The following is a 121,896-nucleotide window of genomic DNA, read 5'->3' as shown; positions in this document are numbered from 1 at the left end:
CCAACACTCCCCCAAACGCTAACTCACACCCTAACCAAAATATTGTCCATTGATTTAATAATTGTGGTAGGATTCTAGACCAGCGCCCGACCTTTTGTCATGACTCATGATCTATGATTTATCTTGTCCAAAAAATAAGTGTTCTGCATTAAACTTTGTGTGTCTGACCCAGTCTGGGTAGTATTTAAAAAATATGTGCATTTCAAAAAGATTTAGGATATTATATTTTCTGAATAATACTACCAACCATTGAAGTTTGACATTAAACTGTTGAAAGTTGTGTTTTAAAGCACATTTTGAAAAATGGCAGAATCTGAAACTGCAGCAGACAGAAATGTTGAAATTTGGAAAATAAAAAAACTCATCAAAAGTTTGGAAGCCGCCAGAGGGTAATATTATTTTTTAATTATTGAAATTACTACATACAATGGAAATACTAAGAACATTAACTGTTAAAATACTGCAACATTATTAAACAAGTGTGCATAACTGCCATCTCCAGTCAGAAGTCATACTAAGCATTAATAATGCTGCACATCTTATATTCTACCGGAAGCCTTTAAAAGGCTAACCAAAATCAGCAGTCACAGCAATTTGCTTGTAAAACCATTGTACTAAAATATATACAGGTGTACGGAATCTACACTTTCCTGTAGCTCAATTGAAAGAGTAACTGTCCTAGTATGGCAGAGAATGAGTTTAAACATAACAACATGCTAATTTTCCGGCCATGTCTGCACGATAGTTCTTGATTGTTTAACTGATTCGGTTGCCCCTCTATAGCCTTCCGAGGTATAATAAAACAGTGCCTCTTATGTATTATGGCTTGTGTAGGCTGATCGTGGGTTAAAATAACTGCCAAAAGCATTACTTAATATATGTTTCGTTTTTAAAAATTATTTTTACTTTATCTACTTCATTTACATTGCATAGCTTTCAAAATAATTCCGGACTCAGTCCCTTAACATAATAACTAAAGCACAAACCAAAAAGTATGTTTTTGTCAATCATCCCTTTGAATGCATTAGTGTTATATATCAGTGATCCACAGCCAATGTGCCACCACATTCTCAGAGGTGTTTTACTTGCATTTATTAAGGGTACCCTTCGTATTCAGTAGAACTAAAACTTTCCTTAGTATAAAACTCAACTACCTGGAGTATAAATATAAAGCAATTGTTTTAAACTTTATATCAAAGTAAAGGAATATATCCATACGCTCAAAACCATAAAATATCAATGTAAATGTATTATTGGCATTTTGTAATTGTTTAAATTAATCTTGGCTGCTGTTTCGGAAAATAAATTAGGCAAAAAACCTACAAAGCACAATTGTAGGCTGGCAGAATCTTGCCAGCCTTTTATGATACCTACTTCTGTATGGGCTTTGATATTCTTATTACGTCATACTTTAAATTACTTAAGGCATTACATAGAGAAGCATAGCCTGGTACGTCCTCAATATGCTGATGCGAATGTTATACCTTTACATTTACCAGGAATGTGGAATTCAACTCAATATAGGAGTAGTTTCCAAATCAAAGTAAAACTGCAAACACATAACAATTCTATGATTAAAATTGTGTACTTATTAAAATAATAAACAATCTATATATGCCTAACACTGACTTTTTCTCACACTAACGTAACTTTTTTCAAAATGGCACAAAAAAGTAATTTCTGCCAATTGTAATGTGTAATGTTATCAGTTTATCACATATTTCCGCATTTAAAAAATAGATGTTATTAAATATGTGTGGAAATAACCACAAGATAATTTGTAAAATGGATCTTTGAAAAAAAAAACTTTTCAAAAACCAAATTTTTTTTCCACCTAAATTTTTTTTAACAATTTATTCGATATTCTGGCTGTTTCTTCGATCGACATAGTCGCCAGCATTCTGCCAGACTGCCATTGTCAGGTTTCATTTTTCGAATATGCTGTTAAAATCCCTGGACGTTCCCTGGTTCCTCATTGCAAAAGAGTGCAGTTTAAAGGATTTTGGCAGACTTAAGAGGTTTAAGGTAGACCGTAAAACCAGAAATTCAGAAGATAAAAGAATATAATATGTCATATTTTGGCGTGTTTGTTCATAATTATTCGCTCCTTTATCTCTGGACTGCCTATGATGATATTTGCTTTTGTTGTCTATGATAGTGGCCTTGTTTAACATTAAATCTATTTAGGAAAGTTTTTTGGGAAATATCTACACATGCAGGGGCGTATCCAGAAATTCAAAAAGGGGGGGGTTACGAATTTTCAACTTAGGGAATTCCCCGTTGTTTTTTCGTCTCACGTTAATGACGTCATAAAATAGTGACGGATAGGACGTCATAAAATAGCGATGGTAATGACGTCATAAACAAGAAAAAAAATCATCCGAAACAGCCAATTAACGCCCAGCAAAAGCGAACATTTAGACGGAAAGCGAACACGTGCGTTATCGACAATCCTACCAGGCTCCAGCTGCCAAACCGCTTAGTATGCAATCGATAACTTCAGGCGAAAAACTAAACCAAGACCGTGAAATATGTGTGATTGATTTTTTTTTCGCCATCTGCAATACTAAACGGAGATCTTTTTTCCCGGGTGTTTTTTTGATTAGCGCGAAATATAAAACTATTTCGAATAAAACGGTCTAACTTTAATAGTTAGTTAATTTAGTTCAGCGTTTGATAACCGTTTTAAGTTTGGGGGAAACTGGCGAGCGAAGCGAGCGCGATTTTTTTTTTGAACGGCGTTTCTTTTAAATTTCTTTCAAATATTTTTGAATACGTTTCCGGTTTGTCCGCGACGCAAATGGCAGCTTTCCACGGCGCAACGGTAAAGAAGCGCTGATCTAGTTCAAAATACAGCATCAAAACGTTAACAAATGGGACGTAGGAAGATCATTCGTTTTTTAAAATTTTCGCACTTGCGTAGAAAAAATAGTCAAAAAGTATTAGAAATGAACTCGTGTATAGTTTGTCAAAGAGGCGACGGGCCCGATACAGTAGGTTGCCGACCCCAGTCTTACACCAACATCTGATATTAACGCAGACAACAAACAGCGAGAAACATCAGCACAGTCTAACTTTATATTATTAATTGTCGAACACACACTTGCTGATCAGCCAACCCGAACGAATAACGAAAGAAGAGAAAAAACTATCTAGCGTTTACGGTCGACCAAACAAAAGACGAAAAACGGCGTTTTGCTTTTGATTTTGGTTTCGCATTAGCTCAAGACGCGTGACCCAATTACATTTAAAAACACGCAGCTTCGGACGGTGAGTTTAAACGCTGACAAAAACGAACAAAATACGATATTGTCACTTACGAAAAGGGGGGGGTCCGAACCCCCCCCCCCCCCCCCTGGATACGCCACTGTACACATGTATATAACTGTATGAAATTTACAGTTAAAAATCAACAATTAAGTGAATGAAAAAACCAATAGACACAATTTTTAAATTGACTATAAACAACTATTCAATAATATCTTAAAACTTTTCAGGAATGGAACCAGTATGATTTCCCTTATTATTCCCCCAAGAGATCAGATCTCAAGAGTATCTAAAATGTTGGCAGATGAATATGGAACAGCCTCAAACATTAAAAGCAGAGTAAATAGACTTTCTGTACTCGGTGCAATTACCTCAGTACAACAGCGACTAAAGTTGTACAACAAAGGTAGGAATTTCTGCAGTTGATAGAGACAAACATTTAGAGAATATTAGTTTTCACGACAGTAATGTTGGCTCAAGTAGAACATAAAACAGTATTGGTAATAAATTCTGTAAAAAGAGTCTTGACGTTTTATGGGTCTGGATTTCTTTTTGAAACAGGTTACATAATTACTTAAAGTAACAGATATATGCACTGTAATATATGCTTTTTACAAACTTTGGAACAAACAGTGTTGAATGTCATGCTTGCAACAAAAAGTTTGTTTAAACAAATTCTACTTATGAGATGAATCTATAAATAGGTAACCTTTGTTGTGTGTATAATTGTGTCTATTAGTTACATATTTGGTGAGAAAGAAAATGTTTACAATACTAGGTATTAGGAATGTCTAATACTTAACATTTTATTTTTTTTAAACAATTTCACATGATGACATTACTAAGCCCGAACAAGCAAATTAAATGAAATAAAACATTTGAAGGTATTTTATACCTGTCTCATTTGGTCAAAATTTGCTTAGCAATAAAGAGTTTGCTGACCTTCCAAAATCAATTTTTTATCGGAGAAGCACTGATACCAACTCAAGATCGGAAGAGTACCTAACCAACATTTGGCATTGGGTATCTGCTCCGATCTGATATTTTTTATCCACAATAACTCTTTGTTTTATAAAATTTCAGTTCCAGTCAATGGTCTTGTTGTGTATTGTGGGACCATTGTTACAGACGAAGGAAAGGAAAAGAAAGTAAACATAGATTTTGAGCCTTTTAAACCCATCAACACATCACTTTATCTTTGTGATAACAAATTTCATACAGAGGTATAAAAACATCCACCATAGAAGTTCATTTATTTTTCTAGGTTAAATATAAACAAACACTAAATGTTTTGTATTTTATTTAGGCTCTGACAGCCCTGCTTTCCGATGACAATAAATTCGGTTTTATTGTTATGGATGGAAACGGTGCCTTGTTTGGAACTTTACAGGGAAATACCCGAGAAGTGTTACATAAATTTACAGTAGATCTTCCAAAAAAGCATGGTATGTTGTATCTCTGTTCATTTATAACGTTATTGAGTTGTGATCAAAACTTATGACATAATATAAATATATTTAATTGTCTTGATTATCAATATATATCTTTATTGTAAAGGAAGGGGTGGGCAATCTGCATTGCGTTTCGCACGTCTCCGAATGGAAAAGCGTCACAACTATGTCAGAAAAGTTGCTGAAACTGCTGTGACACTATTTATTTCAAATGATCGACCAAATGTAACTGGGCTGATCCTGGCTGGGTCAGCTGATTTCAAATCAGAATTAAGTCAATCAGACATGTTTGACCAGGTATTTAAAAAAATAATCAATTTACTAAGTTAAAAAATTAATTATCAACTCTTGTAATCTTTTTGAATAGCGCTTGGTGGCCAAAATTATTAAGCTTGTTGATGTGTCCTATGGCGGCGAAAATGGTTTTAATCAAGCAATTGAACTTTCAGCAGAAGTGCTTTCAAATGTTAAATTTATTCAAGAAAAGAAGTTGATTGGTGAGAATATGAACCAACTATAACTTTCTACTTAAAAATTATACCACCAGTGGTATAAACCTTTTAATACATTTACTCAGGTCGTTACTTTGATGAAATTTCACAAGATACCGGAAAGTTTTGTTTCGGTGTTGATGACACTTTAAAGGCATTAGAGATGGGAGCTGTAGAAACACTGATTGTGTGGGAAAATATGGACACAATGAGATATGTCTTGAAAAATCACAGTACAGATGGTAATAAGATCTGGAAAACCGATTTTCTTTATTTTAGTTTAATACATTACCAATTTATAAATAAATATTGCTTTTTTTAACTATGGCAGAGGAGAAGATATTGTTCCTCAAATCAGACCAGGAAAAAGACAAGACTCATTTCACAGATAAAGATGTGAGCTTTATTTTGTTGTAGCATAACCACAATTTAAGTGCTTCTGTTATTTAATAAAAAAAGTTGTGTTCCAACAGACTCAAGTTGAAATGGAAATGACAGAAAGCTGTGCGTTGCTTGAATGGTTTGCCAACAACTACAAAAGGTTTGGTGCTACCCTTGAGATTGTGACCGATCGTTCGCAAGAAGGTTCCCAATTTGTCAAGGGCTTTGGTGGAATAGGAGGTAAATGCGTGGTAGAAAGTAATTAGAAGTACATTTAAAACAGGGGTGTCCAACACGCGGCATGCATGGAAATGTGGCATGTGGCCTAATAAAAAATGGCATGCAAGCCATCAATAAACAAATTTGGAGTTTGGCCAATTGTCAAAAAGTACGAAATTTGTTATACAGCCAATCTTTAGAGCAGTGTTTCTCAACCTTTTTTTACCACCAAGAGCTAGCCAACCTACAAAATCTCGCCCTATCTCATCCTACAATTTCAAAGGCAAAATAAACATATTTATTCAACACCTAGAAAAAAAATATTTTACAACCACACTAATACAGGTCTATATTTTAGGAATATCAAAAAAAAAATTTAAAATTTAAAAAAATATTAATATTGAATATTAATATTCGCTGAATATTAAAATATAAAAACATTTGCCAACCGTTTAACCAACAAATTGGGGTAGACCTTTAACACACCTTTCCAACGATACTACACATGATGCCACTGATATGGGGGATAAGGGTTTAAATCGACGATAACCGATATTTATATTCATAAATAACCATGCGATATAATCGCCATTTTTGCTCCCAGTAGCATCCCCTCAAAATGAAGAGAAATTTTCACTTGCCAACCGTTAAACCAACAAATTGGGGTAGACCTTGATCATACCTTTCCAACGATGCTACACATGATGCCACTGATATGGGGGATAAGGATTTGAATCGACGATAACCGATATTCGTATTCATAACCGATCGCAATAATCGTTAAAATCCTGTAATTCGCACAGTTCTAAATGACTTCTCACATATAGTATCAAAGAAAAAATGGCTTTGTTCTAACCACGTTCTCACGTCGTTGGAAAGGTGTGATCAAGGTCTACTCCAATTTGTTGGTTAAACGGTTGGCAAGTGAAAATTTCACTTCATTTTAAGGGGATGCTACTGGGAGCAAAAATGGCGATTATATCGCATGGTTAATTATGAATATAAATATCGGTTATCGTCGATTTAAACCCTTATCCCCCATATCAGTGGCATCATGTGTAGTATCGTTGGAAAGGTGTGTTAAAGGTCTACCCCAATTTGTTGGTTAAACGGTTGGCAAATGTTTTTATATTTTAATATTCGGCGAATATTAATATTCAATATTAATATTTTTTTAAATTTTAAATTTTTTTTTTGATATTCCTAAAATATAGACCTGTATTAGTGTGGTTGTAAAATATTTTTTTTCTAGGTGCTGAATAAATATGTTTATTTTGCCTTTGAAATTTGTAGGATGAGATAGGGCGAGATTTTGTAGGTTGGCTAGCTCTTGGTTTTTTTACCCCAGGGCGCACCAGACGAGCGAGTCGACTGCTAACTTTGTTTGGATACTTTGGTTTTTAGTGGCAGATTTTATTACATCAGGCTCCTAATTTTATTATCTATAAAGCAGCTAGCGGAAAAAATAACCCGACTCTAACTCCCGAGTCCGGCTGACACCCTACAGCATTTATTTTACCCATTTACGTAACTAAATTAAGGTGTATTTTCAACAATCCCCTCATAGGGGTGTCATATATATCATCCAACCACAATACATTGCTGAAAAATATCCACCATATGCTATTTCGCCTTTTCAATTTACATTTGGCGGCACTATTAGTTTTAAAATTGGTACTGCGCCCGTCGGATTCGGGACTCAGGCAGTCCGACTTCAGCAAAACAAATCGACTCGACTATGGTACGTAGAGTCCCAAATCTGACTCCTACTCCACAGCCCTGCTATAAAATACCATGTGCTCAATAAGACAAGCCTAAAGAGAAATAAAAAAAATAAAATAGGCCTTTCATGTTGTAAATTATTAAAACACACGGTATGTTAGTTAGAGTTTGATGGAAACACAGAATAAGCCCCAAAAGCAACAACATCTAACTCGGAATAAATCCAAAATTTAACGGAATAAGACCTAAATGGACAAAATAGCGCCCAAAACTGTAAAACACAGGGTATGGGACGGTTAAAGGACATCTTCTTGGTATCGGCTGTTTTGGTGTCGACGTTTGGCTGCCTTAGTTTTAAAAGCGCCGTGAGGGCGCCGCTGTTTTGGCGCAGGATTGTTTGCCTCTGTTTGGGGTTAGGCGCGAGAAATGGGTAGAATTAGAATTTGAGGTATGGTTAAAATTATTAGGGGAGTTAGTGTTGAAGTTATGGTTAAGGTTTGGTGTTAAGTAAAAGATTGCAAAGGTCTTTTTCTTGCCATTTAGGCCGTGCCTTAGTTTAAAAGGCGCCGCGAGGGCGCCGCTGATTCGGCGCAGGATTGTTTGCCTCTGTTTGGGGTTCGAAATGCACAGTACGGTTCCTAGGTTAGGGGTGCCCAGCTTATGTTTACCTGCAATTAGGCCTACCATATGTCCTCTTTTAGTTGGATTTGTCCTCTTTTTTCGCATTTCGAGTTAGTTGATTATGATTTTAGGCGAGACGTTGAATCTATTTCCAAAAAATTACAGTAGCCATGAAACATGCTGAATTGCTGGTTTAGAAAAGGATTTCCAAAAAATTGCCCAACCAGCCCTACCTTCTTGATCAGACCTGGGCCAAGCATTTTAATCCGGCCCGTGGCTTTTTTTCTTGAACCTACAAAGGCTAAGCGAAAACAAAGAGTTTTCTACACGTTGGTTGTATCGTAATTTGTAAACACTTTTTCCAGGAACAAATTTAGACCCCGCCAATCTCAATTTTAAGCCTGTTTTAAAACTAAAACAGAAACTGTTTTCGCGATTTGCGCGAATCTCTTCTGTCTTTCACGTGTGTTTCTCGCGATTTTTCACAGACAAATAGCGTCCTATGCACTGTGGCACTATCTCCAACGAAAGTTTAACAAACTTAGTCTAATATTTATATATATTTTGCGCTTTTGTCGAATGTATTCCGTCTTTAAAATATGAACGAAATACCGACCGTTTTCTAACTCTGAAACATTATACCGATTCACACTTTTTTCGACCTAATTTAGTTAATGCCATTTTGTGTGTTTCTCCCCATTTATATCGTCTTTGCAATATGGCCGTTGTACCTCAAGTAACACATCGGTAACTTAAAGTCTTAAAAAGCAAATTTTGGTTCAACGCGCCCCACATCTTGTTTTAAACTTTACATTTTAAAACCAATATAGTCGCAATTGTTTCGCGCGACTCCTCGTGGCTTTCTTTAATTTTGACTTATATTGCACATTTTCGCGCAACTCCAAACGTAATAACAAGTTCGTTAGCTTATTTGTTTTATAGCGTCAGAGTATGACGTTATATTGCGTATATTTGAGATAGATCCTGCGGCTCGCGGTTAAAATAATTGTCCACCCCTGTTCTTGATTGTTATTGCAAACATTGCGCCAGAAAAATTGCAACCGAACCTCACATGTAAAAAGTCTTATCATTTCAGCAAAGGTGTGTGATTATGTACTTTAAAACGTAGGATTTTAAATCGTCACTTAAAGCTCTCTCTTAGTAGCTGCCAACAGCAAAATTCGCAACAAATAGAACAATATTTGCGCTCGAGTCGGCCAGTAACACCAAATATCCTATCGAAAATTAACCCGAGAATCCCAAAACAACCAAATATCCCGAAAATCAGCATAAAAAATCATTAAACTCAAAAGTAACAGTTCTACTTTCGATTTACTTGCCGTCAAAAAAGTGTCCTCTTTTTGGGTGCTGAAAATATGGTAGCCTTACCTGCAATCGACTGAAATACTTTAAGACTTACAATCGACCAGTTCGGTATAGAGTCAAGGTAACAAACATTACAATGTACCTTTTTCCGTCTCTTGTACTGAAAATAAATTGGTATTTTCGACTTATTAAAGCGGTAAGTTGAAGTAGAGTTTATTTCGCATTAAAAAACACGTAAGTTAACTTATTCCGTAAACCAACAAACAACCATTATCTAACATTCCAAACAAGCGATAAAGTTATTTGTTTTCTTTGTTACGTCATAATATGCTTTATGTCAAGACACAAATTGGTTGTTTCAATGTTCCGCCTGTGCGCGACAGTTACCGTAATGACGTGCCTAGTATTTTTTTAAACGAACCAACGAGGATACTAGCATGATAAAGGATATTGATAACAGCTATAACTTATCCAAGTATGGACTGTTTTTCGTTTTCATAATGCTTTTTTAAGAATATGACCCGATTGATGTGTTTACCCCTGCCTTTGGTGATTTTTTGCCTTCTCTTTTAATTTCTTTTTAACCTAATTTTTAGGTATGCTACGGTACCGAATCGACTTCCAGAGTTTAGAGTTTAACGAAGATGATGATGAATTTTTCAACGATTACTAAGGTGGACTGGTGTTTAAACCATGTGTGAAGATGCACAACATGCCACTTGTGTAAAGTCGCTATTGTGGGTGTGTGTTCTATGCCTTTGGGGCACTTTGATGCAGTTCTGTGTATGCCATTTTCTGGCAAGGACCATTGTTTCTATTTATATTTTAATTACTTAGTTAATGTGCTTGATTTTAAATTTGGTTCTAACTGCAACATCTCATTTAAATGCGTGAAAACCACAGATATAACTTAAAAGATGGAATACAGAAAAGTAGGCCATAAAACCTCCAATTTCATTGTATGTGAGAGCGCTAGAAGTTCCTGTACGCTTTAATATACCACAAAAACAAAAGTACATATAAGAGAAAATTTTTAGAGTGTTAAAGAATGTTGTGGGAGTATTGGCCAGGTTTTCTGTGTAAAGATAAAGCATACTAGAAAATTAAAAATACTTTTTTAAACATCACCAATGATAACAGGATTATGTATCTGAGGTTTAGTTATTTGAATAGTTTTAATGTTTTAAAATATTGTTGAATCTGTTCTTTTGGATATGGTTTGGCTACAAGACAGGTAGGGATATTCTCTGGATGTTCAATCCACAATGTACAGTCAATATTGTTCTGTTTTAAAACTTCCGTCAAACTCTTCAACTGCTCTTCATCTTTTGCCTGGGAATATAGTTGTGGTTAAGGCAGTTCTATAAAATTAAAAAAAAGTCCTACCTCCAGCACCACTTTTCTCATGTTATCAAGGTCCTTGGTATACTCAATTACATTCGCATCGTCTTTAAACTTCCAGAAAACAGCAGTGCATGCATGACATGCTTGTGCCACCAGAGCCCCAACTGGCCAATTTAAGACTTTTAACAAATCGCCTCTCAAAACCACATACTGTACAAGAACACTACCCATAGTACAAAACTGAAATGAACAAAACTTTATTTATAATTGCACGTAAACTACTATACACAAAGGAGTGTTAAGGTAAACAATGGCAACAAAGTTAAATACACATATATTTATATATGTATAATAACATGCGGAAGTATGCTTTTATCTCTTTGAACTCGTTTAAAAAAATTCTTCAAATAAAGACAGTAGAAGTAAAAACAACTACTAGTAGAATATTCAGTGAAACAAATAATATACTGCACCCAAAATTAAACCAACTGGTTATACACTAAAAAACAGTTGCAGAAAAGAAATCACGCTTGTTGAATTAATGATATGTCAAGCATACAGAAATGTGCTCTACACATAGGACATGTAGCATAGCTTCCAAGCCATGACGAAGGATTGGATTGATCTTGGCGACTAGCATACCATCGTCCCATGCATTCTAAACACCAAAGAGGATTACAGTTGCAATCTGAACATTCACCCTCATTGGCATTGGCACATTGTTTCATTAACTTTACACCAGCTGGCTTTTGATCACAGCCAATGCAGTTGGCCAACTCTTGTGTTCCATCCACTATGTATAAAGGATTTTTTAACACTTGATCACGAAAAGCTTCCAGAAAAAGTTCGCTTGACGTGCGGTGTATGGTAAGACTTGGGTCTGCACGTACTTCCACCTTGAGCTTGGCTTTAAACTCAGTGTAATCAGTTGACATTATCCGAATGCCAAAAGGTTGCTGGTTTTTCATGGGCTGCACAACGATTCTCACATACTGAACTGTTGTCATGGAATTCGGTGACACATGATATTCCTCAGTCTGGCCAACAGCAAGTTGCACATGATCTTGATGAACAAGTGTAACTTTGTATGGTCCAGATTTAATTATCCAATTGTCTGTAACTATCAGTGATGTGTTGCTACTTGGACCGCTAGTATATTTGTCTATACTTCGAAATTCTGCATTTACTTCCAAGGCAAGGCGTTTCCAGTTATCAGAATACAGGTAGAGATTCCTAACTATAGGATGATTGGACCATTCTACCATGTGCCAATAAATAACCAAAGTTAAAGACCCCAGAAACATTGCAACTGCCACATAGAAGTAAACCTGCCATCCTGTATGAATTGCCCATTCGGAAATGCCAAACACATCCAAACCGGAATCTCCAACAAATGTCATACCAATGAAATATCCTGAAAACAATGTTTGTCTATTTAAAAATTCTGAAAACTGTTTACTGGATTAAAAAACATGCCTATAATTCATAAATAAATTTGGTTTTAGCTGTACTCTGATATTATCTAACATCCTTAATCGCATGTTATTTTTTAAATTTACCTAATGGAAGACTTGCATGAAACAGCACAGTTGCTGTAGTCCGTCGGATGTGATACTGCACAAAGTTCATCACCTCACTGCCCAGCCAACTTGAGAACAAGCTTTGTATCGTAAAACCAGCTGACTGAAACTCTGTTGGCGATGCCACAAAACAGAAGGCAACAAGCCAATAAAAGAAGGAGAACGCGACTGCTGGACTGATGCTCCATGCCATTTTTAGGTAGTTTCAGTCAGAGAAATATTAGCACAAAATCAGAAAAACTATCCGAAAGGACCCATTAGAGTGAAAATCTACAATATAATATTTACAGATTTTCTGTTTTGATGAAATTTAAATTCTATAAGTTACAATAGATATTTTTTTGTTAAAATCATCAAAAGTAATACGATACAATATACACCAAGTTGGGAAGAGGGGTTAATTATGAAAGTATGTAGTACTAGTAACTAAATTTAATGCTACTTTTTTATGTCACATTTGACAAATGAAAACTGAAAATGGTATGAAATCTTGTTGTCTTTGATTCTAACATTTTCTGTTATAAAAAACATTGGCGCTCTTTCACTATCGTATGAAAAAATTAATAAAAAAAAATTTTCTTTAAATGCCGCATACCACAACACATATTGTTTGGGTTAGGGTGCGGGTTAGCGTTTGGTTGAGGGTGGGTCAAGTTATTATTAATAATAAACATAATATTACTTGACTTACCCTAACCCAAACAATATGCGTTGTGGTAAGCGGTATTATTATTTTTTTTTTGCATAACTTTTCACGTACAATAGTGAAAGAGCGCCAAAACATTTTACTAAACATGACCAGATGCTGAAAATTTGATTTTATACCTCATCAATTAATTTTCATTTAGCGCAAATTAAAACTTGAAATTGATAAAATATTTGTCTTTGACATTGAATCTGTCACCAATTTAGATTATATAGTAATTGGGCGCTGGTTAGAATCCTACCAACATTTATTTCAATACTACAACGCCGCAACTATCACCAAAACGAAATATTGTTAGCAATATAAACCTATCTAGGCCAGCGCCTTGTTGTAGAATAATCTAAAAAAAATGTAGACTCTATAATACTACATTTAGAAGCAAACATCTAGAATCAAGATTTAAATTAAAATAATCTTAAATGGCAACTATTTGCTAGTAAACTGCGCAACGTCGCGAGGGCAGAGTGTCAATCAGCCAAGCGTAAAATGTTGCTCGCATGGGAAATTGTATTGCTGGATAATATAGTACCATAGAATACTAATTACATAAAAGGCTCACTCGGTCTCGTCACGCATGAGTAACACTGACACGATTTGTTAAAAACACGGGTTTCGGCGGCAATTATAGGTAGTATTCTATGATAGTACCGTATTTTAAAAGGCTAACAAAAAAAAATTGCATCTTATTTTTTGCGAAAATTGATGTTTTGGAGCCCAAATAGCTCACCGGTTGCTGATATTTTTCACCTAAATTCAAGTCAATGACTTTTCGTCTTTTGCACAAAATACTTGGGTAATAAAGTATTTTCAAAAAGTAATTTTTCAATAAAATGTGTTAGCTACTTATCTCAATTTTCGCACTTAAAGCAATTTTCTTGCTTTAGGTAGCGTTTTTATTGGTTTTAAGCTAAGTTATTGCTCATAATCGAACGAGTTATCCAATTTTAATAGTTTAACGGTTAAGTTTTATGACAAGGACTTCACTTGGAATTGACTTTCTCTAATAATGACCTGACTGGGACTTCACTTGTACTTAAGTTATTTTACGAATGACATGACTTGGCATTAATAACTGATTTCAAAATGGCTCGTTTACATCACTGCTAAATTATATTTTCCCAATAAGAAATGCGCTGGTTAAACCAGTAGATCAGGTAGGCGATTCCCCAAAGTATTCGTTTAAAAAATGCAATAATAGTCGCTTTCAGTGGTCCAAACACTAATATGCTACTTGTTTGGCATAGAAATAAGTTTCGTCATGTTTAGCATAACGCCGTATCTAACTTTTTATTGTGTTTCAAGGTCTGCTCAATAATTTGTTTCAAAGTACCGTATATCAAGGTTAGTATTTGCGCATTTTGGAATGCGCGAAAGATTTTTGAGATAGTTTTTAAAATCTCTATATTCCAATAATAACGCCAATTGGTCATTTTTGCCTGTGTTAATAAACAAGTCATTTTTCAAGGTAACGGGTCTCATCAGTCATTTCATTTTTGAATACTATAGATCCAAGTCATTGTCATATTAGGCCTAATCAATTCCAATGGCACGTCATTGTTATCAAAAATCAATCCTAAACTGTTAAAATTAAAAATCATTCCAAGTCATTTGCCTAAAAGGCCCTAAATGATTTAAGACAGGTTAAGGGTTAAGTCACTTGAAAACACAATAGGCATATAGCACGGATATAAAATTCCAGCCATTTTTATAATAAGTAAATGTTCAATAACGGAAATAGGTAACAAGTTCGTTGCATAAAACATAAGCATGAGTTCTGTTTGTGTTACTGGTCTATTTTTCGAAACCCAACTTTGCGTGATAAAGGAGCTATAAAACTTGCGCTCATGAAGCGCCCAGCAATGCAATATTAATGAATGCACCCGCCTTTCCGCAACCGCCGTCATGCCAAACGAAGAAAAATCAATAATTTCGAGCTGATATGTAGGCTTCGCGTTTAGAGGAAACCCTGTCGAGTTCATGTTATGGTGACGAGTTAAATGCAGGTCTTACAAATTAGTTGACTTGAGGCTGTCCTTTGGTAAACTGGAATGGCATCCTGCCGTTGTTAAACTTGTTTATATATATTTGAGGTATGCGTAGTTGTATTGACACTTTGTAAAGTGGGCACATATTTTAGGGTAGTGTTAAATGACGTGCTTAAAGTAGTAGTCTATTTTTTCAGTTATTTGCAGATAAGTTATTTCAAGAGAAAAATTGAAAAAGAGAAACCGTTAGGGTACAAAATATAATTCCATATAAATAAATACGAACTGTTAAAAAAAAACTTTTAGTACTGTCGGCCTAGGCTGCGGAGTCGTTTAAACATAACCCGATCCGACTTCGTCCACATATGTAGGCTAATTTCGAGTCCCTTATCCATCTCTAATTCTACAAAGTGTTTAAACCCGTTTACGTAAGAAAACAAGGTATATATTCGGCAAACCACTCGTCTTGGTGACATATAAATTCATTCGCCCACAATATAGTGTTGAAAATAGTCCACCATATGCTATTCCACCTTTGCAATTAACAGTTTGCGTCTTTCTCAGTTTCGAAACTTGGTAATGCTCACGTCGGACGGGTATAGTCTTATTCGAGTCCCGACTCCGACTTCGACTCCGCAGCCCTGGTGTAGGCACCACATAAAGAATCTATCTTAACCTATGTTTTGGGGATAACAATCGGAACACGTTGCTTTTGTTTATAGGACATTCTATAATGTACTCGTGTGATGATGAAAAGTTTTATGAAGGCTACGGTTATGACAGCGAGCACAATGACTGGATACAATTTCTAAATTCTATCAAAGCTGGATCGTTACTAAAGCGGTAGGAATTACTTCCAGCTATATTTAGCTGTTATATCCTTCGGACAATAGACACACCTACAGCAACTCAGAACGCGCTTTACAACAAACAAAACTTATTTTAAATTATTCATGCTACTTGGCTGATTTCGTACTTGATCGAAAACGTAAAGATTATCGTATACAGTCTAAAAGTCTTCTAAGGTTTCTTAGCTGGAAAAGGGTAGCATCGATGGAAATAATAATTATTTACCGTGGCACGTGTCGTGCAAAACCATCAATGCTACCCTTTTCGAGCTTAGAAACATTATCGTATACCTTTCTAAAAGCTTCTGCTGCTCACCAAACTTTAATCAGCCCAAATGAGTATGAGAAGCCTAACAAACATGGAGTTGCCCGCTGATTGTCGAAATAGATACGCCGATTTTGACGAAATTTTTACCACTCAGACACGACAACCTGCAAGAACTTTGGATTCACTTGCGAAGTGAAGAGCCGGAACTGCTTGATACCTTTGAAATATTTCTTGGTAACGCCGTCGGGGAGATCGATAGAATACAAGGCGACAAGAACATCGCCCTAAAGAGGTTCAGAAATTCACCCATACTTACTCCACCAACCATAAGAACAGCAACTGAAAATACTCTATTCTGTCAATTTTTTATTTCTTTTCATATTTCTTTGTTTAATTTTTTTAAATTTATAAACTGCATTTCTAAATGTTAAAATTTTAAGTATTTCTGTCAAGAATCTTGTATATTTTTGCGTAGCGCGTACAGATTTAAGTTTTGTTTTATCTAACAGCAAAGAACAAAGTGAGCGGGAAGTTCAACAGATATTTATCGATGTCGAAGAAATTCTTGAAGAGGAGCGTCATCGGATGAAAGAAGAGGTGTTGTTTTTGATGATTTGTTTTAAACCAGGGGTGGATCAAGGAATTTTGTTTGGGAAATTTTTTTAGGGACTGCTTCACAAAGTTACGTCATTTCATGGCGTCGTGAAACAAATAATCTTAAAAACATTTGTTGTTTTCAGGCAAACTAGTGCATAAATTCCAGTTGAATACGGTCTAATCACGCCGAAGCGAAAAAAAAAATAATTTATTTGGTTAATTTGACAAAAAAATTAAGTTGAAAAGGTACGTGACACATTGGTACAGAAAAGTTCGTTTAACAAAAAATGGCACTGTATAAGGTTTATGAATCCACATGTCGTGCTTGAGACGACATAGTATGCTTGGCGGCTTTGGGCTTAATAGATTTCCTTAATTGGACAAAAACGTGGTAAACGTTAATGAGGCGCGTTAAGACATAGTTTGGTCTACTTTTTGTTGGCAACATATATAAGGTACTGTATAAACGATGCTTTACAAAACAATGTTGTTCTACGATATAATGGTCAAATTTAATTATGCAACACCTTTCGCTCATTACCAGACCCATTTGCTTATAAAATTAGTTCCTATCGATTGGGCCCACGAGAAGTGTCTCATATTTTCTTCGGTGATACAGTGGCGGTAATCGATCTTAGTTCGAGAGTTGCAATTTTAACTCCCATCGATTTCAGTCTTTCTATGTACTACAGTACGAGGAGAAATATCGCTACGAGCTTCGTCGCCACATCGAAGCGAAACAGCGCGAGCTCGATGACGTGGCAGACCGGAAACGCGGCTTAGAGCGACAGCTAGCGGACGTTAATTTGCACGAGAGAAGGAGCAGCGAGAGCATTCGGAATCTAAATAGGGTCGTGGAGGAGCTCAGTTGCAGGGAAGCTGTTTTGGAGACGGAAAATAGCAAGTTGCAGCAGGTGAGCTGATTCCCATAAAAGAAGAGGGCCAGAGGCGGGATTCCGTTATTTACTGTCACCTAAGATTACTTTATTTTCTAAAGTTTCGTTAAACAACCTGCAAAGTGTATCGCCAAGTTATTCATACATATACATCCCCAGCTTCTGTTTAATGTCCCTTTGTTTTTCATTTTTTTCAATTCGGTGAAACGCTTGCTTCGGGAACTATATTAACTCTTTAAGTATACGGATCGGTAATTCGGAACGGTTTAAAAAAAGATCGGAACGGTTTCTGGGTTTTAGGAGAACAAGCGGCTTCACATCCAGCTCTCTGTGTCGCTGGACAACCTCCAGCGTTCACAGGAACTCTGTATGAGACTCCACGAACAGAGCGAGAACGAATTCCTCCAACGAGAAGGCGACACATTCCAAGCTTCCACCGAGCATGAGGAACAGGCGACGCTCGAAATCGATCCGCTTGACACGCTTCGAGAGGCTCACAGGTGTGCGATATACAGTAGGTTGCGCTTCGAAGTGGAACAAATTTTACATTTGTGGTTGTAAGTGAGCGATTACGCACTGTGTCCATATCAAGTGTTGAAGGTCGTATAGGCAATAAACCTGTCTCGCCAGGACTAATACTTTCTACCCTTTTTGTCCCATATACCTATACGCACGCATTCTATAATGAATTTCATTTTAAAACAAAGGAAGGTATGCCTTATGCCCACGGTTGGAGTAATATCGTAAAGATACCGAATACCATTAACACTATGCTGCGTTTAACGTCGTTAAGTTTCGTTTGGTAAGTTTACTTGATGTATTTGTTACAGTGAAACAAAACAAAAGAAACTTATTCCTCAAACAAAATGCGGCCCATAAGGACTGGCGTGAACATTTGATTTTTCTTGGAATTAATAAAACATCTATAATAACTTCATCACGTTTCACTTAACTTGATGGAGCAACAACAAAGAAACTGTACTGACAATTTCTGTAAACTTTCGATATTAATATTCAAAAGGAGCGGAAATACTCTTGTAGTAGCCTATTCATTAATTAATTTATGTATAGAAACGTTCTTAACACAAAAAATTATTGTTTTCGATGTTTTGTCAGCTTAGTTTTTTTCCCACGTTTCAACGATAAAATAATCTTTTTCTTTTGGACCAGTGAAACTTGTTATAAGATTCCAATATGTGTTTTGTTGTGCTTTCTATCCGCCAACTTTACTGTTTTGCAATGTAGGGCCAGCCTTTTGGAGAACAAGAAAGGAAACGTCACTCCGCCCCTTGTAAGTCAGCTTTTTTAACATGTGATGCTTACAACATGACACCAACTGTCGGTTTACCAATCCGAAGAGATCTAATCTATTAATGCTATTTTGCGTCACAGACCTAAACACCCAAAGCATACAAAACTATATATGCATTTGAAAACGAACTTTTATTTAGGCTTAGGTTTTATGTATAATATTTATAGGGACACTTTATATTTAATGTGTTGCCAATAGCCCCATATATTAGTACCGTAGTCTATTGAAATGCGTAAATTCCAGAAAAATCTCCAAACGAATAGCCCTCTTTTGAACAAGCCCAAAGGCGTAAATAATTTTTGAAACATAAAACTGTTTTATTAATAGCCTAATAGTTTAGAACGCTTGCAACATGTCTTAACATTATCTTAATGTTACCTTATAATGTGAAGGTTTTCGGGTATGTAGAAACGATATATTATTTAAGCTGCCTGAGTAAATATAACGCGCTGGGCCACGCACTCGTGAATGACCAAAGTATGGGACAGTAATACCAACTTAACTGGTATTTGTTTAACTCTATATAGCAAGACTACTCAACTAATTTTAGCAAAGGTCCAGTTACAAAAGTTTAAATTTTGCTTAGGTTCGTTATAACTTTCATGAAATAAACAGTCATACAAAATGTAATACTGTATAATTTACACATGTCTTTAGCTTTAAACGAGAATTCTGTAATGGACCTACAAGAAAGGGGTTTTAAATAAACAGCAGCAGCAATTATTCGCCAAAAAAAAAATTCATCAAATCGCATTGCTAAGTAAATACTTAGACCAGTGGTTCCCAAACTTTTTTGGCTCGCGGCATACTAAAATATCTTAAATATTTCGCGGCACACTTTTAACAGAACAACAATAGAGTCATTTTACAATCGCCCACAGACAAACTAAATGTTAATGACTCAAAATGATTAATTTGTAATGGGTAGTGCGTATTTAAGTCTAACATACCGTACTTGCGTGTATGCCTATTGGTAATACAAATAATCTATTTTCCGAAATTACAAAAAAATTCGCGGCACACTTAACAATCTCTCGAGGCACACAGTTTGTGAATCACTGAGATCCAGATTCAACAATGAAAAGGTCCGCTTTCGAACCACGGTCCGCCAGTTGAGTAGCCCTGATATATATATATAGTATTCGCTGCCAGATACTCTGCATATAAATATAAAAATACTGGAGTATTATTTAATTGCGAGGGTCAGATGGCCGTTGGTTGCTTTTTTCTACGTATTGAAAGGATAACATTTAGTTGCTCAGCGCTATTATGCGTTTTAATGAGGTTGAATTCGCAGGCACGACTGAGCACAATCAACTCAGAGTACGAATGTGACGTCACTCCGGATCCGAACACACCTTCGCGCGTCTTTAAAGTGATCATGACCGGCGACTCGAACGTCGGCAAAACAAGCCTAATTCAACGCTATTGCCAGGACAACTTTAGCGACGAAAGAACACCAACAATAGGCAAGGGTGTAATTTTTAAACCGCCCCAAACACCGGGAAATTACCCAATAGGAAAGCAACAATATCTAAAGCAGAAAAATCTATAATACCATAGTTATAAGACCAACAACATGATAAAGCCAAATACCCACGACAGAATAATACAAGAAAATCGTCTGAATATAGCACCTAAACCTGCCGGGAATAAGTCCTAAATTTATCGGAAAAAGTCATAAATGGACAAAATAACGCTACGAAACCGTTGGGTCGCCACATTTGGCACCGGGGATTATTTTCTCCGGTTGGAATTTGTGGGCGGGTAACGGGTGGAGTAAAAAAATGGGTTAAGCTTTAAATTATTATAGGAGTATTTGGGGTTAAGACATAAGTTGGCCTTATCCTGGTCATTTAGGTCATATTTCGACGGGTTTAGGTCTGATTCAGATTTAAGCGTTGTTTACAAGGTAAGGTTTTATCCTATTTTGGTCTTATCACAACTTTGCTTTATTCCGACGCACATTGATGTTATTCTAATTTCGGTTATTTCGGCTGAAGTCCCAATTTATCATTGTTGTAAACCAGTCATTCTAAAATTGGTCAAAGTTCGGTTCCAGTTCTAGTCCCATTCCCAGCCATTGCCATTGCAAATTTTGTGTCGAGTCATTTGCACTCAAATCATTTTTAAAACGGCAAAATTACTAAAAACTATATATCTAGCAGAATATTTTTTCAAGTTAACGAAATGAGAATTCCTCTTAAAATAAAAATATCTAATAAAAATAGTGATCATTTGCTTAAATGGCATAGTCAAGTTAAGTATTTTTTCGAAAGAATTCAGTCATTTAGAGCAGGGGCGTGCAACCTGCGGCCCGCGGGCCAAATGCGACCCGCGGAACCAAAATATGTGGCCCGCGGTGTGCTTTGGTTTTTGGCCCGCACCACTAAATATTCAGGTAACTGTTAAGATATTTAAACTTCCTGACTGTTCCTTAGATTAGGTCGCCTTATATAGCATGTAAATTTTTAGTTGGAAATTAGAATAGAATGTGACCTGCTAACAAATAAAACTACAAAATGTGTTTTGGATGCTGTTGCTGAAAGTGTACAACTTTGTGTGAAAGTGAATTGCACTGAGCGCTACAATTTTTTTGTTCTTGAAATGCTTTCGAATAGCTACCATGTAAAGAAACCTATTAAAAATGTCCGTTTGATCGTTTTCGCTCATTTGAAATGTAATTGTTTTATATTTAATTTCAATGTTCATGTGAGAACATCTCGATCTAAATAAGTTTCCACAGCTGAGAAAATTAGTCGCTTTTAGGGTGGCATTGTTCGGTTCAACGTACGTGTGTGAGCAATTTTTTTTTGTGGTAGTCACTCACACAGTGGTAGGCCAACTGTGGACGGCGAGTTATTTTTGAATAGCTTGGTGTTATCATGTACCGTAGTTGTTGGCCGCATGATAGCCGTACATTCATTGCACTTTATTTTAACAATTGGTGTGGCATATAATGTTTTAAATTGGCTCAGCTTGGAAAGACCCACGTGCCAAATGTGGTCTTGTGTTTGTGCCAAACTTTAACTCTATGTAAACGCAATTTTTTCGCGCTTCGCGCGTAGATTCTCTTTTTTATATAATGTTTTATATTATAGCATGGCAGTGTTTTTCCCATTAAGCGCCGTAGAATATTTAACCTTAAAACCAAAGATACCCCTGAATCCGCCACTGTTTTCCTAGTGGTTTTACGTAGTGGGCCTTTAAGTAGCTCTGAAAAGACTACTTTGGGCCGCAACAAAAAGTTTGCCGACCACTGCACTACCAGGTAGACGACGAGATATGCAAGTGGCCCGTGGTCTAATCCGAATACACATATTTGGCCCGGCAGTATGAAAGGTTGCACGCCACTGATTTAGAGTTTAGACACAGCAAGAGTGTATTTAAGTCAGTCAATACAATATTGCTATTTGAGATAAGTATACGATTGAACCCTTCCTTGCAGACATCACTTATCAACTGAAGAATATCACTACTCCGGATGGCGTCGCCGCGCTCCAAATATGGGACACAGCGGGCCAAGAGAGGTTTCGCAGCATCCCCAAGTCCTTCTTTCGCAACGCCGATGGTATAATGCTGGTATATGACGTCACAAACGAGAAAAGCATGAAGAATGTTCGCCATTGGATTCAGAGCTCAACGGTAGGTTCTCTGTTTTGTTAGTTTGACACGCGTTCTTAAAACTGAATATTTTTAATTAGTCAGATACGTGGGCTGTGGTTCAAACCGAACTTGTTAGGCGATGTTTTAAGCTTTGTCAGAACGTCACAAATTAAGTTTCTTTCACCGCAGAAAATTCCCGTGAAATCAAAGTATAATTTCAATTTACAGCACTTAAGTTACCGTGCCTTCACAATTAACTGATACTCCGTATTAGTAAATTTACAACACATTAAATATTAAAGCTCATTTAAGTTACAGGTTTTCTACGCCACATTTCGTTGTATTGACAGCTGCATTGTAGACAACAATTAAACCACTGTCAGCGATGCATCTTTAATATTAATAAAATTGACTTATTCTATGTACTTGTCTTAAGTTTAACATAAAAATAATTCATTCAAGTGCGACTTGCGAAACTTTTTATCAACGACATACAGGAAGTTAAATCTTACAAAAATGGAAACTCGAGAGACAGCAGCACGTACAGTTGTTCCATTGATCTATCATACTTTTGTTTAACTTTTGTGCACTGCTAATAGCGGACCAAAGTTAACGAAGAAATTTTTAGGAGCCTGCGTGGAATAATACCAAGATTATGTTGCTTGGTAACAAAATGGATTGTAAGGCAGAAGTCACCTACAACGACGGCTGCTTGATGGCGGAAGAGTGCGGCGCAGCCTTTACGTTAGTCAGCGCGAAAACGGGCGAAAACGTTGCCGAAGCCTTCGAGTGTTTATGCAGGTATAAGTAAATTTCCCTGGATCCGCTTAGCATTGGACTGCAGTTTGCCTAAACGTAAAATTACTTGCAACGTCGAAAGAGCTTAGTAGAATAAGTTGATCGGAGTACCCTTACGAATAATGCAGTTATTTGTGTTAGTGAGAATGAGCAACCCTGGTAACTCCGCCTGGATTAGTATATCTTTAACTAGATGCCCCCTTTAAATGATATGTTGTTTGTCTGAGCCATACCAAATGCCCAAATACGAAAAACGTAGTGATATTTGTGAACACTAAATTTGTGTTTTAGTCAATATTGTGTATGTTCATCAACATATTTTTCACGAATTTACATTTTAATATTCGACATGCAATTTCGAAAAGTTAGATTCAACGAACCTGTTAGCATAGCGGTTTGCAAATTAAAAAATCTACATCATTTTTTATTATTTAAGGATGCTTCAGGTGAATGCAAAAGTTGAAGGTACAAACAGTCCGGCGGATATAGTCGGCGAATCAATAGAACTTGAACTGAATGCTGCTAAGAGAAAGAAGAAGTGCTGCTGGTGATTCGCAAACCATAATCTTATAAATAAAATAAATTTGTGTTTCACAAAAATGATTTTTTAATTTATGAACCAAAAGTCCCGAATGCCTATATTAGGCCTATAAGCAATAGTTCTCAACATCATATGAGTGGTGGCCTCCTTACATAACCTCTCAACGCCCAACGCTTAGATTTATGCGACACTTATGAGTTACAAGATATACCCAGCGTTGTCCTGGTTATTTAGTCCAATATTAACCAGTTTTAATACATCACGCCTTAAACTCACTGGTATGTACAACTACGAATTTTTTTCCCAAGAGAAACGCGCCAGACGAAATGGCGTTAATTGCTCTCTGTGCAAGAGGGAATGATAACGGTTTTTAAAATAGAAAATCCTGATCGATTTTTTCGTTTGTGTGTCCCCTTCCTCTGTGTGTCTGGCTACAAGTAATTCCTTTTTTTGCTCACTTGAGCTTCATCCGTTTTTCCTTTTGCAACATGCAGAAGACTGACTGACTACAGAAGAACCAACCGGCAGACAAGTAGGCACATTATATTCGCAGCACCAGTCTGTTTAAACATTGCAAATTTTGAATAGGCCTATAGCCTGTGACAGCCTGGTTAAAAATATTTATTTAGGAATGGCTGGGTTCTATATAAAATACTTTTAAACTAGATGTTAGCAGTCCACGGCGAATTAAATTATCGCCGTCCTATACGTGTTATATAAACTGAAAACCGAACCACAGGAGTTTTATTACCACTTTAACATCTTAAAATTGTCGCGTTTAAGCCATCAAACCGAACATGTCTGGTTGTAGCGTAATCAGCACTAACCCCTTTATTTGTTTTTTCTTAAATGCGTATGACTTTGATGATCCTGTTGCAATAATTAAAGCGAGAACCTAAACGTGTTGTCAACCAGGGCTGCGGAGCCAGAGTCGGTTTATTTTGCTGGAGTTGAACTCGGGAATTGATTAAGTCCACGTAACACTACCGGAGTCCGACGTGAGCAGGTCGAAACTGAGTGTAAACTATAAACGCATTCTGTATACTCTATTTAAGTTGCATAACACGAGTTAACTCGCGAACAGCAGGTATGGATTACTTGTTTATGGCGCTATTTCTGAAATTTTATACCCTCCAAAGAAAACTGCTGGATCCGCTCCTGCCCTCGAAACAATTTAGCTGAATGGATTTAAACTCATTTTTTAGTTACATACTCTGTCACAAGGCTGGGTAGAGCAGATTTCTGTTTGTTGCTTGTTTTAGGTATTTTTTTACAGTCGTGTCTTAAACTTGTTATGCTACAAATCAGGAATTCCAGAGCAGCCCCTCTTAGAGCTATTTAAAAAAATAGCTAAAAATATTTATTTAAATTAGATGTTTGTATATTTAATGTGCTTAGTTAGTCATGAACGATTACACAGCGGGCTAAAGATTGTGCATGCAACATTGGCCAGCTATGCAAAAGAAATCGCGTTTTAAAGCCCTCGACATATATAGTTGGGCACAGATGAACAAAACAATGTAACTCCCAATAATTTTCAATTCATTTTTTTTAACACACATATAGATTGAATTAAAAAGCTTTTCGAAAAGCATTTATCCATCATCAAGGCATTAGTAGAAATCCGGCAAAATGGGAGTGAAAAAAAAGGTTTATAGAATAACGTAATAATAATTGATACTGGAAATACAGAAAAAAGCATGTTTATAGATATAGTTCAGACATAGCATGATTACCAATACGAAAATACAACAGTCACAAAAGTAATAAAACGTAGAAATTGCATTTAAAAAAGAGCAGTGCCAAGATGCTTTACAAGTCATCTCAATATGAACAACATACGTGGAAATTTATGCATCTGTCTTACAAACATGAAATCAAATATAAGATGCTATCTTTGATCACTCAAGAAAACGAAGGTTTAGTCCAATGTCAAATATAAGGTCATTGTAAAGCTGTTTTGATAGCGCGAAGCGCGACATATATTTACAACTGAAAAAATAGTTTTTTGAAGTTCATTACACAAAAGTTTAAGAACCACAGATTAAGATTACATCATCTAAAATTTTGCACCAGTAACTTACATGGTGAAGGCAAAATACGTCACAGAAAAATAAAACTTAGCATTTACACACATTTAATTCATCAAGGAATATCTATTGAAGTTCTTAGGCCGAGAGCACAATAAAAATATAAAAAAGCCTAGACTTTAATAGAACGCACAACTGTTCCATATAGTAAATCTACAAGTTGATTTCACCAATTCCAACTCTGATGTTGTCATCACTTGGCGGTTGTTGATGCAGGGAACGTTGGTTGACAACCATTGTAACTTCTTTCAAAATGGCCACAAGGTTAAACGTTTTCCTGATTTCGCTGAAGTGATTTTCAACTGTTGGAGATGTATTATATAAGTTTATTAAACAATCAAAAGCTGTGTTAGTTAGCCGTAACTGCAAAAAAAATAAAAAAACAAGCTTCGTTTTGTGATATAATATAATTTATAGTAGCAAGGAAAAGGATGCATACTCGGCAGTTACAAATAAACTATAGTTTTGATACATATCATGATAAAAGTTGTCTGAGTATTCAGTCGTTAAAGTTACTTTACATTAACTTCTTAATCCATTGTTTGCTAGAGTATTTGTAAAATAAGTGCAAAACTTAACAATGCCAACACTTGGAAGTAAATTTATGTGCTGAAAAACATTCTTACTATATTCAATCTTTGGTCTTTCGCTGGGTGTTGCGCTCCAGCATCTTATGATGAGAGGAATGGTTGAGACGAGATGGCGAAGACACACATCACTTGTTCTTAATGCCTCTTCCCGTACAGCATCTAGATTAGCAGGGTCGGGTCGCTGTCCATTGCCGATTGCATCTGTGAGGGCACGAGCTCGCTCGGATTGAGAAGGAGCATCCCTCATTATTTCGCAAAATGGCATAAGCCGTGTGACGATCTCATACAACACCATTCCAAGGCTGTGGATAAAAGGCACAGTTTTTTTCATTTGCGACTTGCCCTTGACTTGGATAGTGTGACTGAAGTTAGCTTCATGTGATGGTCACCTTTAACAAACATATCAGAGGCCACCTTTCACCTAAATAAATCATGGAAGGCTATATAGAAATAGCACAAGAAAATCGAAAAGATTATTTTGAAATAATAATTAATGTTTTCACATAGATGATGAGTACCAATAATTGGGTACACAATGCACAAATCTGTAATGTAAAATGTTCTTGGCGATCCTTGATTGCAAAGTACCAATAATGTTCAATAATAACATACATCTAGGGATGTTCCATGTAGAATATTAAATCCTTAATTTAAACTTGAATTGGATTCATATTCAATTCTGTTGTTTACAGCGGGTAGTTCTGAGTTGAATTTATGTAATTTTTTTCAATAAAAAATAGTTTTAGTATTTTGGTTTTGCTGATTAGGTTGCGGCTAATTGTACATATGAGAGTGGTAAGTTAGGGTAAAGGCCTGCTGCTGTGGCGACACATTTCTAGCTGGCCAAACAATTCGCCTAGTCATTAAGTGTCTTTTAAGTATTACTGGATGAGCAGCTAAACATGTGATACCAGGTGCGGAGTTTGCAATGACTCTAAATGCGTAAGGGTACAAAAGTGACGTAAAATGCTTACGCTTGACCAAAATATATTAAAAAAACATTGCTGCCTGGGACAGTGAGTGTAACAGAGCGAACAAAAAATAATATTAGCACTTACAAAAAGGAGGTACATGTGGTATATTATCACTGAAATTAACTAATGAGCTTTTTGTAGCTTACTCATAACAAATTGTTCTTTGCTAAAGTGACTGGCTGATTGTGTGCTCTGTCCATGACCCTCCTAACACAATGATAAAAATAACATATTGAAAAACTAAACTAAAAAAACCTGTAAATATCCATAGAAGTTGTCCTCAGTCCATAGATGGCAGTCAGAAACTCTGGGGCAGCATATACGATGGTGTATGCAGAACTTGTTGCCCGTGGTGCTTGGCTGCTGCGATCAGAAGTCTTGGTGGCCAGCGATGCAGCTCCAAAGTCACCGACTCTGATATGAAGGTCAGAGGTGACAAAGATGTTGCTGGACTTCAGATCGCTATGCACCACTCGTTCGTCGTTTCCAGAGTTGTGCAGATAACGCATCGCATCGCTCAACTCGTGCATCATCCTGAATCTCAATGCCAAGGGAAAGCGTACAACTGATTGATCATGCAGCAAGTCATGAAGTGTTCCACCGTTGATGTAGTCCATGATTATAGCAAAATAGTTGGACCACTGAACGACTCCATGGCATCTCACCACATATTCATGGTTGATGTACACCAGTATGTCAGCCTCTTTTTTTGCCCTGTTTGAATGTGTTGGAAAAATAAGGAGATTACATAAATCAAACACAACTATAATTAGGCTGAAAACCAAAAAAATACATATATAAATGTATATATTTTGAGGCAATAGTATGATTATTTGTGCCTGCTTAAAAAAGTTTAAACATTATAATTATGTGGTTTAAAACAGTGGATATATAATTTGTTTGTTTATTGCGCACTTGTTCTATTTGACGTACATGCCTTTCCCTGAAGGTATTAAATAAATTTCATACCACAAGCAGAAGCAATTCTGTTACAGTGAGAAAATGGAGACTAATTTTTAATCAGCCAATTTTAAAACAAGGTTTAGTTCCTTTGAGTTGATCAAAACTAAAAAAATCTAAGATTTTTGTTTCGTTTTTAAGAGATGACATTACATAAACAATATTTGCAGTTTGCTTTATGCAATACCATATTACGCAACACTTGAAGAATAATTTGTTCAGAATTCCTACCAAAAATGACTTATCCCCAGTTAGAAGACTGATTTGGAGGTTTACAGCCTTTTTACGCAGCACTGACAAATGTAAAGCACTAAAAACATTCCATGCAACTAAACTTACGTTCGAATGATGTTTTGTTGTCGATCCAAGGTTCCAGTGATGCGAAAGATCTTTACCGCTGCTTCTCCTAGTTTTTTGTGATAAACATGACGAACTTCACCAAAGGTTCCCTTTCCAATGCAGTCGGTATCATCTCTACTTGTACGAATTGTTGATGGAGGGAAAATGAAAATCCCATCCATGCTTTTACACACATGCAATCAAACAATTGGCAAGAAATCGCTTTGAAACAAAAGTTAGACCTTAAGCCTAGAAAGTGCATTAGAGTTTACATATGCTTTGTAAACTAAACAAAAGTATTTATTTGTCGGAGTTGCTTTTGAAAGATATTTTTTTTTAAACAAATTAAAACATGCAATTGACTTATATGCGATAAAACTATATTAAAAAGACACAAGGAAATAAATTTAAAGGAGATAACACTTAAAAAATATAAGCTTCATATGGTTTTATATGACCAACTAACATAAATTTCAAAGCCAAAAAGGTCGAGTAGATCGACAGCATCTTGATTAAGACGTTTCGATACGAACTTGTATCATCTACTCGACCTTTTTGGCTTTGAAATTTATTATTAAGCTACATTACAGATCCGTGCATAGTGTAACCAACTAAGATGTTATCAAAAAATTGTTATGTTGTAAGTATGACGAAAAGGATGCCATCTAAGATTTAACAGAATGAACACTAGGCTTGAAAGATCTTTTAGCTATATCTATGGTCGTCCCTCTGGGTCTAATTTAGTAAACTGGGTTGACTATACTTAGTTTGTATTAGTAAACTATACTTAGTTTGTATTGGTGGTTTACAGTGCAATGTATGCCATACAGAGTGCATCGGAAAATCATAAAATGCAGGCCGTTTGCCAACAAGATCTTGTCAAAATCTGCCATACTTTCCAGACTGGCCTAGCAGCCCTTGTAAATGATCCTTGTGGGGCTACAGGCCAATTATAAAAAGGTTTATGGAAGATTTTAGTTTCATTTGTATCACTATACTGAATTTTACAGGAATAGGGGTAACACTAATTTACAGAATGATGAATGGTCGGAACGCTCACTAATTTACGGAATGGTCGGAATTGTCGGAATGGAATAAACGAAGCTGTAGGAATATGATGAACTGTAGGAATGAAATGAACGAAGCTGTAGGAACAGAATGAACTGTCGGAACGGAATGAACTGTCGGAATGAAATGAACGAAGCTGTAGGAACAGAATGAACTGTCGGAATGAAATGAACGAAGCTGTAGGAACAGAATGAACTGTCGGAATGAAATGAACGAAGCTGTAGGAACAGAATGAACAGTCTGAATGAAATAAACGAAGCTGTAGGAACAGAATGAACTGTCGGAATGAAATAAACGAAGCTGTAAGAACAGAATGAACTGTTGGAATGAGATGAACGAAGCTGTTAGGGTTAGGGTTAGGAATGAACTGTCGGAATGAAATGAACGAAGCTTTTAGGGTGAGGGTTAGGAATGAACTGTAACCCTAACCCTAACAGCTGCGTTTTATATTCGGACAGTTCATTCTGTTCCTACAGCTTCGTTCATTTCATTCCGACAGGTTATTCTGCTCCTACAGCGTCCTTCATTCCATTCCAACAGTTCGTTCTATTCGGACAGTTCATTCTGTTCCTACAGCTTCGTTCATTTCATTCTGCTCCTTCAGCATCATTCATTCCATTCCGATAGTTCCGACAGTTCATTCCGTTCCGACCATTCATCAAATTAGTTTCAGCCCTATTCATTCCATTCCGACCATTCCGTAAATTAGTGAGCGTTCCGACCATTCATCATTCCGTAAATTAGTATTACCCCAGGAATAGTGGCTCCAAAATTAATGTATTGGTCAATAATGTTTAAAAATTCCATGAAAAGGCATAAATATGATAGAATTATATAATAATCATATTACTTGACCTACCCAACCCAAATGTTGTAGCAACATAAACCCCAGGACGAAAATGGGCGCTCTTTTATTATATATGTGAAAATTGATAAAAAAAACTTTCTTTAAATGTCGCATACCACAACGCATATTGTTTGGGTTAGGGTGCGGGTTAGCGTTTGGTTGACGAAATAACAAAAGTAGAAAAACTTATATGATTATTAGATGTGCATCCTGTTTTTGTTTGGCTACGCTTGGCTTGTCCACTAAATATTTTTAGTTATTTTTAAGTCAGTTTGCTGTCACTGCATGTACTAAAGCTATTTTACGTACAATCAACATTACTACACAACAACATAGTGATGTGACTTATAATAAATCACCATTTTAAAGTTGTTTTGCAAAAATTCTAAGGTTCGATTCATTTGTTTAATTCAGTTCCTGTCAGAAGCATTAATGCGTGATCGGCGAATGCCTGAAAAATTTATTTTTTGAAAAGGGTCTGTAGCGTAGTCTTGGATCGTAAATTATGGATAAAATTCACATAATAAATTGGTATCGGATTGGCACCGACACCACTGAACTATACCACAGGAGTATCGATACTACCAATACCACTTGGCATCCGGTATCGCCTCCGATATGATATTATCAGACATTCCTTTTTAGTGACCCATCATGGCTTTATCAAAAGTTTAAAAAAATACCCAAATCACATTTATTCGAGCAAAGTAAGCCAAATAAGTGACAAAAATCACTTTATAATTTTGTGTAAGTTTTTGAGTCTTTTGATGTTTTTTTTAGCCCAACTGGCATGTTTTCGCCCTAATAAAGCGTATTAAATAATACTAGACGATATACCCGACGTTGCACAGAGTGAATAGAATATTTACCAGTTATTCTAACTGGTTAAAAGTTAATTATACCTGCTACAATAACCACCATATTGTAAAAAGCTATTAAACATAAAAGTATAAACTTTGCCACATGAAATTTCATTTTTACCCAGGCAATGTAGCCTACCGTACTTCACGCAGGTTATTGCCTTATAAATGTTTGAAACAGTTTGAACCTTTTCGTCAAGAGGTTTTACAGGTAATCCCGGTACCATATTGCGTCCAAAAATTAAGTACGTAAAATTAAAATTGGTTACTATTAAAACCGCCGCATTAAACGGAAAAGTTTTGCGAACTCCATACCTAAATTTTGCGCGGTAACAAACATCAGGAAGTTCTTAAACATAAAAGTTTTAAAGTTAGAAACAGTAAAAGTTGTTTTGCAAATCTTGAGCCTTTTGCTGCCATCAAAGTTGATTAATTGTTGATCGCCATCGCATATTATCGTGTAGGCCTACCATTTCCTTGTAAGTGTAAAATACAGGAACGTGTAATTTAAAATAGAGAAATCAGGTGGCACTGTATAAAGACAAATTGTATTTGATTCTCGACAAGCTTTCGCACAACCGTGCTTCATCAGGTCAAAGTATAAATGAAAACAATTAAAATGCATGTAAAAGCACAGGCGCAAGTAAAAGGCGATAAGAATGGTGACGTCTAACATATCCACAGGCACATGCTCGCAAAAGCGTGGTCAATCTATTTAGAATTAGGACAAATACGGCCATATACAGTAATTTAAAATGTAACCGACAGTAATGTTATTTATTGTGTATGAAATCGGTCGGGTATATGCTTTGGGCTCTACATCATTGTTTATTACGGGGTCACATGTTAAACTGCTAGCCTCGTGTTATAGCCCATGATTATAAAAAATAAAGCATAATATCTTCGTCAGAGGCATCGTGTGTGTAAAATCGGTTAACCTACAATGCTTCCCCACAAACAACATAAGTAAAATCTAGCTTGAAACTGAAAATTGGTAACTATTAAAACCGCTGAAGGACTTATAACACAACGGCAAAGCACGTCAAACATCTGTTAAGTTGAGAACAATAAAATTTATTTTTTATTAACTCTCTCTTTAATTGAGGTTGTATGTGCGAATAGAATGCAGCATGCAATTGTGTTATGATTGTTTCTCAACGTGCTCCTCTATCAGGCTGTATATCGCTTAGCTGGTATAGAATAGTGCGACTATCCCGGTATGGCCGGTTGTGAGTTCGAACCTCACATCAGGCTAGTTATTTTCTAGCCTGGCCTTGCCTGCAATACAATCCTGATTCGGTCGACCAATTTTAGTGAGCAATTGCGAAGGCATCCAGTGTAGGCTCCTAATAACGGAAGTAGACATTTTTATTAAAATTGCTTCCAAAATTGAACATTTATTGCATTAAAAAAATGCCACACGAAAATGAAATGTTGGAACATAATTGAAGAAACTATAATCATAAACATATCGCGGAAAAAGTTGGATCCAACATACAAATCTATTTTATTGAAACAACAAAACAAACAAAATTAATATATTTACAATTGTTTTTTTTACAATTGCAACGCAAAGCAATAAGTCCCTTATGCAACATTTAATTGCGGCTCCTTTTTGCAATAGTGAAGTTAATAGGCTTAGTAGGGCGAAGTATAAGATCCCCATCTTTGCTTATTGTTTCCTCCACGTCATGCGATGTGACAGTGTAACGCCGAAGAAGTTGAAGCAATATGACCTTTTCTTCCATCTGTGCAAACTTCTGACCGATGCAGTTTCTTGGACCAGCCGAAAAGGGAATATAGGCGTATGGGTGGCGACCGACGCTGTTCTCTTTCGTGAAGCGATCCGGGTCGAACCGCGTTGGATTTTCCCAAACCATCGGATTTCTATGAATGCTATAAGTGAAAACGACGACCTGAGATCCTTTGGGTACAACATGACCATCCATCACGCAATCTTCTGTCGTGACCCTTCCGTAAAATGGGACTGAAGGATAAAGGCGAAGAGCTTCCTTGATAACTTGTGATAAGTACTTAAGTTTTTTCAGGTCTTCCATATCGGGTTGGCGGTCACCAGGAAGAATCTCGTCAATTTCCTCATGAACGCGCTTTTGTATTTCTGGGTGTCTTCCGAGTAGATATAGGCACCACGTCATAGCGGCAGCTGTCGTGTCGTGACCTTCAAACATGAAAGTATCGACCTCCTCTTGGATGTCAGAGGGCGAGAGCGAATCTCCATCTTCGGTTTTGGCGTGAATCAAAACGTCCAGGAATGCCATACGCCGTTTAATATTTGTTTCGTTTTTGTCTTTGATTCTTTGGTTTATGACGGATTTGCTGAAGCTGTGAAGGACATGAAGGTGGTGATTGTGTTCTTTTCCTGTTCCCAACCGTTTAAATATGAAATCTGGCCAGAGCGGAGGCGTCTTTTGTCGAAGCTGCACTATTTCAGCAATCCTAGTATAAAAACATGGAAATGCTCTTTCACATTTTAGTTGCTTTTCTATCGTAAAATAAACTAAACTATTTTATTAAACTTAAAGCAAATATTTTATTGAAAAATGGACACTTATTTTAATGGTAAAATGTGTACGTGAGTACATTCATGTACGACCCTATAAAACAAGCAAACGCTAAACACGCAAATCCAGCACTTATTTAACATTTTTGCTAAAAAGCAAATATTTAACTTATTTAGCAAATAGTGATTCTGAACAGGGCTCCAAAGTTCGAGTTGTGTCGTAACTTGCCACAATAACAAGTATCGGACCTTTGTCCGGCCCGATAAGCAATTTAACTTTGTCCGGCCCGATAAGCAAATTTAGCGACCCGGGCTCATTTTCTATACAAAGAGACATTTTTCAACGAAGAGACATTTTTCAATTTTTACTGCCCGCTTTGACCATGATTATTTTTCAAATTATTTTTAATATTCAAAGTGAGCAATGTACATATTGTTTAGCTTACTTGTACAATAAGTTTAATTTGTAATGAATCCCTACATTCTCATTGTTTGTTAATAAAAGAAGATAAGTAGGACTACCCTTTAAGTAGATTGCCTAAAATGGTTTTGAGATTTGTGTTAAATATGTACAGCTAAAAACATAAATATTTGAGTCTCATTTTTTCTCAGTACGGTACAATTTGTTTTGGTTTCTTGCGCGGAAAAATAGTTTTCCTAATATAATATATTACTTTGATTGAATAAGGTATCAAAGTGCCTATATTAAAACCTTTTATTTGTACCAGTAGATAATTCCTAATTGAAATTTGTATTTAATACATAATGGCTTTCACAGACCTGTAAAGTGATTTCACGTATTCTGAGTCGTCATTCTCCTGAGCGTTGACCGTCTTTCCCATAGCTGTATCGCAGATAATGTCGAGAGCGCACAGGGTGACTGTCTTCCCGAGATCTACTTTATTGCCCGACGTTAGCTTTCCTTCCACGGATTTCAGCATGGTCTGACTTTGCTCGTTCATCACTTCAAGGAAATCCTTCAGAATCTCAAAATGGAAGGATGGCGTGATTAGGCGCCTCCTCTGAAACCATTTTTCGCCGCCGGATGTAAGAAGGCCGGTGCCAAGCCAGGGATGAAGAAAGGTGTACAGATATGACTTTTCCATGTGCTTGGAGCTACGAAGTATCACTTCGGCGGCTTCTGGGTGGACAACGAAGACCATTGGAATTGGACCGAGCCAAAGCATTGAAATTTTCGCCTTGCATTCCTTAATCACTCGGTCAGCCAATCCACAAACACAACTAAAGAATTGAGACGGGTCTCCGGCCAAAAGGTAGGTATGGCCAATTATCGGAAAGGCCCAGTTTGGAATAGTTGGAAGTCGCCTCACAACATGCCTATACTTTATGATTGACTTTAAAGAATTCCAGTACGTTATCATAAGGGTAGAAACAAAAGCTATTGCCACAAGAATAGCAACAGAAGACATTTTCACGCTACTGTTATTCCTATAGTAAACACAGAAAGCATACTGTAATGTGATGTTAAAGTTTAGTTTTGTGCCAAATTAAAATGTTTTATTGGGTTGAGATAAATGATGCTCTTCGGGTTGCAGATAAACGTTGTCGCTAAACACCCCATCCGTTAGAAATTAGTGCATTTATAAGCAAAAAGGTCTACTACAATTACGACATCCAAGGGCAGAAAAGTCCGACTTTTAGATCTTGAAGTCGTGGCAATGCACTAATTTGGACCTTTAGGTAAACACCCGGCGTAGATAAATTGAAAATATTCGCTGAAAATTCACAAAAGATAACAAAAAGTGTGATATAGAATTAATTACAATTGACCCACCGCTAACCCGAATCCTAACGCAAATAATGTGCGTTAATTTATTAATTATTTAAACGCTGGGAAAAAAGCTTAAACATAAAGATAGTTTCTCGGATTGTTACGTCACGAATTCAGGTATTAGGACCTAAAGCGTCTATGTAATTATTAAATCAACGCACATTTGGGTTAGAGTGCTGGTTAGCGTTTGGGTGGGTCAAGTATTATTAAACTTAGTCTTCTTATGCACATAAGTCAAATTAGTGCATTGTCCAAGACCTCAAAGTGTGAAAGTCGGACTTTTGTTCCTTTGGAAGCCCTAATTGCCGTAGACCTTTTTGCTTAGAACTGCACTAATTTCTGACGGATCGGGTACGCTTAAGTAAGAAAAATAACAGCATTGACCAGACATGTAATCAGGTTTTTTTTAAGGTTTGGTTTGGGTGACCGCTAAGTAGTTTTAAGAGACCGCAAGTGTTTCATTTAAATACCAAAAAGTTGTCCAAAATTTCCGTTTCGGTCCCACAAAACACCTTAAAAAAACACTGGTCGTGGCCCATTTTTGTTTTAAAAATTGTTCGTGGGTCACTTCCTAAAGTTCTTCTTAAATTGGTTACATAACTGAAATGTGTTAGAAATAAAGAATAACTTAATATCAAAAAAAGAAGAAATATATCAAAAAAGAAGAATATTTTATAATAACCTACACCAGGGGTCGGCAACCCCTGGCACGCGTGCCACTTGTTGCATGCAAGATCATTTTGCATGGCACGCCAAATGATTTAACGCGCACGTCATATCACCTTAAGAAAGTGCAAGCATTACATCACTACCACATCATTAACATTACTATTACATCACCAACACTAGCGCTAACTATATGGTTGCACACACTGCCAGTTCGTGTCACAATTAAGAGTCTTAACTGTGTTGTACTTAATATTATTTGTTGTGGGCGTTATACTTGTCGTTTACCAATAACCGTTCGTATTACGTTACAATGCCCCAAATTTGGCGTAACGTTTACTACTTTAAAGTAGGGCATTCTACATCAGTGGTTCTCAACCGCCGGTTCGCGCCAACTTTCCCGCCGGTCCGCCAAATTTAGTACAAATTTATATCTCAATTGCACAAAGCAAGATGTTGAAGGCTTGTCCAACAAATTTAGAACTTATATAATGTGTATAGTTCCGTAATTTGAAGGATTGTGACGTAACATAGAGTTAATGGTCTACTTTGGATTTTATAGTACGTCACAATGCTGCAAGTCTTGTGCCCAACTGTTTAAAAGTAAGCTACAACTTGTTGAAGTCTTAAATTTTAAGACCAGTTGTATGTAAAAAACTTCAATAGAACCACGTATAACACGTGTGATATCAATAAGACAGCGGCAAATTTCTCATTACATTGAAGTTTTCGTTATTTGATTTTATGTTGTATACTTTTGTGATACCGGTAATTACATTTTGGGTTGATTTTAATTTTTGAAGGTTCATCGGTCTGCAAAAATAGTTTTAATATTTTACCGGTCCGTAAGCAAAAATGGTTGAGAATCACTGTTCTACATTAAAAGTAAGCACGTATGTTTTTGGCGACTGAGAAACCAACAAAAAGCGAAACTGATAGTTAACACTTCTAGGTATCGGGCTATCGGCTTAAAAAGCATCGAAGTATATTTCAAAAAAGATATGTAAATTAGATGTCAGATCACAGCAGGACTGCTGAGTCGAACGGACTCGAGTAAGACATGCGCAGTACCAAATTTCTAAACTGATTTAGGCAGCAAACTGTAAATTGTTAAGGTGGAATAGCATATGCTCGTGGCATATTTTCCATGACCCTATGAGTGGATTGCGGAATATCCACCTTATTTTAGTTACGTAAATTGGTGAATACAGAGTCTGACTCGGGACGCGATGAAATCTCTTATTCGGCCAGAGTCGGACACGGATTGTTTTTAACCAACTCCGCAGCCCTGATTGCCAGTGCGAAACCAAACAAATGTTGGGCACGCGAGTTGTTAACATTTTGACATTATTCATAATCTGGCACACTGCACACGAGGTTGCCGACCCCTGACCTACACATAACGCAACTGTCAAAGCGAAACTTGAGAGTGTAGTGTAAAACGAACTAAAGAATTAAACGAAGAAAACTAAAATTTTCACCAACTTTACAATTTTCCAAATGCTCTGTGGCCCACCTCAAAATGCTCTGTGGCCAACCAGTGGGCCATGGCCCACCGGTTGAGAACCCATTATGTAGACCTAACTTGCTGAGGGCATGGGATTCGAAACAGACTGTGAGAAAAGTGTAGCATAATAATTAAACAGTTTAAAACAGAAGTGTTTGATCTAAACCATTTTGCTTATTACAAGGGAAATAAATAACTTGCCCGAGTAAAATTTGTAAATTGTTGAAAATATTTTATAACAAGCTGATTATATTCTGCTTTACAATAGATTAGTATCTGGCATAAAAAACAGCTCTTCAGTTTAACATGAAAAAAAATTAAAAGCTTAATCTAAAACATTTTGAAACGTGGGCAAAACGAATATCACTATTGGCACACTAAGTGAGTTTAAGTTGTTAAACTGCCTTTTCTTAGGAATGCCACAGAAATTTAGACCTTCGCTGAAATTTTACTTAACCTAGCAAAACAACATTAGCGTATTTAAACCCATGTAGCTTAAAACAAACCGACTAAAGCAGACACCATTTCAACATAAAGCAAGTAGCTAATCGGTCACCAAATATAATTTTAATAAACGGAATGCTAAAGCCAGTGCCAACAGCAGTCAGGTAAACCTATCTGGTCGTAATCTGCAGCGACTTTTTCATTTCGTTACGCTTCAGTACTTCACGCTTTGGCTTATGATCAGCCAGACAGCCCAGACATGGCGTTGTGCTAATATTTGGTTTGGAAGTTTGCAACAGATTTAAAACCTTGGCTTGTGGCTGTAACATACAGACAATGAAAACATTGCTTAAGACAAAAGCTATCATAAAATGCACCCTACATGTTCAGTGTTGTATCTGCAATATTCATTAGATATCACCTTAAATTCGAATATAACTGACGTTTGCATCTTGGCAAGTAAACAAAAGCAGGCTAGGCTAGGCTAGGCTAGGCTAGGCTAGCAGAGTAGTAGTGTTTGTAGTAGCTGCCCTTTTTCCGTTACCGCGTTAAAAAGGTGTCAATACAATGGTGATTGCAGTTTGAAGAACAGTATAACGACTATAACGTTTTAAAGAAAAAATAAGCTATGCACCGCAGTTTTCGTACGTTAGGACGTTCCTTCTGTTATTGGTGGCAAGGTTACGTGACACTTAATGCATTGATATGCATTCTGTTAATCATTACCGCGGTGTCAAAACTACAAGTTGGGACTATTGCAATTTATGATAACACGGAATATGTGGAATAGCACAAAGTCATGTTGTTAACGTTATGTAATGCAGCATTATTTTAGGAAGTAATCAAAGTTAGTCAAACAATCAGTAATAATGCCAAAATGTACTGTTAAATTGAATTAAATACTGCTTCATGTACCATTGTTAACTTACACTCTTGGTTGTTTCTTTAGCTGCAGCCATGGAGACATTTGCCGCCACAATTGCGTTTTTAACCATTCTTTCTCTCATCGTCATTAAGTTTTGGAAAAGAATCTCGAAAACAATTTACTACCGGATACAGATTCGGCGCCTTCCCACAATTCCCAGGATTGCTTATCCGCTGATCGGACACGCGTATTTGCTGCCGAGGGATACCGCTGAGTTTTTTCGCTTTATGGCCTCCGAATCGTTGAGTTTCATTACGGATTCAAGCCTCAAGTTCTGGGTGGGTTGGATCAGTTCTGTACCGGTAGTATGTGTTGTACACCCCGATGCGGCCGAAGTTATTCTTCACGGGTCAAGGCATATTCAGAAGTCTTTTTTGTACACATTTCTGCACCCTTGGCTGGGGACTGGACTCTTAACTGCCGGAGGCGAGAAGTGGCAGCAACGTCGACGACTGATCACCCCGACTTTCCACTTCAACATTCTTCAAGACTTTCTGTCAGTGATGAACGAGCAGACTTTGCGCATGATTAAACGGCTGCAAATTAAGCGAGCGTCAAGTGCCAACGTAGACCTTGGCAAAGCCGTGACCCTATGTGCCCTTGACACCATCTGCCAGACCGCCATGGGACAAAATGTGGACGCACAGGGAAACGAGGAATCAGAATACGTAAAATCAATTTACAGGTAAAACTTCATATCATGTATTATACATCCTATTACGTGCATGATTCTGTGGATGGTTAAAATTTATGTTAAAGTACGAATTACCACTAAGCATTGTTTTCTAAAATTTTGCTGCAACAAAGTGGCTTGAATCTGCCCCCTCATTTTATGTATCTATAACTTACGGTTTATTTTATATTTGAAATTAACATGGTTATTGTTTAGAATGTCGGAAATCATACAGCTTCGCCAGAAGACACCTTATTACTGGTGGGACTTCGCTTTTAAGAAACTAAAGCTAGGTAAAGAACATGAACATCATCTCGACGTCCTAAAAAGTTTCACGGCCAACGTTATTAAAGAAAGAATGACCAATAAAGATAAAGCTAATGTCTCAAGGCGTATGGCATTCCTGGACGTCTTGATTCACGCCAAAACCGAAGATGGAGATTCGCTCTCGCCCTCTGACATCCAAGAGGAGGTTGATACTTTCATGTTTGAAGGTCACGACACGACAGCTGCCGCTATGACGTGGTCCCTATACCTGCTCGGAAGACACCCAGAAATACAAAGGCGCGTTCATGAAGAAATTGACGAGGTGCTGCCTGGTGACCGCCAACCCGATATGGAAGACCTGAAAAAACTTAAGTACTTAGAACAAGTCATCAAGGAAGCTCTTCGCCTTTACCCTTCGGTTCCGCTGATGGCGAGAGTGACAACTGAGGATTGCGTGATGGAAGGTTACACGATTCCAAAGAACACGGAGGTAATGGTTCAAGTTTACAATATTCACCGAAATCCGATGGTTTGGGAAAATCCAACGCGGTTCGACCCGGATCGCTTCACCAAAGAGAACAGCGTCGGTCGCCACCCATACGCCTACATTCCCTTTTCGGCTGGTCCAAGAAACTGCATCGGCCAGAAGTTTGCGCTGATGGAAGAGAAAGTAATTCTGTCTCAACTGTTACGAGCCTATCGCGTCCGATGTGATACAGAAGAAGAGGACTTAAAAATGATCGGAGACCTGATTCTTCGCCCGCTTGAGCCTTTGAAGTTTCATTTGGAAACACGATAAATTTTAGCCATCGAAATGTGCGTTTTAATAATTTCACGCCGGTATAATGTGTCTTAATTTTATGGCGCAGCCAGTTTAATTTATCAATGCAATATGTGTGTAAATGCAATATTAGTCTTATGCTGCCTATGCTACATTTGTCCTTTAAAGGTTGTGGAAGAATAAATTTAAGTCATATTAAGTTACTCTTGACCTAAAACATAGCGATGCGTGTTATGTTCTTTGAACCGTATATTTTTGTTACTCCTTTAAACCGTATATCAGTTTTCTGGTATAGGTCTGTTTATTAAATCAACGCAAAGTTTGTGTACGTTGTTGAAATCGTATAAAACGTAACTTAGGTTTTTGGTGCAGACACAATTCAATTTATCAATGCAATCAAATTTGTACAGCTCTTCTGGCAAATGTAATTTTTATTTCCGTTTCCGACGTTCTGTATAGGACGTCGAAACGTCGGAATAAAAATTACATTTGCCAGAAGAGCTGTACAAATTTGATATTATGCCTGGCAGCAATAGCTTATCAATGCAATTTTGTGTACTTCAAAAACGATTTTTATTTTGCTATATTGTCTTGTAAGTTGTATGAATAGAAGCGTATTGACCATTAAATATTATTCTATAAAACTTTCTGAATTATTAAAAAGTTTTGAGGATATGTAAGTATCAATATTTTTTATAAAACTCGTTATTTCGTATTGGATTGGATTGTATATATTTTTGTACAAGATATCGGGTAACGGTTTCGAAATAAAATTTCAGTTACATTCTTACCACCTTTATTATAAAAATTTATTATAATCGCCTCTCTTTAAATTTTTTTTGATCACTACACTATACTAAAATGCTTATTGTCAAACAAGTAGAACGTTACGCAATTATTCCGATATTACAAAAAATATATATTTAAAAAAAACTTTACTTAAGTCGTTTGCGTAAATGTCGTCGAAACTTGTCGTTTATTATTGTTTTGGGCATATCGACAGTGAGAGCGCAGCAAATTCAGTTGTGCTAAAAGGATTGCCAGGCAACGAGCTATATATAAATATGCTATCCGAAATCATATAAGATTCCCTCGAAATAACGCTAGAATAAGCAAAAATGGTTTTAGGCCATTGTCCCGTGTTGATGCGTTTGTTTCTATTAAACCAATAATTGGTCACCACGGACCTCGTGATTGTTTTCTACAGCTCTGTAAAAAAGATTTATCCAAATCTATAGCAAATGTCTCAAACATCTATTCATATCCTGATTGGAGTGTGACTAATGGCTGACGATGTATTGTTTCTTGGAAGAACCGTGGCAAAGAAAACAAAGGGATATTTTTGGATCAAATTGACTTAAGGAATCACACTGGTTTGGTGCATAGCGTAACTCTGTTGACAACCCACGTATCCTGAGTGACATGTCCACCCACTAAAACGGGCATGATTGTTATGTTTCTAATGAATACTCGTTGCCGTTATTAGTTGTTTATAATTTAGCGGCGTGTCGCATTAGGGTGTAAACGCGGTAAGCTATAGATAATTCAAGATGAGACTGCGATATATTGCCAAAACAAAGATGAAAAAGAATTTCAGTTTCGAAAGAGAGTCAGATATTGGTGTGTTGGAAATAGGACAGACTTAGTTTAAACTGATTGGACTGGTCATATGTAGGGCGATTTTTGACCTAAAAATTGAGAAAATTGTGTATTGGTACTGAAATTTCAACTTATTATGTTATTTAGCCACCATTTTGACTTTGTCAAAAGCGGCATAGAATTTTCAATGGTACCTTGAGTTTGCAAATTGATTGACGGCTTATTGTAATTGCAAGCATAAAATGTAAATCCCAGTTATATTTATTCTTCCTGGTGCGACGCTCTGCACGTCGCATATTTACATACAGATTTAAATTTGTAACTGCATATACGTTAGTCGTACAGGGCTAGTAGGTTGCACCTTAGATACTTATCTACTTATATATAATCATGTTTACGTAATATGTTATTTGACACAGCGTAATATTTTAATTGATAGAAAAAAACGTTATAAAACGAAAAAAATATATAGACGAGTTTACATTCAATCTTTCTAATGTTGTGTACTTAAGGCACCCTGAGGAAATAATTATCTGATTGACAGTCATTGCACCTATATTTTAAATGCATATGTTAAGACTATAGATAACTTGTTTAAGAGCAGCACTGGAAGTAATACAACAGCATATTAGGGGTACGACGTTTACCAAGAGGGGGTTCCAACTAATATTTATGTTTCGGGGGTTACCATTTTTAGAGGTTGCGTCTTAAAATTATGTCAAAAATTTTTGTCTTAAGCAAACAACCCAAGAAACTAACTGTTTACGAGCGAGGTTATAAGCAAATAGGAATATGTAAAATATTCTTTTGTTGGTTTATTTGGTAAGCTTATATAGAGTTGGGAAAGTTGGGGAAGCACAATATTACCTATATTGGTCGTATAAAGACGCGCAGCGCTATAATTAGTGCATAAAGAAATACTTTCAGGAAGACGGGTAATTTTTATCGTTCATCTTGTAAAAGTTGGTATATGTTTTAATGTCAATATGACCTTATATAGGCTACTTTAATTTTTAATATTATGGGTATATTTAAAGTGGATTAGCAAGTCATAAATACGGCACCATTGGGCAAAAAACTATTTTCCTTAAACGGTCGAAATATACTGTAGTAACAACATGTGCTGTACTAACAATAAATAAAACAGTGCGGAAAAAATATTGACATTGGGTGAGTGACATAGCCTATTGGTCTTCTCTTGACCGTTCGTTTAGAAATTTTTAATTCGATCTATGCTAGCCCTAAATTTTCTGAACATATTGCCAAACGATAAACTAACTTGAGAAAAGAACTGCAAGAAGGTTAGAGCAAATGTTCTAATGTCATGTCAGATTGTCAGTGTTTGACTTTACAAATCGAGGAGAAGATTTTTAACTTAAGAAAATTGTAATACTCTTTTTATTTTATTAGCTCCACATTAGGACATAGCAATGAATAATCGAAGTACAAACGTGACGTCAAGTCCTGACGTCATTCCGTACCTGTGGGAGATATGCGCAATCACGTCGGTCGGCACGACATCGGTGTCCCTATACTTGTTTGTTTGCGTACTGCTGTTTATCAGGCGAAAACTATTGCCCAGTGATAAAAGTCGAGTGCTGTATAAAACCACCGACTTGGCAAAAAGCCGAAAGCTGAGTCTCGGAAATCTCCATCCATCATCTAGTTCTGATTTTGAGGTGTGTTATTTGTTTTAATCTCTGTATAGATAATAAATTATTGTTTTGCACTACACTTTTGAATAGGTGTTTAGGAAAATTTTGCTGATACTCTTTACGTTTTGTTGGGGCTGTGGAGTCAGTTAGAGTCCGGCTAAGCTGGTTCTGGTCTGTCTGAAAAATAAGAAAAATAAGTGAGTCCAGTATTAAGTTGAGTCCAGTATATGAGTCCATAAAGTGACTTTGCTGAATCCCGAGTAACGCTAGAGCTCCACAGGCAGTATTAAACCTCCCACATAACTAAAACAGGGTGAATATTAAGCAATACAATCAAAATAGATTTCATATAACTTCCGAACTTGCTGCTACGCTTGCGGACGTCAGATTTCATCTAAATTAACCGACCCATTAAGGCCCGGGTCGACCCCGCGGCCTTGACTTTTGTTATAAGAAGAGATTAAATTTTCAAATTGATCTTTTTAAATTTGTAAACCAAAATATCCTTCTTTATTTTTAAGATCACAAAAAGGACAAGAAGGCACAATTCCACAAGCATTCAAAGATGGAAGACTGATCCTGGAAAATGGATGTACCTTGTGCTCTTCGCAGCTTTCTTTCTGAACAGTCTCCGTTGCATCGAGGAACAGGTTCTAGTCTTTGCAGGTAGCGTTTCGGACATTTCCTGTGATATTCTCAGCAAGATGATGGTAGTGCTCACCGCTACCACACTACATACATGCCACGTGTTTCTCTGGTGTCGGCAAGTTTCATTTTACAACAACAAGTTGCTCAAACATGTCCAGCTCTCCAAGCTGAAACCATTAAGTCGCGGCACCTATGCGTTTATGGTGTGTAGCGGCGTCTCTGCTCTTTTTCTTCACTTGTGGTGGAGAGATTACGTCGTCACCAACCAAGGTTGCGCTCCGAATGTCGAAACTCTTAAGGTATCGTCCTACATTCCATTCACTTTTCTCGTTTTGTCGACGATAACGATACAGACTTGTTTGACGTTTCTATTTGTCTACCCCATCGTTCGGCACAATCATCAAATGCGAAACTTAAACCCTAATCAGGAAAACCAAGGTCATCTGAAAAAACAAAAGCGCTCGACAGAACGACTAATGAGCTGTGTTAAACGGGTCTTGCTGAGCGGAACAGTTGGCATCACCACCGATGTGATTGGCGCCTTTGTGGCAATATGGATTCCACAAACAATCCCAGTGGTTGCACTGAGCGTTCTTTATGAATGCAACATACTTTTGAATCTCTTCTGCCTTTTGCTCACCTATTCGAAGTGGCGAAACATTGCTTTTCCTTTTGCGCGCAAAACAGCAAACACAGAAAAAGTGACAGTTGAGAGTGGCGAATAAGGACAAATGGATAACACTTTTACATATTTTTTTTTTAATTTTCAAGCATCGCAGGGGCTTAATCGCAAAAATCTGTATCAACGCTTAATTGTTTTAAAATGTTAATAGCAATAAAATTTGGATAAAATTAATCGGGTCCTATCGGATCGAAATGAGCATGTCACTCAGTCTTCTTATCCACCGGCCTATTCCTCTACCTGTAGAGGCCTAGCCCGGTTTGTTCCTAATTTTTATAATTGTAATAGTTTTCCTGTTTAGATTTTTTGTCTGAAAATTGAATTTTTTTGCGTCATAAGAGGACTGCTGCTTTTTAGTGTGGCTGTAAGCAGAGATTGGATTCAGCCGGTTAGCAACATTTTTAACATGTTGTCCAGGCTAATCTTAATGGTGAAAACCAGATAGTTCAATAATTTAGTTTTATTTTACTTGAATTTTTTTTATATTTGTTGTTTCTATCATTCCCTTGTATGACACAGTGTTAATGTATGCTTGCTTCTCAGTTTATTTGACTGAGATGTTATGTTTAACAGCTAGTTTTTGAATTAAGGCTGTTAATTAAATTGTACTCAGCCGACCAGTAGGCTACGAGATGGCTCTTGTGTTAAAAAGGCCCACCCCGGTTTTAACCCTTTTCGCTAAACTAATATCATATATCCAGTGTATTTAAGGTGATTTAGGCGAATTTAATGTCCCTTTTCCTTATAAGGTGATAGTCTTATTGTGGGAAAACATTAAGTTAACCCGTTTTGGACACAATCATCGGTGAACATACGATGGACGACCAGTGCCTTTGCTGTTTTACCATAGGCTACACGTAAACGCAAAAAAAAACACATGTTATGAAATTTACTGAGCGCATGTTGTGTAACGTGTAAAGTAAAGGCTTTCAAGTTTAAAACTTCTTGCGGTAGGTGTTTAACCACGCAAAATTTAGGCAGAGTTTGCGAATATCGCGTTTATTGCAGCAGTTTTAACAGTAAAGCAATTTTTTTTAAACGTGTTACGGATTTGTCTGACGTTTGACGCAGCTTTTGCGTGGCCGTAAAAATCTAATTAAAGTTTTCGCTTTGACGAAATTAAGATTTTTATGCTCAGTATTTTCAAAACAGTGCGAATATATAAAGCCTAATAAGTAAATTTGCGGATAAGTTTGTTAGTTGTGACTTTGCAAGACAAATTTTTATTTCCGCCACGTTCAAGTGCTGCTTAAAATGCGTTACCACCTCTTTGTTAGCCTAAACCACGACCGAATTTGTTACTCCGAACGGAAGGCGTTTGTTTGATACAATTTTTCGCTGGCTTCGAACGCCGTGCAGAAACGTTCGCCCGGTAACAACAGATTTTGTGATACCTAGCCTACTAATCTTGTGAGACCGTGGTTACTATTTATTCTATGTTCGATAATCGAGACGCGTTCAGCTCTCATGAGAGAGATTTTAGTCGTTTCACTTAACTGACTTCTGGTTCCAAACAAATTCTAGATTTTATATAAAACACAGTTCAGGTCTCTTTGGCTAATAAGAAATATAAAACTACAATTCGGGGTGTTCTACTATACATAATTTGAAAAATGTAAACCTTTGACGTAGTGCAAGGATGTGCATTGTATTATTAGGTTACCAAAATATTTTTTTTTCTTGAGGGCTTTATAGCTCATATGCCTACTTCCGAAGTAACTAATTGCAAAATTGACGATATATAGCCCTTTTTTTAAATAACCCCTCATGGATTCATCGTCGGTTTGGTCCCGTAGCTTAACTGGGCTATGTTACACTAAACAATTCTATAATATGAGACCAATCTCGAGCGTTTAACAGCATTTTAAATTTTTCAGTCCATAACGAATATTAAGATGTCTTGGTCACGATATTTTTCCAGGGACTTATTTGGGGAGTTCCTGGCAGCTTTCCCGTGCTAATTAAACAAAAACTTCTGTTGAAAATCGTTACGTATAGGCCTCTTTTCGGTGCTGGTCTAGAATCCTAGCACATTTTTTTGTGGTTTTAGCCTATATTGCTACCATCATTTGGATTAGGGTACGAGTTTGGGTTCGGGTGGGTCGTATTATTGTTATGTTTATTCTCCCATCGCTGGCAACTTTAGTTTTGACAACTCTTTTCCTTACTTTAAAAAAGTGGTAAACCAGCGCCCTTTTTTTACCTAAATTGACTGCACTATTGTTATAGATAAGTTAGGGTTGTCTTACTATATTATTATTGGTATAATAATGACCAGTAATTGTTAACACCTTCGGACAATTTTATTTATTGTTTGTATCGTTAATGTTTATCCCAAGCGGTACAGTAAAAATTGCAAACTCTAGTATATTTTATAAAAAGTCGTGAATATTTAAAAAGTTAGATTTTACAAATAAATACCAATTAATTTGCTTATATAAAGTACATTATTCGTATTGTAATTTTTTTATAAGATTTACATTTGTCTATAAAAAAACGATCTGGCCGTAACATTTGCTTATGTTTCGAAATTTGTATTTCACGTTTCAGCTGACGATTTTCTGTAACTAGTAACGCTGGATTCAAAGCGATATAGAAATACTTTGCTAAAACGGCGTTTTTTGGCTAATCTTTGGTTTCCAATCTAATGTATTTGAAATGACTTCTAAAGGAGATGAAGAAATACAGTTAAAGAATATCGTTAAATTATTAAATCTATCAGCTAAGCAAACTTCCAAGGTAGGTTTTTTGTTTAGATTTTTAATTTAACGAATAGAATTACTTTGCATAGGATAATGAATTAAACCATAGATGAATGAATTAAACTCAGAATGCAAACTTGCTAGTTATCATGCAAGTTTTTAAGGAGAGTTAAATTAAGATTTATTACTGCATTATTGTAAAAGATTAACCCATAAAGAGCAACAATTTTAAAAGGAATTTTGTAGCCCACCAAAAAAGTCATCCTTAATTATCAAGCCTTACATTATAGGGTTTTGCTTAAATAATTGTTTAACCCTAAAATGGCTAAATTTCTGCCAAGCCACCACTTAAGAAAATTGTATGGATTGTAAGCATCAGCATCATCAAAATGACAACCTAAAATCCACCTGAATTTTTTTAAAGGAAAACCTACAGACAACCTAAATATTGTTTTGGGAGTATATCAACTTTCTTCATAAACAGAATATATCACCAAAACATACTACATTTCCTAACAATTTTTAAAACTATGTTTACCAGCCTTTAATTTAGCTACTCAAAGCAGTATAACAATGTAATCCAAACTATATTTGAAATTAATGTTAATATTGAACTTCTTTACATATTATAGTTTTTATTTTTAACGCCTTTTTATAAATGTTGTCTGTAAGTAAGTACGGTTACAGTTGTCTGCCGGTAACTAATGTGTTTTTTTATATTTTAGAATGCCAATGGAAATGGATTGGATGCTGAGAAAAAATTGAAGTAGGTTAATATTGTCATCATGATTTGCTTACTGATATTTTATGTCAGTAATCCGGTAGTAAAATTCTACTAATCTGGTATTTCACATGTTAATTTTTTGGAATAAAAAAATAATATTGTTGTTTTGTGAAAAAAACATTTCAATACAAAATCAATCATTTTGGGCCAAAATTATGGCTTCCTACATGTTTTGGTACAATATTTAACAGGTTAATGAACCCAACAGCCACCAATTCACACATAACATATATTTATTTATTATAAGAAACAACATTAGTATATTCAAACTCCAAGATATTCACTGTGCCATTTAACATCCAACTTTAATTAAACTGTACAACACAACACTTTACTATAAATAGATACTATATATTAATTTAAAATATGTGTACATCATTTGTGCAATGACAAAGTAAAGTAAAATTTCAATAGTAATGTAATATCAAAAATTTATGAAACCAGGGTTAATGTTATGCTACATTATATAAAAGAAAGAGAACACAATTTTTATATACAGTATCTATTTTTATCGGTAAGTAGGATGCTTATAAGAAATGGTTAATATATTTTTTTTTTGAACAGTGAAAAACTTGGAGAATGTCTTGAGCAGTTCAGTCTGCATTTCCAGAATGAAAGAAACTTTAGCGAACATCCAAACCATCAGCTGTTCATCAATGTCTTGGAGGGAATATTGCTTCAAACAAGGTGATTGGTAATACAAAATGAACTCATCAGTAGGGCAAGTGGGTGCCAATAACAACTCAAGTGAATTGTACTTGCTGCAAGTGGGCGAGCAAAAAGATTCAAACCTTGCTTATATACCTGTACAATCTTGGTTTGTAGCCAATAAAGCTGTTAGTCTTTAGAAAATATTCTGTCGAATACAGCTTTTGAATTTTACAAATTTGCTATAAAGGCCTCTGCTCTGCACTTTTAGCCACATTGTATCTATATAAACATTTAAAGGTTGTAGGTAATCAACATTCCTAACAGTTTATTTGAGATAGACAAATGCTTAAATATTAGTTAAGTATTAAATTCTACGATGCCAGCTGAATTAAATCCAAATATAATTACCATCCATTGGCATTTCATTAGATTTTTTTCCAACTAACATTTATTAATTGTACACTTTTTTAGATTTGATAATCCGGAAAACACTCTGAGAATGGTTATCTGCCTGAGGATGTTGATGCGGGATGCCAAGCACCTCAAGATATTTGCATACAGTGAACATTTCACATACTTTGCCAAGATATTTCAGATCAAATCCCACAGCTATCTGACGTGCAGCGATGAAGCATTGGTTGTCGATATTGTTGCCAACTTCTCTTGTGAGTAAATAAAACTTTGCTTTCTACTGTTTTTATTTATAGTAAAATTAGGGTGATTTGCCGTCACTTACAATAGTTAAAGCCAATTATTTTTCTGGGGTGGACAATTATCATTAACAGGGAGGCATATAAGAAAAAATACCTTGTACTTACAGTCGGTTGAGTCAAAAAGAGGATCTAAAGTACACATATTACTAGGTGTATTTGTTTTTTAATGAAAACTGAAAATATATTTGTTTGAAAAACTGCCAAGAGAAGAGAAAATTATGGTTGCCTTGTATCTATACTTCTTCCATAAAATATTGTAAAATAAAAGTAGAAAACCTTAAGGTTGATTTAACAAAAAAATGTTGTGGAAAATAAGGCACTGGCTGTTTTTAATTGTTCATGGGATGGACTTGGCCCTCTGGCTTAAAGTTACCCCAGGTCTAAGCCTTTACCCTATCTTAATGGGCAGAATTTCAATCATGAAATGTTGCCCAGAAATAAGATTTTCCCTGTTTTTTTTTTTGTCAAACTTAAAATGGATGTTTCTTTACAAGAACAAGGCACAGCGACAATAAAGCCAGAACGAAAATTTTGCCGGCAGCATACTAAAGTTGATACAACTATTGTACTGTACAAATAAAGATATATAGTTCAATTGGATATCGTCAAGTTCAAAAAATGAACACAGTCTTTATGATAGGTTATGAAAATCTCATTCAACAAAAAGTATTGTTTTTTTGATAACTCCGTAATCCGTATTGATCTGGTTCACCAACTGTGTAACATTGCGATGTACGGCTTCAAATAAAGCAGTACACAACAATGTTTGGCTGTGTGGTGAAACCTTATATAACATATTATTTGTGACAGTAATTTCAAAAAGCTCTGTGCTGTGGGCTGTGGCCCCCACAACAGACTACTTTATATACTCTGGCAGGGAAAAAAAGCGACAACATGTTAATCCACTGAATGTGACACTTTGTTGAGCTACTAAATTGAAATGCGACTCGCTTAAAAGTATGCTCCCCCTGGACTACTCTATCCCTAAACTATTATACGCCTACAGTCGCCTCAACGTTTCTATGAGAGATTCTCAAACTTTTTTATTGTAGACCCCTAAAAAAATTGTTCCTATGGTCCAGGGTTGACATGATTTACACACCTGGGAAACCTGCTGTTTGCGGCCTAAAATTTTTTAACTGAATTGGGGTCTAAATACATTCAGTCCTAAAGGTTTTTTTTATTTACTTCTTTCTTTGAATAATTCATCACTTTACAAATAATTCACAGATATTTTTGTTAGGCATTCAGTGACCATTTTAAAACTAGTTCACTAGTTCAATGGACCTTAGTTAATACATATTTTTGTTTTTTGTCCAATTATTACAGCAATTATCAGTAATTGCACAATATTCAAGTCCTCACATATTAAAAATGGAAGTAATCTAGAAAAAACAAAAAGTGTTATTAAATCGTCATGGGCTGTACATAGTCAATATCAAAAGCATGAGGCGCATGCACACCACGTCACCAAAGGCAAAGCCGGGTCTATATGTACACAACATTTTAATTTGTCGAATAGTTTGCTAATAGTTTTTGTTTTTTTCTTTTACATAAAATTAAATAAAACCTACACATTTTCATTTCCTTTTGTGTTTGACATAAAATATAAACCTGTATTTTTTGCATATTGGTTTTTAAGGTACCCTTGTATTCTGTTTAAATCATAATTTATTTTGTGCTTTTATTTCACATGTCAGCAATTTATGAAAAGATGTCGCGAAATGTGAAATACCAGTCGGCCCTCATTCAGTCATCCGTGCATAGAACAATGTTGTTGCTGTTGAAAGCTAGTGACTTGTTTGTGTTGCAGTGTGCATTGCATGTATTGGTTGCATTAGCAGAAAGGTAACACTTTTTTGTTTTGTCTTACCTATATATGTTATATTTTGAGTAAATAATTTGTTTCTCTATGTTCACATGTGTTTTGTATCATTTTGTTCCATTGCCTGTGAAATCTACGTACGTTTGGTTCCACTCTCTTCACTTCACTGATTATGAATGGCTTTAAAAATCCTCAATTATACTAAAATTGCCAGCTGGAAAACGACAATTCTTATTTGGACTGTCGCCTGGTTTGCCTGTCTCTTTGTGCCTCACCCAGTTTAAATCAATTTAAACTACTTGATAAAAATGGATGGTCATGATTTACTCCATAATTATAAATGATATACAAAAAAGTGTGGGCCTTAAGTATAACCAAAAACGATGAACGCTAAACTTTTTACTGCGATGTTCCGACCTCAAGCGTAAACCCAACATCAGAATAAATATCCAAATCTACTAAATAGATTCTAAAATTCCATGGTTTACGTACCATTAATATAACAACTGTTGGATTCTTGTACAAGCACAAGCACAAAAATGTGCCTTTATCTATTTATTTAAAGCTGTTTGTGATGCCAGACAATTTGTATGCACTACAACTAGGTTTTGCGAATTGTATGTTGTCCTGACCAGAATTTTTTTTGGCAACTTTATTTTAAGATTTTTTTTTTATTATTATATAGCGACACAATAAAGCGAGTGCGAAAGAAAAAAAAAGAGGCGAGATAAAACACATGTCGGAAAGCGACGAATTAGCAGGAAGGCATTAAAATACAGTTGGGGATTCGGAGTAACATGAAGTGAGCGTTAAAATAGCCCTTGCCACTTGCAAAGAAAGTCGTTAATTTTATAATTCCGAATGGCGATAAGATGTTCCGATTTCTGAACAGATTTAACCATATTTAGGAACATATTGAAATTCGGCACGGATTCGGCGTACTTACAGCGGTAAATTACGAAACGCGCACACAACAACAAACAGTTAACGTTATTTTAAGATCAAATACAAGTGTGCCTTTAGTGTCGAACTGCGTCATCTGGTGGCTGACCAACATGCGATCGAAGGAATTGTCCAAATTATTCACGCCTACGATGATGTGTCCAAGTGCTACGCGGCAAACCTTCTTCGGAACTTGTGTTCGGACGCTGAGATCCGAGAACAGGTTTTCATTGGGTTTCATTTCCTCAATAAGACCGTAAATCTGGTAGTGACCTTTATAAAACAAAAATGCGCCTAATTGTTGATCGAATTAGGGTTTATATAATTGCGTGATAAAGCATTGCGTTTCAAAATATAAGAAATTTATCCAGTCGAATAAACAGTTAACATCCTACGTTTAAAACTTAAAAAAAAACTGTACGAAGTTATCGTATTTGCATAAAGTTTGATTACTATATATTTACATCCTGTACTGTTGCCATTCGTTATTTTATGCCTTTGTTTCAGGTGATGATATACGAGGCCCTGCCTGTCCTTTTGAGCGTGCTCAACGACTGTGAGCAGTGCGACCTCCTGTGGCACATTGTCTGGACCCTGGTACGGCTCTGCAGTGACACGGATCACGCGAACGAGATTCGCTTACTCGGCGGAATTCCTCTTATTCTTAACTTCCTAAACAAGTGAGTTCCTGGAATTCCACTTTTTGTGAAACAGGACTAACAGCCGTTATGCGTAATGGCTGGAGGTGCCACAGAACAGTTATATTTTCTTCTCAACAAATTAATAAGTTTAACTTGATAAGGGTTCAATGTGTAAAAAATTAATTTTGTAATCACGTTTTATTTATGGATACATGTTGTAACACGCGATACAAATACTTAATATTTATAACTTTCTTTTTATATCTATACTGATTGTAGTTGTTTTTTGAAACACCGAAATTTCGCTGCCATATATCTACGCCGCGGTTTCAGGGTATAGCTTTTGAGTGGGACATTACGCGACATTTCAATTATCATACGCCAGACCACTTGTTCAGCAGTAAATGAACTCCCTGCAATAACGAATTGCCATGACCTGGAAATAAACTATAGAATTGTGAATTAAAAAAAATAATTTTATTTGATTGACTACTTTATTATTTAATACATGAAATTTAACTATCACTGTAGACAAATTGTATCAAACATAGACAACCGTAGACACCACTGCGTGTTTATTTAGGGTCAAATTAAGAATAAAAAACGACAAAAACACACGAATTGAAGGCTCAAACGCATAAGGACATTTGTATAAAATATATCTATTCTATGGTTTAGATAAATTTCAGTTATTAAAAAGTTTGAATAGCGCTGTATTTGTTTCGTTATAACGAACAGAGACCGAAGTTTAACTTGCACGAGATACGAGCTTTCGAGTGGGCACACCAGGAAAGGCCACGCTTCATTGACGCGATCAAGCAAGCAAGAACTAAACGAAAACAAACTAAAGGTGCTTTTAAGTAATATTCTATTGGCCTGTAACAACACCTCATATAAAATACGATTGTGTTGTTTCGAGTTTATTTGTGTTTTCTTTATTTCGCGTTCAACAGAGATCGTCTACCAACCTGAAAATGGTATTTTGTGAAATTATTTTTTCTAAGTTTGTATATTTTTATCATCACAGTAAAACAATGATCAAACAGTAAATCCTGTAATAATTTCATATGTACTATTTTTTGTATCTGGTTTGGTGTTTAACAATGTAATAGAGGTGCTTATTCAACTGTAAACTGGGGTTGCCCTATTTTCCATTTTCCGCAAACGATTTGGTATCTAATTTCTGCTCTGTTATGTAAAACCGTTTAAAAGTATATCTTGCTCCCATGCTGTCCCATAAAGAGGCTTTCAACCTTGCTTTACCTCGCAGCTGTACTCGGCTTGTTGCGCACTGCTCACTGAGCTTGCGCTGGACGACCGCTGCACGCAGACAATTGTACAGACAAACGGCATTTACGTGGTGGCCAAACTCATCCTACCCAGAAGCGCGTCCAAGAAGTGAGTGTTGTGGCTATAAGAATAGGATTTTAAGCGCTGGACGCTTAACGTGTTTGAAAGCGACATTGCAACAGCTGTTTTAGGCTAAGAACGTTGGAACCTGCGTTTTTATCTTGGTTATGGCGTGTGTTTCGTCAAGTACATAATATTGCAATCAAATAAAGTTCAAATATAGTTAAGAGTAGCCACAACTAACTTTGCATGAATAATCTACCCATACTATAACGTATAAATAATATGCCCCCAAGTCACGAGGTCTTAAAGGTTTGTTAGTTGCCCTGTTGCTCAAATGTTATTAAAACGTACCACCGCGTTGGGCATTTTTTAACGTTTTACTTCGTAGCTATAAAATATCTTGAGTTGTAAAACTGGTCCCAACCAGGAGTGTTTATTTTGGACTCGTAAAATCCAAACATATATTGCGTTTTTGTCTTTTAACGTGTTTTCTTCGTAGGTCGTGATTTGACCATAAATTAGAAAATAAACTTTCATTTGCAGATGTCTGAACGGTTCACTTGCGTTACAAAGAAACGCGTTTCGAGCTTTGAGGTTTTTCTTTTCGATGGAACGTAATCGCAAAATGTTCAAGAACCTTTTCCAGCCTACAATGTTTCAGGTAATGAGTGATTTGCCACACCTATATACTACAGTTTTTTTCAAAGGCATTTCAACCACTGACAAGCCACGTTTAGGAATTTCTTTCCTCAGTTGTAATATTTTGTTTACTTTCGCTATAATATTTTTGCATTGTTGTCAGCCCATTTGTGTTTGATGTGAGCTTTTCTTCCGCAGAAATTTATTGACGTTGGCCATTACGTCCGAGACTCCGATGCCTATCGACCACTAGTTGAACACCTTAACTCGTCAGAAGTGAGTATGGTTCGCGAATAACAATTTACACTAGTAAGGTTACCCTACGAGACATTCGTTAGCAATTTTTGAACAGGCTTTGCTTTAAATTACACCCTTCTGGCGCTTCAGGAGAAGGATATCAGTTTGATCAAAGAAAATGTGGAGGAATTGAACCAGAACAAAACCCCGAAGCGCTTCATCAACGATTACGCGATTTACGACATTCTCGGCACCGGAGCCTTTGGATCTGTGTACAGGGTATAAACGAGCCTCATACGAAATCATTCATTTTTGAAATTTTCTTTCAGTTTTATCAAACCTTAGAAAAGATATATAGGTTCGATCGACCTTACTGACAAAGTGACCATCTTATTAATTTCTCATGTTGTCGTAACACTCGGTCGATATACCAATACTTAGGATTTTTAATATTATCGTAAATGTGTTGGTTTCCGCGCCACATTCCCCAGCTTGTCAAACGCTTCGTTTAAAATAAATTTACCAACATGTACCCACTTTTTATCTGAACTTTTTTGAAAAAAAAAATGTTTAGTTTTAGCGAGTTCCATTGGAGTTGTTCTTCAGTAACAACGACGGCTAAATCCAAGCTCTTATAGATTACAACAAATATCGACGTTTTGGTGTACGGGTTGTGAGACTATACTTAAGCTAACTGAATGCAACAATAACAAATCAAACCTAGCGGTTATGTACTCTCTCAGACTAAGTTTTCAGAAGAGTAGCGTCAACCCAGACAAAAAAAAACAGCGTGTTTAAATGGATAAAAATATGTAAGAAGTAAAACGCCCAAATCTATTTCATCTGCATACCTAAAATTCCCATTTAACATAAACAAACATAGTGTGAATAACGCATGTCCCCATTGTAGGTGAAGAAGCGCTCTCGTCAGACCCCGCTCGCCCTTAAGGAGGTGAGCATCGTGGGTGGGGGAGGGAAACAGGGAAAGGAACGGCAGAAGCGCGACATGGACGAGATCGTCAGGGAGTTGAGCATCATCCGGGAACAGCTGCGCCACCCCAACGTGGTCCGCTACTATTCCACCTTCGAAGAAAGTAAGGCTGTTGTTGTAACCCGCTTTGATGGCTGGTCAAATAGGTTGTGCGATTTTTGACTTGTACACTGCCTTTTAGTTTGCTTGCAAGTATAGGATTTAACACTTGGATAAGAAACGATGATTGTCACATAAAAAACGTGATTTTTAGTTTTCAAGTTAAACGTGAAAGTAATGAATATATGGAAAGGCTTCCTTTGAATTGTGTTTGTGCATAAATAAATAGTATTGTGAGTGTGGAATAGGAGAAACAGTAATCCAGGTGGGCAAATAATGGTACACTAGCTTATAGCACATAGCATTAGCGGTTCTTGAATCAGTTGTAAGTGCCAACTGCCAACTGTTACGCCTCAGACGACAAGTTGTACATCGAAATGGAGCTGATAGAAGGAGCTTCTCTCCAGGAGCATTTCACGTCGCTAAAGGAGAAGAAGGAGAAGGGATTCGGGGAGCAGAGGCTCTGGAGGGTCTTTATTCAGGTACTTTCTCAGTGGGTAAAATGTCATAAATCAAGTTTACAGGTTTTAACATTATATGTTTCGGGGTAACACGCTGGTAAAGGGTTGTATTTGTTCTTGGAACTTATTCGCGATGCCAAACGATTCACGTGTAATTTGTGTATTGTTAAACCTTATAATTAAACTGTTAAGTTAAGTTCAGACTATCCAATTCAGGAAACAGGCCAAAATTACTAGTATCAACCATTAATAACTAACGAATATGGAATAACTGAGTGCTATTGTCAAAGCTTAGTGCTAGTTTCTCTGCAAAGGAACCAACAAACAACGGGAACACTATTTTGATCTACATTTTGCCCTAATATTTTTACAGAACGTAAAAGCAAATTTGCTCGACAATGTTTTTTATGTTTTTGTCTTTGTAATCGTGTGCGCGTATTCCAGATGTGCCTCGCTCTGCGCTATCTCCACTGCGACAAGAGGATCGTTCACCGGGACCTCACGCCCAACAACGTCATGCTTGGGGAGAACGACAAAGTGACAATAAGTAAGTGCCTACCTTTTTCCAGGAAAAAACAGGTTTGTTTTCCCTACTACTTTAGTTCAAGCTCCTCTGACCTTTTTTTGTCTGTCGGCAGCCGACTTCGGCCTGGCGCGTCAGAAAAAGGAGAACTCGAAAATGCTCTCGACCGTGGGAACGATGATGTACCTTTGCCCGGAAATGGTCAAGAACGAACCCTACGGCGACAAAGCGGATATCTGGCCGCTTGGTAAGCATGAAAACTGTGGCCTCAGAAGCTGTATTTTTGGCAAGCCGAGTTTTTAAAGTGGTCTGGGACGGTTGTGTTGATATAATCGATACACTATGTGACTATAGGATCAAAAGTACCAAATGTTTTACGGTACAATTCTGTATTTTATAGCAGATTTGTATACGTCTTACTTTCACCGACCAAAGTCTATCATATCAAGTACTCGATTTAGCTTTTATTGATCAAGTACTCGATTAGTTTTTTGTGACAGGACTTTGTCATTTGGTTCGTTTTCATTAAAATTATAGTAAAAAAGGTTTTTGTTAATTGGAGAAACCAAACGTATTATATGCTATACGTGAAACAACAGTTACATCTACTTTATTAAGCAAGACAGCTATTTGACACTAGTGATACAAAATAGTTGTTGCGCGTTCGCCGTTCGAAACACAGTTCTTCAGACCGCTTTAAATATATTTTGTCCAATCCGGTAAAGGTTCAATGCACATACTTCAAATTGCTAAAGTATTTTCATTTCAGGTTGCATCCTCTACCAGATGGCGATGCTCGACCCTCCCTTCCTCGGCTCTAACATCCTCACCATCGCCAACAAGATCGTGGAGGGCAAGTTCTCACAGATACCGAGCGACCGCGGCTACTCAAACCTGGTGCAACAGACTGCAAGGCGGTGAGTCGAATAAAAAGGCTTCTAAGTTGCATTCAATTTTTTTTAAATAGTTTTGTCTCGTCTAATTTAGATTATCGCAGAAACTCTTAACAGTAAATACGTTTCATTTCCACAATACGATTGTACTTTTCCAAGTCGTTTTAAGCACGTGATCGGATTAATAGAAACGGCTTGGTTGTTTTTGTTTTATGCGTTCTCCCACCGAGTTCACTTTGTAAAGGAGTCCCAACGAACTTGAAGAATTGGCAGAATATTTAGGCACAGCGAGTTAGCTAGCCTTAAAAAACCACCCGTACCTGTCAATTAGGATTCCTTTACGTCGACAAATGTCCCTACTTTCGAACCATCATGCTTATTTTGCTACGCAGAAAGTACAGGGTCCATAAGGGGGGGCCTAAGTATTAAAAGCTGAGTCGTAGATTGCAATCCAACTACGTCCCATTGCCATTCTATATATTTACACTCGCAATCCAAACTTGCGCCTCTGTAATTTTTCTTTTGACGGCGTTCAGGTGCCTGACGGTGGATCCGGACCAGCGTCCTAACATTGTGGAGGTGAGCGGCTTCATCGCTGAGAAGGTGCTGCATTACACCGACACCATCACCGGCTACTACCTGGCGTCCGAAAAGCGGCTTGAAAAGGAACGGCGAAGGACGCAGCATCATTTCAACGAGGCGCGCGGATACATGCAGGACTACCAGATGATGTGCCAGGCATCGCAGGTATAAACTGTTGCTACCAGGCATAGTGTTATAAATAAAAAAAACAGATTAAACAGCAATTAATTAACTAATTAAAATTACCAGAGGAGCTGTTTTTTGATTTATTTTGCAGGTTTCTTGTTGCTACTTTTTATGTCTTTAACTTTTTGTCTTTTTTGTGTTGGACATAGGATTTTCCTGTATTTTGAATAGACTTAATGCAAAAGACATGCTTTGTTCATTTAGAATTACTATTTCTTGATTTTTGTGTGTGTTTAAAAATATTATACATAAGTAGAACACTATGCACGTATCAGTAATGAAGCTTGATAATGAATTGCAAAGCCAAAAGGTGGAGTAGATCGACATTATCTTGAATGCTCCAAGCCTCCAACTATAGAACTCAGGCTGATAACAATTGCGTCCCACCTTTTTTTAAGTGATGCTTGAATTGCTTCTCAGTCACATTAACTGAAGATGATACCAGCTCGTATCGAAACGTCAATCAAGGTAATGACGATCTAGCTCACCTCAGGGTTTCTTAACCGTGGCCCTCGGCCACCTTGGGGGGCCACGGAGCGGTCATTGGGGGGGCACGGGCATAACTCTCTATCTAGATATTGGGAAAACCAAAGTATCACTATTTTCAAAATTTACCAGTCAACTTAATTTTGTGTTTTTATTATGATTGTAAACCTTTCTTGTAACATTTTGTAACACATTTTTCTGACACGTGCTTTGACTTGTCAGTAGGGATGTTTAAATTAGAATGTTGGATCATTTTTATTCGTTTTATCGCAAAAAGTTACGCCTAATTTGTCGTTCGCGAGTGGCAAGTTTGGTTAAAGGTCTACTGTGTTCTGCTTCATACGTAGCCATGTAGTGCGGCGTCAGCCGTCAGCGTTTTTTCGGGCGGCCAATTATTAGGCCTATACCCTTGCCTAATCATTAAGTGTCCGACAAATGCTGTTCGGCGAGCAACTAGTGTGTATTGACAGGTGCAACGGTTCGCAATTTCCTTTAAGAACGTGCAGTTGCACAAAAACGTTCTATCGTACAACGCATAAACCAGTGGTCGGCAAACTGAGGGCCGCGGCCCAAATGTGGGCCGCAGAGCCATTTTTAGTGGGCCGCGTGATAGTCGTACAATCGTACATTCATTACACTTTATTTTAAAGTTGGTGTGGCATAGAATTTTTAAATTGGCTCAGCTTGGAAAGGCCCGCGTGCCAAATGTGGTCCTGAGAGCCTGTCGAACTATATTTTTGCCAACTTAAACTGTATGTAATTGAATTTTTTTTCGCGCGAATGGTAGTCTTTGGGGCACCAAGGCACCGTGTTATATTTCATCTTAAAATCAAATGGTTTTACGCGGGCCTTCAATAGCCCCGAAAAGAGTACTTTGGGCCGCGACAAAAAAGTTTGCCGACCACTGGCATAAAGCATGCTACAGGGTTATTCAAGGTCATTTTTAGGCCAACATTAAGCGGTTCACGCACAACTTATTTGTCACGTAGACTTATAGCAACGCATTAATAAAAGGAAAATCGAGTAATCATCTCGACGAATGTAGTGACATCGCTTGTCTCAGTACAAAACAGAGCCGAAGATAAAAAATACCTTGATGGCGTCGAAGAATAAGATTTATAATGACTAACCAAGTTAAGTAAATACGTTAAACACAATGCTTGGTATTTTTATAAGCAGGGGGGCACGAGGGTCGAGAACCTTTCAAAGGGGGCCACGAAGCATAAAAGGTTAAAACCACTGATCTAGCTTTTCGGCTTTGCAATGCATTATCAAGCAACATTCTTTTCATTGTGACGATTCACATTGTTCAGCGCATATACGTCTACTTCATATTTACCACTAACGTTGCGCAGGAAAGCTCGGAACGTTTGGGCAAGCCTTTGGAGATCTCCGCCGGAAGCGTGACGTCATCACAGGCCACGACAAGCCCGTCGCGAACCAACTCGAGCGACACTGAGGTGTTCAGCGCGAACGGTGAGTTATTGAATAAGAACGGTTTGGTCGAACAGGATGAGATAAACGATGTCATCAAGGATACAAGGAAAGGTTGCTAAACTTAAGCGCTATGCGTTGGTTTCATGGTTGCTTTACTGGGCTTGTGCCCAAACGTTTAAGGGCTACACTTTGACATCGAACAATCGAATTTCGCTGATTTGACTGTCCCTGGTATTTTGTTTCGCCGTTTGGTTTAAATGTCCTGGCTTTTGTCTTTAAAAGTATTTTAAATTTGTTCGAAAACTGTCTAAAAAGCCAGTCAAACTGACCGTGAAACAGCGCCATTATTAAGCATTATACAACTTAAACATTTCTATTTTTAAGGCGACGAGAATACTGAATCATTGGGCTTCGAATCATTATCAGGACAAGTGCGAAACGACACTGCTCAAGGTTAGTCAAGAAACATAAACGTAGATCGAAATGTCGGGTAAAAGTAACACATATTCTCAGCGGACGTGCGTTAACTTAAGTTATATTTGTCTTTTCTTCCACAAATAAACTTTGAATAACTATAGGAAAGCACTGTTAATTCACAAGCCCCTTACTAACTGGTAAAAACTACTGCTTGTCTACAGAAGAAACGCCGAGCAAGAATAGCAACCGGGCAAGACCGGTTTCAGCCGGTTCTAGGCAACCGCATCCACCCAGTCCCGACCTGAGGAACGCAGCACCACGAAGAGCCCTCAGCTTCGACATGACCGGTTGGTTTTGAATGTCAACATAATTTCAAAGCCAACAGTTTGCCTCTAAATACATGTTTTTTTTGCTGTGTAAAACGATTTTTTTTATTATGTTTGTTCAGTGTTATGTTTTCCTTTGATGGTTAGTCACCTGGCGTTAAAAGCGAGCTATGGTTCTGCTAATCATTTACCTATGTGCGAACATGAGACGGTGATCTTGTGTAAGCAATTAAGCATGCAAAGTAAATATTACTTCCGTAGAGCATTCGACAAGCCGAAACAGTGGGTGGATTGCAACACAATTGTTATAATTTGAAATGTATAATAATGCGGAAATATATAGCCATGTTTCTAAAAATTAAGATATATAGTCAATTAAAACTTGCACGGGTAATAATGACCATTGCTAAAAGTGATTTGGGCAAGTTTATAATACAATTTTACTTTGAATATGGTAAATAGTAATAATACGGTCGCATTGCCTTATTCCACAATTGGGGGTGGTGTCGTTAAGAAAAAATCGTGGTCTAGCGCTGAAAAACTTCGTTACCTTTATTGGTAATATGCTACTTTCTAAAATAATTACAGTTTGAAGTGGAAAACGCTAATTAGATAAATCATGGATTAAATGCTAAACTTAATGTGATATTGGTTGGTACTGATACTACCCTAGTATTGAATAAGTACCGATACTATCGCTTGACATCGAGTAACAGCTCAATCCGAAATTGTTGGACAAACATCAGCTCAACAGTGAAACCACCTTATCGATACTACCACGCTATTTAAAGCATATTTTAATTAATAATGCATTTTGCACAGGCAATCGAAACGGTTCTTCAGATCAGCGTCCTTCTTCTCTAAATCGGATCACTGCGTCGCGAGAACAAGCTAGAGGACAGTATTCTGCCCGAAGCCGACCATGTAAGTATAACCAGCAGTGAGAAACTGGATCTAAAAGGCTCTGGGATCAAACATTTTAAAGTGTGAATAGCGTCGCCCAAAAGTCGTTTTGTAAAAACAAGACTCCCTGGCAATTACAACCTCCATTCATAAGATATACTTCCTTGTTCGAGAATCACTTGCGATTTTTCTTCCAACTGAGTCGTCTTCCTTGCAGCCTCCTCCACCTCCGGATCTGCTCGGATGCTGAGCATGTCTCCGAGCAAACTTCGCGAGATCAGCGATCCGGTTCAACAGGCACTCATCCAGCTTCACAAGATCATCTTCATCGATCAGGTGCGTGATTGAAGAGCTACCCCATGTTGGCCACTTTAAAAGCAAGGGCTAGGATTTATCAGCTCACATTCTAAACTGGATAATTGTAGCCTAACTGTTCCTCACGTGTCCTCAATAGGCCCGCTGTTCAGTATTCGTGATTCCACGTGAAATAGTCCTTAACAGGCATTCATTTCTAAATTTTGTCATATAAATATTTTTAATTAAATAAAAGTCAACTCCACTTTAATCTTTAATTATGGAAGAACGTCTTTTTCGTGAAATAATTATGCAATAATAAATGTAGTGAGCCTTAATAAATTGTAGTACAGTTTGCAATTTTACTGAAATTTAGTTTTAATTACATCCCAAAACATTTTAACTATACTTCATCTTCATTTAGGAAATATGCCGCGACTGGATTAACTAACTCAGTGGGCCGTAGTTTGGTGACCCCTGACCTAGGGTATTGGGTCAATACTTGGTATTATATCGGACATAAATAGATCTCCACACTTACCGGTATCAGGCCATACTTATCCAAAATGACAAGACAGGTGTCGAGTCCAGCTCTCATGTTCTACTTCCTAATTTACATTTTTTTTTTTTGCTAACTAAAAGAAAGCAAAGAAAGTAAGAGTAAAGTAAAAGGTAAGAGGGTAGTGGCTTTGTCTTCCCATTGGCCAAAAAGGAGGCCGATAATGTCTGAAGTGTCAGTAATGGTTCAGGCCCTCTCCGGACAACCATTCCCAAAGGGATATGGTGCCGCCACAGGGAGGTGGGCCCGAGTTATAACTGCGCATTGGCAGAAGGTCAACTTTTCGCCTTTTTGTTTTGGTGTAGGTAATAGGTAAGTGTCAGTATTAGTAATAATTTTAGTTTTATACTGGCCAAAAAAAACCCGGTTTTACCCAGGAAAAAAAATGCCAGGACACAGACCCCACAGTGATCCGGTTAAAGACCCCCGTCAGGTAAGTATTCCTAATTTACATTCGTTTGACACTGAAAGCGAACAAAATAGGGGCACTAGAGTCTGTAGCAGCAAGCTATTTTCAGAAATTGTTTTTTTTTATTGTTTTTTAGCTTCCGCCCACCAGTGACGTAAACTACCGCCGACGCATCATTTCTCGCTACAAGAGGGCGCTCTTCTCACCCAACAGCAGGTCACTTGGGCTCAAGGACGAGTTGAAAAAGGTCGGTTTCGCCTTACTTGTTTACCTGCGCTGTCGCAGTGTTCCTGCTATTAAGCGCTTTCCAAACCGGTGTGCCGATTTCTAAGAGTGTCAATTCGTTTGATTGTTCTATTACAGTAAACACTTGCCAAACATGTAAGTAAGGTTACCGCAATCTATTCATCTTTTCTGTATATTGCCTTACGCCACAGGTTCTTAACCGGGGTGGAATTCTCCTGGAGGATTTTGAGGTATTTTTTAAAAAGTAACATGAAAATTCGAAATTCGACCAAAAAAGCAAATTTAGTTGGTGATGAAATATAGCAATGCCAGTTATGACCAGAGCCCGCTTTAAAATCGAAGCAGTACAGGAATTTTTCATAAACGGGATAAAATATATATTCAAACTTGATTACTAATAATTTGGTACTAATCTAGCGAGGTGAAAAAGTCTCTTCGTATAATTTACAGCTGCTATTTTTCTTAGAGGGAATTGAGTTTTGAATAGCGGGGTCCACGGGTTGAAAATGGTTGAGAGTCATTGCCTCGCGCCAATTAAAGGTCTGTGTTATTGGTTGCGACTTATTTACCTTACCCTGGTTTGTTTTTCAAACAAAACATTTTTTAAAACAAAACAAACGGTTGAAATAAGGTCGGGGAACTTTCTTAGTGCCCCATGAAAATTTATTTTGAAGATGTTTAAACGAAATTGAGTTTTTAATACAAATATCGACGCGAGAATAATCGATAAAATCGAAATATATGTTTTCACTTTCCAATCTTTCGTCAACAACTCAAACCACCGCCAGTGTGTTATTAGTAATAACTTATTACATCGGCAACATTTTATTCTTATATAGTGTCGCTGTTTTTCAAAAGAAGCTCGATCATTTCGATCCCCGATTTTTTGGGTTGCGTATAGTATTTAGCAAACCAACAAATGCATATCGTAAACAACTTAAGGCCCTTTTGCACTACAGCAGCGGTGAGCTGAGCAAAGCGCATTTAGTTTATATTGTCGCGAGCATTTCACGCTTTGCCCAACTCACGCCCTGAAAAAAATACGCTTTAGAGCGATTTTCAAGCTTTGCTCGACTGGACATCGCAGCGTGGAAGTGAACTTGCCTTGTTAGTAGTTGTCAGCTGTATAGTGTAAATAATTTCACGCCCAACTCAGCTCATCTGTAGTATAAACGGGCCATAAACCCTACTATTTTTCCTACTCACGACAACAAACAATCCGCTTCCAGCTTCTCACGGGATCACACGAGACCATCGATCTCGGCTTTATCGTGGACGCTCCATCTTCTTCTTCCTCTTCTTCCTCCTCAAACCTGACGCAGAGAGCCGCGCAGGAGTCGGAGGCGCGGGAGCTGTTGGGAAGCTGCTACGTTTCCACGGTGACCGACGGAGGCAAGCTTTACGAGGAGGGCATCACTTACGCGCAGATGCAGGTCGGTGAAGTAACGCTTGTTTTATGGTGGGGTTGCACTCATTTTTTCTTCTACTGTAAATATGTCATCTGGCAAGCGATGGGTTGTAGATCCACTTTGGAATTTGTTAAAATGCCCTTTACTGGCGAAGATAACCTTAAGTTACGGTTAATGCTTAAAACAAACGCCTTAAAATCTTGGAAAATGTTGAGGTTAATTTAAGCCGAAGAGAGGTCTACTTGCATTTACCCCAAACCTATCGTACAGTCCAAATGCGGACTTGATGTTACAAACATATCGCGAGCCTTGTTGTTGCAGACGATAATCGAACGAGTTCTGCAAGAGAGTGGTTACTACGATATTTCGAACAAACCCAAAGCATTATTTGGCGACGTCGTCAAAAGGTGAGTATTTTTATACAGTATCATAGACACCATTGTTTAAATCGAAGTCAACATACCCAATGAAAATGGCTTCACGGCGGAATTTTTACCCTGAAAAGCTCTATTTCAATTTTTGTTTTTAAGTTTTTCCTTATTAGGTCGGACATTTCTTATACCGCATTTTTCCAACTATAGTTTGTAAATATCTCAAATGGTAGGAATAATATACGTTTTGTGTAGTGACAAGTTTTGCATAAGCAAGTGCACTGTCTTCGTAACTGCATTGCGTGTTTACCTGGACTCTAGCCATAAGACCGAAATAAGAACAAGGCCAACTTCGGAATAAAACACAGTTCGTACACTATGGTTTTATAGATTTTTCGGTAATGTTGCTTTTTAGGTCTTATTGTGTGTTCCTCTTTAATTCAGGTGTAGCACTGTACCTAACAACCTATCATTGGGCGGGGCGTTCACTTGACTTTTTCGTGTACGATTGCTCGACGTTGCGAAACCAAAAAGTGTTCCATCTCATCACTTCATTTGTTGCCCTGCGCTGGGTTTCCATACTGTGTGGCAAGTGATTGCTTAAAACAATGTGTTTTTTTCGCAAAAAGTTTCTATTTTTTCACTGTCGCCAAATTGTTTTATTTGTTGCGTGCGCTTTGTACGATTGCTGAGCAAGTTTGAGCAAGGCTGTGTGTTCAGATTGATAATCGTGTGCTCTAGTGCTGTATTAAATGTTAAAAATCTACCAGTATTATTAGGTTGCGCTAGAAAATTGTAATGATTATTTTTATGTGTCCTGTTTGAGCTCTTGAAAAGTTTCAAAATAGTCTAAATCAAAATTTACGACTGTTAAATTTAACTTACCGCTTCCGAATTTTAACCCTGTTCTCAAAACACGTTTAAAGCATTCCTTTTTTTACTTTTACGCACTACCTTTAAAAGATTTTCACTGTGCGCAGCAATGACCCCATTGCGCTTTCACCGTTTGCAAATTTTAGTTTTTTCTCTTTAATGAATGTTATTGCCGCCAAAGTCTTACGACCAATAAAAAGCGTTTGAAATTTGCACTGGATGTTGTAAGCAAAGATTACGAGCAATTGCAATAAAAAGTAGCGATATCAATCGACAATGAAGAAAACACTAAAACATAAAATAGACTGTTGACTGCTATTTCTCAGTTCTGCTATGTACAAAAGTCTTCTGCTTCTGCTATTGTTTAACGCTCGACCATGTGAAAGATTAGCTGATCCAACGGACGAAGTATCAAGTCCCCGGTGATCTTTAAATCGTTATCTGGGGTATCACACGTGATGCGGTAAGTGCGAAGCAGTCGAGAAAGAATCACTTTCTCTTCCATCAGCGCAAACTTCTGGCCGATGCAGTTTCTTGGACCAGCCGAAAAGGGAATGTAGGCGTAAGGGTGGCGACCGATGCTGTTCTCTTTCGTGAAGCGATCCGGGTCAAACCTGTCGGGATCGTGCCAAACCATCGGGTGTCTGTGAACGTTGTATACTTGGATTACTACGTCTGTGTTTGGGGGAATCGTGTAACCTTCCACCAGGCAATCCTCAGTTGTCACTCTCGCCATTAGCGGAACCGAAGGATAAAGGCGAAGAGCTTCCTTTATGACTTGTTCTAAGTACTTAAGTTTTTTCAGGTCTTCCATACCGGGTTGGCGGTCACCAGGCAGCACCTCGTCAATTTCTTCATGAACGCGCTTTTGTATTTCAGGGTGTCTTCCAAGGAGATAGAGGCACCACGTCATAGCGGCAGCTGTCGTGTCGTGACCTTCAAACATGAAAGTATCGACCTCCTCTTGGATGTCAGAGAGCGAGAGCGAATCTCCATCTTCAGTTTTGGCGTGAATCAAAACGTCCAGGAATGCCATACGCCTTGAGATATTTTTTTCGTCCTTGGTTTTAATTCTCTCTTTGATAACCTTTTTAGTGAAGCCATGAAGGACTTTGAGATGCTGGTCATGTTCTTTTCCCAGCTTCAACTTCTTAAATGCATAGTCCCACCAATAAAATGGAGTCTTTTGGCGAAGCTGTACAATTTCTGTCATCCTAATAAAAACGTATGTAAGTTATTACAGTAAACTATAACACTTTAAAAACCCTAGTGAAACACCAATGGTTTCCGATTTCATAAAGATACATTATCTTATATAAGTTAGTCCAGGCAGAGTTTGAAGCAAAATCTTAAAAAACGGCATTTGCCAACTTTTCACAAATTTTACCTGTTTATTGATTTGACATATTCCGAATCCTCGTTTGCCTGTGCGTCAACACTTTGTCCCATTGCCGTCTCGCATATGATGTCAAGGGCACATAAAGTGACGGCCTTACTCAGATCAACTTGAATTCCCGCACCTCTATTCGCTTTAACAAGTTTAAGCATCTTCGAACTCTGTTCGTTCATCACATCCAAAAACTCCTGCAAAATGTTGAAGTGAAATGACGGAGTGATCAGGCGCCTGCGCTGAAGCCATTTTTCGCCGCTTGAAGTAAGCAGGCCAAATCCAAGCCAAGGGTGCAGGAAGTTATACACGAAAGACTTTTGGGTGTGCTTCGAACTTCGAAGAATAACTTCAACCACGTCTGGGTGCACCGCCGCGATCATTGGAACGGGTCCAAGCCAGTTTAGCCAGAATTTGTTTTTAGTTTCCAGAATATAGTCGTTCATTTGTACTGTTATAAATCGAAAAAAGTCGGCCGTGTCCCTGGGCAGCAAGTAGGCATGTCCGATGATGGGGTAGGCTATTCTATTATACCAAGGAAGTCTTCGTAATTTAATCCTGAAGCGAAGTAATTCCACAAACTGCTTCCAATACTTTATTGTAATTGCAAACAAAACAGTCAGAATAAGTAAAAATAACATATTACCTGCCATACCTGTAACACGCTTTTCACAAATTTCATTGGGTTAGGTAAAAGGAACAACTTTGAATAATACAAAAGCTTGCAGTTAATTTCATAATACAAAGCTTGCACTAGCAGTCAATTTCAAATATTGCTTAACCAGAAACGCAAAACTAGCAACTACAGTAACAAATCTAGCTTCTGCATTGGTAACGAACATGTAGCTGATATAAAATTATGCTGTTTTTAAAGCAAAACGCCTAGACATGTTTAAAGACTAGTAGTTTTTGTAGTTTATAATTATTTTCACTACAGCTGCAGTGAGCTGCGCTGGGCGTAAAAATCGCTCAAAAACGTAACGTTTTTCTATTGCTGCACTGGACTTAGTTTAGCAAAGCGTAACTTTAAGCTAGCTGCAGCTGCTGCACTGGGCTTGAGTTTAGCAAAGCGTGAAACGCTCGCCACAATAAAATATAAATGCAAATTACGCTTTGCTCAGCTCGGTGCAGCTATAGTGTAAACGGGCCTTAAACCTTGTGCTGTTGTGCGCAACATTGGCTAGAAACGCAATTACTCGACTGTTCTGTTGTATAATAGTCACCGCAATGAACACTGTAACGCTCCAATGATTACCGTGATCACGTGATGAACTACACTCGCAGTCGATTGAACGACTGAGGATAAGTGTCGCCCTTTGACCCTTTGTTGTTTACCCTTTTTGTGTGGTTGGCAATATGAATAGGGGGAAAACGGAGCACTGACGTAATGTAAAAAGTCATCTAGGAGGCTTCGCACGCACTTTTTATGCTTTTGAAGCATAAGATCTTAAGTCACGTTTGAACAAAAGCCAAGCAAACGCATTTTCTTGTCAGTTGCATTTTTTGACCAGTTCGCTCGATAGCTGCAATTTTATGTAAATTTCTTCTATTGTGACGTCATCTCTAACAATTTCGCTCTCTCCCCCTTAATAAAAGTCCTAGATCCGCCCGCCTGAGATCCTTGGAACTATATCCTCATAGCCTAATTATGTAACCAACAACTCCTCGTGGGGTTGACCGTATTTTCAAAAATATAATAGGCCTATAGGCCTATATAAGATATACAATGTGCACTAGGACCGAACCGTGAACATCACGTTTCATTAGTCCTGTTGCTGACGTTGGCAAGCTACAGTAGAAACAAAGGTGGTTTCGCAACGTTTAACCAAAACTCTACTTATAAACGGTCGGGAATAAATTTGAATATATTTAACAGCTGCATAGAAAATTTACTTTGCATCTGGACCGAAGTAAGCTTTAATGCCTTTATTAATTTGAATTTTAAAAAGCAATCCTCTGCTTAAACCAAAATTTGTTTTTTGCATTCCAGTAATTTTGCACTCATCGTGAAATTTAAAACATCAATATCCAATTAAACGCAAAAGTTCAGCCGATGCTGTTGTTCGTTCTGGTTAAGGCTAGAGTCACTCAATTGTGTTGTTTTTTATATTAAAGTCCCATTTATAAAGGAGTACACGCCTTTATAGTAGGCTAATTTCCTTGCTATATCCGGTTTCCTGCACTATCGCACTATCAGCTAATTTCTAAGTAACGTCTGGCTGATTTTCGCATATGGCATTTACGGGCTTAAAAGCTTTGACTTGCAAAAAGAAATGGATTTGAGTAAATTCAATATTATTTCAGAATTTGTGGAGCTTGTCTTTTAGTAGTAGGTACTAATCTTAGGGCCTTGGAGTTTAGATTTATTTGTTCGAAAAAGCTTGTATAGAAAATATTGCAAATAAATTTGTTCGTTAAAACGATGTAACGAATAGAGTCAAGCAAAGTGGAAGAAAGATTTAAAACAATAAAGCCACCGCTATGCATGGTCAGCGTTACTAATTTATAGAAATTTTATAAATTTCTAACATGTGAAAAACGCAAATTTTAAGCCATGAGAGTTACTCTTGTAGCACAGCGAGTAGCCTATACGTGGAAAGTAAATTAGTGAAGGTTTTAAAAAGTAATTAGGTATAATAACTCGAATTCTGTCCCTGGTATAAGAAATAAGCGCAGGGTGACGGCGTATCAATTTAAGTGGTGAAAACGCAATACATTTCGACGCAAATTTAGTCGTTTTTGCACATCGCTCATTTGACGACTCCAACTTGTCGGCTACTCTTCGTCGTTTTTATAGTGGGAGAGAACGCGAGCGCTTGGGTCGTTGCAATCGCCCATCCACCGCGGCATCCACTGGTAGGGAATAAGGGCCGACATGTGCGAGCCGTAGTGGCGCTCGAACACCGTCCTGTAGTAGTAGGCCTCTTTGGTGCGCGGCGGGTTGTGCGGGAATGTGACGGCCGCTTGCGAGAGTTCGTCGTCCGATACCTGTCGAATAAATAGGTTGTTGGTCACCGAAGAGAGCACGTGGTGGTTACTTAACGATCTGAACATTTTATAGGGATATCTAGCATTAAACACTGCGGTTGATATTAGGAAGACCTAATATATAACAACAAAATATCGCAAAAATGTCCTACATGTAAGTACGCCTAGATGCCAAAGAAAAAACTGATCTGTGTTAACAACGTTTAGTAATATAATATATAGAGACGTTTCAAAACCCATACAGGTTTCGAAGCGAAATGCATTTTAGCGGTATCAATTTTTAGCTAAATTGAAACAATAACACAACTACAATAAAACATAATTCTTCTTTGTCGCGTCGGCCGCTTTTAAGACATCTAAACCTATGTTTGGAACATCTGTTTTCTGTACGATTGAGTCAATGGCACAAAACAACAGCGAACCTTATCATAGATGTGATCTTGGAGGATTTCAAACCAAGACTTCTTCCTTGATGACACGCCGTCGCTGAAAGCTTCCTTTCTCCGCCAGAGAATCTCATCGGGAAGAAGATCTGTTCCGTCGAACGAGGAACGAACCAGATGTTTCTCAACGCCCTCCTGAAATTCGTAAATTAAAACTCTTTAAAGCTGTTGATCGACAAATATTATGAAAAAGGTTTTCCTTTGCTATGTTAATTGAAGTAATTTTTTGCATATGCTATAATAATATTTATGTGAAAAGGCTATACCCTGGGTGCTCTCATTTCAGCCGGAACGGACAGAAAGTAAGAAGTGAAAGCGTGGTCAAGGAATGGCGCTCGAACCTCCAAACCAAACGCTGCAGTACTCCGATCGGACCGCAGTACGTCGTACAAGTGCAAGTCTTCCAATAGACGCCTGCAATAAATTAACTTACTTTTAAATAACAAATAGCGATAAACCAGCATTATTTTATAACATATCGGATTCAGGCCTTTTCAATTAAAATTTGAACGAAAAAATGGTAAAACGTTCGCACCAATCAAAACTACGACCCTACATTTAATTGAATATCTTATTTTCCACAGTTATTTCGCATGACTTTAAAACAAATTGACCCTGAGTTTTAATTGTGTCATTCTATAAAAGGATTTTTAGGTGTCGCTCAACTTTTTATGTTTGCGAATAGTTGAAAGACAAAGCATGCAAACCTTTTTAAACGGCCTATCCTGAGCTAAAAAATCTTATAATTTCTGTTTCAGGTAACCGAAAAAATAAACATGTTATGTAGCTGTCATAAAAAGATAATTTTACCTGCTCTCTTTGTCTCCCTCCTCTGGCGAAGGTTGCTTGTGGAAATAGATATAGCCTTGGGCCAGCTCATCAGCGCCCTCTCCCGACATTATGACGATGGTGTCGGTTTGCGAACTTATGTACTTCGATAGGATGTACATCGCTACGACAAACACAGCAAGTAAAGTCAGGTTATGTTAGAATGTTTTAGTACCGCCGTAGCACCGTTTTGTTAACTTACGTGTTGAAGCCCTAATGGTCGTAACGTCGTAGCTTTCGATCGCGTATATCACTTCTTCTACGGCTTGAAGAGCTTCTTCGGTTGTTACGGGAACTTCATGGTGCTCACTTCCGATGTGAGCTGCCACCTTTGGTAGAGCAAAAAGTTAAAGTTGTCACCGGACATGGTAACGCCATACAGACTTGGACAACTAGATAATTCTAGTTTTTTACAAAATGCGACTAAAATCTAATTTAATTCTAATTTGTGAATTACTTGTGTGTCCTAGTTCTAGTTTGAATTTATTTTGGATTTTATCAAAAATGCTTATTGGTACAACGGAAAAAAAATTAATCTCTCAGTCGAAATCAAAAAATTTAAAAATCTAAATAAATCTAGTTTTCCAAGTCATAGAATGTAAAAAATAGGCATTTTGGGTGAAACCGTAATGACTTCAACGCAGCATAATTATTTTTTTAATCGTAGATTAATAGCAGTAGAATATTATTATTAATGTAACACATATTACTTTTTTCTGTTTTAAATATCTATATTTGTAATAATAACTATATGAATTCTACAATTTTACAAGAAACATAACTAATGTGGCTACCTTTCTAGCGGCAATGAGATCAGGGCTGTCTTCACCCATACCAATAGAGAAAGTTGGAAGTAGAACCTTCGAGTTAGCGTTTTTCATTTTCTTGGCAGCTATGGCGGCTACCAAAGAAGAATCAAGCCCTCCTGAAACCAAACATTTTCAGCTTATTTGCATACTTACAAGCACAAAGTAATTTAAACAATTTACTATTCGTTTATACAGCAGATACTGTAGAATGGCTAACTGTTTGTAGGTTTCATGGCAGTTTTGTTTCCTAAACTGGCAATCATAATAATAGTAAAGGCCCGATAAACGTAATGTTGCTGAGAAATAATGCATTAAAATGATACCTGAAATGTCATTTAATTGTTTCTTACATTTACATTGCTCTATATTAAGTATACAATATTCAATAAATCTTTCGTTGCTTCTATTTGTAAGATAGACTATAAATATTCGTACATGTCGAACCAATCTGTTAAGATTTGGTTGGCTCAACACGGGTGTTCTCGGCCAGTTAGTTTCACAATTTAAGATAATTAATTTGCTTAGAAACCACGAAACACAGGCAATGTAAATACGACTAAGATGGTTGTAGGAATACCAATAGTGAGTTTTTTACTGTCAGTAACTACGGCTTACATAAAACTACCAACACTTGTAGGTGTCTACAATTTTTTATTTAACGTTATTTCGATGAATGTTCTAGACGTCAAAGTCTCCAATATAATGGCAGCATCATACCGGAGAGCAGACTTCCGACTCTTCTGCTTGCCATCAGCCTTTTCTCTACCGCACTGATGAACAGATTGCGAATGTTGTTTTTCACGTTGTCGTAATCGTCACCTAAAATACGCCAAAACAACCTTTAACTTAAAAACGAAAATCCATTACGACGTGCTCATCAGTACTCACCCTTACTCAACTCGATGTCGTGATATTTCCAATGACCCGGCATGTCTGAAAACGAGTGAAACTTGACCATTTCCTTTAAACTTAACAATCCGTCATCGTTGAAATTATAAGTGGCACAGTTGGCTGGCGGAAACACCTTCAGTTGTTTTCTTTCACCATTTTCACTACTTAAAACCTTGGCTAAACCTATATATAAAAAGAGTACTTTGCAAATCCACCTCGTAGTCTCAAAAAATAAAAAATAAAGGATGCTCAATCGCAAAAAAATTGCAAATCATCTCAAACATTTCTATGACAATATAGTTTTCAACACTTATAGCCATGTGGCTCCTGAACTTTTTTTCTTGTGACACCTTTGGAAAGGTTGCTCGAAGCACCTGGCAATATGATTTTTACTGATGTTTGCAAAAGTCCGTATATTAAAGCAAATTTCTAACGTATTATTATTTGTTTGATTTAAACAATCATCATTAATTGCAGAAGTTTTTTGTAATAATAAGTTTTAATAGAAATGCCGTGGCCCGTGGAATAATAATTTATGCAAGTGTTTTATTACCACAATGGTTTAGTTACCAAACTAAATCTCTATGCCACGCCCCTAAAGAAAAATTGAAAAGACACACCAGTGCGTCGCCAAGCACAGTTTGAGAATCTCTGCTTTAAACAGACTGAAACGACAGAAACGTGTGCGAACGATTGTGTACCTTTTGCCTCGGAGCAAACGCCGACCTGGCCGGTAGAGGTCGCGAAGTAGAACATTGGTCTCACGCCGTACGTGTCGCGGGCAAACATCACCTGGCGCTGGGCTGTGTCCACGATTATCAGCGCGAAGACGCCATCCAAAAGCGTACACGTTTTCTGTCAACAAGTGCGTATTTGTCAACCTTCTAATACTGCGCAGCGCCTTCCATTGAAGATAATAGACTTACCTCGAGGCCGAACTTGTTGTAGAGGTGTAGGATTACCTCGCAGTCGCACTCCGACTCAAATTTAAACTGGAACTCTTGCCGGAGCTGTGACGATTTAATATTATTACTAACCCACGAAAACGAGATTTTCGGTCATTCTTCGTTTCGAAAATAATATTGTGTACTTGGCTATTCATTTATTATTGAGGTATGCAAGATTTTTCACCTATACATGCCTGAAGACGTGTTTCGAATGAAAAACTGAAAAACGATCTTAGGCAAAGTGTAATTTTCGTTAAAATAACCACACAATTAGAAAGCTAAACACAAAGGAATAAAATTCACAAAAATTGGATTCGCCGCAGTCTAATAAATTTAATTACAGAGTGAAACGATAAAACGAACTAACCTTTTTGAAATTGTAAATTTCTCCATTGCAAAGAAGGGTCAGATGTGGATATTGTTGTAGACGCATTGGCTACATAAAACAAACATAACAAAGGTCTATAATCTGCAAGTTTTACATTTTATGTCCTAACACGGCATGGATGAACGGCGGTAGAAGAAGAAATATGTCCATCTATATGTTCAAAAATTAAAACACTTGTGGCCATTTGCGACACGAGTCTGCCCGGACCAAAGGAAATCATTATAGGAATAAACGGTAGAGCCTTTTTAACTTCAACGGTTCATAACAGGGGTGTGCCACCTTTTAAACTGCGGGCCAAACGCCTTTGTCATTAATCCGATTCAAGAGAGTAACAAATCAAACAGAATTAGTTCAGAACCTCCTATTTTGTAATTGATATTATCGTTTTTGATTCGTTTTTCACAGGTTTCAACTCTTTGTCCGAAGCGGCAACGTTTTTTAATGTAATTGGGAAGTGCGTCTTAAATGCGAAACCGCATTTAAACGCAAAATGCTGTCTTTCGTCTCTTGTTGGGGCTTGGGTAAAACATAAACGCATGCTGTTTTTACTCTTTAGCCTTTCTTTGTTCGTTTAGGTTTGCTGATCAACAAGTGTAGTACCTAAAACGTTGAGTTATGCGTAATTAATGTTCCTGGCTATTCACTGCCTGCACCAATTTTCGGTGATGGTGCGGTAATAACGGCATTTTGTTTTGAGTAACGCAGATTCTCTTAATGAGTGGTCTAACTGTGACTGTCATGCTCGATTTACAGTATCAATTTTAACGAAATAATAGTAAAAACGCAAAATTGCTCTGTATAAGCATATTTTAAGAACACTTGATTAGTGTGCAATAGACGCAATTTGGTTGCGAAAGGCGTGTTTGTAACTTAGCGTTTCTTTAATTGTGGAATTTTTAATGTACCAAAATTGTTCACACATGTTTCACGGTATTGCTTTAGGTTTCCAACTTAAGTTGACGATTGCACACGGTTTCCCAGCTGGCGCCTGGCAGTAGCGCTGACGGCGCACATGTTCGCTTTGCGTCTAAAGATTTGCCCTCGCAGGAAGTTAATTGACTGTTTCTGGTAAGGGTTCTTGGACGGAACAATGGGGAAATTTAGTAAGTTGAAAATTCAGGACCCCCTTTAGATTTATGGATAAGTCCCTGAATGCTGCACCCTAACAAAATTTCGTAGGGTACATTTAAGCGTTTTCTTATTAAGGGGGAGTATGATCTAAACAGGAGTGGATGCCATGATTTCGTTTATGGGGTATGGTAAAACCGTAACTGCACAAATATACAATCGAAATCGAGTAAATACATTCAAATAACAAACTGCCATAACGCAGGGCGTGTTTATGGTGACAAAAAAATGGTCGTTAAAATAATCAAAAAATGAAGCAAACCAAAATTGACAGTATAAATCCTAAAATAAACTTTAATACAAACTAAACGTATGAGCCGTTTACATGGTTAAAGACTCGCGAACCGTCGTTTGGCCATCACTGGTCTATGTTTTCATATTGGCGTACATAGATTACATAAAAACAATTACGATCTAAACAGCTGTGTATACTTTGCAGACTTATATGGTGAGAATCCTAAAACAACTCGGAAGGGTAAATGTTTGGTTTCTATAAGGGTCTTTAGATTTTTCAAGTGATATTTTGTTGCTAGACACTTAACGAGGCGTAATTACTTAAATTAGATAATGCTGTCGTTGCGAAATAGCGCATATATGTTGTCCAAAACCACAAAGCGTATACCTTGCTTATTTATAATTCACTTAATTTAAACCACGGCTGCGAAGTCTGTTTAATAAATCTCGACGCCACCTCGGTCCTAGAAGGCAAAGTCGAAACCCGAAATAGAGTTCCTATACTAAGTATAGCCTTATATTCTCTTATTAAGATGTGTTTTATTAACTCATCAAACCACAATACGAATATAGAAAATACGCCAGCCTATGCTATTTTACTTATATACGATTTACAGTGTATCGGTTCCAAGTTCGCTATTACGAGTACGTCAAGCCAAATAAATTGACTTTGTGCAGTCCCGAGTCCTGCAATCTGCTTTAAGCGCACGATTATTATAAGCGTTCTGATAACGCTCCACCCCAATCTTTTTCAAGTTTTATTAGGCCCATGTGAATTCATGCTTTGCTATTCAGTGAAATAAAATCTTGTTTTGTAACGAATAAAGACGCCATTATTACGTCGTAAAAATTAGTATAAACGCATGAGCTCAATAAATATAGAATAGTATTTTTCTGACTTAGTTATGAGTAACTGTTCAACCCATATAGGTTTTTTGAGCGAATTTCTTTAGTAGCACACTCTTCTTTCTTTTCACAGTTATCGGTCATAAAGTCTTTAACCATATTTATTCATAGGACATGTAACATTCTATTAATCTCGAGTTTTATAAAACGATTTTGGAAAATTGCTTGACTTTCTAATGTTTTGATTTGTCAATGTTGTGAACGTCTGGCTTGCGTGTTGATTTGTCGCTTGACAAAAACAGGTTATTTCTTAAAGTTTTTACACATGATATATTCATTCATACCTGCATTCCCCTGACGCTGTCAACCACCTCCAAACGATGGAAGGCAACGACGCAGTTTCTCAGCGAACTTATGTTCTGCAGAAGGAAACAGTCGGGCCCACGATGCGCAATCTTGAACGCGCTGTCATACTGCTTTGTGTCGGCCGAGTGAAAGCCAAATAAGCCCCAAATTCCGCACATGTTTGTTGCTGACTGTTAAAAGTTTAATTTAGATATAAATTACAGGCGTACAAAATCACTTTGTTTTTCGAGTTTAAAAAAATGGCAACCTTTAATTCAAAATACATTATGAGACAACAACTCAACCAGCGTATTACTATTTACTTAAGACAAAATTACTCCATTTAATAAACTAATCAATGAGGCTAAAAAATGGACTATTTCTGACTGTTGTAACTGCGGTAACATAAGATGTACGGTAATTATCTGTGGAACTTGTCATAAATCTGTCCACACTAATACAGTCAAACGCTCTGATGACTTTTAATCAATCGCACGACTGGCTCCTAAGCAATGAAATTTCATTTCTTGCTTGTAAAGTCTACTACCTTCGTTCCCCTTTTTATTCAACTAACGTACCAACTTCTTCTTTTCGACTTGTTGGACGCCGCTTATTCAGTGTTGCGTCAGAAACGCCGCCGGTGTCAAAATTATCTCAGTTCCTTGCCACGTCATAAAAGAAAGGTGCGCTGCTTGAATAAATAGCAGAAACTATGTATTCATTTCAAATTAGCTAAAGCCAATATGAACCATTGTAAATAAATAATTACCTCGCATTACGATAGTTTCAGTCATTCAGTGTAATATAGAGTCGTTGGTTAAAACACAGTTTTCATTCAAGCGTGCGTACACTGCGAACTCAAAGCTTGTCAATCAAATGACGTCATGCAATAGGGCGGCGCGTCTGCGCTACATTGATAACCGCGATTTCGACACGTTCTCTCGCCGGGCTCGTTGGTGTGGGCCTGTAATCCGAGCGACTTCGGAGGCTTGAGTTGGAGGACGGCTTGAGAATGGGAGTTCTGCGGCGCATTGACCTATGTCGATCGGGCGTCCGCGCTAAGCTCGGCGTCAATATGGAGATCTCGGGGGAGCCTGAGATGTCCAGGTTGTCTAAGGAGGAACGAACCGGGCCAGGCCCGCAAGGGAGCAGCCAAAAGTTCCCACGTCGATCAGTAGCGGGATAGCGCCTGTGAATAGGCGAGGTGTCGTAGCCCATTCGATACAGCAGGACCCAACTCTTTTTTTCCACAAATACTTAAAAACATCACAGGTTTTACAGAACACGACTTTTATACCAGCTGGAGCTTCTTTGCTTTGTGACAAATAGTTTCCTAATTTTTATGTTGACTGAGTTCGATTCCTTCGCTGCTCAGTATCAGAATGTTACTTTTTATTTTGGCTTTCCTTTTTAGTCGTTTGACGTTTGGCACTTATTTACCCAAGGTGTGCAAAACTGAATAACTAGATTCCAATTCATCATACATTGTTTTCTCAGCATGGATGTGTACTAGTTCCCCGATAGTCATGGATGAAAATTTGCTAAAGATTGTTAATTTTTGGATATTGACACCAATTTCACTGTTTTTCCGATGTATTCTCATCGTATCAGTTGTTGCCTTATTAAGAAGACTGTGGATCTATGGAAAAAAGAATGGTAGAGTTGTTGTTGTGGTACTTGGGGATGTTGGTAGAAGTCCCAGAATGTCCTATCATTCTTTATCGCTTGCCAAACATGGCTATAAAGTGAACTTAGTTGGATATTCAGGTAACAACTGATTGTTTTGGTAAAAATATTACACTATTATAAAATTTTTGACTTGTTGCATTTAGGTTCTACCCCGCACAAGTTGATTCTAGAATCCAGGAACATTGACATTGAATATTTAAAAAATGTGCCAAGTTTTTCGGGTAGGTTATCATGTGGTGGGGTATGCCTAGAAAACAAGCAATAGTTTAATGTATTTTTGTCTGGATGTTTCTAGGTCTTCCAAGGTTTTTTGTGTATGTTCTTAAAGTGTTGTGGCAAAGCATTAGCTTGCTGTGGGTCCTTTGTTGGAAGGTGAATGCTTCAGAATATATTCTTGTACAGGTAAAACTATGTTTATGCATAGGTATTTAAATAAATTGAACTTTGCACAAATTGAAAAGTGAGAATTATTTTTTGTTTGTTTAAATAATAGTACATTTTTTTATAATTTCAACCTTCAGAATATAGAGTAATATTAAAAACCAATTGACAAGCAAGCTGATTAGTTTTGGGAATCCGTTGAAATTGGTATTATTCACTGTCGATGTAGAACGATAACAATCACGTTTCACTTCTATAGAATCCACCCTGCATTCCAACTCTTGCTATTTGCTTTATGTTAAGTCTTTGGAATGGAAGTAAACTTATCATAGATTGGCACAATTATGGATATTCTATTCTTGCCTTGTCTCTACATGAAGATCACCCAATAGTAAAGATTGCAAAGTGGTATGTTTACTTTATTTTTAAATAGATTGTTTTGTTCCAATTTCATACTTTTGTGAAATGTTTTATATTAATTTTTTTGGAAATTTTAGGTATGAAGAAACATTTGGTCAACTTTCTGTAGGAAATCTCTGTGTTACAAATGCAATGAAAAGTGATCTTGGAAATCGTTGGCATATTTGGTAATTTGTTGATCTTTACATTGATTTTGTATGTAATGAAAGTTTTGATTGATTTGCTAGTAAAATAACAAGGCAAATTCTCTGAGAATGAATCATTCTTAAACGTTTCCTAATTCTGTTGGAAAAGTAGAAATATAATAAGTAAATAATCTTTCAGGTAACAAATTAACCTGTGCTGGTAGGTTAAAATATATATAATTTTTAATTGTAAATTAGCATTGTGTAGTGCAGAGGTAATGCATGATCGGCCAAGTCAAAACTTTCAGAAGCTCAGCACAAAAGAAAAACATGCGGTAAAGTAGTTATATATTTGACACGTTTAACTAAACAGTCTTAACTTTTTATACGCAATTATTTATTTGAAATATTTTAGGTTTAAAACTTGCATCATAACTTTTGAAATAACATTTGAACTTGATGTTATTACAAATATAATTGTTTCTCACATAACAAAATTGTTTTTTTTATCCTATTTAGTAACTCTTTTTTTGCGCTATTTTACAGTTGTTCAAAAAGATTTCAAGGGATTATTCTCACTTTTCTTCAAGTGAAGATGAAAGTGGAACCAGATTTACGTCTTGTGACACGGATGGAAATGTAAACATGAAATCCAATCGCCCTGCCCTGGTTATAAGTAGCACAAGTTGGACAGGTATAAACTTCCAAGATATCTTAATAAGTATAAAAATTGATGGTCTATTTTGAACCTTATTAAATACTAAAATACTCACAAACACAAAAATGGAAGTGAGATATATATTGTCTATTTATTTTTTGTTCAGATGACGAAGACTTTTCTGTCCTATTGGACGCCTTGCAATGTAAGTGCATCACAGAAAAAATAATACAGGCTTTATTTGACTGCTAACTAAACCTTTTATTCTTTTATTTTTTTCAGTATACGAAAATGCTGTCCATCAAATTTCAGATTTGCCAGATCTTCTTTGTGCTATTACAGGTAAGGGGCCAAATAAAGCTCATTACCAAGAAATACTCAGTTTAAAGGATTGGCACCATGTTGAAGTCATAACACCTTGGCTGGAGGCAGAAGACTATCCAACTTTACTTGGTAAGTTTAATTAAACTAAAAGTTCATTTTGAAAATTGCAAAATGATTTGTGTCGCCTTAATACTAACAACAGTCAACTTGTATGCATATGGCACTTTTACATAAATGCAAGAGAGTTCAATCAATTTATGTGTTAAATCCATACCTTTACTCAAGTTTAGGTTTAATGCTTTGCACCACCAAGATGTGACTAGAATTGTTGAACCACCTAAACAATGTTAAAATCTGTAATTTAGCTTGTGGGGATCTCGGAGTAAGCCTTCACACTTCCTCCAGTGGTTTGGATCTGCCAATGAAAGTTGTTGATATGTTTGGAGCTGGTCTGCCTGTTGCTGCCATAAACTTTTCGTGGTAAGGCTAATATTAATAATTAACTGTATGACATAAAATCGTTATCTATGAGATGCACGGATTTTAGTCAAGGCTGCAGAGTCGGTTTGAGACAAATAGAGACCGACTACGGTCCCTAAAATATATATTAGAGCCCAGCTTTAGGTCCTCTGTCCAATGTACAGGAATCCACTCATAGACAAGTCATATAACTAAGCCAACACGTTGTGAGAAAACATTCGCCCCAATGCTGTACTACTTTTCTAGTATACAGTGTCTGATGTTATCACCTTACTTTCTTTCTACTGTGCAAATGTATGTTGTACTCAAACCAAATAAACAGACTCCACTGATGTAATAATGCTACGCTGATCCCCCTTATTTTTATCCAGTTCGCTAACGACGTGCCACAAGAAATATAAATTTTACTAAAAATTAGCAGTTAATGGCTCATCTTTATCAGGGGTGTAGAGTTATAAATCAAAGTACGAGCTAATTCATATTAGGTTTGAATTGAGACCGGAATTTTTAAACGAATGTGTTGAACAGTGCAATAGAAAGTTTATCTGTTTATCTGTGAAACTGTGATGTTAAGAGAACAACGTGTGATGTAACGCAAAATGTTAATTTAATTCCTAAAAATATCAAATAAATCTTGTTGTGAATGCTAGTAAAACGATTAAGTCTCTGTGTTTACAGTACAAGTGTGCGATGTCCAACAAGTCTGAAAAGCACTTATTTGTTAATTCAATACTTTTTGTTCTGTTACAGTTTAGATGAACTTGTGCAAAAGGATGTCAATGGATTTGTATTTGATACAGCAGAAGAACTAAGTCAACAACTTCTAAGTGCATTTAAAAATTTTCCAAATGATCAAAAAACACTGAAGAAGTTTTGCCAAAATGTGGATAAGTTTAGAGAAAGAACGTGGGATGTATCATGGGATGAAATTGTCCTCCCTATGTTTCGCAGTTGATTTGGCGTGTTTAGCTAAACATGACTGGTCTATTTATTTTACCTTTCTTGTAATTATTACCTTTGTCTTATTTTCTTTCCGACGATGAAATAGTATGCAGTAATGGTTTACAATAGTGGTAATATTTTTATTTTTTACAAACACAGTTACCACCAATATTATGTAATTGCACATAAAAAAATATGACCCAAAAGAAACATTTGAACAAGTGTAAACATGCATTGGTAAAATCTGAAACAACAAAAAGCCTTCAACCACAGAGTTGTGAAAGCTCCCATAAATCCATTTGCACCTCTTATCAAGTTCTGCGGTTGTTTACTAGTACAAACATACAGTATAAATAATTAAGCATATATTACTATGAAGAAAAATGCAGTGTTGACCGCAATTTCCAATGAACGTGATTGCAACTTTTACTTATTTTAAATATGCCACCTTGTTTTATTTAGAGGTCTTTATGACATAGACTCCAGAATAAAAGTTAAACACAAGGTACACATATTGAATGTAACTCAATAGGTTTTATAATATACATACAAATTGAGGAAGGCATGCCCTTTTCAAGCTTGCCAGGCAAAATACTGATTTTTTTTAGTTACAACAGGTCAATTCATAGAAAATAGCAACCATTCCTTATTGACTTTTCTTTGTAGCATCATCATATGTTGGTGGGGCTTGAATGTTGCTGTTGTAGCCAGGTGGCAAAGTTGACTGTGAAGCTTCAGATGCCTTTGCCACTAAAAATAAGTTGTTGATTACACTTTTGTAACAAATGAGTATTGTATATTGTGGCATACATTTCTAAAGCCGAAACAAACATTTAGTTTTGTAAATAAGCGCTGAACAGATAATCTAAACAACCTAAATTGTGTGCTAAAAATACTGATTACCTTGAGCTGGGTTCATGCCAGGGTACCCCTGCTGGGGATAGGCTGGTGGGTTGGAGGGTCCTCCTTGCTGTTGAGGATACAAAGGTGGTTGTTGTGGGTACATTGGTGGGGCTGATGGTGGCTGCACAGCTCCATTTTGACCAGGAAAGTAGAATGTGTTTTGTGTGCCAGGTACTTGCATGCCACTTACTGGGGCAGATTGGTAAATGACAGTATTGGTCTGCACTTGGTACATCGCTTGTGGTGCTATAAACCAATTAGGAATGTTAGATGATAGCTACAAAGTTGCTATCCATATGACATCGTTGCAATATGTATTTTTGGTCAGGTATAGCACTCTTATCTCCCTGGCCAACAATCTAATTGCCATTTCACACTCCTTTATTTATGTAATAATCTTAAACACCTGAATAAGTAGCCCTTAAATTGTAGTAACCTATAAGCAACTATCCTTCTATTTCAGGGGTTCCCAACCTTTTTCCAATTCTGTACCACTTCTTGTATAACAGTGGTTCTTAACCTTTTTTCTACTGCGCCTTTCTTTGGTAATTGTTCTGTGCCTTGCGCCCTTCTTAGATATTAAACAACAATAATAAAGCAAATTTGAAAAAAATTTGTAGTGTAAAGCGCAAAAGAAATTGGTTTATTTGGTTTGTATTGGCTAAACCTTAATTTTCGAGACACACAAAAGCTGCTCGTGCTCCATATATTGGTTTTCATTGAGCTAATTTTGACAAACATGTTGTAAAAATTGAAACATTGCGTTAATCGTGTTTTAAAAGGGGTGATGGCACACAAGGGCTATACACTGCAAATAACATTACAAATTAGCGCAATAAAGCCAGAGTTCCCCCCAATTAGTGATGCGCAAAAAGTTGTTCGTAGTTTTGTTGTTAAAATTGGCAAAGCACAGTTTGTGGAAGGGGTGGCATGGTGCACAACTTAGATCTTCTTCAACCATATCATACTGTTCTGAATAAACACAGCCCCAAAGTTCGCAAATCGCTAAATTATGATCTTGTTTCTTCAGTTGTTTTTAGGGCAGTACACAAGCAGATTTAGTAACTAAAGCAACATGAAACTGATAAAATCATTATAAAAAGTTAAATATTGGAATAGAGCTTGTGCCCCCCTAAGATTTGCTTGGCGCCCCCGGTTAGGAACCACTGTTGTAGAACAACTATTTTAATTGAATCATATTTTTGCCTAATTTTACCTTACAACTAGAATTATTCAATGCTATTTGTAAATTAAGCTATAAATCAGTAGATGATATCTATCAAGAGCAATCGTTTAACATAATTAACGCCCACTGTTCAACAGCGTTGTACGCTTTACAAAGCAACTTAGCTCCTAGTCGACTATTGTTATGACCTGTCTTTTGGAGATAGTAATGGTACGAAACAACAGGAATAATTACAGAACAATGAATAGGCTTTAGGGAATTTTTTTGTAAAAAAACGGGGTATCACCTGAACAACCTTGTATGCGTACCACAGGTTGGGAATCCCTGTTCTATTTGAACAAACTAGTGTTGCCATACATTAGTTTAACCATATAATTATATATGCAACACTCACGTTTGGTAGCAAGTTTGACAAGTTGCTGGCCAATATCAATGGCCCCACCACTTTTAAATGTCATTTCAAAGACAGCTGAACCTTCCCATCCACCTAAATTAAAGTATATGTATTTAAATTCATAGGTGTTGATTTTATAGGTAACACCTAGCAAGTAAGATTAAAATGAGCTTGGTGACCTTGACACAATATTTGCAAAATATATTTTAACCAAAAATGGGATTTGGGGCATGCCTTATAAACATATTGGCAATATGAATTACTTTAGTATTGCAGCAGTAATTTTTTCAAGAGTTAAGTTTTACAACAATGCTGCATTTTTATGAATTTTAAGAACGTCAAAAACGGAGTGACCAACAATTGCCGCTTAAAAATATTTGATTTATTATGGAGGCTAATCAGTTTACAAATGCTATGTTTTACTTAAAAACCATACATACCATTCTGTTCAGCTAATATTTTTCCATACAGATAATTCGCCCCAAACACAGGCTGTTTGATTTCAAAGTCCTTAATGTTGTGAAATGGCATGCTAAGTTCATGAAGCATGTCACTGGTTTTCTGATTTTTGAAGATTAACTGAAAAAAGCATTGGTCAAATAAAATACCCAAATAAATTTTGAATGGTTAGAATTTTTGTGACTGTTTTCCAGATTGGAAACTTTGGACTTTGCGCCGGGGAGACGATTTTGCAGCTTGAAATTGCGCGGCTGTAATAATGTTATTTGTAATACAGCTGAAAATGGAGTATTCTACTGAAAACCGTTAGCGCAACAAAAGTTTTGCGTGTTTGAGCGATTTTTTGGCTGCCGCATTTAACATTGATTTTACTTACACAAATTGCGCGGCTATGGCCGCGGCTGAGCGGGCCTAACTTTCCAACCTGGACTGTTTTTAATACATATTTAGTTAAAACGTTTATAACAAAATATCTCTTTATCAATAATTTTAACGCTGGTCTAAAATCCTACCACATTTTCGTCGGGGTTTTGTTTTGCTTACAATATTTGGGTAAGGGTGCGAATTTGAGTGGGTCAAGTATTATTATTATATTTATTCTTACAAGTTTATGCCTTCCTTGCAATTTAACTTTGACAACTCTTTTTGTTAATGGTAAAATAAATGTGGTAGGATTGTAGACCAGTGCCAAATTTTTTTTCTATTTAATTTACCCGGAAATTGGTGAGATATACATTTCCAATCTTTGATCCCTTCATATGTTCGTTTGAATGCGAAAACTTTTTAAATGTTACATCAACATTTTCCTCTTGTCGTAGAATCCTATACAAAGAGTTATGTTTTTATAATCAATTCGAAAATATCTTTATGTACTTGGCACACTATAATCAAAATAAACACAAAAACATCTCGAATAAAAAATAAACATTACAAAGTTACTTACATTTCGCCCGGAACAAGGACAAGCTGTGGCCCAACCGACTTGTTTAAACTCATTGCTAATGTTTGCGATTTGCGGTAAGTACGATATGTTTACAATTAATATCGGACGAAATCTATCTCCCAAGAAGTCTCAATATCAAATGTTGTGAAGTATGGCTGCTATGTATCGCTCGAATGATTTTTAAACACGTGACATTCGATCACCTGACTCTAATCACGTGACCAAACAAAGCTTCGTAAAGTTGATTGATGGAATAAAAAGACGGAACACTATAGTTTGTAAATATGGCGAAATGTTGTATGCTTTACACAATATTTTTAAACTGAACAAATGGCATAAAATCTCCATTATACTTTAGTACTAATAAATTGTTATTATCAATAGCTTTACGACTAGCCTAAGCGGTTATTGCAAATGCAAATCACTGTTGTAAAATAAATCCACAAGACTTGTATTGGGGTAATCAATGCAAAAGGGAGGATTAGGCTGGCGTTATATTTGTTTTAATTTTATACATAATGTTTTTGATACTCACGGAAAACAATAACCTATTTATTGGCTGCAGAAGAATATGGTAAACTAACACGTCGATGGTCATCTCTAAACAGCACCCTATTCCTAAAAAATATTCACTTAAACGGAATCGGGAAGTTGAACCGAACCTAAACCGAAGTAACCGATTTTGTGCTTATTGTACCCCAAACTTAACCGTTTTTTTAAATAAGCAGTCACTAGCCAGTAGCCTACCCTATTATTGGGCTTAAAATCGGGACACTTCCAATTAGGCTCCAGATCTAGGATTAATTGTTTAAAAAAAAATGTGTCGTTACTAATATAGATTTAGCATGACGTCATCAAACTTGTAACTTAACGAGGTATTTTGTTGCCAGTTAAATTCTCGTGCGAATGAACAAATAAAAACAGGACTAAATGTGGGTTTTCTGGTTGTTTACGACAAATTAAAAAGTCAAATAAATCGGTTATCTTGATTAAATTTACACTTCAAAAAAGAATACCTCATTCTACTATAGACTAGACTGCTATGAAAACACACAAAAATACGTAAAAAGAAACAATTTGTACATTGGAATCATAGCTTATTTTACAAGTAGTATATAAACTTATCTAAAAAAGACCAAAGAAGCCAAATGTACTACAAACTCTAACAAGCCTATGTTTTTTCTGAAATAAATAAAAAAGCAATAAATAGTTACATTGAACTTCTCTTTTCGTAAACTTTTTTTGGCAAGTTTTTTCTTTTTGTGTTAGTTTGATCTCTTTTTAACATAACACTGAAATTTTCTAACAAAACCAAAAAAACACCTAAAAAAAAAATTCATTTGGATTTTTTTTCTAAAACAAAAAAGGCCTAAATTTTTAAATTTTACCTTAAAAAATCCTAACTGGCAAGTGGCAACCCTGCAATGCGCAAGCAATCAACCCAACCGCTGGACCAATTACACGCTGTAGTGACGTCACAATTACATTCACATTTAACACCAGGAAATAAAAACGCACATCATGCAACACTCTTTAAGTTGGCAAAACAGACCAATCGCAGCCAACTTGTATCCTAGTAATAGTAATGTATGGAAAAGTTGGCTTACTGAAAAAAACGATAAAAAGAAAAAGAAAATTTTGTAAAAGAAAATCCTAAATTCTGTAAAAGAAATCCTAAAAATCGATCGAAACTGTCCCGCCTACGTTTTCATTTATTTTCAATTTTTGTTTTCGCCAGGCCGACATCGAAAGTAAACCGGACTACCGGAAAAGAGCGAACCAAACCTGAATCGAAATGGGCAAACGGTTCGACTCCCTACTCCGAATATATATTTTAGGTTCAAGTATAATACAAAATTAATGCCTTCTATTTCTAATTGGTTAAATTTACGACTTAACTTTTTGAGGATTTTTGTAAAGCCTTATACCTTATCTTACGGGTATACAGAATATTACTGTATTTAACGGTCATATGCGCAAACCAAACGCCAAGTACAAACATTTGAAGTATTTTTCAGAGCTGGACAAAAACTACAACAATCACAGAGTGTCACACAGATGCAAATCGAATGGCGAGTTTATATTTTATTCACAGCAAGAAGCTATTCACAAATAAATAGCATTTTGATCGTAAGCATGTACTGCGAATATATTTAGAAATATGCGTACGACAAGTCCTACAGCAAGCTATAAAATGAACGTCAGACAGGCAAGCGAACGCTTCACCTTTCCACGATAAAAAAACACAAGGCTGGATTTTTCAGCATCATATTTAACCGCCTCAAACAAGGAAACATAGGCGTTTAAATATATAGTACCAATAGTGAAACACTGAATCATGTGTGAAGTGCGGACCTTCTTTATTGACAATCTTTTCTGCTGCGTTGTCCACGATAAACCGGAGTTTTTTTTTCCAACTGGCCACAGGTTGTCTTCGGCCATAAAAATGCAAAGCTTCAAAGAAATGTAGTTGTTTTGCCGAAATGTGTATATTTGGTCCCCGTCAGGTAACACGCAACATCTTTATTCGAAATCACATTAATTTGAATTTGTCTTTAATATTGAATATGATTCTTCAAGAAAATGTTTTAAATCATAATCTCGAAAACGCAAACTGCTGTTATCGTGTTTGGAACTATCGTCAGCACCTGCTGTCGGCTCTGTTACCGGAACTTCTCAAAGTCATACAAAAAATAGTCAAGCACCTCCTGACGAAGACCCACAATCGGCGGCGCCTTCCACAAGCTAGACCTTTAGTATCTTCAACGCGCTGGCGAGCGAGTGTCAGCGACAGTACCAGCCGGTGTACAGGTAGTTGCACTGCTGGCACTCTAACGTACAGCACCAGGAAAATGTGCAATGGCAGTTCCTGAGCTTGTACGTGCGCAGCTCAACGTGACGTCTGCCACAGCACAGCTTATCACAACCGTCCTCGCCGTAACTGGTTACGTTACACTGTCTTCCCTTGGTGCCAAATGAACCGAGCTTTTTGTTTGGCTTGCAGAAGTCGGTTCTGGTCTTATACGCGAACACCAACTCGTTTCCCGGCCGCCCTTTGCCGCCTCTCTTCAAGCGCAATTCCTTCTTGCGCATTTTTACGGCCACGGCCGAGTCGTACTTGCGCTTTAAATTGACGCTGATCTCGCGAATATCGCCCATTACATCGTAGCACGTGACCAACGCACACGAACCGCTCAGTCCGTGGCACTTGCATTTCCGTCGCACGCTGCTTCGAACCACCTGAAAAATACCAAGATTGCGATTTTCTTTCGGAAGATGTCAGTAGAGGCCTGTAGCCTTTGACAATTACCTCGAAATCGGTTTATCAGCAAAAAATACACTAAAAGAATAGGCTCATTTTAAGAGAAACAAACCAAAATACACGAAACGCTCTAAAAAGTCAAATATGCAGCATTCAAATCTCTACCATATGCCATTGTTGTGTTTATTCGTTTATCGGCCGAAATTTGTCCAAGTTTGACGTGTTAACGATATTGCGCGAACTCTAAGATCAATGTTTTCTTGGAGGGACGGCAGGCAATGATCTTGTTGCTACTTGCCCGGCGCTTTAAAAGCGCTAGCCATTTTTTATCGGCCACCTGGCGCAAACAATATAAACTTAGAGAGAAAATCATTAAACGGGCGCGTGCCGACTCGCGTTACTTGCATGACGCGTGTTAGTTAACCGCGAGCTTATAAGACCTCGTTCGCAGGTCTCCTTTTGCCCCGGACCAATATTTACGGTTTTGTAGCGGGCAAGGGCAACACCTGGTGGCGAGAGTTGGATAACTGGTGGTTTCAAATCTGATGACGTAAGCAGAGCTCGTAGCACTACATGCACGTGAATGCCCAGGCGATATGTGGAGCACTGACAACGTGACGAACAGGCGACTAATCCCATGTAACTGACATATGATATGCAAGACCCTGTCGGTTAGACAAATCGTGAAACTTTGGCATACCAGAGAAAAAATGCAATGCTGTCCTCTGTTGATTATAACAAAGTTTATTTAATGAAACTGACAGGTGTTTAATACGCTTTTATTAAGACCCTCTTTAATTGCTTTGTTTTGTCCATACCGCAATTCCATGTGGATAAAGAAGGTTGTGTTGCGGAAAAATATTGAAAAAAAAAAAAGAAAGGTTGTGTTGCGGAAAAATATTTTTGCTAAACTACCTTTAGTACTGGCCGTACTACTATAAGTCTAACTGTCGAAAAAGACTATTGCTCGAATTTGTTGCATAAATATTAGTTCAATAAAAATTCGTAAAGACGAAAGGATGCAATGATTTAAAACGAAAGCAAGCCAGAAGCTGCACCAAAATACAATAAAACAGGCTTCATTTTAAAATGGTTTCACCTGAATTGTTATTTAAATTAACATCCATACTAAACATTACGCTTACGCTCGGACAATTCAAGACAATTTGCAGTAGCAAGGCCAGGAAATTACCTAGCCTTTTTTTTATTCGCCTCTTGGTCGTATTGCTCATGGGTGCATAAAAACGCCGTAGTTTAAAACAGTTTTGCAGAACACCTAGAATAAATCAGATGACGCGATCGGAATTTTATCGTTGACCTGAAGTTTACATGGCACGAAAAACTTCAATTCACCAAGGACAACTTCCTGGAAACCCAAGTCTATAATTCAGTACACAAAAACTGTGATAACGGCTTTTCACTCGACTGTCTGTAAATTCAGCGCGCTTAATTAAGTGGTTTAGTCCGCCAAGACGAGTGGATAGACAGACAGTTCACCCGTCCGAACTTGAACTGTTTTGCCTGTGACCCTTGCCTATTCTTTTTTCACCAGGGGTTAAAACAATTCGGGCGTGTTGCCCAAAACCAATCGGGAGCCCCACTTGACCTGCGCTCGATTCTGTGCCGTGGTTAGGACGTCTCTTGAACCGAAAGAAACGGCTTGATTTTAAGGACTTCCGCGAACGTGCCGTTGCGAAAAAAACTACGCTTCGAAAACAAAATAAATGTTGCTGAGAAATTGTCTTTCGTGACAGCCTTTTAACATTATGGGTAACAAAAAACATAACGCAATAAAGAAAATCCAGCGTACACCCAGCTATAATATTATTAACTATTTACTTGGAATCCCCTTAATTCAAAACTATAGTGATGTCTGAGACTTGACATTTTATCCGATACTGATACCCGATATTTTTGGATGAATAGTAACGAAATCTGGTCCAATACCGAATGGCGTAATTTATACGCCTATTTAAGCAAAATAGATTAAATCGAAAAGTTTAATGGTATTTTTCAGGTTTTAGGCCAAAATTTGCTTAGCGTTAAGAAGTTTACTATAGGTGCAAATTCCTCACGTAGGACGCAAATTCCTCACGTAAGACGAAAGCGCTTTTATTTTGAAAATAGTTTTGGGGTTGTTTGGTACTTACTTGTAGGCCAACTTCTCTGTTGTGCCTTTCGAGGGCGCCGAAGAGTCCCTTTCTGGGCCTTCCGAAAAACGATAGCGCCACGTTGTGACCGAATCGTGTGTCGTCGGTCAGTTCCGGGACGAAGTAAGTTTGGTTCTTTAGGCGCCGATCGGATACCTGCGTTTAAGTTTTACTGTACTAATCAGCATTTGTTTTGTTATATTTTAGTTAAGGCAATGAAAGTTTAATAATGTCATACATTTCGTTTAGAATTAAACGTCGCAGTTAAATATGGCAAAACATACCTCTTACAAAGCAAGAGTTTATACTATTTAGGGAACAGAAATCCGTCCTACCGATGAGCAACGAAACGGTATGTCGCCCATTGTGCAAGATTTGGTGAGATCGTACGAGACGGAGGCAGCCAGCATGGCGTGGATAAACGCCTTTTCCTTGCCCTCTGCAAAGAAAACAATAACCGACATCAGTCAGCACTATTTTGTATTTGATACAGTTGTCTTGCTAGTAATTGCACTAGTAAGAGTTCTTTTTCCTAAAAATACCACAGTAGACAAAAACTAACTACGCTCTCCCTATGTTGTGTTTGGCAGCTAAAAATCAAATGAGCCATTTCACATAGAAATAACTGAAAGTGTATAAATTTCCGCGTTCCAACAATTTGATCTTTGGTGCGTCCAGTAACGAGTCCAAGGGGTAAGTGACACCATCAAAGGTGAACATAGGTCATGAAGCAGTTTAGAGTAAAGCATAAAATGCCCCAAAGCCAACTTAACCCCGGGGGTTAATGATTTTAGACTTGGAATGTCAAGGTGCTGGGAGAAGAGGGTCAGTTTTGTTATCGGCGCAGGCACGCAGCACCTGTTTAGTGAGCCACAGCAGTAGGTGAAGGCGACAGTGAGATAGGGGCTATTTGGGCTGCGTGTCTGGCATCGCTGTCTGTCAACGGCTTAGCAGACGGTGCTCAGATCTCAGCCAAGATAAAGCCGAGCCCCTAACGACACATCAAAGCCCCGGGAAATCTGAATCGAATCCTCCCTGTTTTGCGATGCGAGAAAGTTTTGCCGGGCAGCGAGACCCACAATGCTAAGAAAGGTGTGGTAAAAAAAGATTTGACAGTGTACGAGCTAAAAAATTTGCCTAATTGCATAGGTTTCAGAGAAAAATACCACTCACGTGAGCAACAAATGCATTTCTTCCTAAGTAAATAGGGACGACTTAACGTTAGGAATAAAAAAACACAATAGAGGAAAACCTTGTCACGACCAATTTTGAATCGCGGTGAATTTCTAAATTCAAGTGTTGCCAAGCAGTTTTACAGTCTGGATTAACGAATACAGCACCTCGCATCGGCGCGATGCCAATCGTATACATGTGACTGAATGTCTGAGTGCCAGTCTTAGTCGCGGGCCAAGTAGGAATTTAATTCGCAACCGCGTCCCGTCACATTCTGGCGGTTTATTTCACGCACACTCGAAAGTCGCCCGCTAACCTTGTCAGCGGGGAATCTTTCTAAGTCAAGGGGCACGGGGTGATAAACAGCAAGCGAAAAGTGCAAATTTCCGGTGTCCCTTTTTCTCGTCTCGAACGCGGACTGCGAACTTCGGGTCTGACGGTGCGTGTGTATATCTTGGCCCAATAATACGCAATCCGAGGTTGCGTGCCGTCGCGCAGCTTCTGTCCCTATCTCCTTTGTCGCGTCACAATGTGGACGGTGCGAGTTAAGCGGTGATTGATTGGAGGCGCAGATTTACTTTTGGCTACAATGCGTCGTCGCGCGCTGCGCACCAGCTTCAAAGGGCGGGAGATTTACGAGGTGGAGCCCGACTCGATAAACAGCAGCTCTAGGCCAGCGGTAGGGTGTAGCACGAGGCGCCTTTTCGCTGCCACCGGCACTAGTCACTCTGTTTATTCAAGGTTAATCGCAGCTTTGTGCCGCAAGGCGCTCGCGTCACGTCGCCAACCGGGGACGCAAAAGCAGGACGCTTGTCACCCGCCCCGCCCCAGGGCCGGCCCCCACCGCCATCTGATAAGAAAAGTCACGAGCTGTCGCCGGCTGGTTGGACACATCTGACTGATGACTGGACCGCCATTGTGACACGGGGCCACGCAGTGTGTGCGTAGCAGACGACGACGCATAAGCGGGTACAAAATAGACGACGGACAATGGACGCGGGCGCAGTGCGTCGCGCACGTTGAATAAATAGGAAGGCGGGTTGCGGGTTGTTGCCGCCTGTTTAGGGATGGCGAACACACATATTGAGTTTTGATCGATGAGACGGGCGGGATCACTTTCCACTTTCGGGGCGATTAACCCGGATTATCGCGCTGCTACTAATTGGAAATGATCGCCTTTTTGGGAACAGGTAGCACGCCATAAAGGGGATTGGTGAAACGTTCATCTCACTACATAAATAGGTCAAACAGAGCATAGATTGCCCTTATGATTACTTTTCAACATTCAAATGGAATAATTTTTGTTGAAAACAAGTTGCAAATCCAGGCAATCACATGACGTTCGAAATGACGCGAGTTCCTAACACCTGATATCACAGGCCCGAGCAAAGGCGACAGGTATCCCCTGTTTTTCGGCCCACTCGCATTGATCTCTATTCAATTTTCAGTCTATATAATCACGTTGTGGCAGAGGCCTATCATAAAGGATAAACAGCTGCGGACGCGCAAATCGGGTAAGTCGTCATTGCAAGCGTTACAGCAACCGATTCGAGGACGACCTGCGCACACGGCTGATCCGCTAATGGCCAGATGCACCTTTTGTGAAGACGGTCTATGCTGACTGGGAAAGCCGGGTAAAGAGGCGATGGCCAGGTGGAGACTGTCGGCAGTGTGCTTTGATATTTCGCCCGCCTTTAACTCGACGCTGTAGTTTCACACTTGCCATATAGTAGCATATAATCGCAAACAGCCGTTTTGCTGACTGATGGGATAAACGATTGATTAACGGGAGGGTTAAAGTTGCGACACTTTTACCGTAAAGGGGGTAAAACTTGATATCATGTCAAACGAATTTAACGTACATCTAACTCTTTCTTTTACATCTTTTTAGGCTGAGAAGGTTGGCGAATCCAAGTATGGAATTAAATATTCAGCACTGTTAGGTAATAAAGTTCAGCAATATAATAAGGTATAATCTGTTGTTGATCGTCTCATTGCGGTTACGGCGCATATACAACCAAAAAGGGCAAGTCCTGTTTTATTACCGCTATCCACTCTAACCGCAAAAAAGCGCGCCGTGTCCAAATCAGACAGGAGCCCGCGAGCATTGCACGCGACCCATTGTAATTACCCAGGGGCACGCGCGTCCCCTAACCCCACCTACCCCGAACGCCCAGTAGCAGCGCAAGTGTGAGCCTGACAGGTATTCAGATTGAAATCAGTGGGCGGGTCGAGACGAGCATGCTGTTGTTGAACAGCAAACGCGCGAGAGTTTTAACCTATTGCCCTGCTGTAGTGGCGTATTTTTTGCCCCAGCGCTGGTGCGATGCGCGCCTACGGGAAGCCAATAATTAAGGGGCGGTGGGTAATTAGCCCAAATTGGGGCGCGGGGGTGCGCGTGCCCACGAAATAGTTCAATTTGCAGCCAGACTATACGCGTCGTTTGGGGTGAGCGTCGGGGTGGCCCCAACGATAGGAAAAACCGTAGGGTGTGGTTCCATGAATAAATACGCACGTTGTTTCGAGCACAACCGTCTCGATTTTTATTTTTCCCATGAAGTAAATTTTCCAAAATTAAGGGTTATGGTTATGCAATGTTTACCGCTAGCCAATTTTATTAAATTAGAATGACGCACTTGCTTTCAGAAGTGGAGAGAATGCATTTTTCCTCGCTGGGCCGGGATACGTCGAACAATTCCACCGACTGTGTCTGCGTTAACAAACAAAGTTTTACTTTGAAAATAAGCGATGTTTAAACATTTTTATATTAAATTTATAAAAGAATGCCTAAATCCTATTTTAATGTCGATGTACAAGTCGTTGGAAAATAAAAAAAAAACGACACAGCCGAAACCCCGACACGATAAGTTAACATATCACAGTGGCATGAGCAGTATTGTGGTTGACATAACTTGCATTATCAATTTTCATTCTTGTTCTAGTCCTTATATTTATACTGACCTGAACACCGACTTGCATTCGTCGACTCCCAGGTTGATCCCCTTACTGATGTGATGCATGAGCATTGTGTGATTCTGGCAGAACCGGCGTTGGTGTCCGGTCATATGAGGGAGACCCCGGCAGTACTTGGCCGCGCTGGAAGATTTCGCGTCAAACGGGGGCACGTTAAGCAACCTAATTGAAACAAATTGTATCACGTGTAAATATCTTTCATTTAGCCTAAAAGGTATGGGTTTCCGAATGCGTCGTGAAACTACAGTCGCGAAAAGAGTGGGCGCTTATTCTCGAAACGGCAAGGAAACCTTCTTTGAGTTGTGGTTTACGGGTTTAAGCTCTTTTTCGGGAAGAATGCAATTAATGTGGCGGAGAATGGGATATGTCATAGTTCTGTGACGCCACTAATTCTGACTCAAACAGCACCGCTCGCGATGCGGTAGCGATTTACGACGAACAAACGGACCAGTGATGTCATAGTCAACAGCGACGTTCCAGCCACAATCCGGGCGCAGCGAGGGACTTATAATCCTGAATGGACAGACACGGTGTGGATGAAATCCCACTGTTTTGTCAATATTTGCAAGCGGTAAGGGGGCCGAGCGGCGAACGAACCTATCTCCCAAATTCGCCCGGGTTTATTGGTTCGGATTTAAAGGCAGCGAGTGAAATTGGCTGAAAGGTGTGAGTACCTCCCGCGTGGTCGCAGGGTCGGTAACACTGGGGTCGCTAAACCGGGTCTAATTGTTGGGCAAGAAGTCACAGACCCACCTTCCAGCCGTCATTCGTCCCGGCAAAGATGGGGATGTCGATAATGTCAGTAGCGGAAGGTAGTGTGGCCGACTTGAAAGCGCCCGGCAAAATGCCCCACCATTAATCGCGTCGCTTTGATCAGCGCTTTATTACGTCAGGGCAAACAGTGATTTACGCTGTCACGTGATAGCGCGGACACCTGTTTTTTCGATGAGGCGAAAAAAAAGTGCCGGAACGATTTTAATTGCTTCGAGCTTGAACGCGAGTCGGCGCGCCGAAAAGACAATATTCCGCAGTTGGCTAATTTTAACTCCAGTAAATGTTTTACGGCGGGTAGGTGGCCACAAGGGTCGATGGTAAACACGGGAAATAAAATTTTATGTGTGGTTGCGCCATTTTGCGACAAGCTTCTAATCACTTGGGGCTTAACGTCTAGTTTTCAAAGGAAGTGATTGCCTCAACACTGGGCTTATAATATTTTAGTTTTGCTTTCGCTGTACGATGGTCCAACAGTCAACATCTCATGTGAATACCTTAGGATTGAAACGAACTAAATTGACTTCTGTACACCTGGCCAAGCTCTGTGAAACAGTAAACGTTGGGAAAAGAGGCAAACCGAAACCTCCACCACCGATAGAAATTCTTTTCAGAGGTCGTGAGATACGCAAACACGCTTGCTTTCAGTCACTTGCACGTTCCATTATTTGATTTCTCGACAGTGCAGCAACTGTCGATCGGTATCTATTGCGGACTGTGTAAAGTGACTACATATATGGCGCGATATGTACCTTTGTGTTTTTAATAACGCGTTAATTTATACCTGACATAGAAAAATGTATTTAAACGTCGTGGTCGCACGCAACTGTATAATCGGGTGTGCTGAAAACACACCGCGACAGCGAATTGCTGAGGAGGCGCAATATAATTGCCAGAGCCGGAAGATCGCGACTCTTTTCTTGACGGCGGCCCGTCAGAAGTGTTTTCGCGCCATAGATCAACGTCAGATGTCCTCTCCGGGAAGCGCGCGCCAGTCACGGCACCCGGGGGGACTTTGCCCCCACGCCGGGCACCCCCGCAGACGCTTGTCATTTTTTGCCGAGGCCCCGGTGGCCTAATTTATCGACCACACATCATGAGTCTGAGTTTGGATGCGTCGTCCTGCTGGCGACAGCGATTCACCTTTCCAGTCCCCTGTGTGATGGAAAAGCGACAAACAGATTGCAAGGCGGCCGTAAAACAGTCGCGGCGAGTCACTGCGCTCCATTCTCGTATTTGCCTTTCGTTTAGGCGCGACGGAAAATTTATTTATGACGTCCCGTCGGCGGCGATGTAGAGGCCCGAAGTGGACGCTCGGCCTTTTCTCAGTAAGTTCTGTCGCAATTGGACATTTACGTTTTACGACGTCTTTCCTGAAAAAACCCTTACCGGAAATTTGACAAAACGTACAAACAGCTCTGTGCGGAGGCTTTATATACGGTTTCGTGACAACCTGTCGTGTGCAAATTCAATCACACTTCCTATAAAATAAAAAATGCGGAAATCATTTGTCAATCACGACGATACTTTTCGATTAATGCCAGATGATTTAGATTTTACAACAATGATTTTATGTAAATTAATAAACAGAACCAAATTGCTCGTAACTGTTCAAAATATTCATTCTTTTTAGTATCAAAATGGCGTAAACCCCAGTCGGTTTATTAAAGGTCGGCCTGGAAACCAGGTCAGACTATTAAAAGTTGTTGCTGATACGAAAATCAGGTTAACGAATAATTACTTTTTATTGATCAGTTCCAGAGTTCACGATGAATGGTTTGTTCCACATGCAAGGCAATTTCAGCCGCAAGATGAGAGATTGCGAGTAAATTATGCTAGAAGGCGCTGCACACCCGACTACATATTTCATCAATCGTTAGACCACCTGGCTACGGGCGTTAGGTTACCAAACTTGGCGAATACACGCCCGTTGCAGTATGGCATGACTAATCGCAGACCCCGGCTCCGGTAGTTTTGAACCGTGTGTTGTTTGCCCTGTTGATTGTTTACGAGATTTGGAAAGGGAAGCGCGGTAGAGGGGTTAGCGATGACCCGCAATTCATATTGATCGCTTGGCTAAACTTAGAGAGTTCCGACAGGGCGGGGTTTTGTGCTCAGATCGACACTTTATGATAATACAAACATCTGATGAAAACAAAAAGTTGTTTGACGCTTTGTATTGTACTTCAAATAAATTTAACAAATAAAAAAATACACTTTCATACCACCTGATGTAGGCTAACTTGCTGTATGCCGCTTAGGCGATTTAAACAGCTCGGAGTGCAATACCGGGAAAGAAGCGCTCGCCAAGGCGCACGCAAATTTTTTTCACAGCCCGATACGTGCTTTGGCCCGGCGCGAGCTACTTTGCACCACATGTCGAAAACGTTCATGGAACCCAAAAATGCCATTTGGTGATAAAAAATAAACAACCAATTAATTTTCCTGTAATTTTGTTGTTTCACTGGTAGCGTTACATTACCAACGATCACTTGGGATGTAATTTGGGCGAACATCGTTTGTTGTAGAAAGCAAGAGACATCCGAAAACAAACAAAAATGCACGCACAGCTATAAAAATATTGTTGGATGTGTAAAAATAAAATACTTGTGGCATTGTTCTTGTTACAGTTAAGCCTGCATACCCGCGGAGACTATGGGACACGTGAAGTCTGCGTAAGTGCCACAACCGGGAAAAATCCAGTCCAGGTGAAGCGCCCCTCTGCCTTGTGCGCGCTAACTGTCCCATGACTCGTTGCGATTTAGCCATAAACGAGGCACTGACGGGCGACTGCTTCTGCTGGTGATGATGGATTCCCGCAACGCCGTAATTCCACCAATTTTTATCGACGCGTTGAAAGGATATTTGACGTTCGCGCTTGCCAGGGGTCGCCCCGGATAGCATTTGCGGGACATCGGCATTCCGGTAACCTCAAGGTGTCGCCCAGTTTGCATGCCTGAGTTTGTAACCAGTCTTACTGCTTTATTATCGCGTCGCTTGGATGCTTGCATTCGCTTTTTAGTTTTATGTGTGATAAACTACATGCGTTCCATACCATCCTTATTAGCATGTCATTACAGTAAATTACAGGTTGGAAAACTTCGTGCACCATACAGGATAGGACGATTTTTCATTTATTACACGCATATAGAGTGACTTACCACCATGTGGCGTTTGATATAAGTGAGCTCCAACTCCAGATGCAGTAAACCAGAAGGAGAATACTGGACCTCGATCCATATAAGGCGCGCATGGTTAACGTCGTCGACAAAAATCAGAAAAACCCTATTCGACGTATTTCCTTCAATAAAATTATCAAAAAGTTATTTGATCCAAAGAAACTGAACAATTTAATACAGGAATAGTATAGCCGTATCAAAATATATCTTGACGTGAAGTTGCAATAATTCGGATGCTTCAAGCATTGGCAAAACCCACAACAGTCGTTATATAAATTTATGAAAGAAAATACTACAAAATAGGTTTAGTATAAAAAACAGCACAACATATTTCAAAACAGATTGTTTTTATTCAACCGCGCATTAATGGTATACTTGCTGCTGAACAATAAATTTGCATTCTTTCTCAATCCTCCCCAAGCCATTGATCCTCTAAAATAATAGTGACACAAATAAAACTAAATTCTTTAATCAATCTACATTTTTACATTGGTATTTGGCCCACTGGTTGAGAACCGCTGCTCTAAATCCTGATCGTGTTTTCGGGGCATTTTGAGATGTTTTGAAGTTAGCGATATTGCGGGATAAATAGGAAGCCTAATTATGTCACAGTGTCATTAAAAATAAAAGTCTTATTGTCTGGTAGTTTTTTTTAATTTTACTTAGATTTATTACACAAACACGCACCGACAAATTGAAAGTTAATTCGATCCGCATCGTATAACACACAAGTTTGATTTTGGGCAGTTTTATAGTTAAATATAAACCATGAACATCTCCATTGCTGGTTTCAAAAGGTATATGCAATATGCATATATAAGTTATTATTGCGTCGTAGTATCTTGTTTTTGTTCTGTCTTTTCCTTAAGAACTTTAAAAAACAATCGAGATCGCATGTATTCTTAACTTTGACACAAAGTCGAACTGGTTCGAAACTGAAAAATAAGTTGGCGACACGTGTAATCGCAAATTCTACGTTCATCTCATTTTAAGACTAAAATTTTATTTAAATTAATTAAAGCATTATCAAGAAACCGTTGTTGTTGCTATACGCTGCAGCTGCAAGTATAGCCCTTCGCTTTCTCCTAGTGTAATATTACAACCGGTAAGAAGTTTGTAAAATTTCCATGTTTAATATCGAACAAATGTGGTTGAATTTGAGGCGTGTAGTTGTGCTAACAACCAAATATGTCAAAGTGAGGGCAAAACGACAGATAGGTATGTTAGAATTTAATAAAGTCCTAAATCACGTAAAGCGCTAGCCTGTTTCTGTGGCCTGGTCGTAAAAATAGCCACCGTCAGTCGTCGGTGCATACTTAGTGACATCGCAAATAGGGTATCGCATTTTGAAAAAAAAATATCTATTTGGACAAAGTGGAAAGGGTTTTTCAAATATTCCTAGTAGAAATACCAAAAAATAATTTAAATGATGGTTATTGTGAAACAAATTCGTTCTTTATCTTTTAAAATCCCTAATCAAAGCTCTTTTGTCATTTTTCGTCATCTAATGCGCAAGGGGCATTGGTTTGCACAATTTCTCTAGAATTTAATACAGGAATAAAACTCCGGCAATACAATAAACCAGTAATAGGCGTTTCTGTGGCGTAAAGTATTTATTGACCTGCGTGAAAAACGAATGGACATATACGTGCGTATGAAATAAAACATTCTTCGATCACTAAATATTTCTACGTAAACCAAGAGGAAGCAACTGCCCCATTTATGCCACCAGCAGTAAGTCCTAAAGTTTGCATCAGGGTTGGTAGCCGAGGTCGCATATACGGGCGTTTATGTCGCATATACGGCCGCTTGTAGGTCGCATATACGGGCGGAGATGTTGCATATACGGGCGTTCGCATAATGTCGCATATACGGGCGAATTTCTCTACCGAACATACTGTGTGGTGTAAGGCGTCGGAATGGCGTTCTATCAAATTTTAGTAGGCCATTATGAAGTGTTTGTGTTGCCTGACAGTTATGACGTCATATCATGTCTTCATCGTGACGTCACACTCATCAAGTGCTGTAGTAAATAGCTCATATTTGGCTAGGTCGCATATACGGGAGTTCGCATAATGTCGCATATACGGGCGAATTTCTCTACTGAACACACTGTGTGGTTTAAGGCGTCAAAACGGCGTTCGAATAAATTTTAGTTGGCCATTATAAAATGTTTGAATTGCATGACAGTTATGACATCATATTATGTCTTCATCGTGAGGTCACACTAATCTAGTGGTGTAGTAAATTACCTATATATTTGGCTAGGTCTCAGATACGGGCGTTCGCATAATGTCGCATATACGGGCGAATTTCTCTACTGAACATACTGTGTGATTTAAGGCGTCAAAACGGCGTTCGAATGAATTTTAGTTGACCATTATAAAATGTTTGTGTTGCCTGACAGTTATAACGTCATATTATGTCTTCATAATTACGCCACACTAATCTAGTGGTGTAGTAAATTACCATACTGTAATACTGACGGTCCTAACGATTCTTGCTAACAAAATACAGCAGCTGCCAATTAACACACTCAAAATACATTTGTATTGGATAAATAAAAAATATAAACAAAACTATAAAACAAGACTATAAATTAGCAAACGGTTTATATAAGGTTATTTTGTTACATCATACATTCGATTTTTGTTCTGGTAATGTATTTCACATTTTGCTTGATTTCTTGTCGGTTAGCTGACCGTCATAAAATATGGCTTTGTCTCCATGGTAAATTTCGATATACAGCGAGCCAATCCAAAATTTGGCAGCAAAATCGTATAATCTTTTATTTAAAGAAAACAATTACCAAACAAATACTGTAAAACGTAAAATAAAATACCGCGAAATCCAAAAAAGAACGCAACGATATTGCAATAATAATAGTATATACTCACTTGCGGGAGGCTATTTGTATGTTTAAAACAACAGATAAGTAAATGAAAAATAAATAACAGGTGTAGTATATATCAAACTAGATTTTTTCATTAAACACAGTGTTTCTACTGAGGACCGCGACTGAAGTGACAAGAAGGATTAGGAACATAAAAAATGAATTTATTTAATTTTAAGTTAAAAAAATTATTCGAACGCCGTTTTGACGCCTTAAACCACACAGTATGTTCGGTAGAGAAATTCGCCCGTATATGCGACATTATGCGAACGCCCGTATATGCGACCTAGCCAAATATGAGCTATTTACTACAGCGCTTGATGAGTGTGACGTCACGATGAAGACATGATCTGACGTCATAACTGTCAGGCAACACAAACACTTCATAAAGGCCTACTAAAATCTGATAGAACGCCATTCCGACGCCTTACACCACACAGTATGTTCGGTAGAGAAATTCGCCCGTATATGCGACATTATGCGAACGCCCGTATATGCGACATCTCCGCCCGTATATGCGACCAACAACCGCCCGTATATGCGACATAAACGCCCGTATATGCGACCTCGGCTACCAACCCCTCTCAAAGTTTGGGCTATAAAACGATCTTTATTACCGATATAAATTACTGGTTTTAAACTACACCTTTGGCCCTTTATCGGGTAAAATAGGTCCCCCAAATTTGACAAGTGATGAGCCATATACAAACAGCAAGCTTGGTTATTTTTAAGAAAGCCGTATAATTATTGTAACCTTTCAAACTGGGATTATCTCTGCTTGCTCTTAGATTTATAGGTTTGTTGAGAAACGCACCAGCAGACACTGAATAACACAAAACACTTTTAATGTATAAGGTAAACAAGTGTTACATAAATTAGCGCATCATTATTGTCCATTAACTAAAGAGCAACCTGGCGAAATTTTTCGCATTTTATCGTTTTCGCGTAGAATAGAGAAACTTTCTCAAAAGGTTGCTCGCTTTTCTCGTTTCTATGCTATTCAACCATTTTTTTAATTGCAAAAAAATATCTCGTCACTCAGTTGATTTGTAACTTCATTTTAGAAGGATCAGCCTGGCACAAACTGATACTGAAATACTGCATAAGCTTTTACATCGCTGTTAGTTTCATCTCACCTGTAACTAAAAAACGCATATGTGAAGCGCACCGTCCTGCATAGGCGGCCTAACTCCGCGATAAACATGTCCAAAATTGCTTCGATTTTTGCGTGTGCCGTTCAATCGTGGCACGGGAGCAAAACTCCAGCCGCCAAGCCTTTTTACAACCTTTTTTATATGCGTCTGGCAATTCGGGCGAGCTCCGTCGTCTCGGACTGCCCACGGCCGACTGGTGCTCGGCAGAAGTGCCCCGTCACCTTTCAAGAAATCATTTTGTCTGGGGATAGAACGACCGTGGGCAAAACGACAACTCGGCCGCCTTTTTCTGGGAAAAACTGCCCTTCCTCTTGCCTCTAAATTACCGTCGTTGCCATGCAGATTTTGTCGTGAAATAATATGAAAAAAATTTCATATAAAAAAAGAACAAAGCTTTTGATATATTTTTATCCTTGACGTGAGTTATGTTTTGTGATGTCATATATCAGAAAATCTCAAAAAAATAATATTATCACGATAAAAAGTCTACTTGAAATGTTTATGCCAAAAATGATATAACAAATTTAAATGTTACAAACAAACAAAAGGATATACTTGCTTTGTATGTGTATTAACAACAGAATCTGGCCCTCCAACAGAACACATAATGCCGACGATAAAAGTTCTAAAATTTATTAATAAAAGCTTGAGAAGCGCACCGCTCCGAACAAAAATCAGTCAGCAAGGTGTAAAACTTTAATACAAATATGCATTTCGCCTATATACTTGTATTAAAATGAGTCACGTTTTTGTTTTAAATAAATTTTCTTGAAATAATCTTACGCCGCCAAAATAAAACAAGTCGTAGTAATATGGGGTAACAGTAGTACCTCACTTTGACGATAATATGACCCACTTTTTGTAAAAACAGTACACTGGGTGATTTAGTAGAAATAGAAACGCCCGTAATAATTAACGACTAAAACTAAAACAGCGTTACCACAAAATTAGACTACAACCTCCGGTCTGAAATTGATTGGCGTCCAGTAAATCAGTAAGGCGTCTGAGTTCGTTTAAAGCACGTCGATATCCGCGGCATCGAGTGACATTTTTCCAAAAGTTTTGAGTTTTAGCTGTTTGTTCAAAAATCGTCCGTATTGATTGGTATTTTCTGGCCGCGAAAAGTTGAAGCGACGGTCTGTGGCGTTCCCACGCACTCTTGGTCGCGATTTGCTTGACAAACTGCTGTCAACGGCGCATTATCGCAGATGACTTATTCGGCGACGCACTGCGGCCGCTTTTGTGTTTTGTGTAAGGGCCTCAAAAGCCGAGCGATTGTGGTCGAACTCGCTCATATCTAAGACGTCATGGACGCGTCGGCTGTCACGCGACATTAAACCTGACCGAAGTTAGTTTACGCTGGTCCCCCTTATCGGGCCGGGCCCAAACAAAGTGCGGCTGTTTACATGTCGCCATTATCGGCATTTAAAAGATCCGAGCAAAAACCGCAAAGCGTTTTTTAATGCTACCCGTTTGGCAGAAGAAATGCTAAAAGTCCCCAAACCCCTTGGTAGAGCCATGCGGATGTGCATCGCTTAGACCTCTGAACAAGAACTAAAAATGTAAAGGGCAAATTTACACCCTTTGGAACTTTGACAGATAATGGTACTAAACGTAATGCACTTCTGTTCATCATTAGATGTTCAACTTGCCGCAGTAGCATCACCTAACGGGCTGCTAAGCACGCTAGCATTACCAGACCCTTTTGGAACACATATATATAATGTTTAAAACTAATGTGTGGAAATATTTATTTATTATTATATTGTATGTAGTTTTATAGAAGTCCAAAACAAAAGCTCACTCCTAACTATACAGACTAAAAAGAGGAAAGCGACATCCAATTATCCAATGTGCAACAATAAGCGTTCATGACCGCGTGTCAATGCACAACAAGTGTTAGCACTTATTCGAAACTGAAGAGTTCGTCAAAAACAAAAACAAAACGACCCTTTTGACATCGCGACTCTTACAATTTTGCTATCTTTCCCACGCTTAAGGGTTTCCGCCGTTATTTTCTTCTTTTTTCGGCAGATTAAAATAAACTGTACCAAGTCCCAGTCACCGCATTGACCTTGGACATGGGGTGGATGTATTGGCATTGTGACGTAACAGGTGATCGATTGTTTTGCGACTTCCCGATCGGAGCGTGACGCCAGAATGATCTTGCGCATAACGTTTAGCGAGTCAAAACAAATGGCCTCTGCAAAGCCGTTGATCGTGAGTAATAGCGCAAGTGCATTCCTCAAATATGTTAAGCTATATATAACAATGTTATTTATTCCAAATAAAAACTTCAACTTTTGCGATTCATTTGACACTAGCCACACACAGATGCGCATACATTAGCAATCCCTAATTTACGGGTCAAAGTGCGTTATAGTATCGACATTCAAACGAAATAGCCTCGTATTTATTATATTGCTATAACAAGTTGCCTATTTCGTTAAAATATAGTTTTTCGTTTAGTATTAGCCATATTGCATTTTATATCCAATATATTAAAGCAGTACCGGTAGTTTTCAACCATTCGAGCCAAATTTAACAGTAGAAATTTAAAACAATGATCCAACAAAACCTGTTGTTCTGATGGACAGTCAACCTTTTAGAAAAAACAACGATTTTTTTCATCTTAATCGTAACGGCTGGTTTAACGAAACATGCGGTTCCCGGAGCCGCGGTTGAGAACTGCACTCAAGTATAATATAACACCTCTAACAGTTAATTAATACTACAGTTATATCATAAAACGATTCAAAGTTTTAATTATCTTAAAAAAATATCGTATTCCATGAAAATCAAAAAAATAGGCAATCGTAATTTTAAGGTGTTATCCTATGCGTGAAGTTTTAACACTGTGCGCCAAACAGACAATAGTATTTTTAACTTGCGTAACATTGACGAGGAGCAGTTTCTGTAAAGATCAATGCAACTTTTGGAAAGTTGATTGTACATGTACTCTCGAAATTACGGCCTTAGTGTTTCATCTATAAACGTTGTAAGTGTATACTTTAAGTTTAACTTCAACTGCTAAAATAAATTCGCGCCAACCAAACATAACTAAGATTGTGTGATTCCTGGTAGTTTATCCCGGCATTTTTAGTGTATACGACCGTCCGTTGCGATAAAGTTTAAGTCGCTATCGAGTAAGATGAACAAAGTATTTGCAAGCAAAACGTTTAAATACCATGTTGCCTTGTGTTCGATCAATGTTTTAAATCAGCTCAAATAAATTAAGTTACATGTAATTGTTAATTTACTATATTTCTGACAAAAACCAAACATGAATAAAAACAGAAGTTTGCATATTTGTATAATGTTAAGTATTGTCTAAAATCGTCGGGTCGACAGATTTTCGTTGCCTTGGTTATGAAACTTAATTTACCGTAGAAAAGCATTTTTACTTTAATTGTAAACGTATGCACGGCTCACCATGGCAAGTCGGTATGCAACCATAAGGTATATTTCAGTCCCAATAATTGCACATCTAACGCTTTTCATCTGTGTTTTTTTCACGAAATTTCGACAAATTGATCGTTCTTTGTGACCAAACTGCGAAACGGGCAAAAGTGAATATATTTTTGCTGTTTCTTTAGGGAAAAACAAGACTTTCAACAACGCACCCCAGTGGAATGTCCGCTACAATTCGACCAAACGTGAAAGTAAGGACAGTTTCAGAAAGGGTGGAGTTGATAACCTGTTTCCGAGGTGCGTATATTTCCCAGGCTGTGCACATCGCTTGGCTGCACGACACTGGGTGGGCACGGTTGCCGTCCGTCGCGCTTCAAACTGCTCTTCCACCCAACAAACAAACAAAAACGGAGAGAACAAAGACAAGTTCGCCGCGCAGTGTTATTGCTATTGCAAGTTTTCCATGTGAAATCATTTTCGGGGAGGAAAACACACGAATTAAGCGGAGTTTATTCACACAGAAGTCAGCCATTCCCCATCAGAGCTGAAGGGCATCGGAGAGCAGCTAACGTCGACCACCTTTCGCCTTGTTGTGTGCAGATGTCGCTGGTGGGATCAAAGCGAAGATCTGTCGCCTGTTAAGTTCACGACCTCAGCGAAATTTCCTGTTATACCATGTCCAAACACGCCTTGGTCTTCGCTACATACTCGTCAATTTACTGCCATAAACATTTGTGGTATTTGCCGGGACACCAACACTGTCACAATACCGACACCTCTTTAAGGGCACAAAACTGCTAGAATATAATACGGGAACATTCCAGGGGATTGATTTATTAACCACAAGCAAGCAATAACTTAGTGTTAAAAAAATATTTTTTGCATTGCAACAAAACGACGTACTTGTTTTGATTTTATTTGTAAATGCATTTGAATTGGCAGAAAAAGACCACAAATAAATAATTTAATTGTACAATGTTGAATGCGAAAAAGCGCTCAAGTAAACCGAAATTCCAACCGAAGGCAAACTATAGTGGCCGCGTTGTCATTCTTATTATTTTAATCATATATTTGCACGCACGTATCACGATCGTCTAACAGTCAAAAATACTTCCGCTTAATTGTACTGTTAATATCCTCGTCGTTTTTTGTATTTGTGGGTGGAACATGAGACCACATCTTTCATGCATTTCAAAAAAGTACGCCTACGAAAGAACACCAGCAACATTGCACCAAATGGATGATCGAAAACTACTATACAATTTTACAAGCAATGCTTGCGAAAATAAATTAATACACACCTGTATACAATATATGCAACGACGGTACTATAAAATTTTCAGCAAAAAATGCCAAAACAAAATGCGACTATATTAGGTCAGTGTCTTTTTCTCGGCAAAGTCTCCACTACCGCATTTTTCTCTCTTCCAGTTTACAAAATTCGAGCTAAAATTATCCGGTGCACATTTTCTCGAAAAACAAAGCGAACTCCAAAATCAGTTTTCTTTACACACGTGTATACGCACACGAGCACTCGTTTTCAAATGAATCTATCTACAGAAACAACACTACAAACTAGAATATCTGGTAATATCAGATCGGATGTAATTTTCGATGTCAAGTGGTAGTATCGGTACTCGTCCGATACTTGGGTGGTATCGGTGCCGATCCTATACCTAATTAATACAGGAATTTCGGCCATGATTTGCAATCCAATGAGACGTTTTTACCTTTAAATGTAAATTTAATAAAAACTAGTAAGTTAACAACTGGAGATGACGTCATTTGGTATCCGATAAGATCGCGATACTCTTTGTCCGAACTATCGGGTATCGCAATAAAATGGCAAGTATCGAACATTCCTCAACACTGCTTAATAGGCCATATTAATAACTTTATTTGGTATCGGATCAGATCGCGATACTTTTTGTCCAAAATATCGGGTATCGGAATAACATCCAAGCATCAGACATCCCTTAAACTGCCCGTTGGTACATATTAATAACTGTAATTAATATCGGATCGAATCGCGATACTTAGTTCCTTATATATCGGGTATCGAAATTGGAATTAATAGTATAGTACAGTGGTCGGCAACCGCCGGTCCGCGGACCGGTGCCGGTCGGCGAGGAGTTCGTTACCGGTCCGTAGCAGGGTTGCCAGATTAAATATTGATGTAAACCCAAACCGTACGTAAAATGCCGGAAAAAAACACAAATCAGTCAAAAACAATTAAATGATGAGAAAAAATTCAATTAGTATTAAGCACTCGTGAGGTTCAAAACACACCAGTGTGCTGTGGCCAAATGAGATGCATTGCAAAATGATTTATTATTTTGTTGCTTAGACAGGAAAGTTTTACAAACAAACGTATGTATTTTAAATTGTCCATTGAAAAAATGTTGTAATAAATTACCTTTACTGAACATTTGTTGTTTTTTAAAGCCGGTGCGCGGAACAAAATTATAGTTTTAAACCGGTCCGCAGGGCCAAAAAGTTTGCTGACCCCTGGTATAGTAAATCCCTTATAAAAGCGATGTCGGATCAGCGCCGCTACCGCGGCTTAGGAAAGAATCGAATGAAGACGATCATACACATGAAGGTTACGCAGACCGCGGCGAGTGCGATCCAGATCCACCAGTTGGTTCCCTTTTTCAGGTGCGTCTCAAGTCGCGCCGATTCCTGCTTGAGCTGCGCGACATTTTTGTCGCTCTGCTGTCCGGACTCTTGCAGGACCTGAAAGGCGATAAATACTGTAAAACGCTTAAAGTTTCAAGACATTATGTGCATTAGGATTTCGTGAATAACAAAAAAATAATTTGCAGCTGCGCTGAAACCCAACCAAGCCCGGTTTCAGGTGAAAGAACAAATTACAGAAAAAATACGCATCCTTTTTTAAGCATACGATTGCGTTTTTATTCCTAAAACGAGTCCTGTAAAGCTGTAAACTATTTAAACTTTTAATTGACCACACAGCGAAACAAATGCAGGGAAACCCATGTCGGATAGCGGCTATTTAACAGGTAGGAATGAGAAAATACAGATTATTTAGAAAATCGTGGCGATAGAGAATAGATGGTTCTGATTCAAGGACTAATTAAAACATACTGAGAAACATATTCACTTTTAGAACGGATTGCGCGTACCTTAAGCGGTAAATAACAAAACGCGCGTAAAGAAATTCAAGTAATTGACTATGGGTATTTAAAGTTGTCCAAAACTATCCATGGCGTCATTTCTTCCCAAAAAGTTGAACTTCGCGGGAGCAGTAATTTACTTGCGCTACCGCATTTTCTATTGAACGACGCCGAAAATACATTAGTCCGACTTCGAGTTTCTCATTCCAAATGAGCGCGCAGCGCGTCTTTAGTCACGATCACGCGGAAGTTAAACTTTATCTGAAAACTTCTAAGTTTGTTTTTGAAATGTATCGAACCTTTTCGGTAATACACAACGGTCTGTCGTTTCCTATAGGTTTGTGATCAAATCGTTGGAAATTCGCAATTATTTTTCTGAGAATTTACTTAGGAATCAGAATAAATAATAATCGACGAGGTTCGCTTGGCGCCAACTTGTCAGTAAACACCGATTAGCAAATACTTAAAAAATACTTTCATGGGTTAAACGTAGAGGTCCCAGAATTTTGATTCGTTTAAATTTTAAAGTTGTCTAATTGTCACTTTGGCTGTGAATCGCGAATACCATTTGAAACCATGGCCTGATTTTTTCCATCAAAAGAGTGATATATATTCATAATATTCATTATGAGTTTGTTTAAAGAATTTTGGTATTGTCGATTTAAAGGTTTTTGATGGAATAACATCAACTAAGGAATCTTTACTAAAAGTTGTTATTTTGACCTAAGCGGAAAATAACCTAACGCCAGCTTTTCAGGCATATATTAATAAACAATAAGCCCACTCATAAGCAGGATTTCCTTCAATGAGGCAGTCGATATCAATGCTTCGTGACAGAGTTGTCGTGAGTACATTAAATAACACAGGATGCTTACAAAACAATTTCGCTTACTCTCTAATCTCCACCGTGTTTAAATCATTTGAACTGTGTTTTAACAAGGCTCGAATGATTTTTAACAGTGCGCTTTAAAACAAAGAACTTCCTAACGACTAAAAGTTAACAGTACGGTTTCCAACCGCATGCTGGCGAATCTGTCAACGCCCTTCTTATTAAGTGCTATCCATCATTTATCTATCGTGCGTCTTTTTCTTTCGCCGTGTAACTTATTATCGCGTAATAACAAACAAAAAAATAAAATAAAAAAATAAATTTATAAGTTTCGGTGATAGGTTGACTGACCCGCGTGTCTTCCTTTATGATCTTGCTTGCAACTTGTGAATTGTGCTTCAGGTTTCGGGTGAGTGCCATCATGTTTTGGGCAATCTGCTCGTGCACTACCTCCTGCTGGGCGACGCTGTCTTCCGCCTCTTGCGACGCCGTTTTGGTTTCCAAGCTGCGAGGTTCACATCTGATTTTATTACGTTATACGGTGGGGTATTTAAAGAGGGTGTTTTTTTTAAGTCAAACTGATTTCAGTAGTGACGATAACTTGGCGGTCCAAGGTTCCAATGAAAGGGCGCCGTTATCGTTTGTGTTACGGTTGTAACAGCGATCACGAATGGGTCCCTGGGTTGCAAAACTTGTGCCCCTTCTGTAGGATTCCCGTTACAGGCCGACTCTAACAAACCCTACAGGGTTGAGAGAGTTTGCCTGGCAGAAGGATTTTGCAAAACGCTTCGTAAACCTTGTTTTTCTGTAGTAATTTGCATATTTATGTCATTGTCAACTTTATTTGCATATTGTGTTTATTCCAGCGGACACCAAATTAAAACCCGCAGATCAAATGCGGCCCGCGAGGGTATTTCTTCAGGCTCGCGCAAGATATTTAAAAAAATACAATTGCGGTTTACCGGTGATTTATGTCTGATGCACATATAAAAAAATTGGATAAAATTTTAAACTAAACCGTAAGTCTTATAACGGTCATTCATTTTTTGTTACATATTTCTTTATGTTTGCTTTGCTAATAAAGTTAAGAAAGTTTAACACAAACTGTTCTAAACGGATGCGATTTTGAATACTTAAAGTTATCCAGTACCCAGCCTACGTTTGCCAGTCTGTTAGGTTAACCTGGGCAACCAGGCCTATTTAAAACTAGTTTGATGAGCCCTTGTTTATAGTATGAACCCTGGTTTATTTTACAAAAATGTTTAAACATAAAATGCATATTCAATTTCGAGTTTAATCTTTGGAGTGCCCTTTATCCTGGTTGATGTTGCAAAACAAAATATAGGCATAAAATATGACTTACAACCTTTGACACTACCCTTTAGAATGACATTCAGAGAGGTTACGAGTCACAGGAATTTAAGTGGCTTGAGCCATTTCGCGACAAAATTAGCGAGAAAGTTAAAAAATTAGGTGTTAATATGGCTGAATATTAATATTTTTTAAATATTTTTGTCTAAAAGTGTGATTGCTGGATTGCTGAAGCTAAAATAAGGTGTGTGTAAAAATTTCAGATCTCTAACGTGAATATTAGATGCTATTTATGTCGAACTTGAGCAGTTATGAAATTTTTAATTCAATATTAAAAGCATAGCCCGATTGATATTGACTAGAAGCGATGGCTCTTTTCGAAGAGTATGCCTTGTAGTTTATACCGTGAAACAATTAGCGAGAAAGTTTGAAAATTAGGTGGTAATATAGCTGAATATTAATATTCATAAAAATAAATATTAATATTTTTTCGCTAAAAAGTGTGATTGCTGGAAAGATGTAACCAATATAAAGATTGTGTAGAAATTTCAACTCTGTATCGTCACAACTTTCGGAAATATTGCCCAAAACCAATCCACCGCGCCAACTTCGCCCAAGTCTTAAGCCAGGGGAGCATAAAACGCATGGGAAGATATGAACATAATATAGGTTAACATTGCCCCTTCTTTGTATATTGACAAATGTGTCTGTCACCATTTTAGGTATATTTTCATAAGTATGCTCACAAAACTTTTACAACCTGTTTGTGGCCGCAATGATATGAAGTTACAAAGCACTATATTATTTGAATTACCTCAGTAGTTCTTAACTTGTAGTACGCCCCTAGTGTAGGGATCAGGAACTTTACGGCTAAGCCATAAAAGCTTGACATTATTTTTTTATTTGATAAATAAGCATTTTGAAGTTAGAACAGTCTTGGGTTAGAATATATGCCAATAACAAGTGTCAGGGCATGGAAGGTGCAACACAGAGGAACTTGGTACCCGACTCAGCCCTGAAATAAGTACAGCACTATAAATTCTGTTCCATCAGGGCATAACAGTGATTAGGAACAAAAAATACCCTATTTTGGATGTGGTTTAGAAAAGTTAAGCTTTTTTGACAAAAAAATGCTCTTTTGCCACTTACTTTCTGTGTCGTAGCTGTGTGGTTTCAGTGTGACTTGATTCCGTACTCTGAATGTAACAAAGGTAAGATTTTTTAAATTAACTTATGTGGTCTTGGGTAAATGAGGTAGGTTATTCACCTTCGAAAACAATTCCTTTTTCATTTCAACTTTTGACATGGCGTTTTGCACATTTGGATCTAAAATAAATAAAAAAAATTTTAAAATTGTTTATACCCTTAATTTAAGGTAGGTAACACATATAACTAATTAAAGGGAAAGTTTGTTTATTTTTATATTTACCATTTTTGGTCAGTGAAATGTGGTTGGTGACATCTTTTGCAGATCCCCCATACTCAATTTCGTTTGACTGAAAGTAAATAAATCTTTTGTTGCCCCCAGGGGCGTATCCAGAAATTCAAAAAGGGGGGGGTTACGAATTTTCAACTTAGGGAATTCCCCGTTGTTTTTTCGTCTGACGTCAATTACGTCATAAAATAGTGACGGATAGGACGTCATAAAATAGCGATGGTAATGACGTCATAAACAAGAAAAAAAATCATCCGAAACAGCCAATTAACGTCCAGCAAAAGCGAACATTTAGACGGAGAGCGAACACGTGCGTTATCGACAATCCTACCAGGTGCCAGCTGCGAAAGTGTTTAGTGTGCAATCGTTAACTTCAGGTGAAAAACTATACCAAGACCGTGAAATATGTGTGATTGATTTTGTTAGATCCATGTACTGGACTAGGCTATATTACAAGCACGTCTTTCGCCATCTGCAATACTAAACGGAAATCGTTTTTCCCGGGTGTTTTTTTGATTAGCGCGACATATAAAACTATTTCGAAAAACCGGTCTAACTTTAATTGTTATGTAATTTAATTCAGCGTTTGATAACCGTTTTAAGTTTTGGCGCATCTGGCGAGCGAAGCGAGCGCGATTTTTTTGTGGTATAACGGCGTTTCTTTTAAATTTCTTGCAAGTTTTTATTACATTGCCGAAAATGAAAAATGTTAAAAAATATATGCAAAATATTTTTAAATACGTTTTCGGCTTGTCCGCTTTCCACGGCGCAACGGTAAAGAAGCGCTGATCTAGTTCAAAATACAGCATCAAAACGTTAACAAATGGGACGTAGTAAGATCATTCGCTCGAAGCGCGAAAAATTTTCGCACTTGCGTAGTTAAAATAGTCAAAAAGTATTTGAAATGAACTCGTGTATAGTTTGTCAAAGAGGCGACGGGCCCGATACAGTAGGTTGCCGACCCCAGTCTTACACCAAAATCTGATATTAACGCAGACAACAAACAGCGAGAAACATCAGCACCGTCTAACTCGACGTTTTCAGACAAAAAAAAAAGCGGAAACCGCTTGATTTATATTATTAATTGTCGAACACACACTTGCTGATTAGCCAACCCGAACGAATAACGAAAGAGAAAAACTATCTAGCGTTTACGGTCGACCAAACAAAAGACGAAAAACGGCGTTTTGCTTTTAATTTTGGTTTCGCATTAGCTCAAGACGCGTGACCCAATTACATTTAAAAACACGCAGCTTCGGACGGTGAGTAAAACTCCGACAAAAACGATAATGTCACTTACGAAAAGGGGGAGGGGGGGGTCCGAACCCCCACCCCCCCCCCTGGATACGCCACTGGTTGTCCCTATACTATACAGTAATTTATATGACTCATGAGTATGCATTTTTTGTATACAACATACCCTTTTTTTCAGGTAAATTTAGTTAGACTACATTGTGAAACAAACCTCCTAAAGATATATTTATACTAAAAGCATTACCAATAAAATTACCTTTTGCTTTATTTCTAGAAAGTCTTTTATAAAGGAAATTTTTCTTTCATATTCTTTTAGTTTGTTTTCTGGGGTTTTTCTAAAATGAAATATATAATAATATATATAAAGTGGTTGTTTTATTTTACATTAAAAAAAAAATTTTTTTACAGGACTTACCACTATTTTTTATTATTATCGAAATACATATCAACTACCCCAGTTGGCATATTTAAACAAAATAGTTTAAAATGTTTTTAAAGACCCAACAAAACATAAGTTTGTAAACACTTACACTTCTGCCACCAGCAAATCAGAAAAATTGTCCTCAAGGGCTTGGATATACTAAAAACAAAAATGCAATTTTATGACTTATTTAACTCGTTAACAATATTTAAAGCTTTCAAAAATGATATAAAATTACCGATTTCAGCCTATGCTCATTACTTTTTGAATAATTGGAAGCCAGGTCTTCACATTTCTTCAATATTCTCAGCAAGTCTGCTTCAGGCTGACTATGCTGCATTGCAGTGATTGGCTTACTATATTTTATTATTCTTATACTACTTCACATTAGTTCTGCAACAATAAATATAATAATAAAATTATATTTATATATATATACTGTATATATATAATACTTAAAAACAACACTGTATCAATCAAAATATATAGATCAATATTAAAATAAACAAATGAAACAGGATAAATAAATTTTACCAATTAGAGCAAAATACAACATTAGCGATATTCATAAAGAATAACGGACTCTTAGATTTGAATCCAAGTAGGATTCATATGTAATTCTACCATTTATTGCGGGTAATTGGAATTGACATAATTTTTTATGTACGTATGAGAGCACAGCAAGGATGGATATGGCCTGTTGCCGTGATGACACATTTATAGAAAATTCGTTAAGTTGCAAAGTAGCATTCCATCATAAAACATGCCAAATGCGCTACCAGGTTACTCAAAGTCAACTTTAGGCCAATATTCAGTAAGGTTATGCACAGTTGCATTTATGTACTGTTTCTGCATAGTTTTCATTAACAAAATCAGATATTACAATATTCAAAAGATTTTTGTCAACACCTTCCTTTAACCACCCAATTAACATTTGAGGCACATTACTTTCCCATTGCCTTAGACCTGTTGTTAACTGTGTAATGATAGTACCTGCATTTGGTGTCAACACGCCCTGTGATACGAAGCATACACTATCCTTTTTCTTCACAATGCTGTCTTGTAAGTACTTTATCAGCTTTTTCGCATCCTGTAATTCTGGCCATGGTGAACTAATGAGGCACTCAGGCCAAAGCTCGCTGTAGTCATTTTTAAAGTTGTAAAAAGCTATAACTTGATTCTTGTTGGAGAGAAGGTTTTTCAGGGAAACATCCTCCAAGCTGGCCTGGCGTTTTGCCAATTTTGTCCCAAAGCATTGCAAGATCTCTTGATATAGTTGTTGGTGATATTTATCATTGAATGCAAGTAAATGGTTAAAGTCGAGGATTACTACCTCAGAAGGGTGAGCATCCAAAAAGGAATTAATTTGCTCAAGCCCACTTTTCACCATGATGCCATAAAGGCCATGAACAAAATGCAATTGATGAGTGTCAGGATGTGGAGCGACACGGAGATCAAAATATCGAATTCCAATTGACAACTGTTGCTCAAAGTCAAGGTCCTGGGTCTTGCTCCAATTATAAACAACTTGTTTGAATGGTGAAAAGAGTTTGTTCTCATCCGGAGACAGTGGTCCAGAAGGGTCTAAGTAAAATGCTGCTGAATCGTGTGATCCTGGTATTGCCAATTGACAGATTGGTTTATTTTTTTTCTCTTCGGATAAATCTTTCATCCATTCCATAGTAATAGGCTTTTAACTTCTGCGAGTCATTTAATACATAATTAAAATGTAGTCAGTGCATTCTATTAACAACCACACAATTCATACATTCTTTTGTTGTGCCAAATAACCGCTTACAAAGTGTCTTTAATATATATTGCTCAACCTAGCAGTTGAAAACTTGTGCCAATCCAATAGTAACAATTAATATTTGTATGTTTCACAGCATGCGACTAAAAATACGCAATTGACAGGTCTTGTTTTTTAAGACGGTCACAACATTTCTAAATGAGCTCTACTTAAAAAAAGGAATTAGGTATTTTAAATATTCATCATTTTGGGTTGCATGGCTGAACAACTATAATTTTGGTCATACTTAGTTAAAAAATATCCCTTCTATACATCAAAGAGTGATTATAAGCAGGTATGAAAGGTATGGCATATTTCATAGGTGTACAACCAAAAAATTAGGAAAACAACATTAAGGGCATGGTTTAAGCTGCTATCCTTAAACTATAAATATATGATTTCAAATTTATAAGCTTGGGCTAAATATCTTTTTAGAACCAAAATAAATGCACTTAACCAGATTGGAAACTTATTTTTGATATGCATCCCGATATATTTATGCAGTATACAACTTGCATGGTTGGAAAGACGTTATTGTTCAAATTTGTGCGAGTATAAAATATTTTCTCCCAAAATTAGGCTAAGAAATATGACAAAAAAATGTATTTAGCGAATTAAGTTTTATGTTGATAAATTTTCGTGGCGCAATGCATTTTCTGGTGACTTTCTTCAAAACATGGCTACGGCACCCCATCCGTCAGAAATCAGTGCAGTTCTAAGCAAAAAGGTCTACAACAATCAGTGCATTCAAAGGATCAAAAAGTCCGACTTTTAGACTTTGAGGTCTTGGACAATGCACTAATTTGCATTAAGAAATGTGCATAAGAAGATTAAGTTTAACAATACTTGACCTAACCAAACCCAAACGCTAACCAGCGCCCTAACCCAAATAATGTGCGATAATTTAATAATTATAACGCTTCAGGCCCCAATACCTCAATTTGTGACGTAATCTTAAATACAATGGACGAGAAACTATCTTATGCCCATCCGAGTATGGGCTATTTTCCCTAGCATTTAAAGAATTATTAAAATAACGCACATTATTTGGGTTAGGATTCGGGTTAGCGTTAGGGTTTAGGTGGGTCAAGTGTTATTAATCCTATCTCATACTTTTTGTTATCTTTTCTGAACTTTTAATGAATATTTTCAATTTATCTACGCCGGGAGTTTACCTAAAGGTCCAAATCAGTGCATTGCCAGGACCTCAAGGTCTAAAAGTCTAGACTTTTCTGCCATTGGTAGCCCTGATTGTCGTAGACCTTTTTGCTTAGAAATGCACTGATTTCTAACGGATCGGGTGGCTACGGCCAAAGAGATTATAACCATGGGGACAAACTGTGACGTAGCCCATTGTTCTACTTTCGCCAGCGTTCCGCTCTAGTGCATAATAGGGGCTTGTATGTTGGTGAGCTAAAATTTTGGAGCAACCGGCTAATATACATTAAGGTTCGACATTTCTGACAGGTTAAAAGTTATGTTTGAATTAGGTGTCAAACTTTCATTGCCGAGTTTCGTGTAAACACACTTAAAAATGCCTGTAGGGCATACAATATCAGCTGACCATAAGTACTATATAATATGGTTAACACACTCGTTGGCGCGGCAACGTCGTCCACTTAAATGACTGCGGAAGCGTACAACGCGTTGCTGTAGAGTAGACCAGTGGTTCCAAACCGGGGTGCCGGAGAGGAATTTACATTTTTCATTATTACTAGTAAGCCTTTTGGTACAACTTTTTGTGTTTGCTTATATAGTACAATAAACAAAATATTACAATATTGTTTAAAGTTATTTTTATTGCCCCAGTTTCGTTTATTTTAGCATTACAGTAAAAAACTTAAAGAAAATTAGAGTAGGGATCTTGTAATATATTCAATTATTCTTTATTTTTGGTGTTAAGGAATATTAACATTACACATTTTGGTACTGGATAGGGTTCGGTGAACACAAACTGAGTGTGTAATATTGTTCATTTGAAAAAGGAAAGCACCAGATTATGCAGCTTTGTAATCTGTTGAAATTAAATGTAATAATAACCTTTATTCTTTTACTACCAGTTATCCAATCAAGTTTAAACTGAATAAAGATATATATATTTAAGCTGTTTACAAGATGTCACCTACTTCTATACATGGGCTTTGATATTCATTCAACTACATCCTCCACCAGTTAAGCTCCAAACTTTTGTTATCAGCTATTAGGGAGAAAAGAGAAGAGAAGCACTCATGGTAAAAAATACTTTTCGCAAACTTACATTGAAAATGACAAAAAATATCTATTTCAAACAGGGCTGCGGAGTCGGTTAAAAATAACCCGAGTCCGACTCCGGTTAAATGTGGCATTTCATTGAGTCCCGAGTCTGGCCCTGACTAAACAGCCTGTTCAACAATGGATATTCAGCTATACACTTATAGGGGTATCATATAATTCATTCACTCATAATACATGGTTGGAAAATATTCCACCACATGCTATATTCCACCTTTACAATTTTCAGTTGGCGATCATATTAGTTTACTGCGCATGTCAGACTTGGGAGTCGGGTAGTTTTACATGGTCTTACTCGAGTCCCGAGCCTGACTACAGTAAAACAAACCGACTCCTTGAGGCAGACTCCGCAGTCCTGATTTCAAACCTGTACAATATGCTACCTAGTTCTGTGTGGATTTTTTTATTTACTCTAAATTAAGCAACTATACTTTTACAATCTATAATTTATTTCTTGAAATTTATTCAGAATAAGTAATAACTCAACAACTCTTTTGGCGACAAAGTAAAAATTTATAAATATTTTATTCATATAAAACAAAACGT

The 121,896-nt window shown here is 37.6% G+C and overlaps 16 protein-coding genes and 1 non-coding gene across 17 annotated transcripts; 7 read left to right on the top strand and 10 right to left on the bottom strand.

Moving 5' to 3' along the window:
• Positions 1 to 213: 213 nt before the first annotated feature.
• LOC146160884 (eukaryotic peptide chain release factor subunit 1) lies at positions 214 to 10,516 on the top strand. Its single transcript, XM_083385900.1, has 10 exons — positions 214 to 389; positions 3,498 to 3,673; positions 4,351 to 4,490; positions 4,574 to 4,712; positions 4,825 to 5,015; positions 5,086 to 5,215; positions 5,296 to 5,451; positions 5,541 to 5,605; positions 5,683 to 5,830; positions 10,075 to 10,516. Exons 1-10 carry the CDS (start codon positions 304 to 306, stop codon positions 10,149 to 10,151), a joined length of 1,308 nt encoding a protein of 435 aa, XP_083242026.1. The 5' UTR covers positions 214 to 303; the 3' UTR covers positions 10,152 to 10,516.
• LOC146160883 (putative peptidyl-tRNA hydrolase PTRHD1) lies at positions 9,664 to 11,055 on the bottom strand. Its single transcript, XM_083385902.1, has 2 exons — positions 10,865 to 11,055; positions 9,664 to 10,810 (listed from the first exon to the last, which is right to left on the bottom strand). The coding sequence occupies exons 1-2, from the start codon at positions 11,051 to 11,053 to the stop codon at positions 10,640 to 10,642; spliced, it is 360 nt and encodes a 119-aa protein (XP_083242028.1). The 5' UTR covers positions 11,054 to 11,055; the 3' UTR covers positions 9,664 to 10,639.
• Positions 11,056 to 11,063: 8 nt separating this feature from the next.
• Positions 11,064 to 12,708, bottom strand: LOC146160882 (E3 ubiquitin-protein ligase TM129-like). The gene is made up of 2 exons (XM_083385901.1): positions 12,382 to 12,708; positions 11,064 to 12,236 (listed from the first exon to the last, which is right to left on the bottom strand). The coding sequence occupies exons 1-2, from the start codon at positions 12,593 to 12,595 to the stop codon at positions 11,347 to 11,349; spliced, it is 1,104 nt and encodes a 367-aa protein (XP_083242027.1). The 5' UTR covers positions 12,596 to 12,708; the 3' UTR covers positions 11,064 to 11,346.
• A 2,443-nt stretch (positions 12,709 to 15,151) lies between these two features.
• On the top strand, positions 15,152 to 23,969 carry LOC146160881 (uncharacterized). Its single transcript, XM_083385727.1, has 11 exons — positions 15,152 to 15,198; positions 15,816 to 15,936; positions 16,364 to 16,501; positions 16,719 to 16,806; positions 17,499 to 17,720; positions 18,003 to 18,202; positions 18,948 to 18,993; positions 20,312 to 20,483; positions 22,463 to 22,659; positions 23,252 to 23,421; positions 23,855 to 23,969. The coding sequence occupies exons 2-11, from the start codon at positions 15,827 to 15,829 to the stop codon at positions 23,967 to 23,969; spliced, it is 1,458 nt and encodes a 485-aa protein (XP_083241853.1). The 5' UTR covers positions 15,152 to 15,198; positions 15,816 to 15,826.
• Positions 23,970 to 25,285: 1,316 nt separating this feature from the next.
• LOC146160880 (receptor-interacting serine/threonine-protein kinase 1-like) lies at positions 25,286 to 29,181 on the bottom strand. Its single transcript, XM_083384742.1, has 4 exons — positions 28,913 to 29,181; positions 27,869 to 28,327; positions 26,676 to 26,941; positions 25,286 to 26,351 (listed from the first exon to the last, which is right to left on the bottom strand). Exons 1-4 carry the CDS (start codon positions 29,092 to 29,094, stop codon positions 26,203 to 26,205), a joined length of 1,056 nt encoding a protein of 351 aa, XP_083240868.1. The 5' UTR covers positions 29,095 to 29,181; the 3' UTR covers positions 25,286 to 26,202.
• A 3,397-nt stretch (positions 29,182 to 32,578) lies between these two features.
• LOC146160879 (cytochrome P450 4V2-like) lies at positions 32,579 to 35,794 on the bottom strand. Its single transcript, XM_083385752.1, has 2 exons — positions 34,989 to 35,794; positions 32,579 to 34,144 (listed from the first exon to the last, which is right to left on the bottom strand). Exons 1-2 carry the CDS (start codon positions 35,636 to 35,638, stop codon positions 33,286 to 33,288), a joined length of 1,509 nt encoding a protein of 502 aa, XP_083241878.1. The 5' UTR covers positions 35,639 to 35,794; the 3' UTR covers positions 32,579 to 33,285.
• Positions 35,795 to 39,474: 3,680 nt separating this feature from the next.
• Positions 39,475 to 41,631, top strand: LOC146160878 (cytochrome P450 4V2-like). The gene is made up of 2 exons (XM_083385753.1): positions 39,475 to 40,227; positions 40,432 to 41,631. The coding sequence occupies exons 1-2, from the start codon at positions 39,575 to 39,577 to the stop codon at positions 41,279 to 41,281; spliced, it is 1,503 nt and encodes a 500-aa protein (XP_083241879.1). The 5' UTR covers positions 39,475 to 39,574; the 3' UTR covers positions 41,282 to 41,631.
• Positions 41,632 to 44,292: 2,661 nt separating this feature from the next.
• Positions 44,293 to 45,895, top strand: LOC146160877 (uncharacterized). The gene is made up of 2 exons (XM_083385038.1): positions 44,293 to 44,541; positions 45,039 to 45,895. The coding sequence occupies exons 1-2, from the start codon at positions 44,293 to 44,295 to the stop codon at positions 45,888 to 45,890; spliced, it is 1,101 nt and encodes a 366-aa protein (XP_083241164.1). The 3' UTR covers positions 45,891 to 45,895.
• Positions 45,896 to 48,407: 2,512 nt separating this feature from the next.
• LOC146160876 (serine/threonine-protein kinase Nek10-like) lies at positions 48,408 to 67,570 on the top strand. Its single transcript, XM_083385036.1, has 27 exons — positions 48,408 to 48,586; positions 49,275 to 49,315; positions 49,898 to 50,020; positions 50,456 to 50,649; positions 52,398 to 52,545; positions 53,546 to 53,687; positions 53,972 to 54,144; positions 54,844 to 54,955; positions 55,376 to 55,503; positions 56,002 to 56,119; positions 56,296 to 56,373; positions 56,485 to 56,613; positions 57,245 to 57,428; positions 57,782 to 57,906; positions 58,330 to 58,432; positions 58,524 to 58,655; positions 59,178 to 59,325; positions 59,838 to 60,048; positions 61,911 to 62,031; positions 62,377 to 62,445; positions 62,631 to 62,756; positions 63,558 to 63,659; positions 63,856 to 63,974; positions 65,037 to 65,147; positions 66,376 to 66,579; positions 66,877 to 66,962; positions 67,371 to 67,570. Exons 1-27 carry the CDS (start codon positions 48,506 to 48,508, stop codon positions 67,417 to 67,419), a joined length of 3,357 nt encoding a protein of 1,118 aa, XP_083241162.1. The 5' UTR covers positions 48,408 to 48,505; the 3' UTR covers positions 67,420 to 67,570.
• A 360-nt stretch (positions 67,571 to 67,930) lies between these two features.
• On the bottom strand, positions 67,931 to 69,844 carry LOC146160875 (cytochrome P450 4V2-like). Its single transcript, XM_083383812.1, has 2 exons — positions 69,187 to 69,844; positions 67,931 to 69,013 (listed from the first exon to the last, which is right to left on the bottom strand). Exons 1-2 carry the CDS (start codon positions 69,837 to 69,839, stop codon positions 68,164 to 68,166), a joined length of 1,503 nt encoding a protein of 500 aa, XP_083239938.1. The 5' UTR covers positions 69,840 to 69,844; the 3' UTR covers positions 67,931 to 68,163.
• Positions 69,845 to 71,961: 2,117 nt separating this feature from the next.
• On the bottom strand, positions 71,962 to 79,393 carry LOC146160874 (asparagine synthetase [glutamine-hydrolyzing]-like). The gene is made up of 12 exons (XM_083383397.1): positions 79,033 to 79,393; positions 76,460 to 76,528; positions 76,072 to 76,155; positions 75,847 to 76,000; positions 75,143 to 75,328; positions 74,972 to 75,073; positions 74,240 to 74,370; positions 73,648 to 73,774; positions 73,428 to 73,569; positions 72,884 to 73,031; positions 72,597 to 72,752; positions 71,962 to 72,174 (listed from the first exon to the last, which is right to left on the bottom strand). The coding sequence occupies exons 1-12, from the start codon at positions 79,210 to 79,212 to the stop codon at positions 71,962 to 71,964; spliced, it is 1,692 nt and encodes a 563-aa protein (XP_083239523.1). The 5' UTR covers positions 79,213 to 79,393.
• A 583-nt stretch (positions 79,394 to 79,976) lies between these two features.
• On the top strand, positions 79,977 to 80,276 carry LOC146160873 (signal recognition particle RNA). Its single transcript, XR_014494757.1, has one exon.
• A 258-nt stretch (positions 80,277 to 80,534) lies between these two features.
• On the top strand, positions 80,535 to 84,629 carry LOC146160872 (chitobiosyldiphosphodolichol beta-mannosyltransferase-like). The gene is made up of 11 exons (XM_083383637.1): positions 80,535 to 80,800; positions 80,866 to 80,943; positions 81,018 to 81,124; positions 81,363 to 81,511; positions 81,601 to 81,690; positions 81,917 to 81,983; positions 82,195 to 82,342; positions 82,473 to 82,511; positions 82,589 to 82,759; positions 82,996 to 83,110; positions 83,861 to 84,629. The coding sequence occupies exons 1-11, from the start codon at positions 80,536 to 80,538 to the stop codon at positions 84,063 to 84,065; spliced, it is 1,434 nt and encodes a 477-aa protein (XP_083239763.1). The 5' UTR covers position 80,535; the 3' UTR covers positions 84,066 to 84,629.
• Positions 84,050 to 88,091, bottom strand: LOC146160871 (WW domain-binding protein 2-like). Its single transcript, XM_083383638.1, has 6 exons — positions 87,938 to 88,091; positions 87,708 to 87,816; positions 86,976 to 87,114; positions 86,536 to 86,628; positions 84,956 to 85,201; positions 84,050 to 84,802 (listed from the first exon to the last, which is right to left on the bottom strand). Exons 1-6 carry the CDS (start codon positions 87,988 to 87,990, stop codon positions 84,699 to 84,701), a joined length of 744 nt encoding a protein of 247 aa, XP_083239764.1. The 5' UTR covers positions 87,991 to 88,091; the 3' UTR covers positions 84,050 to 84,698.
• Positions 88,092 to 90,086: 1,995 nt separating this feature from the next.
• LOC146160870 (protein Wnt-3a-like) lies at positions 90,087 to 101,565 on the bottom strand. Its single transcript, XM_083385532.1, has 6 exons — positions 101,428 to 101,565; positions 97,484 to 97,657; positions 97,159 to 97,232; positions 93,685 to 93,788; positions 93,350 to 93,505; positions 90,087 to 91,177 (listed from the first exon to the last, which is right to left on the bottom strand). Exons 1-6 carry the CDS (start codon positions 101,517 to 101,519, stop codon positions 90,722 to 90,724), a joined length of 1,056 nt encoding a protein of 351 aa, XP_083241658.1. The 5' UTR covers positions 101,520 to 101,565; the 3' UTR covers positions 90,087 to 90,721.
• Positions 101,566 to 111,147: 9,582 nt separating this feature from the next.
• Positions 111,148 to 117,675, bottom strand: LOC146160869 (vesicle transport protein USE1-like). The gene is made up of 8 exons (XM_083384613.1): positions 117,529 to 117,675; positions 117,400 to 117,449; positions 117,126 to 117,204; positions 115,610 to 115,676; positions 115,448 to 115,506; positions 115,330 to 115,376; positions 113,221 to 113,374; positions 111,148 to 111,639 (listed from the first exon to the last, which is right to left on the bottom strand). The coding sequence occupies exons 1-8, from the start codon at positions 117,628 to 117,630 to the stop codon at positions 111,457 to 111,459; spliced, it is 741 nt and encodes a 246-aa protein (XP_083240739.1). The 5' UTR covers positions 117,631 to 117,675; the 3' UTR covers positions 111,148 to 111,456.
• A 92-nt stretch (positions 117,676 to 117,767) lies between these two features.
• On the bottom strand, positions 117,768 to 119,089 carry LOC146160868 (PI-PLC X domain-containing protein 2-like). The gene has a single exon (XM_083385358.1). It carries the CDS (start codon positions 118,969 to 118,971, stop codon positions 118,111 to 118,113), a length of 861 nt encoding a protein of 286 aa, XP_083241484.1. The 5' UTR covers positions 118,972 to 119,089; the 3' UTR covers positions 117,768 to 118,110.
• Between the last annotated feature and the right edge of the window lie 2,807 nt (positions 119,090 to 121,896).

This window comes from Ascidiella aspersa, chromosome 3 (assembly GCF_963924565.1).
Source record: "Ascidiella aspersa chromosome 3, kaAscAspe10.2, whole genome shotgun sequence".
In the NCBI taxonomy this organism is placed as follows: domain Eukaryota; kingdom Metazoa; phylum Chordata; class Ascidiacea; order Phlebobranchia; family Ascidiidae; genus Ascidiella; species Ascidiella aspersa.
This window is presented reverse-complemented; position numbering and strand designations above follow the sequence as displayed.

Bases quoted from the DNA above. Each gene is read 5' to 3' on its own strand.
- LOC146160870 (XM_083385532.1), bottom strand. From the start codon at position 101,519: ATGCGCGCCTTATATGGATCGAGGTCCAGTATTCTCCTTCTGGTTTAC. The intron at 93,789-97,158 runs GTGCGTCATTCT...TTTTCTTTGCAG, and splicing joins CTCTCCACTTCTGAAAGCAA to AGGGCAAGGAAAAGGCGTTT. The intron at 91,178-93,349 runs GTAAGTACCAAA...GGTATTTTTCAG, and splicing joins ACAGAGAAGTTGGCCTACAA to GTGGTTCGAAGCAGCGTGCG.
- LOC146160877 (XM_083385038.1), top strand. From the start codon at position 44,293: ATGAATAATCGAAGTACAAACGTGACGTCAAGTCCTGACGTCATTCCG. The intron at 44,542-45,038 runs GTGTGTTATTTG...TTTATTTTTAAG, and splicing joins CATCTAGTTCTGATTTTGAG to ATCACAAAAAGGACAAGAAG.
- LOC146160874 (XM_083383397.1), bottom strand. From the start codon at position 79,212: ATGTGCGGAATTTGGGGCTTATTTGGCTTTCACTCGGCCGACACAAAG. The intron at 76,001-76,071 runs GTAAGTCTATTA...ACTTGTTGACAG, and splicing joins ACAACAAGTTCGGCCTCGAG to AAAACGTGTACGCTTTTGGA. The intron at 72,753-72,883 runs GTATAGCCTTTT...TACGAATTTCAG, and splicing joins CTGAAATGAGAGCACCCAGG to GAGGGCGTTGAGAAACATCT.
- LOC146160868 (XM_083385358.1), bottom strand. From the start codon at position 118,971: ATGGAATGGATGAAAGATTTATCCGAAGAGAAAAAAAATAAACCAATC.
- LOC146160871 (XM_083383638.1), bottom strand. From the start codon at position 87,990: ATGAGTTTAAACAAGTCGGTTGGGCCACAGCTTGTCCTTGTTCCGGGC. The intron at 87,817-87,937 runs GTAAGTAACTTT...CTCTTTGTATAG, and splicing joins GTCCTTGTTCCGGGCGAAAT to GATTCTACGACAAGAGGAAA. The intron at 86,629-86,975 runs GTATGTATGGTT...ACTTTAATTTAG, and splicing joins AATATTAGCTGAACAGAATG to GTGGATGGGAAGGTTCAGCT.
- LOC146160879 (XM_083385752.1), bottom strand. From the start codon at position 35,638: ATGTCTTCTGTTGCTATTCTTGTGGCAATAGCTTTTGTTTCTACCCTT. The intron at 34,145-34,988 runs GTCTGTGAAAGC...TTTTTATACTAG, and splicing joins TACGTGAAATCACTTTACAG to GATTGCTGAAATAGTGCAGC.
- LOC146160880 (XM_083384742.1), bottom strand. From the start codon at position 29,094: ATGGATGGGATTTTCATTTTCCCTCCATCAACAATTCGTACAAGTAGA. The intron at 26,942-27,868 runs GTTTTTTTAGTT...TTTTATCCACAG, and splicing joins ACTTCTATGGATATTTACAG to CCTTGGAATGGTGTTGTATG. The intron at 26,352-26,675 runs GTAAGAATGTTT...CATCTCCAACAG, and splicing joins AAGACCAAAGATTGAATATA to TTGAAAATCACTTCAGCGAA.
- LOC146160875 (XM_083383812.1), bottom strand. From the start codon at position 69,839: ATGGCAGGTAATATGTTATTTTTACTTATTCTGACTGTTTTGTTTGCA. The intron at 69,014-69,186 runs GTAAAATTTGTG...CGTTTTTATTAG, and splicing joins TATGTCAAATCAATAAACAG to GATGACAGAAATTGTACAGC.
- LOC146160869 (XM_083384613.1), bottom strand. From the start codon at position 117,630: ATGCAGCATAGTCAGCCTGAAGCAGACTTGCTGAGAATATTGAAGAAA. The intron at 117,205-117,399 runs GTAAGTGTTTAC...ATTTCATTTTAG, and splicing joins GATTTGCTGGTGGCAGAAGT to AAAAACCCCAGAAAACAAAC. The intron at 115,377-115,447 runs GTGAATAACCTA...TGTTACATTCAG, and splicing joins AAAAGGAATTGTTTTCGAAG to AGTACGGAATCAAGTCACAC.
- LOC146160881 (XM_083385727.1), top strand. From the start codon at position 15,827: ATGTACTCGTGTGATGATGAAAAGTTTTATGAAGGCTACGGTTATGAC. The intron at 16,502-16,718 runs GTTCAGAAATTC...TTTATCTAACAG, and splicing joins AAGAACATCGCCCTAAAGAG to CAAAGAACAAAGTGAGCGGG. The intron at 16,807-17,498 runs GTGTTGTTTTTG...TATGTACTACAG, and splicing joins GTCATCGGATGAAAGAAGAG to TACGAGGAGAAATATCGCTA.
- LOC146160872 (XM_083383637.1), top strand. From the start codon at position 80,536: ATGTGTACTAGTTCCCCGATAGTCATGGATGAAAATTTGCTAAAGATT. The intron at 81,512-81,600 runs GTATGTTTACTT...TGGAAATTTTAG, and splicing joins ATAGTAAAGATTGCAAAGTG to GTATGAAGAAACATTTGGTC. The intron at 81,984-82,194 runs GTAAAGTAGTTA...GCTATTTTACAG, and splicing joins GCACAAAAGAAAAACATGCG to TTGTTCAAAAAGATTTCAAG.
- LOC146160878 (XM_083385753.1), top strand. From the start codon at position 39,575: ATGGAGACATTTGCCGCCACAATTGCGTTTTTAACCATTCTTTCTCTC. The intron at 40,228-40,431 runs GTAAAACTTCAT...GTTATTGTTTAG, and splicing joins TACGTAAAATCAATTTACAG to AATGTCGGAAATCATACAGC.
- LOC146160882 (XM_083385901.1), bottom strand. From the start codon at position 12,595: ATGGCATGGAGCATCAGTCCAGCAGTCGCGTTCTCCTTCTTTTATTGG. The intron at 12,237-12,381 runs GTAAATTTAAAA...CATTGTTTTCAG, and splicing joins TCATGCAAGTCTTCCATTAG to GATATTTCATTGGTATGACA.
- LOC146160883 (XM_083385902.1), bottom strand. From the start codon at position 11,053: ATGGGTAGTGTTCTTGTACAGTATGTGGTTTTGAGAGGCGATTTGTTA. The intron at 10,811-10,864 runs GTAGGACTTTTT...CTATATTCCCAG, and splicing joins TGAGAAAAGTGGTGCTGGAG to GCAAAAGATGAAGAGCAGTT.
- LOC146160884 (XM_083385900.1), top strand. From the start codon at position 304: ATGGCAGAATCTGAAACTGCAGCAGACAGAAATGTTGAAATTTGGAAA. The intron at 390-3,497 runs GTAATATTATTT...AAAACTTTTCAG, and splicing joins AGTTTGGAAGCCGCCAGAGG to GAATGGAACCAGTATGATTT. The intron at 5,216-5,295 runs GTGAGAATATGA...ACATTTACTCAG, and splicing joins TCAAGAAAAGAAGTTGATTG to GTCGTTACTTTGATGAAATT.
- LOC146160876 (XM_083385036.1), top strand. From the start codon at position 48,506: ATGACTTCTAAAGGAGATGAAGAAATACAGTTAAAGAATATCGTTAAA. The intron at 50,021-50,455 runs GTGATTGGTAAT...ACACTTTTTTAG, and splicing joins GGAATATTGCTTCAAACAAG to ATTTGATAATCCGGAAAACA. The intron at 56,374-56,484 runs GTGAGTATGGTT...CTGGCGCTTCAG, and splicing joins AACACCTTAACTCGTCAGAA to GAGAAGGATATCAGTTTGAT.